At 41.3% G+C, this 144,179-nt stretch overlaps 2 protein-coding genes and 1 long non-coding RNA gene across 6 annotated transcripts; 2 read left to right on the top strand and 1 right to left on the bottom strand.

Annotated features, from left to right (window-relative positions):
- Positions 1-4,860: 4,860 nt before the first annotated feature.
- LOC119559703 lies at positions 4,861-5,972 on the top strand. 2 transcript variants are annotated; one of them, XR_005220934.1, is made up of 5 exons: positions 4,861-5,020; positions 5,098-5,222; positions 5,291-5,348; positions 5,453-5,700; positions 5,922-5,972. It is a non-coding gene; the product is annotated as an uncharacterized LOC119559703 (long non-coding RNA). The 2 variants fall into 2 exon arrangements; XR_005220935.1 differs by having other exon boundaries at positions 5,483-5,700.
- Positions 5,973-8,985: 3,013 nt separating this feature from the next.
- On the top strand, positions 8,986-119,208 carry LOC119559697 (vacuolar protein sorting-associated protein 41 homolog). 3 transcript variants are annotated; one of them, XM_037872755.1, is made up of 12 exons: positions 8,986-9,140; positions 9,201-9,326; positions 9,373-9,540; positions 9,593-9,710; positions 9,763-10,116; positions 10,176-10,503; positions 116,774-116,842; positions 116,909-117,310; positions 117,359-117,545; positions 118,057-118,296; positions 118,352-118,478; positions 118,539-119,208. In XM_037872755.1, exons 1-12 carry the CDS (start codon positions 9,114-9,116, stop codon positions 118,919-118,921), a joined length of 2,529 nt encoding a protein of 842 aa, XP_037728683.1. In that variant the 5' UTR covers positions 8,986-9,113; the 3' UTR covers positions 118,922-119,208. The 3 variants fall into 3 exon arrangements, with proteins under 3 accessions (XP_037728683.1, XP_037728684.1, XP_037728685.1); XM_037872756.1 differs by having other exon boundaries at positions 118,171-118,296; XM_037872757.1 differs by lacking the exons at positions 8,986-9,140; positions 9,201-9,326; positions 9,373-9,540; ... (1 more) ...; positions 9,763-10,116; positions 10,176-10,503 and adding an exon at positions 101,260-101,457.
- LOC119559698 (beta-1,3-galactosyltransferase 6) lies at positions 9,348-11,726 on the bottom strand. Its single transcript, XM_037872758.1, has one exon. The coding sequence runs from the start codon at positions 11,702-11,704 to the stop codon at positions 10,556-10,558; it is 1,149 nt and encodes a 382-aa protein (XP_037728686.1). The 5' UTR covers positions 11,705-11,726; the 3' UTR covers positions 9,348-10,555.
- Positions 119,209-144,179: the final 24,971 nt, after the last annotated feature.

Genomic DNA, 144,179 nt, shown 5'->3' on the forward strand with positions numbered 1-144,179 from the left:
ATTCACCAGTACTAGTGGTACCAAAGAAAGGTTTCAATGAAGACGGAACTCCAAAACTCAGACTCGTAATTGATTATAAAAAACTTAATGAAAATACAATACCTGATAGATATCCAATGCAGGACCCTTCAGTGATTTTGTCAAATCTTGGAAAAGCCAAATACTTTTCAACAATTGACTTGGAATCTGGATTTCATCAGATTCTCATGAATGAACCAGATATTCAGAAAACCTCTTTTTCAATAAACAATGGGAAATACGAATTCCTAAGAATGCCTTTCGGTCTGACCAACGCTCCAAAAATATTCCAACGAGCGATGGATGATATTTTAAGAGAACAAGTGGGTAAAACATGTCACGTTTATATGGATGACATAATTATATTTTCAAAAACAATTGAACAACATTACAAAGATTTAATTCTCATTATTAAAATTTTGCTGAACGCAAACATGAAAATTTCAATTGAAAAATCAAAGTTCTTTAAATTAGAAACCAATTTTCTCGGTTACGTTGTTTCTCACAATGTGATAAAAACCGATCCCGAAAAAATTTCTACAATTGTAAAATATCCGATATCTAAAAATATTCGAGAGCTTAGAAGCTTCCTAGGCCTTACAGGATATTACAGAAAATTTGTGCAAAATTACGCAAAGATAGCTAAACCTTTAACAAAATATTTAGAAGGCCAAAACGGCAAAATACCAAAAAACGCATCACGTAAAACTTTAATACAGTTTGATGATTCAGCTGTAAGAGCTTTTAACGAGCTCAAAGAAAATTTAATTGCACAAGTAGAACTAGTACAACCGGACTATAATAAAAAATTTACTCTAACAACGGACGCATCTGACTTAGCAATTGGTGCTGTTCTTTCTCAGGGAGGAAAACCAATTACATTTATTTCAAAAACTCTGACAAAAACCGAACAATTATACGCAACAAATAAAAAGGAACTTTTAGCTATTGTATGGGCTTTTAAAAGTCTTCGAAATTACTTATATGGGGTTAACAACATCGAGATCTATACCGATCATCAACCTCTTTCATTTTCCATTTCTCAAAAAAAGCCAAATATTGAGATGAAAAGATGGTATTCCTTTATTGAAAGCTATTCACCCAAAATTATTTATAAGCCAGGAGCAACAAATGTTGTTGCGGACGCTTTATCACGAATCCAAATTAATAACTTAACGGAAAGTAATGAATCGGTCTCAGATCAAAATACTCAACATTCAGCAGAGAGTAGTTTTGAAAATGTTATACTAGAAACCCGAAAACCCTTAAACCAGTTTAAGCAACAATTGCTAATAGCAACGGGGAGGTATACAATACATGAGTCGATTAATGTATTCGGAAATACTAGACATATAATAGAGTATGACACTCCAGAAAATTTAAAATAAATCTTAAGGGAATATATTCCACCCAATATAACAAAAAGACTTCACTGTACTCTAGAAGGTTTTTACAGACTTCAAAAACTAGTTAAGGACAATTTTATAAATAAATTTGTATACACTAAGACATTTGTCCAGGATGTCGAGAACGCTGAAGACAGATCTCTTATTATCACAGAAACTCATTGTAGAGCTCATAAAGGGCTTGATGAAAATTATAAACAAATAACTAGACTATATTATTGGCCTAATTTATACAAAAACCTTAAGGAGTTTATAAAGAATTGCACAATCTGCAATCAAAACAAATACAACAGACACCCAGAACAGATTCCTATCGGTCAAGCACCTATTCCAGAAAGAGAAGGTGAAAATTTGCATCTTGACATATTTTACGCCCAAAATCTTATATTCATTACCTGTATAGATTCGTAATCGAAATACCTAGTCGTAAAAGAAATCCCTAATAAACTAAATATAGAAAAGAAAGTTTAAGAAATTTTACAACAATTTCCATTAGCCAAATCTTTGATGATAGATAACGAACCAAGTTTTTCTTCATCCCAATTTAAAGGACAAATAGAAATAGCACACTCGACCTTAACAGAAATCGCTCGCTGTATTAAAGATGAGCTTAATTTAAATGATTATTCCGAAATTATAATTAGAGCAGCACAAAAATACAATTTAACAATTCACTCAATAACCAATCATCGACCTTTTGATATATTATTTAATAAAATCAAACACGATGATACTCCTAAATTATTGCAACAAGCTCAAGAGAAAATGTTTCATTTTCACAATAAGGATAGACAAAATAAGTATTATCACGTAGGAGAGGTAGTTTACGAAAAGAAACACGGGGAAAGAAACAAGCTTAATTCTAGATATAAAAAACAAGTAGTGAAGGAAAATCTCCCCAATAAAGTTAATATAAGTAACAGAAACCGTACGATTCATAAAGATAATATTAAATAATTTGTTTCAAATTACAGATAATGATTTCAATAATGTACTTATTATTGCTGGTAGCTACAACCAAATCCGAAATTATGGATTACACGAACCATGATTTCCTTCTTTACAAGGATACCAAAGATGTTCTTATTTATGAATCATACGCAGATTTATTTCATATAACTAATATAAGTCTTTATAGAGAAATAATTAATCTTGAAACAGAATTTCTAAAGGGTCACGAAAGCAAGAATTTTCTTTGGGAAATATCCCACGATTTAAAAATTATCAAAATACTTATCTCTCAAATTATACCCAGTAGATCAAAAAGAGGCATTAATGAAATAGGCACCATTTGGAAATGGATAGCGGGAACACCAGATCATGATGATTTCATAACAGTCCAAAATAAAATCGATGATTTAATACAAAATAATAACGATCGATTCGTTATTAATTCTAAAATATTTAAAGAGATAAAATCTTTATCTGAACAACTCAAAACAGCCTTTAAAGATCAAGAAATTCCACTTAGAAAATATCGCCTGCGCTTGCTTACTTACGATCTTATGAATTTAATGGACACAATTACACTTGCTAAAATTGATGTATTTAATACTAAAATTCTAAACAATGATGATATACAAGAAATTTATAAGCACGAAGATGGACCTGTAGTTATAAAAGACCTTTTAGATATATCTGAATTTAAAATGGCTTTGCATCAAGATCTTATTATAATTTACATAAAATACCCTATTATTACCGATCGTTGTGACGTTTACAATTCAAGATCCATTTCACATAATGATGGAAAATTATTAATTGATAATCACGTCGCAAAATGTAGAAATAAGTACTATGTATTGTCTAATTTTAAGACAGAAATATTTAATAATTATTGCACACTTAACCCAGAAGGTTCTTGTTTCACCAGATTACTAAATGGAGAAAAATCCTTTTGTAACAAAATCCGAGAAAAAAAATAAAAATGTAGATGTAATCCAAGATGGAGCCATTTTTGTAAATGGAGAAAATACAGTTAATGACACTTATTTAAATGGGTCATATTTAATAACTTTTAATGGCACCACTAAAATTAATAATATTTCCTACATCAATGTAGACAATAAGATATTGGAATACATCACAGCTCGAAAATATACAGATTTTTTAGTATCCGAATATATTATATCTAATGATTCGGAACTCACATTTGATAATATTAACATACTAAATCCATTTATTCAAATTAAACAAACTCAAATACCAGTTACGTTAATATTGATCATATTCACATTTATATATTTAACTATTATGATTATAATCAAATTCAGAAAATGGCAAATTCATATAGAAATTGAACCAGAAAACAATATTTCCGATAATGAAATAAATAATATACCCGACAATGAAAATACCCTAGAAGAAAATATCATTGTCGAATTAACCAATCAATTACATTCAATATACCCATCAGTTCCAGTGAATCGGGACGATTCAATTTAGAATGGGGGGAGTTATATGACACATTATTTAGGGGCTCTTACCCAATTTATAAACAACTTTGAGCCGAGAGCTAATTTCCAAATAACTCTGACTGACCCGAGATAAATCCGTGGTCAGCTATTTCTGTCAACCAGGCCTCCGAATCATTCCCACCCAGATCAATTTCACGCAGCCCAATTCCAACGGATGCTGTAAAAATCCAAACCGATATTGTAAACATCGGAGTTCCAAGCGAGCCCGTAGTCCGCTAACGTAAACAAAAGATCCCAAAAGCGAGCCCCGAGTCCGCTAACGTAAACAAAAAGATCCCCAAAGCGGCCCCTAAACTCAGCTAATGTAAACACCAATTTCCGGCCAAGATTGGACTTCAAATTTAATTGGCAATTTGCATCATCCTATTTTCCGACTCTCTTGAGTCATTCTCTTTATCAATTTTTGGGGATAAATTCTCTAAAGCCGAGGTTTGATTATTGATCATTGAACTAGAGATCAGGCAGTCCGTTTTTGAGATCCGAATCGAGCAGAAGTATTAATCGAGTAAAAGTAAACAAGCAGTGAATAAAATAAGTTCGACCTATTGAAAAATTGTAATAGTGATTAAGTGATTAAAATATAAAAATAAATTTTTTTAATTAAATCACGAGTGAGAAACTTAATTTGCACGGCGCCTCGTTGGAAAGGAAATTCATTTTCCTAATTAACAAATGCGGTTCGGCGAACGAAAAGCCGTCAGTTTTTGAGAAAAAAGCATAGTGCGTTGTGGGCATCTCATTTGTTCCAAAATCGTAACTAGGAACACATTAACCTTATATCGATACCCTATATCGATACTTCGATAAAAACGAACTTATGTTAAAGAATATTTTCAATAAATTATAAACATGCCTGATCAATTTGATATATTATTTATTGAAATAGTAGTTTACTAGTTTACTATAAATTCACATTTTAAGAGTTTCAGTAAAATATATTAATTATTTCTTCTCCAGCCCTCGTGCATTTGTAGGAGCTGCCCTTGCGCTCTGGCAACATCTTGGAGCCATAATATATAAAACGAAATTATGTTTAATAATATTTTCAACGAAATAAAGACATGCCTTCGATTATACTCGCTCGCCTGATTAATTTGATGTATTATTTATTAAAACCGGGTCCGTAGTTTATTAGAAATTCCCATTTTAAGAGTTTCAGTAAAATATATTATTTATTGCCCTTGTGCACAAGACAGGAGCTACCACCCTGTCAAGCGATTTTCCCGTTACTTTGGAAAGGCGGCGCAGCACGACAACAAACTTTAAGCAAACGAAGCAGCTAGTTTGTTTGTATTAAGCATAATAGAAGCGATCATCATGTGTAAGTATATTTTCGCTTGATACGTACATAAGCAGGATAAATGTTATTTACACGGATTCTTATTGCAGCTTAAAACGTAATTACAGTACCCAGCCGTTTAACAAGTGGGAAATATACGCAAAATAAGTAAGTCTGTAAGTCTTACATACATATGTATGTAAATATTGTAGGTTTTTTATTTATATATAACGTAATAGCTAAAACAAATATTTTTTTCATCGCAAAATAAGAAAATGCTAAAAATTGGCCCCCTGTTCAAGATTCCACCGTTCCGCCAGCGCCTCTAAGTCACCGACTCTAATTTGACGGACGTCATGCACACGCATTGCTAATGAACTTTCAAAACTTCGGTCACACTTCGAAGAATACGATTTTTCGACTAGTGAAACTATTAACCGATCTGAGAAATAGTCTTAAACAACGAAAAGGATTGGACGTCTTTTACGATATCATATAGCTGGCGCCGGATTAAGAAATTGTAAGTACCCAAAGCAGATGGCCTTGAGTCGCTGCTTCTTGTCTTTATATTCACTTATTTTTAATAATTTTGTGATTACTGTACCAAGTCTTTCGGCCTCTGTAAATCATAGATTGGAAACACTTTTCAAAAGTAAAAATATGTAATATTTTATTTTCATTATAGCCTAGTACTCAGATCGGCTAAGAGTTTCACTAGTCGAAAAATCTTATTCTTTGTAGTGTGACCGAAGTTTTCAAAGTTCACCCGCAATGCATGTAGCATGGTCTTACTGTCAAGCGGCTGGGTTTGTTGCCAATCGGAAAACAAATCAATTGGAGCAATTTAAAACAGAAGAGTCAGCTGGTGCACAAAGAAACTAAAATAAAAATCAATGAAATTTCCAACGAATGTTTTTATTTATGTAAATTAGAAGTTTAAGGCTTCCTTCTCGTGTCACGGATGCTTCGCCATCTTTCCCGCGCCATCTGTAGTCCAGCTCCTAGCTGGCCAATAATGGCTGATGATGGTTCCTCCAGCTGTCCCTTAGCGGGCAACCTCATTTTATTTTTATTTTTATAGAAACCGGCGCGTCTTCCATCTCCGCTTTAGCTGTCAAGTAGCTGGTGGAGGTGGAGTCCTCAATGGAAAGCTCGTCGGAGATCGAGCGATGTCCCATGTACCTTCCCACTGGGATACTCTATTGGATACTCTCCTCCAGCGCTTCAACTATTCTGCGGATTTGCCCCCTTGTGGTATTGCTTCCTGCAGTGGCGGATCCAGAGACGATTCTTGGGGGGGGAAATTGAACTTATTCTTCGATTTGGGGTTCAAACTTACTGCGAGAGAAATACAGTACAAATTATAAAACAAAAATATTATTTGGTGAGAAGAGTGTTGTATTTTAATTTTTTTATTGCAGAGAATATTTTTCTAGCAAACAAGTAAAATTTTCAGGTTCTGTGGTTCCAAGGGGGGGGAAATTTCCCTAATTTCCCCCCCCGTGGATCCGCCGCTGGCTTCCTGTCGGTCAAGTTCCACAATAATGGACAACAGCTTGGATTAGGCGTCCTTTTTCATCTGCACTGACCTCCTTTAACCGTTTTTGGTGTTTTTCTTCCATTTAAAATTTTTAAATTCCCCACCGCTTCTGCACGAACACCGCCAAAGATTACATTTCTTATTCTTTGTGCCGCGGCTAACGGCGTTCATCGAAAATTCACTCGCGAAATCTGGTATTTTTCTGGTATTTCCTTAGCCCTGAGTACCGCGCTAAAAAACAGACCCGGCGAAAAGCTTTAGCCGCCTGTTTGCCTCTCGCTCACTCCTATGATTAGCTCGCGGCTTTCGTCGATGTGAGTACTAGGCTTATAAGTTAAAGCCTAGAACTCAGATCGGCTAAGAGTTTCACTTGTCCAAAAATTTGATTATTTTGGGTTTGGTTTGTTGACGATTTAAAAAAGACGAGTAAAGGTGCACAAAAAAATATAAGTAAACGGAATTTTCAAAGGATGTTTTTATTTATGTAAAAAGGTAGTTTAAAGCTTCCTTCTCGTCCCACGGAAGCTTCGCCATCTTCTCAGCGCCACCTGCAGTCCAGCTCCGATTCGCAATATTCCAACATGTGCCTTTAATAAGTGGGAGATGGATTGGGATCGGGGTTGTTACGCTGATGCTGCAGCAAGTCGCCGAGAATCCTAGCAATAGCTTCTCCAGCTGTCCCTTAGCGGGCGGCCTTTTTCCTCCTCCGTATAGAAGCCAACGCATCCTCCAGCTCCGCATTAGCTGCCAAATAGATGGTTGAGGTGGAATTCTGCGATTCTCCAATGGAGAGCTCGTCGAGGTATTTTTCTTATATTTCCTTAGCTCCCCTGAGTATCGTGCTGAAAAAGAGACCGGACGAAAAGAGCTTTCCTCTCGCTCACTCCTATGGTTAGCTCGCGGCTTTCGTCGATACTATGCCAAACATTATTAACTAGCTAAGAAAGAAAGAGTAAAAAAAGAAGAGTAAAAATTACTCTGCTTGATATCTGCCGCAACACGTACAGTGTACAACAGCAGTTAGCATACACACATGGATGAACTGCAGCTTTACATGTCATTAATAGGCCACCAATGTGCTGATTTCAACTTCGGCCGAGCAGACGCTCGCATTCGATAATCATGTCAAATCGACTCTATCTCTTTAATTGTACCCGTTACTTGAAGAGTAAAAGGGTATACTAGATTCGTCGAAAAGTATGTAACAGCCAGAAGAAAGCGTTTCCGATATATTCTTGATCAGGATCACTAGCCGAGTCGATCTAGCCATGTCCGTCTGTCCGTATGAACGCTGAGATCTCGGAAACTATAAGAGCTACAATTCTGGTATTAGTTATTCAGATTCCTGAGATTCCTGCGCAGCGCAAGATTTTTTTAGCAGAGTTCCACGCCCACAAACCGTCCAAAACCGTGGCTTCTACAGTTTTGATGCTAGAATAAAAATTTTAAATGAAATGTATTGTTCTCATCAATACCTATCGATTGACCCAAAAATAAGTTTGCCACGCCCACTTCAACGCCCAAAAACTTCAAAAAATCGTAAATATGAACGCGGATATCTCGGAAAATATCATAGATAAAGAAATGGGATTTCAAATTTGGATTCCGTAGGCTTGAGCGCAGCGCAAGTTTGTTACGCGAATATGCCACGCCCACTCTAACGTCCACAAACCGCCCAAGCCTGTGGCGCCCACAATTTTCATGCTAGATACAAAATTTTAGCTGAACTGTATTGGTCTCGTCCATACCTATCGATTGACCCAAAAAAAAATTGCCACGCCCACCCTAACGCCCACAACGCTTAAATCTGTCTACCGCCGCTAGGTGGCGCATTTCAATCTCGCTTTGCTGCTTGCATATCGCCATTTCCCTTTGGTCCCATTAGCGGAGTAACGTGTATCTGATAGTCGAGGTACTCGACTATAGCGTTCTTCCTTGTTTTCATTTTTGAATTTAATGTATAACGAGGTTCCATGGCCAGTCGATGAGATGTTGATAATAAAACCAAGTTTTTATCAATGACTTGTCAACAAAAAATTGATGAATTTGTTATTAATGTCAGCCTAGGACATGCCCATGATAATGTCCTTAAATTTCGTGATGAACTTCCGATGAATGACAGATGACTGGTTGCACGGTATGAACACCTACCCACGCAAAATAGCAAGTGTGCAAAGACTATTAAAATATCTTTAAATGGTATTTCTTGATACTGAAATAGTATTCATTTTTTGGCTGGAATATTTTATATCGTTATCAGTGCGGTAACACTGCTATGTACATATATTTTTGGCTTATTTAAGGAAGATCTTAATAGTCAAATAATCAATATTTGATCATTGAAAAACCATTTGACCAAACCCCCCACCCCCGCATCGGATTTATTTTTTGAAATGGCTAATTCTTCGCCGGCTAGTTTGGTATATGTTATTTTGTCTTAGAAAATGCCTCTATACATATAGATTATTTATTTTATTTAGTATTCTGGTACTGATAGTATAGAAGAGGAGGAAGTGGAGCCCAAATTTAAGTACCAACGTCTTGCAAACGATTTAAAAAACTTACTTAACGCTGATGTCATTACCTGCGCCGCTGTACATTTAAAGGTGTTCTTGATATACATAGAATTGTATTTTCTTAAATTGTATTTAGTTTCTTATATTTGGCACTTTCCGAGGGCGCATCTATTTATTTGACCATCAAGGAAACTCGGTCAATTCGAATCTGAGCAATAGCGAACGCCATCATCAGGTTGCAGTTAACTCTATTGATGTAGGCCCTAAGGGCGAGTGTGTGGCCACTTGCTCCGACGACGGGAAAGTGAGTCCTAAGCTTGACGATGGCTGATAAAGGCTAACTTCTTTTTTCGCAGGTGAAAATAACGGGTTTTTTTAACTGCGATAATAATATGAATTTAAGTTTCGGCAAATTTATAAAGGCCATTGCTTTGGACCCCGATCCTAGGGCCCGCCATAGGCGACTCATAGTGGGTAGGTAGATTTATCAAACTGTTTAATTATCGAAAAAACGAGTCTTACTTAGGTGATGACAAACTCGTCTTGTATGAGCGAAACCTCCTTAAGAATCTTAAAGCAACTGAGCTGTGCTCAGTCGAAGGCAAAGTTCTGTCGATCTGCTGGCATGGCAGCTTGGTTGCTTGGGCGAGTCACATAGGTGTCCGTGTCTACGATTTAAAAGACAGATGTTCGCTTGGGTTAATTAAGTGGGAGGTTCCTGCCCAGGAGCGCCTAGAAAACTATCACTGTCATCTACGATGGTCCAACGAGTATACTCTGTTAATCGGCTGGGTAGACACAATACGAATTTGCGAAATTAGCAAGAAAAATTCAGTCGAAACTTCAGCTAGTAATCTGCCTGGTTACATAGTGGATCCAGGTGATTAATGTGTCTCTTATTTGGACTTTCAAAATTTAATATTTATTTTATTATTGCAGTCTCAACACTTCAAACTACTTTCTACATCTGTGGACTTGCTCCACTAACTGCCAAACAATTAGTAGTCCTTGGCTATCGCAAAGAAAGAAGCCCTTCTTTCAAAGCTCTGCGTCCTGTGTTGTGCGTTATTGAATACAAATTGAATAATAGCGAAGAGATCTGTACAGATAGTTTGACTTTGCGGGGCTTCGAGGATTACACCGTAAACGACTATAGTCTGGGCAGCTTAATCGAAGAGAATCGCTTTTATATTGTGGCCCCCAAGGACATTGTGGTAGCTAGTCTTATTGAAAATGACGACCGGTTGGAGTGGTTGATTAAGCACAGGTAAGCGAATAAACTAGTTTATAGTCCATCGTTCTTAAAGTTTCCACGACAGCTATACTACTAAGCTATCACAACATTTTTCCGTTGCTTTTTTCCAATCGTAAAAGTATTCGGATAACGAGCTTGAACCAGTACCACTGCAGAGTTTGCCATCGTATACATCGGTCATCATTTCTAGACTGCGTTTGTGCAACACCATATGATAGGGCTGACATTTGCGGGGCATGTACGCAGTATCGAATCTAGGATCGTGCCAGCGATAGACATGTCGTAGTGGAGCCAGCCAAGTTCCGACCGAAACATCCTCGGACACATAGGGTGTGAGCAGTTGGGAGCTGTTGGCAATATATTCACAGAGTTCTCGAGATAAAACGTAACCACCGCCTAATGCATAAGGCAGGTAGTTTTTGCTAAGAAAATAATTAGACTCTTTCCAAAGGCCTTTCCTTTTAATTGTGGCTCGACCATTAAAGTATCCCCAATATAGCTGTGGTAAGGGATATTGACCGTACTCCGACCTTTTGCGAAGTAATTTTCGATCATAGGAGACAAGTTCATTAAGCAAACTGTTCAGCTTAACGAAGGTGTCGTCGTCCACTTTAATGACATATGAGAAATCGTAGTGATGTCTCAAAAAATCAAGGGCCTTGATAAGTTTTTTTGTAAGATTGCCGTATGTATCATTGTGTCGTTGCAGCATTATTAGATCGTTGTGATGATTTTGCTCCTTCAGCAGGTCCGCTTGCATGGAACTGCTTATATTCCAAGTACCAATGGCAAATACGTGCTTCACTTTAATATGCCTTTGAGTCCTTGGGAGATCCTTTGTCATCATTCTTTTCTGCCAATCCTTATACTGCCTCAGGCGATTTGCCTGCTGCTCAACTAACTCCACCTGCAAGTGACCATTAGAGCTGTAGGTTGGAAGAAAAATCAACTCTTCGGGATAATACTGCTGATGGAGGGGTTGTCTTGCAGTTCGTAGCCAGGTCCTTCGCATGGCGTTCCTTTGATCAGCATTGCGTGGTGGGCTAAGCACCAACACCACGAGAAACACATTCGGAAGCGGCTCCAATTGGGTGCGTCCAATGGTATGTGCTGGACATTGGTCTGCCGGACTGAGTATCTTCGTTATAAAGCTACCGAAAAAAAACGCGGATATGGCCAAGATAAAAGTAAATAAATTATTTAAACGCCTCATTTCAAGTTTGTTTTGAACAATGTGACCGTGGAGAAGTAAAAAAAAATTAGGCCCCGTTTACACTATAGTCGAGTTATGAGGTTTACTTAGTTTTTTCTTAAGCCTAATACTCACATCACGAAAACCGCGAGCTAACCATAGGAGTGAGCGAGAGGCAAACAGCTTTTCGTCGGGTCTGTTTTTTTACGCGGTACTCAGATGAGCTAAGGAAATACCAGAAAAATGCCAGATTTCGCGAGTGAATTTTCGATGAACGTCGTTAGCCGCGGCTTAAAGAATAAAAAATGTAATCTTTAGCGGTGTTCGTGCAGAAGCGGTGGGGAATTTAAAAATGTTAAATGGAAGAAAAACCCCAAAAACGGTTAAAGGAGGTCAGTGCAGATGAAAAAGGACGCCTAATCCAAGCTGTTGTCCATCATTGTGGGACTTGACCGACAGGAAGCAATACCATACGGGGCAAGTCCGCAGAATAGTTGAAGCGTTGGAGGAGATCCACTAGAGAATCCCAGTGGGAAGGAAAATGGAACAACGCTCGATCTCCGACGAGCTCTCCATTGAGGACTCCTCCTTCACCAGCTACTTGGCAGCTGGTGAGGGAGCGGAGATAGAGGATGCGCCGGCTTCTATAGGGAGGAGGAAGTAAGGTCGCCCGCTAAGGGACAGCTGGAGGAGCCATCTCCAGCCATTATTGGCCAGCTCGGAGCTGGACTACAGATGGCGCGGTAAAGATGGCGAAGCATTCGTGGGACGAGAAGGAAGCCTTAAACTTCTAATTTACATAAATAAAAACATTCGTTGAAAATTTCATTTCTTTTAACTTCTTTGTGCACCAGCAGACTCTTCTTTTTAAAATTGCTCCAATCTTAAGCCTAATACTCACATCACGAAAACCGCGAGCTAACCATAGGAGTGAGCGAGAGGCAAACAGCTTTTCGTCGGGTCTGTTTTTTTACGCGGTACTCAGATGAGCTAAGGAAATAACAGAAAAAATACCTGATTTCGCGAGTGAATTTTCGATGAACGCCGTTAGCCGCGGCCCAAAGAACAAAAAATGTAATCTTTGGCGGTGTTCGTGCAGGTGCGGTGGGGAATTTACAAATTTTAAATGGAAGAAAAACCCCAAAAACGGTTTAAGGAGGTCATTGCAGATGAAAAAGGACGCCTAATCCAAGCTGTTGTCCATCATTGTGGGACTTGACTGACAGGAAGCAATACCACACGGGGCAAGTCCGCAGAATAGTTGAAGCGCTGGAGGAGATCCACTAGAGAATCCCAGTGGGAAGGAAAATGGAACAACGCTCGATCTCCGACGAGCTCTCCATTGAGGACTCCTCCTTCACCAGCTACTTGGCAGCTGGTGATGGAGCGGAGATAGAGGATGCGCCGGCTTCTATAGGGAGGAGGAAGTAAGGTCGCCCACTAAGGGACAGATGGAGGAGCCATCTCCAGCCATTATTGGCCAGCTCGGAGCTGGACTACAGATGGCGCGGGAAAGATGGCGAAGCATTCGTGGGAGGAGAAGGAAGCCTTAAACTTCTAATTTACATAAATAAAAACATTCGTTGAAAATTTCATTTCTTTTAACTTCTTTGTGCACCAGCAGACTCTTCTTTTTAAAATTGCTCCAATTGATTTGTTTTTCGTTTGACAACAAGCCCAGCTGCTTGACAGTAAGACCATGCCACATGCATGGCGGGTGAACTTTGAAAACTTCGGTCACACTACAAAGAACCAGATTCTTCGACTAGTGAAACTCTAGGCCTTAAGCCTAGTACTCACATCGACGAAAACTACGAGCTAACCTAGGAGTGAGCGAGAGGCAAACAGGCGGCTAAAGCTTTTCGTCGGGTCTGTTTTTCAGCGCAGTACTCAGATGAGCTAAGGAAATAACAGAAAAAATACCTGATTTCGCGAGTGAATGTTCGAAGAACGCCGTTAGCCGCGGCCCAAAGAATAAAAAAAGTAATCTTTGGCGGTGTTCGTGCAGAAGCGGTGGGGAATTTACAAATTTTAAATGGAAGAAAAACCCCAAAAACGGTTAAAGGAGGTCAGTGCAGATGAAAAAGGACGCCTAATCCAAGCTGTTGTCCATCATTGTGGAACTTGACCGACAGGAAGCAATACCACACGGGGCAAGTCCGCAGGATAATTTAAGTGCTGGAGGAGATCCACTAGAGAATTCCAGTGGGAAGGAACATGCCGAGTGGTACTTCGCTCTCTACATTGACATTCTGCCGGGCGTGTCCTCGCAAAGAAAGTAAGATCTGGCCAAAAGAATATGGTTGCGTTGTATTAATAGAAATACCTTTTTAGCAAAACCACCAGTAACATGATCTCCGACGACCTCTCCATTAGGACTCCGTACACCGCCACCACCAGCTACTTGGCAGCTTAAGCGGAGCTGGAGGACACGCTGGCTTCTATAGGGAGGAGGAAAGTAGAGCACCCGCTAGGGAAGATTTGGAGATACCATAGGCAGCTATGGCCAGGATGCTGGGCGACTTTCTGCAGCATCAGCGGATTACATCCGTTCCCAATCCGGCACCCACTTCTTCAAGGTCTAATATGCCCATTGGGACTCGGAGCTGGACTGCTGTGGCGCGGGAAAGATGGCGAAGCATTCGTGGGACGTTAAGGAAGCTTTAGACTACTAATTTACATAAATAAAAACATTCGTTGAACCTTCCATTTATTTTTATTTTACTTTCTTTGTGTACCAGCAGACTCTTCCTTTTTAAATTTCTCAAATTGATTTGTTTTCCGTTTGACAGTAAGACCATGCGACATGCATTGCGGGTGAACCTTGACAACTTCGGTCACACTACAAATAATAAGATTTTTCGACTAGTGAAACTCTTAGCCGATCTGAATACTAGGCCTTAAAGTAGAAATTGCACTTCAGCCTGACACAACTTTTAAAATTATTTTAATTTAACCATCGATATGAAACTGGAGAGAAGCTAAAAAGGCTTTTACGGGGTAGACTCGGTTATTTACATATGGTCGCGAAGTCGTCGTTATTTTTATGGTATATTTAGTATTTTCGCCAATCGTCGTCGATTTTTTAGTATAGAATCTTACGTTTGACTCGCCTCGATATAAGTGTTTTTTTTTTTTTATTTCATAGCCTGAATCCATTGCACATTTGGGAATTTAGCGAAATTTTAAGCATGCGCATAGGCGAAATTTTGTCACTAGATCAAAATGTGTGTAACAGAGAATATAAATATGTATGACAGTCATTCGCGCAGAACGATTTTAGTGTATATAATATCAAATTACCGTTATCGACATTGTCGTTTGACTTCTGCCGCTATTTTGTTTTAAGAACAAATTTTGATTGTTTCACAGACTCTTACGTCAAATATTTCCTTAAAGTTTTTAATGTGTCTGACCATTTGAATTATGGTTTCACATAAAATGCTTTGGTTTCTTCAAATTTAAACTATCAACAATAGAGCCAAAAGTTGCTAAAAATTAAAAAGGGAAGCGATTGACCGAAAATGACATCGCTAATCTGATCCTCTTAGTGGAAGCACATTCACGCATTTTGAACGCAGGAGCTTTCGAAAAGTCAAACAAGAACTTGAAAGAATGGTCGCTCACAGACAGGCGTAAACAACTTAATTCCACAAAGCGAAAGGAACCTTTTCAGCGACCTACCAATCGATGGTGTCTAAGCTTTCACATTTTATATCGTTGTTATGTAACTTGGTAAAAGTTAAAGTTGCTACCTTTTATTTTGTACTTACATTTTGGGAATGAGTCAATGGAATCAGTCACTTTACATGACCGAAAATGTGTCAAGTTGACACTGTCAACTGAATCAGGCTATAAATAATCTAGAGCCCAGTCCAACTTGAAAGAATACGTGGGAAAGTGGAGAACACCTTTGCTCGGTTCGTGGACGCGTTGTAAAAATGGAATTATAACTATTAAGAGAGCACAACCTCCTGGTAAAAGTTACGCCCTTCGAACTTCAACAAATTATATCATCCTGGACCCTTGAACGCATATATTACTCCTTCCTCGATTACGTATCTTTAACTACATCGATTTTTCTTTTAATCGTTTTGGCCAGTTTTGGGATGGATGTCCCTACAAATCGTACGGAGTTCTTCAGTGAAAATTTTTATTTGACCAGAAATACTTTGCCCCTGAGGTAGAAAAGACTGTTTTCATCGTCTGTGGTTCTAGACAACTCTGATTTTTTAACCGTATTAACTTTTGCTATTCAAATTCAACAAATATTCTTTCTACAGGGTCATAAAGCCAAAAGCATATTCTTCACAAAAAAATCTCAACGACATGCACAAAAATTATATAAATTTAGAAAAAATACTTAAATACTTTATTAGGAATGTAAACAGCCCTTTGTCTGAACAGACTATTCTACAGTCATGTGAAAAATAATAAAGGTACTTTGTAACGTCTCAGGAAAATCTGTATAGAATGAGTTTTGAGTTTTTCCCAATTTTGGTGTTAAAAATAATAAGGACACTCTTTATATGAAAAAAAGGAATAATGAATAGTTTTGGGTCAAAAACCAATTGCCTCTAGTTATTAATTATTTGTATTTGAACTCTTGCGCCAATCGATATTGCTCGATAAGTATCATAAATTGATAATAAACAAGGAAGAACGCTATAGTCGAGTACCTCGACTATCAGATACCCGTTACTCAGCTAAAGGGACCAAAGGGAAATGGAGATATGCAAGCAGCAAAGTGAGATTGAAATGCGCCACCTACCGGCGGTAGACAGATTTAAGCGTTGTGGGCGTTAGAGTGGGCGTGGCAAACTTTTTTTTGGGTCAATCGATAGGTATTAATGAGTTAATATTTTTATTCTAGCATCAAAACTGTAGGAGCCACAGCTTTAGGCGGCTTGTGGGCGTTAGAGTGGGCGTGACACTATGCTGAAACAAACTTGCGCTGCGTAAGAAGCTCAGGAATCTGCACGCCAAATCTCAATAGCCTAGCTCTTATAGTTTCCGAGATCTCAGCGTTCATCCGGACGGACAGACAGACGGACATGGCTAGATCGACTCGGCTAGTGATTCTGATCAAGAATATATATACTTTATGGGGGTCGGAAACGCTTCCTTCTGCCTGTTCCATACTTTCCGACGAATCTTGTATACCCCTTTACTCTACGAGTAACGGGTATTAAAAGTGATAATAAAAACTTGACTATGAGAATGGGGCGCAAGAAAGAGAGGCGAAAGGAAGAACAAGATAGCATTTATTACTCTTAAATTGTATAGAGTAAGAATCTTTATAGAGACACCATTTGCTCTGCCCGAACCTCGGCTGAGAGCCAATTTAAGGTCAAGTTCAAAGCTTACTTCGATTCCTTAACACACCCAACATGTGCGAAACAACAGCAATAGTGGTGAGGTTCCAATACAAAAATAAAACATAGAGTGGGAGCGATGCAGATATATAAAAATATAAAACTAAATGGCCGAAGGACCTTAGCTTCCAGCGCCCCTTCTTTTTCAAATATTAATTTTGTTATTATATACTAGCTTTAATTTGTTAAAATAAAATAAAATAAATAAATAAAACTCACCACGGGAATGAATTACAAGGTCACATCGAACATTTTAAAAACTAGGGAAATTATCTTTTTTCGTCTGGGTGTAGTCATTGGCAAAGTCTCCAAAGAGAGCGAAAGAGCAAATGGTGTCTCTATATAGACTCTTACTCTATGCGAATTGAATTATCCAACAAGTTTTATAGAAAAAACTCAAACTATAATTATTATTTCTGATTTTAAGAGGTTCAGTTTTTGACGAGACACATTTGACAACACATTTCAGTTAAAATTTTTTTACTGGCGCCACAGGATTGGGCGGCTTGTGGGCGTGAGAGTGACATATTTGAACCAGACTGGCGCTGCATACGGAATATAAATCTGAAATTCCAATTCTCTATCTTTGATAGTTTCCGAGATATCAGCGTTCATATTTACGATTTTTTGAAATGATTTTTGTTTGATAAGTACTAAATTTGAACTGCAAAGGTTTGCGGAATTAGTTATAAAAATTGTATTTTGTGGTCTAATGAATCAAAAGACGAACTAGCCGAATCTATTTAGCTAGAACAAATCTCGATTTTAATTGTATAGAAGATATTGTTTGAAAACTGAAAACCTGGTGAAGAACCGACGTTTAATCAGAACTTTAATTCCGTAGTATCAAATAATCAAAATGGAATGTTTTGAACTATAATGTTCAAGTATGACCGAACTGATAGAAAAACATATAAGAAAAGTATAACATTTCTGCTGGTATGGCTCCGAATCTACCCGGAGTACCATCAAATCCAAGTCAAAAATAAAATACCCACATATACCCACATACCCAGATCAGGCATGGGTGCCATTTAATTCTGTAACGAACACACTCTATGAGCGTTGTCCACCGTAACACCTCTGTCTACGTTTTGACCGGTCTGGTCAGGGACATGGGTGTGGATTTGTGTTAAGAGGGAACAAGAGTGTCACAGAACTAACAGTAGTAGACAGAGGGACGATAACGATAAGAATTTTAACCCAACGGATAAGATTAGGACGAGAGAGTGTACCGAAGATGGAGGCCCAGATGCTAATGGTCTCCTTCTATACCCACTCTGCCTGTGATTTCTCATTTGATTCCACCCTTAAAACAGCCGCTGCGCTACATCCTCTAAGGTGCCCTCAAAAGATCACAAATTAATACATCTTAAATTTCATTTAATACGGCAAATACGATAATATGGTTCATGGATCTTAATACTACAAGTCTTAACACTAAAACCTTAAAACTAAGCGTTCTTCACGCCAAACGACTCTCTATATGATCGTGTGTCAGTACAAGATTATCAAATAGGAAAATAAATGGATATTTAGTTTACGTTAAGCTATTACGAAACTTATTACATATTTTATCGATATGCGGTAAAATTATTCAAAAATTACAGAAAAGCACTAAGACGGATTACGTTAAATTATATAAGGGCAACCGATTCTTATTTAATATTTATCAATACACGAATGTGGGAAAACTTACATGCATATATTTGTACCAAAAGTGTGCGGGCTCAGACAAGAATGAATATTATATATGTAGGAATGTAAATGATTTACGGCTATGCCGTACTTGCGAACTCTCCAACGAAGTCAGCAGGCCTGATGACGATCGATGTGCGCTGTAGAATAGTTTAATTTAGGTGTATATATGTGATACTATGTCGTAAGCACACACGCAAGCATAATGGCTAAATAGGAATCGTAAATTAAATTACAAACTTGTCTTAAAAAGATTTAGAATAAGAAAATTAAACTACAATCGCTTTAGCGATACAAAAACAAGTTGGCAGTTCCGGCCAAAATTAACTGGAAATCAGAATTGGAACTCATATTCCAATTTGGATGCGGCATCGTGCTTCCGCGGTCTTGCCCGAATTACGCCGAATCGGCGCCGGTGCGATTTTCGCCCGAACTGCAACGTGGCGGCGGGTTGACGGCGGCGATCCTTGAAGCCGCTTATGGTTTGACGATGATGAAATTAATCCAGGTGTGGCAAGGGTGAAAGATTCCTTTCACGCGGTGTGCGGTATGAGAAGCTCAAATGGCGATTCTGGCCTGGCGCTGAAGAAACGTATGGTTCCGCTAATAAACCGCTGCCCGCGGCACCTGCTCCTTGCTGTGCGCAGAGGGAGGACTGTAAAACTTCCGACAATTCCGAGAATTCGCACGTGTCTCTGATCACTGCTGTTTTCCGGGAATTACGATTAGATTCTTTCAATATATCTTCCCACTTATCTTACCACCAATATTGGGAGTGATAACAGGTCGTACTGGTCAACATAGTTCTAAGAATTTCACACTTTACGCAGGGAACCGAACTGATCTCAGGAGAAGCTTGCGACAAAGAGGAGGAAATCATGGCGTTTAGAGTGGATGTAGGATGCACAAAATCCCCAAAATCAATCAAAATGGTATTTAAAGTTTAAAAAGTAGACTTTTACACAAATTCGTCCTTTTTCATAAGTACTGAGTGGGTTAAGAAATGTATTGTATCATTTAAACGGCATTTAAATTACCTTTCCATTGATGCCAATGTTTACAAGAAGTAAGTTCAAATTATGAGTAAATTTAACTTTTGTTTCGTCAAAATAATTATGCCGACCAGTGTATATATACTCTTTAGTAAGTCTTGAATAAATTTCTAGCTTACTCAAATTGAAACTTGCTTTAACCAAATCCAAAACAATCAAAAGTAAAAGCACCGAACCAAAAAAACAACAGAAAACTCTATAGTTGCGGCCTCGACTATCAGTAGTATGGAAAAGTGCCGCCGCAGCAGGTTATTAACGTCTTAATTCGATCTCTTATATTAATTGCATCGCGAAAGGTATCTCTCTCTATCTAGCTCTCCCATTTTTATGCACTTGCATTCTTGGGCCCAGAATTCGGCTGACTGTCGCTTTGTAAAATCAGTACGAATTCTGATCTCGACATTAAACGCACTCTCGTCTCGCCTGGTGTACTCTCTTTCGCTAATAAATTGTTAACAAGCATAAAGCAACCCGCAGTTTCGTATTTTAATTTTGCAATAACTAATAAAAAAGCTTATTAGTTCAACATTGGTGACCCCGACGTGATTTGTACATAATTAATACTAAGTGCAAATCATATAAGTCTATTTATTGACTTTTTCGTTCTTGCGGCTGCGGTGCATTGACGGAGTAACAAATCATAAAGCCTTAAATGCAGTGAGCGCTATAAATAAATATCAGTTGGTGATTGCGGAAATTTGCATATAAGGCGCAAAATCAGTTATACTTAGGATCGTACATTGCCAAGTAACGGGCTGTTTATTCCTTCGTTTGCTTTGCGCCCATCCTCCCACTGGAATCCAATTTCGGGCATTTCGTCTGCTGGGTTTGTTGTTGTTGTTGTAGCCATGCCTACGGGAACCTTTGGAGATTTTACGGCTGATGCAATCAGGGCAATATTTTTAAAGCGCAAGGCAACTGCTTTATTTACTAGAGTGGAGCGCTTAGTGTATTCCCTATCAAGTGCGACGTTAACTTCATGCGAAGAATCCGGAATCTTCATGTGAGGTTGTAGTTGATTGATGAGCTTCAAGAATCATTTAAAAAGCTTCTCGGTAAGCTAGAAGAATTGGATTTCGAGGAAATTGAAAGTGATTTGAGTGAGAAATTTGATGACATTCTCGTAATTCTGAAGACATCGGTTCGAGCCGAAATTTTAAAGCGTGCCTCACAGCTTCTTTCGCACTCAACTTTTGCTTACGGCATCACTTCGGGAGTTTTCGGACCCCAGCAGCGTCAGCCTCGACATAGGGCAACATTGCTGCCCTTACTTGAGCTTCCAAAATTCGCTGTAGATTATGCAAAGTGGTCTGATTTTTATTCTATGTTTACCACGATCATAGATAGTCATCCGGATCTCACCAACGTAGAAAAGCTGCAGCATCCACGATCTTGCCTAAGGAACGCTGCGTTGGAAACTATTCGCTCGTTGAAAATTTCGCATGGCAACTACGCAATTGCTTTGGATTTGCTGCAAAATAGATTTGATAATCGTCGTTTGGTTCTTCAGGCACACATTACTGATAACCTGGGACTAAAGGCGTTGCAGAGTAATTCCGTCTCGACACTTCGGGAGATGTCAGATAAATTCAACGCTCATACTCGCGCTCTCAAAGGACTGGGCTCGACGGAACAAATCGCAGGATGCATCATCGTCCAAGTCCTGTTCCAAAGGTTGAGGACCCTGCCTTCGGCAACATAATTCCTACGTAGGAGTCAATGGCATCATTTTGTGGAGCAGCGATGCAGGACGTTGGAGACTATGGATTTCGCCATGGTGGGAAGTATCAGAATACCCAATACGTGTAGATCAGCATTTGTTGCCTCGAGTTCTAACCCTGGGATCTGTACGTTCTGTAATGATGCGGGTCCCACCATTTCTTATTGTCAGAATTGTAAAACCCTGTCTCCTACGAAAAGGCTTCAAGAAGCGAAACGGCTTGGTCTTTGCATAAATTGTCTTAGGGTTGGTCATCAAGTTAGGCAATGTAATTCCAGTAATTGTCGAGCACCACACCACACCACACCCTGCTTCACCTGGGAAACTTAGCTTTGACTTCTTCGCAAGAAATATCGCAGTCTCCAGAAGCTCTTGCCTCTGCCTCACTTAATCGTGTCATAGAGCCCTCTGGGTTGCCTTCCACCTCTACAGTACTTGTTGCACAGGATTTAAGTAATGCTATTGTGCTCTTAGCACCAACCAGCGATTTAGTAAAATACTGTTCTGTTTCGTTTCTTGCCAAGCTCTACCCTATTCGGGTTCTCAGCCTTTTCTTGGAGCTGTTGTGCGTTGGGCAAATCAACCTTCCTTCTGGATTGCCTCTAATTCAAAATACTCGCCTGGGTTGGGTAGTTTCTGGAGGTTATGGCCTCCCCCATGGATCCTCCTTAATGTCGTCTCATGATCTACCCTTCGCTAGTAGGGAGAATAGTTTGGATCGGTATATGATCTTTTTCGAACATTTTGGAAAGCTGCGCCGAGCCAATTATACGTGCTACAAAGGAAGGATTAGACGGTGAGGCACAATTCCAGACTCTTCTTCGGTTTCGTTCACTCGAAGTAGCAATCACAGGAGGCATTTACTAAAAGTACCGTTGTATTAGGGTTTGCAAAGAGTACAGCTTTTTTTCTGTAAAGGGATTCCCCTCAGGGAATTGGACTGATTTCACCAAAAATTTAGGTCTCGCTTACGATACCGTTTCTGACCAGTTACTGTTCTTCTTTTCGGTTTTTCATTCAGCATAAACTCCCTGTAGGCGGTTTGTCTTGTCTGCCATAGCGCAATTTTACGGTCCACTCGGAATAGTTAGGCCTGTGATAACAAAATCTAAAATTTTCCGTCAGCAACTGTGCAACGAGAAGCTATCTTGGGATGAAAGCCCTTCTGAGCCTCACAACACGGAATGCACGGCAATCCAGCCGATATTCTGTCTAGAGGTGGCTCATGGACCTGCATTCCTCAGTGGCTCCAAAGCTGGCTAGCCGAAGGATCCTGGTAATAGGGTCTCCATAAGAAGACATAGTAGCCAGCTCCAAATTTGCTAATTCTTTTGCTGTGCTTCACAGGGTTTTTGGATACATCTATAAGTTTAGAAATCGCATCCGTCACATGAAATCATTGCAGTCGATAGAATTAGTACACTCATTTAGCTCTCTCGCATCTCTTTCATTGACCAGTCTGGGCTTCCCAGAGTGGATGGCCGACTGTGGAATTCGTCGCTAGATTTTAATGGCCGTCACCCAATTATATTACCTCGAAGTTATTCGGTCACTAGGGCCATCATTACTCTTGGCATAATTCGATCTCAATATTGGAATAAAGGGGGGAGAAAGACGATAAACAAGACAGTTAACAAATGCGTTAGATGCTTCCGACCAAGCTCCGATTAGTAGAACATAAAATGACGGATCTTCCAAAGGAGCGACTTAATAAACCTTATGCATTTGAAGTCACTCTACAAGTTTACGTTTGCGTCTTCGTTTGCTTTGCCACGAAAGCTATTCATTTAGAGCTGATCAAGGACCCCACGGTTATGTCGTTTCTTCATGGTCCTAAACGATTTATATGCTCCAGAAGAAAGCTACAGAAAATTTGGTCTGACAATGTAACAAACTTTGTTGGCGAGCGCAAAAAGCTGCTTGAACTAAGACGCCTGTTCCTCGGCGACGATCACCACAAATTTACATTGGACTTTTGTGAAGATTGCTAAGCATCACTTCTATCTTGCTGTTGGGCCTTCAGGGCCCCTTAATGAGTTGCGGACCCTCGTGTGCAGTAATTAATTCTCGACACTTAGTGTCGATTACAGAGATCCCTACTGATCTGGATGTGTTAGCCCCAGCTCACTTTTTAAATGGTGATGTGAACAGCCATAACTTAAATCGCCTAGATGGATGACAACGCGTGGCGCTCTTACAGAAGATATTCTGGGCCCGATGAAATGAAGAATACTTGAGAGCACGGTTGCGCTTCATGAGGCGCACTCCAAAGCCTGGCCTGATCGTTGATGACTTGCTCCTGGTCAATGATTAAAATTTGCCTCCCATGAAGTGGTCCCTGGCAAAAGTGATTGAGCTTCTGGTCGGTGGAGACGGCGTTGCTCGAGTTGCCGCACTGAAGACAGCATCAGGAGTTAACCAGTACATAAGCCAACAAAAATGTCGTATTTTTTTAATTTAATTTAAATCATTCGAATCCATTTATATTACTCTGTATTTGTTGCGGCTGCGGTGCATTGGCAAAGCTACAAAACATTTGCCGCCAAAATACAATTAAGAATTAATTGTAGTTAGCATTAAAAAACAAGAGAGAGCGCTATGGTAGAGAGTCTCGACTATCAGATAGCCGTTACTCAGTTTTTAAACTGAAAATTCATTAAAGTTAAATTTAAATGTTAAGATGACCGCCTTAAAATTCAAATACGCTTTGAAGATTCGCAAAAGATCGCATTGGGCACACGGAGTTACAGCGCTAATACGTTCACAAATTTTTGGTCCCTTTACTGCGTTCTAGTGCTTTGCAACACTGGGTAAACGATCTTCCGTCTCTATCTTCTTCGCTTATGTGAATGCACTGCAGGTCAAAATTAAGAGAGGGGTAATGCAAAGAGCGTGAAGCCCCCTATCTTCAACAATTTAAAGCTTACATTAACATAATCGGAATTAGATACTTGAAAATGGCATTGAGTTTATTGGATAGAAGAAGAAGGACAAATTACTTAAAGTGTTAATTATTAAAAAGAATATGAGCGCCGGCAGCGCCTTTCGCTTTGCCACGCAGTTCGGCCTGCAACTATTTACACACACACATGCATACATACATTTGATACTGTCTGGCTCTGACGTCATTGCTTTTTTTCTTGTGCGCTTTGAAGGCGTTAGAGGGCGTAAAAGACTGCTTTTAGTTTAATCGATTGGTATTGACGGGACCAATACCTTTCAGTTACTTTTTTTTCTAGCATCAAAACTGTGAATGCCACAGTTTTTAGCTGTTTGTGGGCGTTAAGATGGGGGTCGAACAATTGCGTAACAAACTTGCGTTGCGTACGAAGCTAAGAAGTATAAATCTGAAATTCAAACCCTCTAGCTTTGATCGTTTCCAAAATATTAAATTTCATACGCACGATTTTTTGAGCTTCTGGGCGGCTTGTGGGCGTTACTGTGCTTTAACTTACAAAAGCCCATGTACTTATTTACTACGTAGAGCACCACAGGTCATACAACCGAAGGTGTTAGGAAAAGATTGCTCTCCGACAATGATCAAATGGTAAACGGGGAAGGAGCAAGACATGGGATGTTTTCTCAATATCAAGAGATGAAGCTGATCTTGAGCTAAATACCTTTGTTGGTTGTACAAATTGCATCAAGGTTTATAAGTACTCTCACTAAACCTCAAAGCCTGTTGAGGGAAAGATGTAACGAACACACTCTATGAGCGTTGTCCACCCTAACACCTCTGTCTACGCTTTGACCGGCCTGCTCGGGGAGATGGGTGTGGGTTTGTGTTAAGATGAAACAAGAGTGTCACAGAACTAACAATAGTAGACAGAGATTCGGACGAGAGACTGTACCTATCGAAGACGGAGGCCCAGATGTTATTGGCCACCCTCTATACCCACCCTACCTGTGAAGTCTCATTAGACTCCACCCTTAAAACAGCCGCTGCGGTACATTCTCTAAGGTGCCCTCAAAAGATCACAACTTAATTGTTCTTAAATTTGATTTCATACAGCAAATACCATAGTATGGTTGAGGGTGCTTAATACTACAAATCCTAACACTAAGTCCTTAAGACTAAACGTTATTCGGGCCAAAGAATAATCGTGTTTCAATACAAGATTATCAATAGGAAAAGAAAGATAAATTCACTGTTATTACTGATTATTTACATATGTAATCGATACACGATATTCTTATTTGAAGACAAAAGGACTTGGGCGAGTTACTTTAAATTAATCAAAGGCAAACGATTCGTATTTAATATTTATCGATTTATGATTGTAGGAAAAATTTATATATGTTTATCAAAAGTTTGCGGACTCAGTCAAGAATGAATATATATGTAGGAATGTAAATAATTTACGGCTGTGACTTACTTACGAACTCTCCAAAAATGTCAACAGACCTGATGACGATCCATGTGCGCTGTTGAACTTTTAGTGGTTAAATTTATGTGTATATATGTCATACTATATCGTAAGCACACGCAAATATGTTGGATAAATAGGAATCGTAAGGTGAATAACGTTAATGCAGTAACAGCAGTACAAGTGTCCCAACGAAACCAAGCACGTGCTTGTTACGACGAGCCTATTTTTTTATTTCGGGCAAATACGGTTCGCGAGGAAGGTACATAGAACAAATAAAGACAGGACAAAACAAGACTAGAGAAAATAAGTTAAGATTTTAGTTTTTAATACAGGGATAGAAGTTGAGCAAATTAAATGATATAGGGTGTTATAATTATTAGAAAGAACGCGAGAGGGCTCGTTCTTACTAAAATTAGATGTACATCGTGGCAAGTTAATAAGATAGTAGTTTCGCATTAGTCTAACAGAACATTAAAGGCTTACCAAATCTGCGGAATCAATATCGCCTCTGTTAAGATTATGCATTAAAATAGTACTAAGCATAGTTCTACGATTTACTAGAGTAGGAAAAATAATAGATAGTAATGTAGTCGTGTAAGAAGGCAACCTGAAGTTTTGATCCCAGTTCAAACCACGTAAGGCAAAAAGAAGAAATTGTTTCTGTACTGACTCTATACGGTTAATGTGCACTTGATACTGTGGACTCCAAACCGAAGAACAGTATTCTATATTAGGACGGACAAGGGAGGTAAATAAGACCAACGCTTCAGAAACCCAAGAACACTTATAGTTTTATTTGCAGTAGAGGTTATGTGGAAGACAAATTTAAGTTTTGGATCCAGGAGAACAACTAACTTATTATTGTTTTCTGGCAGTAATTTTATGTTTTTATGCATAAGGCCTTTAGGCCAAACTCGGTCAAATGCTTGAAAGATATCGAGGAATGTCGCTCTACAATATTCCCGATGTTCTGTACTAACTTCTGATGTTATCCGGTTGACCTGCTCGATAGTTTCGTGCCTTTTCCGGAAACCGAATTGATGTGCCGGGATTATATTGTGTGCTCTTAGATATGGTGTTATGCGCGTGACAATACATTTTTCTAATAATTTGGACAGGCACGATAATAAGTTTATTGGCCTGTACAATAAGGGAATTGTGTGGTCTTTCCCAGGCTTCAGTTTTGGCGGAGTTTGGTTGAAATACATTTCGTAGGTTTTGAGCAAAGGTTTCGGCTAAAGTACCCGAGGAGCTTATAATCGGAGTGACTGTTTCTTTCGAAGAGCTTAAATTTTGATAACCTCTCCACAAGGAATGCTTTGTACTGGTCGGCGATAATTTCCTGAAGTAGCGGCGCTGGGCAAATTCTTTTTGCTTTAGGGTTTTAGTGAGTCTGCTTCGTTAAAAAGTTTCTTCGGATGCGGTGCTCTGCTGGATTGTTATGCGCGTCGTAGGCGTCGTTTTTCCCGAACAAGTTTTTCGATTTGCAGATTAGTTTTGTATTGATTGCTACGTCTCTTGCGGCTTTGAGGTCTTGGCTGCTGCCACAAGTACGGATTCCATGCCATCGGCACAGTAGTCGATGTCATTCTTGGTGTTGAGTTGTGGGGTTAGATCAATGTGGGATGTGCGACGTCAGTCTGTAGGAGTGCTTGATTATTTCTGGGCGTTGAAGAAGAGGTATTAAGAGCGGCGAGTGGTCCGATGATAAGTCCGAAAGAGATTTCGCGCGAAGGGATGATCCTTGTCACAGCGAAGTCAGTTAAGTCCGGAACCTTTCTGTGGTCAGCTGGCCAGTATGTAGGGCTGCCAGGGGAGATATACTCGAGTTTGTTCCTCAAGTTTATGAATGCTTTATATAGTTGCCTTTCTTTGGGGTTCACGAGTCGTGATCCCTAGTGCGTGTGCTTCGCATTTAAGTCTCCTCCTGCTATAAAGCGATCTCCGAGTGAATTGTAGAAGTCCAAGAATTGCCCTTCCGGTTTTGTAAAGCGTGGTGGCCAGTATAAAGAGGCGATAGTTATACTGTCGTTGCCTAATTGTAATATTTTAGATGTAGTTTGCAAATAATTTTTTGCAAACCTCTGGTGAAAGTGGTGATTGGGTTTTACAATCCGGATGATTTGTGTACGAAGTGTATCCCCTTATTTGGAAGATGTATTTACTTGTAAGGTGCGTTTCTGCCAGCAGCATTACGTCTGTGTGGTTTTGAGTGAGGAATTGAATTATTTCAAAATTGTGCCGTGAAAGTGTCATGTGTGGTTTGGGATTGCGCGTACTCATTTTGTGCAGATTTGGCTCGATGAAACCTCCTTAAAGACTGGGCAGCCTCTGTAGTTTGCGGTATTATTCTCTCCACAGTTAGCGCACATTTTTTGGGTTTTGGAACCAGGGCATGGTTCAGAATTGTGGAGAAGCTACGCAGACTGACCGAAGTCCATAGTTGTTTTTAGTGTGCCCTATACGTAATACTTGCTGAACCCGAAAAATTTTTGTCGTGGGACCATGATTTTCCCCAGAATTAATAAAAACAATTTGTATTAAATTAAAATCAAAGCAGTCTTTTCTTGTTATTACTTTTAAATTTAGTTTGTAGCGAATTGTTTTCGACCGTGCTTCGCGCTACTTAAACGACGCGAGTAGCTCAGAGATCTTGTAGGTTCGTCCCACCAAATTTATTTTGCGTAGCAGCCCGTGACCCAAGAAAAATGCAAGATATCCGATTGGGACAAATCGGAAAACTTTATTGTTCGTCTTTCACTGGAAAAACTTAATTTTTTAGTAACATTGACCAGAATTTTAAAATTATATAAAATGATGATATTTCGTGAAAAGATTCATTTTCTGCATCATGGTCAAACTACAACTACAAACTCTACATTTTACATCTTCGTCAGGTAATTTGCTAGTTGACTTTCTGCCAATGCGGGAACCTTAGCGCTTAGTCCATTTGAAATATTGCAAATGACAATGTTTTTATGAATTCTTTTATTGAATGGATTGATGCACAGGTTTATAAAAATTTTCATTTTTCTATTGATCAGAATTTTAAACCACAATTAAAAACGATTCCGAAGATTTTACTTTTAAATGGAAGCCCACTTTCTCATTTTTTAGGTGTTCAGACGAACACTAATAAAAATAAAATATAATACTCTGTGCATATCGTGTGACAGTTGTAAATCGATCTAGAGCCATAAAATATGATTTGTAATTTAAACCCTACAAAGGAGAGGTGTTTGCATTTATAATCTGCAAGTGCAGGCCACTTGGGCCTGACCAAATGTAATCGTAGTTTCAATTATAACACAGGCAGATTTGGGTGTTTAATTCTTGAGCTCTCTTTATTGAATTATATCTGAGTTCTTTTACATTTGTTCCTATAGCTAGTGACCGCGGAGCTGCGTCGCCGTTGACGCCAGCAGAGGAGCGGTCAGTGTTTATGTATAAATGTATATATAAGTAAAGGCGGGCGAGAGCCGCTTCGACAGAGTGGAGGTATTATGTTTGCATGGTGACAGAACCGTCTCGCATGTCAAATATGCAGACGCAGCATGCCCCAGTGCCATTGCACTCAACGGCATTCATATACCCGGGCACTTGAGGGAATGTTTGGAACTTGGATTTGTATACACATGTGCCGTCCAAGTACTAAAATGTATTGGTAATAATATTAATGCATAACACTGAGTACAGTGTGCTCCTCCTTTAGAAAAGTAAAATAATTTGTATATAAAAATATATATACAGCTGTGATCATGAAAATAGTAGTGAACTTAAGCTCACCACGTTCGGCAGGAAAATCGATTGATTATAAACAAAAAAATCACAAAATTTGGCCGCTCATGAAAATAGTAGTGACTACTAAAAATTAAAAAAAACTTATCTGAAAACTCCAAAATATCTCCATTATGTCATGCCAAGTTTTCAATAGGGTTCAAGTCCGGAGACTTAGCTGCCCATGTCATTACTTCGATCTCTTGTGATGCAAACCAAGCCTTCGCGTGCTTACTTGTGTGTTTCGGATCATTATCCTGTTGGAACGTCCACTTTGAGGGCATTTCCCAACTGTCATAAGGCAGCATAGTGTTTTCCAAAATATCTACGTAAACATTTTTGTTCATAATGCCATCTATCTTATGTATCGGACCAACCCCAGCATAAGAAAAACATGCCCAAATCATGATGCTCAGGCCAGTCTCGATGCACTTTCGAAAACTCCATTCTTGCAACTATGTGCTTCTGTGTCAAAAGGGGAACCTTTCTTGGACTTCTGGCAAATAAATTATTATCTCTCAGACGTCTTCGAAGTGTTTGAAGACTAATCGCCAGACTTAATTCTTTTTTAATCTGCCCTGCAGAAGCAAATGGGTGGATCGTGGCGTAACGCACAATCTGTCTGTCGTCTACCGCAGTAGTTTTGAGCTTTCCACCCCTATTTTCTGGCTTCAATTTATAGTGAATGGCGTTAAATATCATGTTAGATGAGCATCCAACTATGTTGTCAAATTCCTTGTACGTCTTTCCTTCATGTTTTAATTTAATAATTAAATTTCTCATTTCGGGCGCACAGTGCTTTCCACGGCCCACTAAAAAAAATGGTGTTTTGAATTTTCATCATTAAAATAATTAACACATATTTTAACTTACTAATGGCGTTCTTAACTGCTTAAGTTTTTTTTTTTTAGAACTTCTCACATAAAGCACTACTATTTTAATGAGCGTCCAATTTAGCTTGCATATTCTAATTATAATAAAAAATTGCTCTTCCCGTGGCAAACCTAACAGAACTTACTCTGTTTCCTCTTACTTATGTTCCTTTCTGAGCAAAAAGTTGAAACACGTTCCAAGGATAACGATAAAAGTACCGAAAACCTCCTTTCCAATGGGTTTCAAAGTTGCCCTACTATTTTCATGGTATACAAATTTATGCATTTTAATTTTTAATGATTTTTTCTGTGTAATTATGTTTTTAATGAACTGATTATGAAATAAAAGTTTCTAATCTATTTTTATGTACTGTTTGTACATTCTACCGTATACGGTCCAGTATATTTAGAATCTAGCTTATGTCCTTTTTCATTTTTTAATAAAACTTTGTATCCTATTGATATATCTATGTCATTAGCCGTAAGGTCATAAAATTCTTTGTTTTTCCTCTTATTTTCCTCTATCATAATTCTAGCTCTTTTATGTGCTATTTTTAATCTATATTTTCTCTCTAGCATAATCATCTATGTTATATATAGGCTTTATGTTTTTTATAGTATTAAATTGTTTTGGCAAATTAGATGTTTTGCCAAAAACATATTCGTTACCATTATCTGATTTTGGTTGTGGACCAATTGTGTCTACTATCACTTTGTTGAAAGCATTTATTGTGATTGTCATAGCAGTCTTTGTATGTGTTGTATATAACCTCCTAAGCTTGGAAATAACATTTTTTTATTAGTTTTGAATTTTGAATTAAATTTTATCGAAATCGGACGACTATATCATATAGCTGTAGCAATATATAGCTATAGCAATATGAAACAATTTATAGCTTCGGTGTTTTTCAACATATAACCTCCAACGCTTGGAAATAACATTTTTTAATTAATTCTGAATTTCGAATTTAATTTTATCAAAATCGGACGACTATATCATACAGCTGCCATAGGAACGATCGGAAAATTGGTAGGAAAATAATAGAAACAAATTATAGCTTCGGTGTTTTTTAAAATATAACCTCCTACGCTTGGAAATAACATTTTTTAATTAGTTCTGAATTTCGAATTTAATTTTATCAATATCGGACGACTGTATCATATAGCTGCCATAAGAACGATCGGAAAATTGGTAGGAAAATAATATGAAACAAATTATAGCTTCGGTGTTTTTTGACATATTATCTTATACTATTGGGAATATCATTTTTTGTGTTTTTAAATTTAATAATTATAGCTGCAAGGGTATATAAGCTTCGACTTGCCGAAGCTAACTTCCTTTCTTGTTTTTTTTAAAATCATCTATTGAAACTTGTTCAAAGATATTTTCCCACGGTGCCACCATTAGTTGGCTGATTTTATATATACCGGCTTGCATTTCAAGCCTTTGGAAGAACTGACCTAAGTCAAGAATTCCATTGGAAATAAATCGCTAACATTATATCTTACAGTAATTTGTTTTCCATGTTTGAAGAAACAGGTCATATTACTTACGTGCAAGGTCACTACTTTACGTACTTCGTCATTATCGATGACTCCGTATACGTTGGGCTTTGAAGCTTTTTCTATAGATTGCCTAGGCAACTCTATTTCTTTTTCACCTGCGCAGGATTTCTGTCTTCTTTGATATCTTGTAGTGACTTTATTTATATTTCTGGTAATGTCTTTCAGCTCTTCGATGGTTTTTCTCGATAACGCATCTGCTACGTAATTGTCTTTACCCTTTAGATACTCTACAGTGAAGTTGTACTCTTCTAATTCAAGCCTTATACGCGTGAGTTTGGAACTCGGATTTATCATGGAAAATAGGTACGTAAGTGGTCTGTGATCTGTTTTGACAGTGATGGTCTGAAGTGTGTTATGGTCTGAAGTGTGTTATTGCCTATTGAATTGCTGTCAGTTCTTGTTCCGTTGTACTTTTGTTACTTTCACCCTTTGTAAACGAACTTGATCTTGCGTATGCAACTGGGAGATGGAGTCCATTTTTGTTTTGAGTTAAATCTGCAAAATTCTTTGCTGAAATCTGGGTATTGTAACAATGTTGGTTTTATTAAAGCCGATTTAAGATGTTCGAACGCATGCTGGCAGTCAGCTGCCCATTCAAATTTTGCATAACTTAGTTATGTCGGCAAAGTTTTTAATAAAATGTCTGTAATAATTGCAGAATGCAACAAATCTTCTAGCGCTGTCCGTATCGTGTGGGACTGGATAATTTTTTATGACGTCGTATTTTTTGTCGTCGGGCAAAAGTCCTTTATCAGTGCATTTACGATATGTCCTAGAAAAGTGACTTCATGCATGAAAAATGAGCATTTTGCGGGATGTAACTTGAGGTTGTATTTCCTACATTTCTCAAAAACATCAGTTAAGTTTTTAAGCATATGTTTTTCGGAACAACCAATGACTATTAGATCATCTATGTAAAGGAATGCTTGAAAAGGATCTAGTCCAGAGAATGCTATTGTCATCATTCTCTGAAAAGAGTTTGGCGCTATTTTTAAGCCGAATGGTAATCGCATGAAGCGATACGAACCATTGTTTTTTTTTTCATTCGTACATATCCGTCTAGGTAAGGTTAGGTTAGGGCGGCTGTCGGACTATGGTCCGACACACTTAGACCTCTATGGGTCCATTGTGATACCGCATGATCGCGTTTTTCCTTCTCTAGGATCCCGTTTCTAGTAGTTTCAACCTGTGTTAAGCTGATCAGCATGTCTTCCACCCGGAAGATTTAATAAAGGCACTTATGTTTTTGAGATTAATCTCCGATATTTCGGTAAGATCGTCGATCAAGGGACTTCTTAAGTGCTTCAGTCTGAGTCTGCATAAAGCTGGGCAGAAGCAGAGAAGGTGCTCTACCGTTTCCACTTCTTCCTCATCCCTGCAGCTTCTGCAGAAATCATTTTCCGGCGCTTTTAGCCTGCCGGCATGTGCGCCAATAAGCCAGTGGCCTGTAAGAGCTCGAATCAACATGCCACACTCTGTGCGGCTGAGTTGGAGCAATTCCGAGGTTTTTTTGTTGCTTATCACGGGCCATGTCTGGTGAGAGACACGACACTGTGGTGCGCTTTGCCAATGGGTGTTGGCTAGTGTGTTAAAGTAGTTCTTTATATTTAGCTTGCAAGTTGCCATGGGCATACCGACATTCTCGTTTCCTGGGAGGAGATGCTTAATGGTGCCCTGCCTGGCTAACTCGTCCGCTATGCAGTTGCCTACGATGTCCCAGTGACCTGGAACCCATATTAGGCTGATAGTAAACTGATTTGCCATCTCGTGGAGAGATCTGCGACAGTCTGCTATTGTACGGGAGTTGGTGTTTGTCGAGTAGATCGATTTAATAGCCGCTTGGGTGTCCTCTTTGGAGGCTTAAGTTCCCTAAACAGGTTAGTGCTTCTTTTATAGCGTGGACCTCCGCCTGAAAGACGCTACAGTGGTCCAGGAGCCTGAATGACTTACTGATATCTAATTGTTCGGAGTATACACCTCCGCCAACGTGTCCTTCTAATTTGGAGCCATCCGTATATAAGAATATAGAAACAGATTGCGTCCGTCGTGCCCGGTCGGCCCTGCTCCCATTCCTCTCTATCTGGAATAAGGGCCTCAAAGGGTGTGTGACTATATTCAATGGATTTGCATAGATCCGTGGTCTTCGGAATCGATTTATCATGCTAGAGAATTTTAGCATGGCCATAAAATTGGGCTTTCCACTGCCCTGTGTCCCTCAGTCGAATAGCTGCCGATTTGGCCCTTTCCATGCCTGATAAGTCCAGGCTAGGGAAGTTCAAGATCGCATTCAGCGCTTCATTCGGGGTGGTTCGAAGGGCTCCACTAATACACAAAGCCGCCATTCGCTCTACTTTGTTTAGAGGAATCAGTATGCATTGTTTGTGCAGGGCGGTCCACCACAGAGCCACTCTGTACAGTAGGATTGGCTTGACTACCGCTGTGTATATCCAGTTGACTATTCTAGGGGACATGCCCCATCTTAGCCCAATTGCTTTTTTACAGGAGTAAAAAGCTGGTCGCTTTCTTTGTTCTCTCTTCGTTGTTTAAGCCCCATTTGAGGCGCTTATCTAATACTAACCCCAAGTACCTGGCGTGATCGCTAAAAGAGAGATTAAAATTGTTTAGAATGGGTGGGTTGAGTTGTGGAATTTTGTATCTATTTGTAAATAGAGCAAGTTCCGTTTTCGAGGGATTTACCCCGAGTCCGTTCGCTATCGTCCATTCCGATAGTATTTTAAGTTTAGCGGTCATAAGATCGCAAAGTGTTTGTGGATATTTTCCACTAAAGATAATGGCGACGTTGTCTGCGTATGCCACAACCTTACAACCTCCACCTTCCAGAATCCGCAGAAGTTTGTTTACTGCGATATTCCACAGGAGGGGTGATAGTACACCTCCTTGCGGGGTGCCTCTGTTCACTAGTCTAGTCTGAGTTGAGGTCCCTAGTGTGGCTGTGACCATTCTGCTTATCAGCAATTTATGGATTAGCCTCACAATTGGCGGCTCAACCCCTAGTTCTGTGAGAGATTCTGTTATAGCGGTGGGGAGCACGTTATTGAAGGCTCCCTCTATATCCAGGAAGGCGATCAGTGTGTATTTCTTGATGCTGAGTGATTTCTCGATGCTGCTTACCACCAAGTTTAGCGCCGATTCGGTTGACTTACCTTTGGTGTAAGCGTGCTGTGCTTCTGATATTTGCGTCGGGTCTACGGTGGCCCTTATGTGTAGGCTTGTCATTCTTTCCAAGCTCTTAAGCAGGAATGATGTTAGGCTTATTGGCCTAATGGCCAATTAAAGACTGGGCAGCCTCTGTAGTTTGCGGTATTATTTTCTCCATAGTTAGCGCACATTTTCGTTTTTGGGTTTTGGAACCAGGGCATGGTTCAGAATTGTGGAGAAGCTACGCAGACTGACCGAAGTCCATAGTTGTTTTTAGTGTGCCCTATACATAATACTTGCTGAACCCGAAAAATTTTTGTCGTGGGACCATGATTTTCCCCAGAATTAATTAAAACGATTTGTATTAAATTAAAATCAAAGCAGTCTTTTCTTGTTATAACTTTTAAATTTAGTTTGTAGCGAATTGTTTTCGACCGTGCTTCGCGCTACTTAAACGACGCGAGTAGCTCAGAGATATTGTAGGTTCGTCCCACCAAATTTATTTTGCGTAGCAGCCCGTGACCCAAGAAAAATGCAAGATATCCGATTGGGACAAATCGGAAAACTTTATTGTTTGTCTTTCACTGGAAAAACTTAATTTTTTAGTAACATTGACCAGAATTTTAAAATTATATAAAATGATGATATTTCGTGAAAAGATTCATTTTCTGCATCATGGTCAAACTACAACTACAAACTCTACATTTTACATCTTCGTCAGGTAATTTGCTAGTTGACTTTCTGCCAATGCGGGAACCTTAGCGCTTAGTCCATTTGAAATATTGCAAATGACAATGTTTTTATGATTTCTTTTATTGAATGGATTGATGCACAGGTTTATAAAAATTTTCATTTTTCTATTGATCAGAATTTTAAACCACAATTAAAAACGATTCCGAAGATTTTACTTTTAAATGGAAGCCCACTTTCTCATTTTTTAGGTGTTCAGACGAACACTAATAAAAATAAAATATAATACTCTGTGCATATCGTGTGACAGTTGTAAATCGATCTAGAGCCATAAAATATGATTTGTAATTTAAACCCTACAAAGGAGAGGTGTTTGCATTTATAATCTGCAAGTGCAGGCCACTTGGGCCTGACCAAATGTAATCGTAGTTTCAATTATAACACAGGCAGATTTGGGTGTTTAATTCTTGAGCTCTCTTTATTGAATTATATCTGAGTTCTTTTACATTTGTTCCTATAGCTAGTGACCGCGGAGCTGCGTCGCCGTTGACGCCAGCAGAGGAGCGGTCAGTGTTTATGTATAAATGTATATATAAGTAAAGGCGGGCGAGAGCCGCTTCGACAGAGTGGAGGTATTATGTTTGCATGGTGACAGAACCGTCTCGCATGTCAAATATGCAGACGCAGCATGCCCCAGTGCCATTGCACTCAACGGCATTCATATACCCGGGCACTTGAGGGAATGTTTGGAACTTGGATTTGTATACACATGTGCCGTCCAAGTACTAAAATGTATTGGTAATAATATTAATGCATAACACTGAGTACAGTGTGCTCCTCCTTTAGAAAAGTAAAATAATTTGTATATAAAAATATATATACAGCTGTGATCATGAAAATAGTAGTGAACTTAAGCTCACCACGTTCGGCAGGAAAATCGATTGATTATAAACAAAAAAATCACAAAATTTGGCCGCTCATGAAAATAGTAGTGACTACTAAAAATTAAAAAAAACTTATCTGAAAACTCCAAAATATCTCCATTATGTCATGCCAAGTTTTCAATAGGGTTCAAGTCCGGAGACTTAGCTGCCCATGTCATTACTTCGATCTCTTGTGATGCAAACCAAGCCTTCGCGTGCTTACTTGTGTGTTTCGGATCATTATCCTGTTGGAACGTCCACTTTGAGGGCATTTCCCAACTGTCATAAGGCAGCATAGTGTTTTCCAAAATATCTACGTAAACATTTTTGTTCATAATGCCATCTATCTTATGTATCGGACCAACCCCAGCATAAGAAAAACATGCCCAAATCATGATGCTCAGGCCAGTCTCGATGCACTTTCGAAAACTCCATTCTTGCAACTATGTGCTTCTGTGTCAAAAGGGGAACCTTTCTTGGACTTCTGGCAAATAAATTATTATCTCTCAGACGTCTTCGAAGTGTTTGAAGACTAATCGCCAGACTTAATTCTTTTTTAATCTGCCCTGCAGAAGCAAATGGGTGGATCGTGGCGTAACGCACAATCTGTCTGTCGTCTACCGCAGTAGTTTTGAGCTTTCCACCCCTATTTTCTGGCTTCAATTTATAGTGAATGGCGTTAAATATCATGTTAGATGAGCATCCAACTATGTTGTCAAATTCCTTGTACGTCTTTCCTTCATGTTTTAATTTAATAATTAAATTTCTCATTTCGGGCGCACAGTGCTTTCCACGGCCCACTAAAAAAAATGGTGTTTTGAATTTTCATCATTAAAATAATTAACACATATTTTAACTTACTAATGGCGTTCTTAACTGCTTAAGTTTTTTTTTTTTAGAACTTCTCACATAAAGCACTACTATTTTAATGAGCGTCCAATTTAGCTTGCATATTCTAATTATAATAAAAAATTGCTCTTCCCGTGGCAAACCTAACAGAACTTACTCTGTTTCCTCTTACTTATGTTCCTTTCTGAGCAAAAAGTTGAAACACGTTCCAAGGATAACGATAAAAGTACCGAAAACCTCCTTTCCAATGGGTTTCAAAGTTGCCCTACTATTTTCATGGTATACAAATTTATGCATTTTAATTTTTAATGATTTTTTCTGTGTAATTATGTTTTTAATGAACTGATTATGAAATAAAAGTTTCTAATCTATTTTTATGTACTGTTTGTACATTCTACCGTATACGGTCCAGTATATTTAGAATCTAGCTTATGTCCTTTTTCATTTTTTAATAAAACTTTGTATCCTATTGATATATCTATGTCATTAGCCGTAAGGTCATAAAATTCTTTGTTTTTCCTCTTATTTTCCTCTATCATAATTCTAGCTCTTTTATGTGCTATTTTTAATCTATATTTTCTCTCTAGCATAATCATCTATGTTATATATAGGCTTTATGTTTTTTATAGTATTAAATTGTTTTGGCAAATTAGATGTTTTGCCAAAAACATATTCGTTACCATTATCTGATTTTGGTTGTGGACCAATTGTGTCTACTATCACTTTGTTGAAAGCATTTATTGTGATTGTCATAGCAGTCTTTGTATGTGTTGTATATAACCTCCTAAGCTTGGAAATAACATTTTTTTATTAGTTTTGAATTTTGAATTAAATTTTATCGAAATCGGACGACTATATCATATAGCTGTAGCAATATATAGCTATAGCAATATGAAACAATTTATAGCTTCGGTGTTTTTCAACATATAACCTCCAACGCTTGGAAATAACATTTTTTAATTAATTCTGAATTTCGAATTTAATTTTATCAAAATCGGACGACTATATCATACAGCTGCCATAGGAACGATCGGAAAATTGGTAGGAAAATAATAGAAACAAATTATAGCTTCGGTGTTTTTTAAAATATAACCTCCTACGCTTGGAAATAACATTTTTTAATTAGTTCTGAATTTCGAATTTAATTTTATCAATATCGGACGACTGTATCATATAGCTGCCATAAGAACGATCGGAAAATTGGTAGGAAAATAATATGAAACAAATTATAGCTTCGGTGTTTTTTGACATATTATCTTATACTATTGGGAATATCATTTTTTGTGTTTTTAAATTTAATAATTATAGCTGCAAGGGTATATAAGCTTCGACTTGCCGAAGCTAACTTCCTTTCTTGTTTTTTTTAAAATCATCTATTGAAACTTGTTCAAAGATATTTTCCCACGGTGCCACCATTAGTTGGCTGATTTTATATATACCGGCTTGCATTTCAAGCCTTTGGAAGAACTGACCTAAGTCAAGAATTCCATTGGAAATAAATCGCTAACATTATATCTTACAGTAATTTGTTTTCCATGTTTGAAGAAACAGGTCATATTACTTACGTGCAAGGTCACTACTTTACGTACTTCGTCATTATCGATGACTCCGTATACGTTGGGCTTTGAAGCTTTTTCTATAGATTGCCTAGGCAACTCTATTTCTTTTTCACCTGCGCAGGATTTCTGTCTTCTTTGATATCTTGTAGTGACTTTATTTATATTTCTGGTAATGTCTTTCAGCTCTTCGATGGTTTTTCTCGATAACGCATCTGCTACGTAATTGTCTTTACCCTTTAGATACTCTACAGTGAAGTTGTACTCTTCTAATTCAAGCCTTATACGCGTGAGTTTGGAACTCGGATTTATCATGGAAAATAGGTACGTAAGTGGTCTGTGATCTGTTTTGACAGTGATGGTCTGAAGTGTGTTATGGTCTGAAGTGTGTTATTGCCTATTGAATTGCTGTCAGTTCTTGTTCCGTTGTACTTTTGTTACTTTCACCCTTTGTAAACGAACTTGATCTTGCGTATGCAACTGGGAGATGGAGTCCATTTTTGTTTTGAGTTAAATCTGCAAAATTCTTTGCTGAAATCTGGGTATTGTAACAATGTTGGTTTTATTAAAGCCGATTTAAGATGTTCGAACGCATGCTGGCAGTCAGCTGCCCATTCAAATTTTGCATAACTTAGTTATGTCGGCAAAGTTTTTAATAAAATGTCTGTAATAATTGCAGAATGCAACAAATCTTCTAGCGCTGTCCGTATCGTGTGGGACTGGATAATTTTTTATGACGTCGTATTTTTTGTCGTCGGGCAAAAGTCCTTTATCAGTGCATTTACGATATGTCCTAGAAAAGTGACTTCATGCATGAAAAATGAGCATTTTGCGGGATGTAACTTGAGGTTGTATTTCCTACATTTCTCAAAAACATCAGTTAAGTTTTTAAGCATATGTTTTTCGGAACAACCAATGACTATTAGATCATCTATGTAAAGGAATGCTTGAAAAGGATCTAGTCCAGAGAATGCTATTGTCATCATTCTCTGAAAAGAGTTTGGCGCTATTTTTAAGCCGAATGGTAATCGCATGAAGCGATACGAACCATTGTTTTTTTTTTCATTCGTACATATCCGTCTAGGTAAGGTTAGGTTAGGGCGGCTGTCGGACTATGGTCCGACACACTTAGACCTCTATGGGTCCATTGTGATACCGCATGATCGCGTTTTTCCTTCTCTAGGATCCCGTTTCTAGTAGTTTCAACCTGTGTTAAGCTGATCAGCATGTCTTCCACCCGGAAGATTTAATAAAGGCACTTATGTTTTTGAGATTAATCTCCGATATTTCGGTAAGATCGTCGATCAAGGGACTTCTTAAGTGCTTCAGTCTGAGTCTGCATAAAGCTGGGCAGAAGCAGAGAAGGTGCTCTACCGTTTCCACTTCTTCCTCATCCCTGCAGCTTCTGCAGAAATCATTTTCCGGCGCTTTTAGCCTGCCGGCATGTGCGCCAATAAGCCAGTGGCCTGTAAGAGCTCGAATCAACATGCCACACTCTGTGCGGCTGAGTTGGAGCAATTCCGAGGTTTTTTTGTTGCTTATCACGGGCCATGTCTGGTGAGAGACACGACACTGTGGTGCGCTTTGCCAATGGGTGTTGGCTAGTGTGTTAAAGTAGTTCTTTATATTTAGCTTGCAAGTTGCCATGGGCATACCGACATTCTCGTTTCCTGGGAGGAGATGCTTAATGGTGCCCTGCCTGGCTAACTCGTCCGCTATGCAGTTGCCTACGATGTCCCAGTGACCTGGAACCCATATTAGGCTGATAGTAAACTGATTTGCCATCTCGTGGAGAGATCTGCGACAGTCTGCTATTGTACGGGAGTTGGTGTTTGTCGAGTAGATCGATTTAATAGCCGCTTGGGTGTCCTCTTTGGAGGCTTAAGTTCCCTAAACAGGTTAGTGCTTCTTTTATAGCGTGGACCTCCGCCTGAAAGACGCTACAGTGGTCCAGGAGCCTGAATGACTTACTGATATCTAATTGTTCGGAGTATACACCTCCGCCAACGTGTCCTTCTAATTTGGAGCCATCCGTATATAAGAATATAGAAACAGATTGCGTCCGTCGTGCCCGGTCGGCCCTGCTCCCATTCCTCTCTATCTGGAATAAGGGCCTCAAAGGGTGTGTGACTATATTCAATGGATTTGCATAGATCCGTGGTCTTCGGAATCGATTTATCATGCTAGAGAATTTTAGCATGGCCATAAAATTGGGCTTTCCACTGCCCTGTGTCCCTCAGTCGAATAGCTGCCGATTTGGCCCTTTCCATGCCTGATAAGTCCAGGCTAGGGAAGTTCAAGATCGCATTCAGCGCTTCATTCGGGGTGGTTCGAAGGGCTCCACTAATACACAAAGCCGCCATTCGCTCTACTTTGTTTAGAGGAATCAGTATGCATTGTTTGTGCAGGGCGGTCCACCACAGAGCCACTCTGTACAGTAGGATTGGCTTGACTACCGCTGTGTATATCCAGTTGACTATTCTAGGGGACATGCCCCATCTTAGCCCAATTGCTTTTTTACAGGAGTAAAAAGCTGGTCGCTTTCTTTGTTCTCTCTTCGTTGTTTAAGCCCCATTTGAGGCGCTTATCTAATACTAACCCCAAGTACCTGGCGTGATCGCTAAAAGAGAGATTAAAATTGTTTAGAATGGGTGGGTTGAGTTGTGGAATTTTGTATCTATTTGTAAATAGAGCAAGTTCCGTTTTCGAGGGATTTACCCCGAGTCCGTTCGCTATCGTCCATTCCGATAGTATTTTAAGTTTAGCGGTCATAAGATCGCAAAGTGTTTGTGGATATTTTCCACTAAAGATAATGGCGACGTTGTCTGCGTATGCCACAACCTTACAACCTCCACCTTCCAGAATCCGCAGAAGTTTGTTTACTGCGATATTCCACAGGAGGGGTGATAGTACACCTCCTTGCGGGGTGCCTCTGTTCACTAGTCTAGTCTGAGTTGAGGTCCCTAGTGTGGCTGTGACCATTCTGCTTATCAGCAATTTATGGATTAGCCTCACAATTGGCGGCTCAACCCCTAGTTCTGTGAGAGATTCTGTTATAGCGGTGGGGAGCACGTTATTGAAGGCTCCCTCTATATCCAGGAAGGCGATCAGTGTGTATTTCTTGATGCTGAGTGATTTCTCGATGCTGCTTACCACCAAGTTTAGCGCCGATTCGGTTGACTTACCTTTGGTGTAAGCGTGCTGTGCTTCTGATATTTGCGTCGGGTCTACGGTGGCCCTTATGTGTAGGCTTGTCATTCTTTCCAAGCTCTTAAGCAGGAATGATGTTAGGCTTATTGGCCTAATGGCCAATTAAAGACTGGGCAGCCTCTGTAGTTTGCGGTATTATTTTCTCCATAGTTAGCGCACATTTTCGTTTTTGGGTTTTGGAACCAGGGCATGGTTCAGAATTGTGGAGAAGCTACGCAGACTGACCGAAGTCCATAGTTGTTTTTAGTGTGCCCTATACATAATACTTGCTGAACCCGAAAAATTTTTGTCGTGGGACCATGATTTTCCCCAGAATTAATTAAAACGATTTGTATTAAATTAAAATCAAAGCAGTCTTTTCTTGTTATAACTTTTAAATTTAGTTTGTAGCGAATTGTTTTCGACCGTGCTTCGCGCTACTTAAACGACGCGAGTAGCTCAGAGATATTGTAGGTTCGTCCCACCAAATTTATTTTGCGTAGCAGCCCGTGACCCAAGAAAAATGCAAGATATCCGATTGGGACAAATCGGAAAACTTTATTGTTTGTCTTTCACTGGAAAAACTTAATTTTTTAGTAACATTGACCAGAATTTTAAAATTATATAAAATGATGATATTTCGTGAAAAGATTCATTTTCTGCATCATGGTCAAACTACAACTACAAACTCTACATTTTACATCTTCGTCAGGTAATTTGCTAGTTGACTTTCTGCCAATGCGGGAACCTTAGCGCTTAGTCCATTTGAAATATTGCAAATGACAATGTTTTTATGATTTCTTTTATTGAATGGATTGATGCACAGGTTTATAAAAATTTTCATTTTTCTATTGATCAGAATTTTAAACCACAATTAAAAACGATTCCGAAGATTTTACTTTTAAATGGAAGCCCACTTTCTCGTTTTTTAGGTGTTCAGACGAACACTAATAAAAATAAAATATAATACTCTGTGCATATCGTGTGACAGTTGTAAATCGATCTAGAGCCATAAAATATGATTTGTAATTTAAACCCTACAAAGGAGAGGTGTTTGCATTAATAATCTGCAAGTGCAGGCCACTTAGGCCTGACCAAATGTAATCGTAGTTTCAATTATAACACAGGCAGATTTGGGTGTTTAATTCTTGAGCTCTCTTTATTGAATTATTTCTGAGTTCTTTTACATTTGTTCCTATAGCTAGTGACCGCGGAGCTGCGTCGCCGTTGACGCCAGCAGAGGAGCTGTCAGTGTTTATGTATAAATGTATATATAAGTAAAGGCGGGCGAGAGCCGCCTCGACAGAGTGGAGGTATTATGTTTGCATGGTGACAGAACCGTCTCGCATGTCAAATATGCGGACGCAGCATTTCCCAGTGCCATTGCACTCAACGGCATTCATATAACCGGGCACTTGAGGGAATGTTTGGAACTTGGATTTGTATACACATGTGCCGTCCAAGTACTAAAATGTATTGGTAATAATATTAATGCATAACACTGAGTACAGTGTGCTCCTCCTTTAGAAAAGTAAAATAATTTGTATATAAAAATATATATACAGCTGTGATCATGAAAATAGTAGTGAACTTAAGCTCACCACGTTCGGCAGGAAAATCGATTGATTATAAACAAAAAAATTACACAATATTTGGCCGCTCATGAAAATAGTAGTGACTACTAAAAATTAAAAAAAACTTATCTGAAAACTCCAAAATATCTCCAATATGTCATGCCAAGTTTTCAATAGGGTTCAAGTCCGGAGACTTAGCTGCCCATGTCATTACTTCGATCTCTTGTGATGCAAACCAAGCCTTCGCGTGCTTACTTGTGTGTTTCGGATCATTATCCTGTTGGAACGTCCACTTTGAGGGCATTTCCCAACTGTCATAAGGCAGCATAGTGTTTTCCAAAATATCTACGTAAACATTTTTGTTCATAATGCCATCTATCTTATGTATCGGACCAACCCCAGCATAAGAAAAACATGCCCAAATCATGATGCTCAGGCCAGTCTCGATGCACTTTCGAAAACTCCATTCTTGCAACTATGTGCTTCTGTGTCAAAAGGGGAACCTTTCTTGGACTTCTGGCAAATAAATTATTATCTCTCAGACGTCTTCGAAGTGTTTGAAGACTAATCGCCAGACTTAATTCTTTTTTAATCTGCCCTGCAGAAGCAAATGGGTGGATCGTGGCGTATCGCACAATCTGTCTGTCGTCTACCGCAGTAGTTTTGAGCTTTCCACCCCTATTTTCTGGCTTCAATTTATAGTGAATGGCGTTAAATATCATGTTAGATGAGCATCCAACTATGTTGTCAAATTCCTTGTACGTCTTTCCTTCATGTTTTAATTTAATAATTAAATTTCTCATTTCGGGCGCACAGTGCTTTCCACGGCCCACTAAAAAAAATGGTGTTTTCATTAAAATAATTAACACATATTTTAACTTACTAATGGCGTTCTTAACTGCTTAAGTTTTTTTTTTTTAGAACTTCTCACATAAAGCACTACTATTTTAATGAGCGTCCAATTTAGCTTGCATATTCTAATTATAATAAAAAATTGCTCTTCCCGTGGCAAACCTAACAGAACTTACTCTGTTTCCTCTTACTTATGTTCCTTTCTGAGCAAAAAGTTGAAACACGTTCCAAGGATAACGATAAAAGTACCGAAAACCTCCTTTCCAATGGGTTTCCAAGTTGCCCTACTATTTTCATGGTATACAAATTTATGCATTTTAATTTTTAATGATTTTTTCTGTGTAATTATGTTTTTAATAAACTGATTATGAAATAAAAGTTTCGAATCTATTTTTATGTACTGATTGTTTCTTCTAAACTTTCTACCGTATATGGTCCAGTATATTTAGAATCTAGCTTATGTCCTTTTTCATTTTTTAATAAAACTTTGTATCCTATTGATATATCTATGTCATTAGCCGTAAGGTCATAAAATTCTTTGTTTTTCCTCTTATTTTCCTCTATCATAATTCTAGCTCTTTTATGTGCTATTTTTAATCTATATTTTCTCTCTCTAGCATAATCATCTATGTTATATATAGGCTTTATGTTTTTTATAGTATTAAATTGTTTTGGCAAATTAGATGTTTTGCCAAAAAAATATTCGTTACCATTATCTGATTTTGGTTGTGGACCAATTGTGTCTACTATCACTCTGTTGAAAGCATTTATTGTGATTGTCATAGCAGTCTTTGTATGTGTTGTATATAACCTCCTAAGCTTGGAAATAACATTTTTTTTATTAGTTTTGAATTTTGAATTAAATTTTATCGAAATCAGACGACTATATCATGTAGCTGCCATAGGAACGATCGGAAAATTGGTGGAAAAATAATATGAAACAATTTATAGCTTCGGTGTTTTTCAACATATAACCTCCAACGCTTGGAAATAACATTTTTTAATTAATTCTGAATTTCGAATTTAATTTTATCAAAATCGGACGACTATATCATACAGCTGCCATAGGAACGATCGGAAAATTGGTAGGAAAATAATAGAAACAAATTATAGCTTCGGTGTTTTTTAAAATATAACCTCCTACGCTTGGAAATAACATTTTTTAATTAGTTCTGAATTTCGAATTTAATTTTATCAATATCAGACGACTGTATCATATAGCTGCCATAAGAACGATCGGAAAATTGGTAGGAAAATAATATGAAACAAATTATAGCTTCGGTGTTTTTTGACATATTATCTTATACTATTGGGAATATCATTTTTTGTGTTTTTAAATTTAATAATTATAGCTGCAAGGGTATATAAGCTTCGACTTGCCGAAGCTAACTTCCTTTCTTGTTTTTTTTTAAATCATCTATTGAAACTTGTTCAAAGATATTTTCCCACGGTGCCACCATTAGTTGGCTGATTTTATATATACCGGCTTGCATTTCAAGCCTTTGGAAGAACTGACCTAAGTCAAGAATTCCATTGGAAATAAATCGCTAACATTATATCTTACAGTAATTTGTTTTCTATGTTTGAAGAAACAGGTCATATTACTTACGTGCAAGGTCACTACTTTACGTACTTCGTCATTATCGATGACTCCGTATACGTTGGGCTTTGAAGCTTTTTCTATAGATTGCCTAGGCATCTCTATTTCTGTCTTCTTTGATATCTTGTAGTGACTTTATTTATATTTCTGGTAATGTCTTTTAGCTCTTCGATGGTTTTTCCCGATAACGCATCTGCTACGTAATTGTCTTTACCCTTTAGATACTCCACAGTGAAGTTGTACTCTTCTAATTCAAGCCTTATACGCGTGAGTTTGGAACTCGGATTTATCATGGAAAATAGGTACGTAAGTGGTCTGTGATCTGTTTTGACAGTGATGGTCTGAAGTGTGTTATGGTCTGAAGTGTGTTATTGCCTATTGAATTGCTGTCAGTTCTTGTTCCGTTGTACTTTTGTTACTTTCACCCTTTGTAAACGAACTTGATCTTGCGTATGCAACTGGGAGATGGAGTCCATTTTTGTTTTGAGTTAAATCTGCAAAATTCTTTGCTGAAATCTGGGTATTGTAACAATGTTGGTTTTATTAAAGCCGATTTAAGATGTTCGAACGCATGCTGGCAGTCAGCTGCCCATTCAAATTTTGCATAACTTAGTTATGTCGGCAAAGTTTTTAATAAAATGTCTGTAATAATTGCAGAATGCAACAAATCTTCTAGCGCTGTCCGTATCGTGTGGGACTGGATAATTTTTTATGACGTCGTATTTTTTGTCGTCGGGCAAAAGTCCTTTATCAGTGCATTTACGATATGTCCTAGAAAAGTGACTTCATGCATGAAAAATGAGCATTTTGCGGGATGTAACTTGAGGTTGTATTTCCTACATTTCTCAAAAACATCAGTTAAGTTTTTAAGCATATGTTTTTCGGAACAACCAATGACTATTAGATCATCTATGTAAAGGAATGCTTGAAAAGGATCTAGTCCAGAGAATGCTATTGTCATCATTCTCTGAAAAGAGTTTGGCGCTATTTTTAAGCCGAATGGTAATCGCATGAAGCGATACGAACCATTGATTTTTTTTTTCATTCGTACATATCCGTCTAGGTAAGGTTAGGTTAGGGCGGCTGTCGGACTATGGTCCGACACACTTAGACCTCTATGGGTCCATTGTGATACCGCATGATCGCGTTTTTCCTTCTCTAGGATCCCGTTTCTAGTAGTTTCAACCTGTGTTAAGCTGATCAGCATGTCTTCCACCCGGAAGATTTAATAAAGGCACTTATGTTTTTGAGATTAATCTCCGATATTTCGGTAAGATCGTCGATCAAGGGACTTCTTAAGTGCTTCAGTCTGAGTCTGCATAAAGCTGGGCAGAAGCAGAGAAGGTGCTCTACCGTTTCCACTTCTTCCTCATCCCTGCAGCTTCTGCAGAAATCATTTTCCGGCGCTTTTAGCCTGCCGGCATGTGCGCCAATAAGCCAGTGGCCTGTAAGAGCTCGAATCAACATGCCACACTCTGTGCGGCTGAGTTGGAGCAATTCCGAGGTTTTTTTGTTGCTTATCACGGGCCATGTCTGGTGAGAGACACGACACTGTGGTGCGCTTTGCCAATGGGTGTTGGCTAGTGTGTTAAAGTAGTTCTTTATATTTAGCTTGCAAGTTGCCTTGGGCATACCGACATTCTCGTTTCCTGGGAGGAGATGCTTGATGGTGCCCTGCCTGGCTAACTCGTCCGCTATGCAGTTGCCTACGATGTCCCAGTGACCTGGAACCCATATTAGGCTGATAGTAAACTGATTTGCCATCTCGTGGAGAGATCTGCGACAGTCTGCTATTGTACGGGAGTTGGTGTTTGTCGAGTAGATCGATTTAATAGCCGCTTGGGTGTCCTCTTTGGAGGCTTAAGTTCCCTAAACAGGTTAGTGCTTCTTTTATAGCGTGGACCTCCGCCTGAAAGACGCTACAGTGGTCCAGGAGCCTGAATGACTTACTGATATCTAATTGTTCGGAGTATACACCTCCGCCAACGTGTCCTTCTAATTTGGAGCCATCCGTATATAAGAATATAGAAACAGATTGCGTCCGTCGTGCCCGGTCGGCCCTGCTCCCATTCCTCTCTATCTGGAATAAGGGCCTCAAAGGGTGTGTGACTATATTCAATGGATTTGCATAGATTCGTGGTCTTCGGAATCGATTTATCATGCTAGAGAATTTTAGCATGGCCATAAAATTGGGCTTTCCACTGCCCTGTGTCCCTCAGTCGAATAGCTGCCGATTTGGCCCTTTCCATGCCTGATAAGTCCAGGCTAGGGAAGTTCAAGATCGCATTCAGCGCTTCATTCGGGGTGGTTCGAAGGGCTCCACTAATACACAAAGCCGCCATTCGCTCTACTTTGTTTAGAGGAATCAGTATGCATTGTTTGTGCAGGGCGGTCCACCACAGAGCCACTCTGTACAGTAGGATTGGCTTGACTACCGCTGTGTATATCCAGTTGACTATTCTAGGGGACATGCCCCATCTTAGCCCAATTGCTTTTTTACAGGAGTAAAGTGCTGGTCGCTTTCTTGGTTCTCTCTTCGTTGTTTAAGCCCCATTTGAGGCGCTTATCTAATACTAACCCCAAGTAACTGGCGTGATCGCTAAAAGAGAGATTAAAATTGTTTAGAATGGGTGGGTTGAGTTGTGGAATTTTGTATCTATTTGTAAATAGAGCAAGTTCCGTTTTCGAGGGATTTACCCCGAGTCCGTTCGCTATCGTCCATTCCGATAGTATTTTAAGTTTAGCGGTCATAAGATCGCAAAGTGTTTGTGGATATTTTCCACTAAAGATAATGGCGACGTTGTCTGCGTATGCCACAACCTTACAACCTCCACCTTCCAGAATCCGCAGAAGTTTGTTTACTGCGATATTCCACAGGAGGGGTGATAGTACACCTCCTTGCGGGGTGCCTCTGTTCACTAGTCTAGTCTGGGTTGAGGTCCCTAGTGAGGCTGTGACCATTCTGCTTATCAGCAATTTATGGATTAGCCTCACAATTGGCGGCTCAACCCCTAGTTCTGTGAGAGATTCTGTTATAGCGGTGGGGAGCACGTTATTGAAGGCTCCCTCTATATCCAGGAAGGCGATCAGTGTGTATTTCTTGATGCTGAGTGATTTCTCGATGCTGCTTACCACCAAGTTTAGCGCCGATTCGGTTGACTTACCTTTGGTGTAAGCGTGCTGTGCTTCTGATATTTGCGTCGGGTCTACGGTGGCCCTTATGTGTAGGCTTGTCATTCTTTCCAAGCTCTTAAGCAGGAATGATGTTAGGCTTATTGGCCTAATGGCCAATGAAGCCTCCTTAAAGACTGGGCAGCCTCTGTAGTTTGCGGTATTATTTTCTCCATAGTTAGCGCACATTTTCGTTTTTGGGTTTTGGAACCAGGGCATGGTTCAGAATTGTGGAGAAGCTACGCAGACTGACCGAAGTCCATAGTTGTTTTTAGTGTGCCCTATACATAATACTTGCTGAACCCGAAAAATTTTTGTCGTGGGACCATGATTTTCCCAGGAATTAATTAAAACGATTTGTATTAAATTAAAATCAAAGCAGTCTTTTCTTGTTATAACTTTTAAATTTAGTTTGTAGCGAATTGTTTTCGACCGTGCTTCGCGCTACTTAAACGACGCGAGTAGCTCAGAGATATTGTAGGTTCGTCCCACCAAATTTATTTTGCGTAGCAGCCCGTGACCCAAGAAAAATGCAAGATATCCGATTGGGACAAATCGGAAAACTTTATTGTTTGTCTTTCACTGGAAAAACTTAATTTTTTAGTAACATTGACCAGAATTTTAAAATTATATAAAATGATGATATTTCGTGAAAAGATTCATTTTCTGCATCATGGTCAAACTACAACTACAAACTCTACATTTTACATCTTCGTCAGGTAATTTGCTAGTTGACTTTCTGCCAATGCGGGAACCTTAGCGCTTAGTCCATTTGAAATATTGCAAATGACAATGTTTTTATGATTTCTTTTATTGAATGGATTGATGCACAGGTTTATAAAAATTTTCATTTTTCTATTGATCAGAATTTTAAACCACAATTAAAAACGATTCCGAAGATTTTACTTTTAAGGGGGTATTCTAGTCTAGAAATTTGAAAAAATCTAAAAATTTTTTTTTTCATAATTCGATAGTTTAGATATTTAAAAATATCTCCCTAAACGGATTTTTCAAAATTCAAATTATTTTTAAAATTATGGCTGATTAAGAGAATGTAAGTTATACGTGCTATTCTATCATTTACACTGCCTGAAATTTAACGTAAAACTTTAAACGCGTTTTTCTCCAAACTACTTTTTCTGATACGGTAGCCATAATATTTCAAGTTCTAATCAGCCGATTTACTTAAAATTTGGCATGAATATTCTTTCAATATCTCTCTATCGCATGAACCAACAAAAAGTAAGAATTTAAAATTTGTAATATTTTTAAAAAATTCGATAAAATTAAAAAATTAGTGAAAAAATCGACTTTTTTTTTGGGTGGCCGCCATTTTATGAAAAAAATTTTTTTTTTTTGTTTTGCTGGTTCATGCCATAGCGACATTCATACTGATTAAGAATCTTTTTTTTTTTATTTTTCGGATGACCACAAGGGTAGAAATCATGGCGACGAGGACACGGCCTTTTTTTTCCCCCCTCTACTTCAAGGACACATAACTCGATGAAAAATACATTTTTTTTTTCAAATTTTATTTTATGTACTCTTCTAAGTTAAATAAACAAATGATAAAAAACCCGACACTAAAAATATCAATGGCTTAGTTTTAATTAATTGTTAAAAAAGGCTCTAAAATAGAGCCTCTAGACTAGAATACCCCCTTAAATGGAAGCCCACTTTCTCATTTTTTAGGTGTTCAGACGAACACTAATAAAAATAAAATATAATACTCTGTGCATATCGTGTGACAGTTGTAAATCGATCTAGAGCCATAAAATATGATTTGTAATTTAAACCCTACAAAGGAGAGGTGTTTGCATTTATAATCTGCAAGTGCAGGCCACTTGGGCCTGACCAAATGTAATCGTAGTTTCAATTATAACACAGGCAGATTTGGGTGTTTAATTCTTGAGCTCTCTTTATTGAATTATTTCTGAGTTCTTTTACATTTGTTCCTATAGCTAGTGACCGCGGAGCTGCGTCGCCGTTGACGCCAGCAGAGGAGCTGTCAGTGTTTATGTATAAATGTATATATAAGTAAAGGCGGGCGAGAGCCGCCTCGACAGAGTGGAGGTATTATGTTTGCATGGTGACAGAACCGTCTCGCATGTCAAATATGCAGACGCAGCATTTCCCAGTGCCATTGCACTCAACGGCATTCATATAACCGGGCACTTGAGGGAATGTTTGGAACTTGGATTTGTATACACATGTGCCGTCCAAGTACTAAAATGTATTGGTAATAATATTAATGCATAACACTGAGTACAGTGTGCTCCTCCTTTAGAAAAGTAAAATAATTTGTATATAAAAATATATATACAGCTGTGATCATGAAAATAGTAGTGAACTTAAGCTCACCACGTTCGGCAGGAAAATCGATTGATTATAAACAAAAAAATTACACAATATTTGGCCGCTCATGAAAATAGTAGTGACTACTAAAAATTAAAAAAAACTTATCTGAAAACTCCAAAATATCTCCAATATGTCATGCCAAGTTTTCAATAGGGTTCAAGTCCGGAGACTTAGCTGCCCATGTCATTACTTCGATCTCTTGTGATGCAAACCAAGCCTTCGCGTGCTTACTTGTGTGTTTCGGATCATTATCCTGTTGGAACGTCCACTTTGAGGGCATTTCCCAACTGTCATAAGGCAGCATAGTGTTTTCCAAAATATCTACGTAAACATTTTTGTTCATAATGCCATCTATCTTATGTATCGGACCAACCCCAGCATAAGAAAAACATGCCCAAATCATGATGCTCAGGCCAGTCTCGATGCACTTTCGAAAACTCCATTCTTGCAACTATGTGCTTCTGTGTCAAAAGGGGAACCTTTCTTGGACTTCTGGCAAATAAATTATTATCTCTCAGACGTCTTCGAAGTGTTTGAAGACTAATCGCCAGACTTAATTCTTTTTTAATCTGCCCTGCAGAAGCAAATGGGTGGATCGTGGCGTATCGCACAATCTGTCTGTCGTCTACCGCAGTAGTTTTGAGCTTTCCACCCCTATTTTCTGGCTTCAATTTATAGTGAATGGCGTTAAATATCATGTTAGATGAGCATCCAACTATGTTGTCAAATTCCTTGTACGTCTTTCCTTCATGTTTTAATTTAATAATTAAATTTCTCATTTCGGGCGCACAGTGCTTTCCACGGCCCACTAAAAAAAATGGTGTTTTGAATTTTTATCATTAAAATAATTAACACATATTTTAACTTACTAATGGCGTTCTTAACTGCTTAAGTTTTTTTTTTTTAGAACTTCTCACATAAAGCACTACTATTTTAATGAGCGTCCAATTTAGCTTGCATATTCTAATTATAATAAAAAATTGCTCTTCCCGTGGCAAACCTAACAGAACTTACTCTGTTTCCTCTTACTTATGTTCCTTTCTGAGCAAAAAGTTGAAACACGTTCCAAGGATAACGATAAAAGTACCGAAAACCTCCTTTCCAATGGGATTCCAAGATGCCCTACTATTTTCATGGTATACAAATTTATGCATTTTAATTTTTAATGATTTTTTCTGTGTAATTATGTTTTTAATAAACTGATTATGAAATAAAAGTTTCGAATCTATTTTTATGTACTGTTTGTTTCTTCTAAACTTTCTACCGTATATGGTCCAGTATATTTAGAATCTAGCTTATGTCCTTTTTCATTTTTTAATAAAACTTTGTATCCTATTGATATATCTATGTCATTAGCCGTAAGGTCATAAAATTCTTTGTTTTTCCTCTTATTTTCCTCTATCATAATTCTAGCTCTTTTATGTGCTATTTTTAATCTATATTTTCTCTCTCTAGCATAATCATCTATGTTATATATAGGCTTTATGTTTTTTATAGTATTAAATTGTTTTGGCAAATTAGATGTTTTGCCAAAAACATATTCGTTACCATTATCTGATTTTGGTTGTGGACCAATTGTGTCTACTATCACTCTGTTGAAAGCATTTATTGTGATTGTCATAGCAGTCTTTGTATGTGTTGTATATAACCTCCTAAGCTTGGAAATAACATTTTTTTTATTAGTTTTGAATTTTGAATTAAATTTTATCGAAATCAGACGACTATATCATGTAGCTGCCATAGGAACGATCGGAAAATTGGTGGAAAAATAATATGAAACGATTTATAGCTTCGGTGTTTTTCAACATATAACCTCCAACGCTTGGAAATAACATTTTTTAATTAATTCTGAATTTCGAATTTAATTTTATCAAAATCGGACGACTATATCATACAGCTGCCATAGGAACGATCGGAAAATTGGTAGGAAAATAATAGAAACAAATTATAGCTTCGGTGTTTTTTAAAATATAACCTCCTACGCTTGGAAATAACATTTTTTAATTAGTTCTGAATTTCGAATTTAATTTTATCAATATCGGAAGACTGTATCATATAGCTGCCATAAGAACGATCGGAAAATTGGTAGGAAAATAATATGAAACAAATTATAGCTTCGGTGTTTTTTGACATATTATCTTATACTATTGGGAATATCATTTTTTGTGTTTTTAAATTTAATAATTATAGCTGCAAGGGTATATAAGCTTCGACTTGCCGAAGCTAACTTCCTTTCTTGTTTTTTTTTAAATCATCTATTGAAACTTGTTCAAAGATATTTTCCCACGGTGCCACCATTAGTTGGCTGATTTTATATATACCGGCTTGCATTTCAAGCCTTTGGAAGAACTGACCTAAGTCAAGAATTCCATTGGAAATAAATCGCTAACATTATATCTTACAGTAATTTGTTTTCTATGTTTGAAGAAACAGGTCATATTACTTACGTGCAAGGTCACTACTTTACGTACTTCGTCATTATCGATGACTCCGTATACGTTGGGCTTTGAAGCTTTTTCTATAGATTGCCTAGGCATCTCTATTTCTTTTTCTCCTGCGCAGGATTTCTGTCTTCTTTGATATCTTGTAGTGACTTTATTTATATTTCTGGTAATGTCTTTTAGCTCTTCGATGGTTTTTCCCGATAACGCATCTGCTACGTAATTGTCTTTACCCTTTCGATACTCTACAGTGAAGTTGTACTCTTCTAATTCAAGCCTTATACGCGTGAGTTTGGAACTCGGATTTATCATGGAAAATAGGTACGTAAGTGGTCTGTGATCTGTTTTGACAGTGATGGTCTGAAGTGTGTTATGGTCTGAAGTGTGTTATTGCCTATTGAATTGCTGTCAGTTCTTGTTCCGTTGTACTTTTGTTACTTTCACCCTTTGTAAACGAACTTGATCTTGCGTATGCAACTGGGAGATGGAGTCCATTTTTGTTTTGAGTTAAATCTGCAAAATTCTTTGCTGAAATCTGGGTATTGTAACAATGTTGGTTTTATTAAAGCCGATTTAAGATGTTCGAACGCATGCTGGCAGTCAGCTGTCCATTCAAATTTTGCATAACTTAGTTATGTCGGCAAAGTTTTTTTTTTCGTATTTTTTGTCGTCGGGCAAAAGTCCTTTATCAGTGCATTTACGATATGTCCTAGAAAAGTGACTTCATGCATGAAAAATGAGCATTTTGCGGGATGTAACTTGAGGTTGTTTTTCCTACATTTCTCAAAAACATCAGTTAAGTTTTTAAGCATATGTTTTTCGGAACAACCAATGACTATTAGATCATCTATGTAAAGGAATGCTTGAAAAGGATCTAGTCCAGAGAATGCTATTGTCATCATTCTCTGAAAAGAGTTTGGCGCTATTTTTAAGCCGAATGGTAATCGCATGAAGCGATACGAACCATTGTTTTTTTTTTTCATTCGTACATATCCGTCTAGGTAAGGTTAGGTTAGGGCGGCTGTCGGACTATGGTCCGACACACTTAGACCTCTATGGGTCCATTGTGATACCGCATGATCGCGTTTTTCCTTCTCTAGGATCCCGTTTCTAGTAGTTTCAACCTGTGTTAAGCTGATCAGCATGTCTTCCACCCGGAAGATTTAATAAAGGCACTTATGTTTTTGAGATTAATCTCCGATATTTCGGTAAGATCGTCGATCAAGGGACTTCTTAAGTGCTTCAGTCTGAGTCTGCATAAAGCTGGGCAGAAGCAGAGAAGGTGCTCTACCGTTTCCACTTCTTCCTCATCCCTGCAGCTTCTGCAGAAATCATTTTCCGGCGCTTTTAGCCTGCCGGCATGTGCGCCAATAAGCCAGTGGCCTGTAAGAGCTCGAATCAACATGCCACACTCTGTGCGGCTGAGTTGGAGCAATTCCGAGGTTTTTTTGTTGCTTATCACGGGCCATGTCTGGTGAGAGACACGACACTGTGGTGCGCTTTGCCAATGGGTGTTGGCTAGTGTGTTAAAGTAGTTCTTTGTATTTAGCTTGCAAGTTGCCATGGGCATACCGACATTCTCGTTTCCTGGGAGGAGATGCTTGATGGTGCCCTGCCTGGCTAACTCGTCCGCTATGCAGTTGCCTACGATGTCCCAGTGACCTGGAACCCATATTAGGCTGATAGTAAACTGATTTGCCATCTCGTGGAGAGATCTGCGACAGTCTGCTATTGTACGGGAGTTGGTGTTTGTCGAGTAGATCGATTTAATAGCCGCTTGGGTGTCCTCTTTGGAGGCTTAAGTTCCCTAAACAGGTTAGTGCTTCTTTTATAGCGTGGACCTCCGCCTGAAAGACGCTACAGTGGTCCAGGAGCCTGAATGACTTACTGATATCTAATTGTTCGGAGTATACACCTCCGCCAACGTGTCCTTCTAATTTGGAGCCATCCGTATATAAGAATATAGAAACAGATTGCGTCCGTCGTGCCCGGTCGGCCCTGCTCCCATTCCTCTCTATCTGGAATAAGGGCCTCAAAGGGTGTGTGACTATATTCAATGGATTTGCATAGATCCGTGGTCTTCGGAATCGATTTATCATGCTAGAGAATTTTAGCATGGCTATAAAATTGGGCTTTCCACTGCCCTGTGTCCCTCAGTCGAATAGCTGCCGATTTGGCCCTTTCCATGCCTGATAAGTCCAGGCTAGGGAAGTTCAAGATCGCATTCAGCGCTTCATTCGGGGTGGTTCGAAGGGCTCCACTAATACACAAAGCCGCCATTCGCTCTACTTTGTTTAGAGGAATCAGTATGCATTGTTTGTGCAGGGCGGTCCACCACAGAGCCACTCTGTACAGTAGGATTGGCTTGACTACCGCTGTGTATATCCAGTTGACTATTCTAGGGGACATGCCCCATCTTAGCCTAATTGCTTTTTTACAGGAGTAAAGTGCTGGTCGCTTTCTTGGTTCTCTCTTCGTTGTTTAAGCCCCATTTGAGGCGCTTATCTAATACTAACCCCAAGTACCTGGCGTGATCGCTAAAAGAGAGATTAAAATTGTTTAGAATGGGTGGGTTGAGTTGTGGAATTTTGTATCTATTTGTAAATAGAGCAAGTTCCGTTTTCGAGGGATTTACCCCGAGTCCGTTCGCTATCGTCCATTCCGATAGTATTTTAAGTTTAGCGGTCATAAGATCGCAAAGTGTTTGTGGATATTTTCCACTAAAGATAATGGCGACGTTGTCTGCGTATGCCACAACCTTACAACCTCCACCTTCCAGAATCCGCAGAAGTTTGTTTACTGCGATATTCCACAGGAGGGGTGATAGTACACCTCCTTGCGGGGTGCCTCTGTTCACTAGTCTAGTCTGGGTTGAGGTCCCTAGTGTGGCTGTGACCATTCTGCTTATCAGCAATTTATGGATTAGCCTCACAATTGGCGGCTCAACCCCTAGTTCTGTGAGAGATTCTGTTATAGCGGTGGGGAGCACGTTATTGAAGGCTCCCTCTATATCCAGGAAGGCGATCAGTGTGTATTTCTTGATGCTGAGTGATTTCTCGATGCTGCTTACCACCAAGTTTAGCGCCGATTCGGTTGACTTACCTTTGGTGTAAGCGTGCTGTGCTTCTGATATTTGCGTCGGGTCTACGGTGGCCCTTATGTGTAGGCTTGTCATTCTTTCCAAGGTCTTAAGCAGGAATGATGTTAGGCTTATTGGCCTAATGGCCAATGAAGCCTCCTTAAAGACTGGGCAGCCTCTGTAGTTTGCGGTATTATTTTCTCCACAGTTAGCGCACATTTTCGTTTTTGGGTTTTGGAACCAGGGCATGGTTCAGAATTGTGGAGAAGCTACGCAGACTGACCGAAGTCCATAGTTGTTTTTAGTGTGCCCTATACATAATACTTGCTGAACCCGAAAAATTTTTGTCGTGGGACCATGATTTTCCCCAGAATTAATTAAAACGATTTGTATTAAATTAAAATCAAAGCAGTCTTTTCTTGTTATAACTTTTAAATTTAGTTTGTAGCGAATTGTTTTCGACCGTGCTTCGCGCTACTTAAACGACGCGAGTAGCTCAGAGATATTGTAGGTTCGTCCCACCAAATTTATGTTGCGTAGCAGCCCGTGACCCAAGAAAAATGCAAGATATCCGATTGGGACAAATCGGAAAACTTTATTGTTTGTTTCACTGGAAAAACTTAATTTTTTAGTAACATTGACCAGAATTTTAAAATTATATAAAATGATGATATTTCGAGAAAAGATTCATTTTCTGCATCATGGTCAAACTACAACTACAAACTCTACATTTTACATCTTCGTCAGGTAATTTGCTAGTTGACTTTCTGCCAATGCGGGAACCTTAGCGCTTAGTCCATTTGAAATATTGCAAATGACAATGTTTTTATGATTTCTTTTATTGAATGGATTGATGCACAGGTTTATAAAAATTTTCATTTTTCTATTGATCAGAATTTTAAACCACAATTAAAAACGATTCCGAAGATTTTACTTTTAAATGGAAGCCCACTTTCTCATTTTTTAGGTGTTCAGACGAACACTAATAAAAATAAAATATAATACTCTGTGCATATAGTGTGACAGTTGTAAATCGATCTAGAGCCATAAAATATGATTTGTAATTTAAGCCCTACAAAGGAGAGGTGTTTGCATTTATAATCTGCAAGTGCTGGCCACTTGGGCCTGACCAAATGTAATCGTAGTTTCAATTATAACACAGGCAGATTTGGGTGTTTAATTCTTGAGCTCTCTTTATTGAATTATTTCTGAGTTCTTTTACATTTGTTCCTATAGCTAGTGACCGCGGAGCTGCTTCGCCGTTGACGCCAGCAGAGGAGCTGTCAGTGCTTATGTATAAATGTATATATAAGTAAAGGCGGGCGAGAGCCGCCTCGACAGAGTGGAGGTATTATGTTTGCATGGTGACAGAACCGTCTCGCATGTCAAATATGCAGACGCAGCATTTCCCAGTGCCATTGCACTCAACGGCATTCATATAACCGGGCACTTGAGGGAATGTTTGGAACTTGGATTTGTATACACATGTGCCGTCCAAGTACTAAAATGTATTGGTAATAATATTAATGCATAACACTGAGTACAGTGTGCTCCTCCTTTAGAAAAGTAAAATAATTTGTATATAAAAATATATATACAGCTGTGATCATGAAAATAGTAGTGAACTTAAGCTCACCACGTTCGGCAGGAAAATCGATTGATTATAAACAAAAAAATTACACATATTTGGCCGCTCATGAAAATAGTAGTGACTACTAAAAATTAAAAAAAACTTATCTGAAAACTCCAAAATATCTCCAATATGTCATGCCAAGTTTTCAATAGGGTTCAAGTCCGGAGACTTAGCTGCCCATGTCATTACTTCGATCTCTTGTGATGCAAACCAAGCCTTCGCGTGCTTACTTGTGTGTTTCGGATCATTATCCTGTTGGAACGTCCACTTTGAGGGCATTTCCCAACTGTCATAAGGCAGCATAGTGTTTTCCAAAATATCTACGTAAACATTTTTGTTCATAATGCCATCTATCTTATGTATCGGACCAACCCCAGCATAAGAAAAACATGCCCAAATCATGATGCTCAGGCCAGTCTCGATGCACTTTCGAAAACTCCATTCTTGCAACTATGTGCTTCTGTGTCAAAAGGGGAACCTTTCTTGGACTTCTGGCAAATAAATTATTATCTCTCAGACGTCTTCGAAGTGTTTGAAGACTAATCGCCAGACTTAATTCTTTTTTAATCTGCCCTGCAGAAGCAAATGGGTGGATCGTGGCGTATCGCACAATCTGTCTGTCGTCTACCGCAGTAGTTTTGAGCTTTCCACCCCTATTTTCTGGCTTCAATTTATAGTGAATGGCGTTAAATATCATGTTAGACGAGCATCCAACTATGTTGTCAAATTCCTTGTACGTCTTTCCTTCATGTTTTAATTTAATAATTAAATTTCTCATTTCGGGCGCACAGTGCTTTCCACGGCCCACTAAAAAAAATGGTGTTTTGAATTTTCATCATTAAAATAATTAACACATATTTTAACTTACTAATGGCGTTCTTAACTGCTTAAGTTTTTTTTTTAGAACTTCTCACATAAAGCACTACTATTTTAATGAGTGTCCAATTTAGCTTGCATATTCTAATTATAATAAAAAATTGCTCTTCCCGTGGCAAACCTAACAGAACTTACTCTGTTTCCTCTTACTTATGTTCCTTTCTGAGCAAAAAGTTGAAACACGTTCCAAGGATAACGATAAAAGTACCGAAAACCTCCTTTCCAATGGGTTTCCAAGTTGCCCTACTATTTTCATGGTATACAAATTTATGGATTTTAATTTTTAATGATTTTTTCTGTGTAATTATGTTTTTAATAAACTGATTATGAAATAAAAGTTTCTAATCTATTTTTATGTACTGTTTGTTTCTTCTAAACTTTCTACCGTATATGGTCCAGTATATTTAGAATCTAGCTTATGTCCTTTTTCATTTTTTAATAAAACTTTGTATCCTATTGATATATCTATGTCATTAGCCGTAAGGTCATAAAATTCTTTGTTTTTCCTCTTATTTTCCTCTATCATAATTCTAGCTCTTTTATGTGCTATTTTTAATCTATATTTTCTCTCTCTAGCATAATCATCTATGTTATATATAGGCTTTATGTTTTTTATAGTATTAAATTGTTTTGGCAAATTAGATGTTTTGCCAAAAACATATTCGTTACCATTATCTGATTTTGGTTGTGGACCAATTGTGTCTACTATCACTCTGTTGAAAGCATTTATTGTGATTGTCATAGCAGTCTTTGTATGTGTTGTATATAACCTCCTAAGCTTGGAAATAACATTTTTTTTATTAGTTTTGAATTTTGAATTAAATTTTATCGAAATCAGACGACTATATCATGTAGCTGCCATAGGAACGATCGGAAAATTGGTGGAAAAATAATATGAAACAATTTATAGCTTCGGTGTTTTTCAACATATAACCTCCAACGCTTGGAAATAACATTTTTTAATTAATTCTGAATTTCGAATTTAATTTTATCAAAATCGGACGACTATATCATACAGCTGCCATAGGAACGATCGGAAAATTGGTAGGAAAATAATAGAAACAAATTATAGCTTCGGTGTTTTTTAAAATATAACCTCCTACGCTTGGAAATAACATTTTTTAATTAGTTCTGAATTTCGAATTTAATTTTATCAATATCGGACGACTGTATCATATAGCTGCCATAAGAACGATCGGAAAATTGGTAGGAAAATAATATGAAACAAATTATAGCTTCGGTGTTTTTTGACATATTATCTTATACTATTGGGAATATCATTTTTTGTGTTTTTAAATTTAATAATTATAGCTGCAAGGGTATATAAGCTTCGACTTGCCGAAGCTAACTTCCTTTCTTGTTTTTTTTTAAATCATCTATTGAAACTTGTTCAAAGATATTTTCCCACGGTGCCACCATTAGTTGGCTGATTTTATATATACCGGCTTGCATTTCAAGCCTTTGGAAGAACTGACCTAAGTCAAGAATTCCATTGGAAATAAATCGCTAACATTATATCTTACAGTAATTTGTTTTCTATGTTTGAAGAAACAGGTCATATTACTTACGTGCAAGGTCACTACTTTACGTACTTCGTCATTATCGATGACTCCGTATACGTTGGGATTTGAAGCTTTTTCTATAGATTGCCTAGGCATCTCTATTTCTTTTTCTCCTGCGCAGGATTTCTGTCTTCTTTGATATCTTGTAGTGACTTTATTTATATTTCTGGTAATGTCTTTTAGCTCTTCGATGGTTTTTCCCGATAACGCATCTGCTACGTAATTGTCTTTACCCTTTCGATACTCTACAGTGAAGTTGTACTCTTCTAATTCAAGCCTTATACGCGTGAGTTTGGAACTCGGATTTATCATGGAAAATAGGTACGTAAGTGGTCTGTGATCTGTTTTGACAGTGATGGTCTGAAGTGTGTTATGGTCTGAAGTGTGTTATTGCCTATTGAATTGCTGTCAGTTCTTGTTCCGTTGTACTTTTGTTACTTTCACCCTTTGTAAACGAACTTGATCTTGCGTATGCAACTGGGAGATGGAGTCCATTTTTGTTTTGAGTTAAATCTGCAAAATTCTTTGCTGAAATCTGGGTATTGTAACAATGTTGGTTTTATTAAAGCCGATTTAAGATGTTCGAACGCATGCTGGCAGTCAGCTGTCCATTCAAATTTTGCATAACTTAGTTATGTCGGCAAAGTTTTTTTTTTCGTATTTTTTGTCGTCGGGCAAAAGTCCTTTATCAGTGCATTTACGATATGTCCTAGAAAAGTGACTTCATGCATGAAAAATGAGCATTTTGCGGGATGTAACTTGAGGTTGTATTTCCTACATTTCTCAAAAACATCAGTTAAGTTTTTAAGCATATGTTTTTCGGAACAACCAATGACTATTAGATCATCTATGTAAAGGAATGCTTGAAAAGGATCTAGTCCAGAGAATGCTATTGTCATCATTCTCTGAAAAGAGTTTGGCGCTATTTTTAAGCCGAATGGTAATCGCATGAAGCGATACGAACCATTGTTTTTTTTTTTCATTCGTACATATCCGTCTAGGTAAGGTTAGGTTAGGGCGGCTGTCGGACTATGGTCCGACACACTTAGACCTCTATGGGTCCATTGTGATACCGCATGATCGCGTTTTTCCTTCTCTAGGATCCCGTTTCTAGTAGTTTCAACCTGTGTTAAGCTGATCAGCATGTCTTCCACCCGGAAGATTTAATAAAGGCACTTATGTTTTTGAGATTAATCTCCGATATTTCGGTAAGATCGTCGATCAAGGGACTTCTTAAGTGCTTCAGTCTGAGTCTGCATAAAGCTGGGCAGAAGCAGAGAAGGTGCTCTACCGTTTCCACTTCTTCCTCATCCCTGCAGCTTCTGCAGAAATCATTTTCCGGCGCTTTTAGCCTGCCGGCATGTGCGCCAATAAGCCAGTGGCCTGTAAGAGCTCGAATCAACATGCCACACTCTGTGCGGCTGAGTTGGAGCAATTCCGAGGTTTTTTTGTTGCTTATCACGGGCCATGTCTGGTGAGAGACACGACACTGTGGTGCGCTTTGCCAATGGGTGTTGGCTAGTGTGTTAAAGTAGTTCTTTATATTTAGCTTGCAAGTTGCCATGGGCATACCGACATTCTCGTTTCCTGGGAGGAGATGCTTGATGGTGCCCTGTCTGGCTAACTCGTCCGCTATGCAGTTGCCTACGATGTCCCAGTGACCTGGAACCCATATTAGGCTGATAGTAAACTGATTTGCCATCTCGTGGAGAGATCTGCGACAGTCTGCTATTGTACGGGAGTTGGTGTTTGTCGAGTAGATCGATTTAATAGCCGCTTGGGTGTCCTCTTTGGAGGCTTAAGTTCCCTAAACAGGTTAGTGCTTCTTTTATAGCGTGGACCTCCGCCTGAAAGACGCTACAGTGGTCCAGGAGCCTGAATGACTAACTGATATCTAATTGTTCGGAGTATACACCTCCGCCAACGTGTCCTTCTAATTTGGAGCCATCCGTATATAAGAATATAGAAACAGATTGCGTCCGTCGTGCCCGGTCGGCCCTGCTCCCATTCCTCTCTATCTGGAATAAGGGCCTCAAAGGGTGTGTGACTATATTCAATGGATTTGCATAGATCCGTGGTCTTCGGAATCGATTTATCATGCTAGAGAATTTTAGCATGGCCATAAAATTGGGCTTTCCACTGCCCTGTGTCCCTCAGTCGAATAGCTGCCGATTTGGCCCTTTCCATGCCTGATAAGTCCAGGCTAGGGAAGTTCAAGATCGCATTCAGCGCTTCATTCGGGGTGGTTCGAAGGGCTCCACTAATACACAAAGCCGCCATTCGCTCTACTTTGTTTAGAAAAATCAGTATGCATTGTTTGTGCAGGGCGGTCCACCACAGAGCCACTCTGTACAGTAGGATTGGCTTGACTACCGCTGTGTATATCCAGTTGACTATTCTAGGGGACATGCCCCATCTTAGCCCAATTGCTTTTTTACAGGAGTAAAGTGCTGGTCGCTTTCTTGGTTCTCTCTTCGTTGCTTAAGCCCCATTTGAGGCGCTTATCTAATACTAACCCCAAGTACCTGGCGTGATCGCTAAAAGAGAGATTACAATTGTTTAGAATGGGTGGGTTGAGTTGTGGAATTTTGTATCTATTTGTAAATAGAGCAAGTTCCGTTTTCGAGGGATTTACCCCGAGTCCGTTCGCTATCGTCCATTCCGATAGTATTTTAAGTTTAGCGGTCATAAGATCGCAAAGTGTTTGTGGATATTTTCCACTAAAGATAATGGCGACGTTGTCTGCGTATGCCACAACCTTACAACCTCCACCTTCCAGAATCCGCAGAAGTTTGTTTACTGCGATATTCCACAGGAGGGGTGATAGTACACCTCCTTGCGGGGTGCCTCTGTTCACTAGTCTAGTCTGGGTTGAGGTCCCTAGTGTGGCTGTGACCATTCTGCTTATCAGCAATTTATGGATTAGCCTCACAATTGGCGGCTCAACCCCTAGTTCTGTGAGAGATTCTGTTATAGCGGTGGGGAGCACGTTATTGAAGGCTCCCTCTATATCCAGGAAGGCGATCAGTGTGTATTCCTTGATGCTGAGTGATTTCTCGATGCTGCTTACCACCAAGTTTAGCGCCGATTCGGTTGACTTACCTTTGGTGTAAGCGTGCTGTGCTTCTGATATTTGCGTCGGGTCTACGGTGGCCCTTATGTGTAGGCTTGTCATTCTTTCCAAGCTCTTAAGCAGGAATGATGTTAGGCTTATTGGCCTAAAATCCTTTGCTGTGGTTTGAGTGGCCTTCCCTGCCTTGGGAATGAAAACCACCTTTGTTACTTGCCATGCTGTTGGTAGTTCTCCTACCGCCAGGATGGATTGGAAGATTTTTTTCGAACAGTTTATGGCTATTTGTCCTGCTTGTTGGATGTGAGCCGGTGCTATCCCGTCCGGTCCAGGCGATTTGTTTAGTTTGAAACTATGAATGGACCATTTCATGTTGCGGTCTGATAGGAGTGGATCTAATTCGATTCCCTCTCCCGCTCCTCTTTCAGGAGGATGACCTGTTTGTTGGCTCCCCGGGAAGTGAGCGTCTAGGAGCAGGTCCAAGGACTCTTTACTGAAGTCTGACCATGATCCATTTGCTTTTTGAAGATAGCCCAAAGGCGCGGCTGTCTTAGAGAGTATTTTCCTGAGCCTTGCGGCATCAGTTGTTTTTTCTATGTCATAGCAGAAGGTCTGCCATGCCGTTCGTTTTGCTCTTCTAATGGCCTTTTTGTAAAAGGCTAGTTCATACTTGTAGTTCAGCCAGTTAGTGTCCTCATTTCCCGCCTTTGCTCTGTTAAACAGGCATCTGCAGTTGGTTCTGAGGATTGATAGTTGTTGGGTCCACCAGGGGGGTTTTTTCCTGCCCCTTGGTTTCCCTGTGGGGCATGCCACTTTGAAGGCAGTGTTACATGCCTCTGTGAATTTATTTACTGTTCCGTCCAGCTCCTGTGGGTTTATGATGCTTCTAACGGTTCCATGGGGAGGATATTCGTCAGAACTTCTTTGTACCTGTGCCAGTCGGCTCGTCTGGGGTTATCATGGGACATTACGGTTTCTATGAATCTATGGTCCGAAAACGAGTGCTCGTCAGAGACTGCCCAGTTTTTGACTGCGCCTACGATTGAGTCTGATACCAAAGTTAGATTTATGATCGTTTGGCAAGCTTAAGTTATGAATGTAGGGACATTGCCCCTATTGCATAAGAATAGGTTCGAATTTAGAATAAATTCTAAAAAGAGACTCACCTCTGTCGTTGTGGTTTGGACAACCCCACTGAGTGTGATGGGCGTTGGCGTCACAGCCTATTACCAAACCTTTCCTGAGCTTTTCGCATTCCTCTGCCAGTCCTCTGACCAGCGCATCTGGGGGGTTTTCCTTTTCAAAGGCCAAGTAGGCCGATAGGACCCACTTTGCAGCTCCAGGCGTTCTGCGGTGTTGTTTCCGTTGCTGTAATTGCGAAGTAGAAATATACTAAGATGCCTTTTGGCTAATATGCAGGCTCGAATTTTACCTTCTTTGGGCTCAAGCATAAGCTTGTATTCCTTTGTTCCTAGTCCAGCAGCGAACAGAAGTGCAGCAGATGCTGCTTTACTGTGGTAAAGGTTTATTTGTAGAAGTCTTAGTGACATCTACAGCTTCAACCTCCACCAAAGTGACGTCGGCCTCCTCTGTGTCGCTGAGGTCTACGTCCTCAATAGCCGGTCCGAGCGCTCGCATCTCTCTGCTTAGCGACGAATCGGTAGAGTAGCCGTCCTCCGGGTGTCTCCAACTCCTCAGCAAGCACCTGCTCGGCTGGGTTGCCGGCAGAGCTGCTAGCGGCGTTGGAGTCGCTCTTATACACCTTGATGTGGACCGCACTGAACCCGAAGTTCAGCACTCCTCGAGCAGTCTCGATCGGAGCAACTGACTCCTTGTTCAGGACCAACACCACCTGGTTGACGTCCCCTTCATGCTCCTCCACCTTGACGACTTTCCAGTCCTTCGTGGGGAGGTGCGGGTTGCATTCTTGCAACATGAAGGGGATGTCCTCCGGCGCCTTGATCGCTGCTGGAAGCCAAATCCTGGCTCGGGGCTTATTGGGAACATCACACCAGTCTACCGCGACAATGCCCCTTCGAAGAACTCACCGAGCTTGCTCGTCGCCTGTTTGTACAAGTCGGCCGACCGCTGACTGTCGCAGGCCACCACCGGCCCTGGTACCAGCCCGCGTCCATGCAGCAGGGCTAAGTGCCTGGCTTCTCCCGTACCATGCGCAGGCAAATGAGGGAAAGGTGGGACTCCACTGCCTTCCACTTGTTCCTGGGGATCCTGCCCTCCGGATTTCTCCTGTCAATCAGGCCGAGTAGTACACGGTTCTTCGTGATTTCGGCGAACGAGACCGATGGCTGGATCTTAGATCTCTTCGCCGATGGTTCGGGTAGTTCGAGGGATCGCTGCCTTTTCGCCTGAGTCCCTTCTAGAGTGGGCTTATCGTGCCCTTAGTTTGGAAGCACCTTCCTTGCCCACTCTACCCTTTTTAGCCATTCAGGCGAAGGTGTGGCAACGGTGCTCCTAGTATGAGAGCGCAGAGTCTGGGCGGCAGTCCGCCTTTCTGTGTAAGTATAAGTGTTTGCTCCAGCGGGTGGCCCGAGCGCCTTGGCAGTGCCTACCGCTGCTTTAGGCGCTGATGCGCCCGTGGCGGAGGCGTTTGCGGCTGGCTTTCTGCCACCCGTCATCCCCAGTTTGGGATGCGGCCCTTTCGGGACCGTGCTGGTGCGGATGGTGGATCCAGTGTTCAGCTTATCCGAGGGTTTTTTGATGCACGATGCACGGGCATGGCGCTAGTTAGAACAGGGGGTCGCCATGTCCCTGAGCACACCTTTTGAGACTGGGCTAGTTTTTGATCCGGGCCCCCAGCCAGACTGACTCTTGGCACGGTCCGTATTACACCGTAGTCCGGCCCGGAGTGAGATGTTGTTTGGGAGGGGAGATGGGTAGGTGTTGTGTTGGGAGTGGGTTAGTGTAAAGCAACTATTTAGATGCGGCTGAACAACTCGCATCGTCGGTAATGCTTCGTTGCAATATACCCGCTGGCTGTCCGGGACTGTTTGTTTACTGGGGTTTCCGTCCACGATTCCGTGTTTGACTTCTCCCACCAGCTTATTCACAGTTGGCCTCGAGAGAGTTCGTCCGCTATCCGAGCCTGCGACCCGCTCGGTTGCCCCAGCTAGGTGACTTTGGAACCATCTCACAAGTTCCTCAGCTGAGCTTATCCATCTATTTGCATAGGAAATTACAGGGGCTCTGTTATCGTTTGATTTATACAAAATACCCTATTCTCTATTTTTAAAATCTAGTTCTCTTTTTTTTTTTGTGTTCTTTTACGATCATGTTTTTTTTTCGTTTTTATTTATTATCTTTATTTTTTATTTTATTAATTTTATTATTCAGAAAAGATGTTTCTTAGACAATCAATTCATTTCTCATTACTTAGACCATTATTTTGAAAAAATTTGGTTTTCCATTTATATATATTTATTTCAAGATTTTTGAATATATATTTTTATTATAATTATCATAATTGTTTGTGCGTATATGCAATAAGATCTTATCTAGATCGTTTGCTTGGCTTAGGGCCCTTTTTGTTATACACTTATTGTGTTATACGTATGCTTTATAAAGAATATATCCGCACAAAATTATGAAAATTACCAATAACAATATATTTGTTAAATGTGGATCGATATTTGTCGTTTCTATTTTATTAATGACGTTTGCAGTGGAGTGCAATGTTTTCGTATCGATCAACCCCATTGTGTTTATATAACTTATCTCATTACTTTCATCGAATTTACTTATGCTATTATGCTATGCTACCTATGCTATTATGCTACTATTCATTAGTATTTCATCTATTTTTTTTTTGTTTTTTCTTTTTTTTTAAGTTTTTTGTATTTGGTTTGAATTTTAGATTATGAGAAAAAATTTTTATCTCTTACAATGCTCTGCATATTTGTTCGTATAGCTATACGAGCTATACTGTCTATACTTGTTTTGGTTTTTCTTTTTTTTAAGTTTAATTTTTAAGTTTTTGTTTTTGGTTTGAATTTTAGATTATGAGAAAAAATCTTTATCTCTTTTACAGTGCTTTGCCTATTTGTTCGTATAGCTTTACGGGCTATACTGCTATATATATATTTATATATATACAAGTATATTTAAGTTATGTCTAACTTAGGTTCCTCCATGTAATTGTTTCTTTTATGCTGCATCAACTGGTCGTCGCCGGTCCGTGGCACGCTGATGCTCCATCGACTGCGTAGGTGGCGGTTTGCCCCCCAAACTTGTTGTTCCTGCTGCTGTCGGTACCGGTGCTGGTCATCGCACAGGTTTTTCCTTTTCGTTTTCCCCGCATGTCTGTTGGCAGAAGGGGCTTTCCAGCGGTCCAGGGCAGTCCTTTGGGTACGCTATCTCTCAATTTGGGAGCGGCTTCGGAAGAGGAAGTGTTATTTGTATTTAAAATTTTTATGACTGAATGAGCTGGATTTAGTGGTTTTTTTGCTTGAGACTTGAATTTAAAAAATCAAGTTCATCTTGTAGTTTTTGGGCAGTTGTTTCTTAAACAATAGCCACTTTACGTGCGCTACTCCTTAATTTGTTTTATTCTTTACGCCCCCGCGTTTAGCCATAACTCCATCTCTACTCATTCAGGTTTTTTCCATTGGCCTCCAGGTTTTTCCGTTCCTCCAGTCCGATTTTACGCCAGGTCATCAGATTTTTCTTTAATATGTTTTTAATACTTTTTTTTTTTTTTAATGCTGTGCTATTTATTTATTGAATCTTCTCCCTTTGGATACTAACAATAAGTGTATCAAATCTTATACTAATTAATCTAACTCACAGTCATATGACTGATGTTGTGCTAAAGGGGCCCGAAAGTTATTGCTGGCTTGGCAGGTCGTTGCGTTGTAGACGGGATCGGCTGGAAACCCAAGTCAAGCCTCTTGCGAGGCGATTGGGGTGCACAGAGAGTTTTTCGTTGTAGGACGCTTTTTGTTTGTCTATTTCATCTTTTACGGTAAGAATGCCTAGGTCCCTGTGGATGTTTTGGCTGCGAATATACCATGGTGACCCAGTGATAGTTCGCAGGATTTTCGATTGAACGCGCTGTATAATGTCTATGTTGCTTCTGCTGGCGTTCCCCCATAGCTGGGAGCCATATGTCCAGATGGCCGTTCGCAGGGGCGAACGAGCGTTAAGAATCCAGTGGAAGCTGCTGGCCTTTAGTTTTAGATGTACTTTCTTGCGTTCGATGTGTCTTCTCCAGGTTAGTCGTCTGTCAAGGTGGACGCTGAGGTAAGTTACATCGTTGACTTGGGGAATCTGCGTATTATTCAATAATAGTGGAGGGCATGTTTGTCTGTTGAGAGTAAACGTTATGTGTTTACATTTTTGTTCATTTATTTTAATCCGCCAATCAGATAGCCACCTCTCTACTACGAGGAGGTGGTTTGCTAGCTGTGTTGTAGCTCGGCCTGGGCATCTCGAGCGACTTAAAATTGCGGTGTCGTCAGCGAACGTAGATGTTGTTAACTACTCGTTCGTGGGAATATCCGCTGTGTATAGAAGGAACAGAGTAGGCCCTAGCGCGCTTCCTTGCGGGACTCCAGATTTGATAATGTAGTCGTCGGATGTTGTTGTGTTGCTCAAGAAGCTTGTGAGTGTAATCAGGCAAGTGGGTTTTGATTTTGTGCATGAGGCCATCTAGCCATACTCGATCGAAGGCTTGAGATACGTCGAGGAATATTGCGCTGCAGTATTCCCGATGCTCAAAGGCTGTGCGTATTTCTGATGTTATTCTGTTACCTTGTTCGATTGTTCCATGGTTTCCGAGAGTTATGATCCCATTGAAGAGCTTACAAATAACCTTAATGGCAGAGTTTGGAAGTTCAATTAACATTTTTGGGGTTATTTGGTCACCGCCAGGGGCCTTTTTCGGTTTCAGTTCCCCAATGACTTTCGCGATCTTCTTTGGCTGAAACAATGGTAGTAGGGAAATAGATTCAGATTCGATTTGTGGTAGGAAAAATGAACCAGTGGCAGGGTTCGGCTGGAAGAAGTTTCTGAGATGTAAAAAAGTTTCGGCTCAGTCTTCGTCGCTGCGGACCCAGATGCCAGATGAATTTCTTATCGGAGTGACTGTTTCGATTGGAGAGCTCAGATTTGGGTGAGCCCTCCACAGAAGATGTTTTGTACTGGTTGAAGAAAGTTTTTTAATGTTCTGCAGCTGTGCATTTTCTGTTTCTTGCCTTAGAGCTCGATTTAGTGTGCGAGTGGCTTCCTTAAGACGTTGTTTTGATGACGGCGATCTGTTGGTTTGCCGGGCACGTCGCAGGCGCCTCTTTTCTAGGACTAACCGTTCAATTTGCAGATTAGTTTTGAAGTGGTTGGTTTGCACGTCCCTGCCTTGTGGTGTTGAGATAGTGGCTGCCTCCACGAATACTTCTTCAAGAGCATCGGTAGAGCAGTCGATGTCCGCTTGTTGTATTTGTTTGTGAGGTGCGTCTCTACCAGTAGCATAATGTCGATATGATTTTCATTCAGGAACTGTGTTACTTCAAGATTGTGCCGTGAAACGCCATTGAGGTTCCACATTGTTATTCGTAGATTTGCCAATTGATTATTTGGATTGCTTAGCTGCAAGTAGCTGTAACACCATGTTCTGGTTTTGAACCAGTGTTTGCATGGTCGTTTTCATGAATGACATGAATTCCATCATACTTTGTTGCATGGTGACCATCATAGTTTCCAGAGTGCTTTGCGACTGTTCTTGGATCTGCTGAGCGTTTCCTAGATTAGACTGGAGTGGGTTTTCCGTCCCCGATCGAAGGGCATCGGCGTATGAGAAGCCCTTCTGGGTTTTTAGTTGACCAAATGAGGATCTTGCAGCCGTACGCGAGTAAGTGTTCGCATTTTGGGTATTCTGATGACGCGTTGCTATCACTTTTCGCATGCGGTCCTTCATCTCCTTGTAGATCGGACAGCACCTGTAGTTTGCCGTGATGTTACCTTGGCAGTTAACGCATTTTTTCTTTTTGGGGTCTTCTTTGTTGGCAGGGCAGTTAGCCGAATTGTGGAAGTCTCCACAAGCTACACAGACTGTTCGAAGTGAACAGTATGCCCTGGTGTGTCCATTCTACTGACAATTTGTGCATTGCACTGGGCCGTTCCTTTTATGTGGCTCTTCTACGTTAATTCTTCGGTGCAATAAGTATTGCAGGTTATAAATGGGGTGCACTTCATTTTTCTTTAAGACTCTGCTGTCTGGCTCCAGCTCGACCCTGAAGAGTGGTTGCGGCTCTTTTTTCCTGTTTATAATGTTACTGACGTTCTTTGCAGAAAACCCTTTTTCCTTGAGAGCATCGATAACTTCCTTGTCGGTTACGTCGGGCTCGATTCCTTTTAGTACCACTTGCAGGCCCTTGCTGCTTTTTAGTTGGTAGCTTTTCCTAGCTTCCTCCAGGTATTTGGATACTGCTCGGAAATGTTCTTCAGATTTGGTCTGAAGCTTGGTTTCATGGATATCCCCTTTTGTGACCGGAACAACATGAAAGTTTCCGTCCCCGGTCAGCGCAACAATTTTGTTGACCAGGGCGTTCGAGATTTTCTCCCTAATGTAAATTGGTGGGGGCTTTGGTTTCGGTTTCTCGGTTTCGGAGTCTCCTGATCCCGTTCTGGTTTATTTTCTGCTAGAAGCGCAAATCTATCGCTGTCGGATCTCCCGGGTAATATATCTTCTACTTGGACACGGTTTATTTTTGACTTGTTACCTACCGCGGTATCCTGCGGGCTAAGCTTACGCTTGATATGGATGTACCGATCTAGTCCGGTCTGTATGGCCGGACCCGCTTGCTGAATTTTGTTTTGGTTTTGATTTATTGTCGTGGTTTTTGTTGCCGTTGTATTTAGAGCTGCGGTTGCAGTCGATTCCGAAATAATAGTCGTAGCTGTGGTTGTTGTTGGTTTTTTTTGCCGTAGCTGTAGTTGTTGCTGACAAATTTAGTGTGGATGCAGAAGTTTTACCGTTGCATGTTGTTGGTGCGCTTGGGGTCGAAACTGATGGTGGGGGGGTTTTGCATTGTTGACGCCGTCGGAGTTTTTGTGCTAATATTTATTTAAGCGTTGATCAGCCAACCTAATGGCTTTAAAACTCATGGAAATAACAAAGGAAAAAATAACATGAAACTTAACAGAAATAAGGAAGTTAACAAATTTATAACAGTGTCAGTTCAACATTATTGTTTTAGTACACGGGTAGAGATCGCCAGGGTGCCGACGCTTCAGTCTTCTTCTCGTTGTAGTTGGGTTTGCCAGGGATGCTGCTAGATGGTTGGTGTGGGCTAGTAGACGGTCGTTGTAACGGCTTGAGTGCATGTGCTGAGCTCATTTGTACCTTTAAGCATCCAATTCAGTTTCCGAAGCCTAGCAAAATCAAGCAAAATCAAGCCCAAGTACTGAGCCTGGGCTGATTGCGGTATGACTGTGTCCTGGAATTTCACTCTGGAGAGAATTTTACTTCTAAGAGAGAAGTTGCAGTGCTGAGACTATTTCCGTTTATCGAGATATTCCATCGATTCGTCCATTCGCCATACAAATCCAAAAAGTTTTGTGTGATTTGAGTTGCTTCAATTCGACACGTGGAGTATGGCAGGTCAGCGGTAAACAGAGTGTATAGAACCAGACCAAGAACTCTACCCTGAGGTACGCCAGCTCGAATGCATCTGATAGACGATCTTTCGCCTCTCACATCTACCATAAAATTTCGTTCTAAGAGATACGATTTCGGGAGAAGATATTGGTCAGTACGCAGCAGAGTTTTCAGCTTAAACAGCAAGCCATCGTGCCAAACGTGGTTAAAAGCTTCTTTGACGTCAAGAAAGACTGCTGAACTGTACTGCTTGTTCTCGAACGCTCCAAGGATGTGCTGCGTTACCCGATGTGCTTGCTCTGGGGTTCCATGGTGACTTCTAAAGCCGAACTGGTGGTCTGGAACGGCGTCCTGCACACTTCTAACTGCCATCATTCTAATAAGGAATATTCTTTCGAATATTTTAGAGAAGGTGGGCAGTAGACTTATTGGTCGGTAGGATGCAACAAGGTTTTCCAGTTTTCCTGGCTTGGAATATCATCGATATCACAGCACACTACTGTGTGGGAAAATGGTCGATACGTAGCATGGAGTTGAAAAGGAGAACTAGAAAAAGTATACCCTTCCTAGGTAACGCCTTACTGCGTTGCAGCTTGCGAATTTGAGGGCAAACCTCTTCCGAACTCACATGTGGGATAGGTTCGATCGCCGAGGAGGGGGCATTTAGGAATGCTAGGGTATTTTCCACGTCTTCAGGCCTAGCAAGGTTGAATGGCTGAATGCGCCCTTCCAATTTTTCAGCAAAGGCCATCGAAATTTCGCTGTCTGATCTGCACCACGTGTTGTCGGCGCGCTTTATTGGAATTCGGCGAAAGGGCTGTCGTTTAATATTCCTTGTTACCCTCCAGAGATTGAATCCATACGACTTTGTGGGATCAGCATTGCGGAGAATATCAGCAAAGTATTCACTCTTCGTTCTAAGCAAACGTTTCTTAAGATCGTCCTCAGCATGACGATATTCTCTTTGGTCAGCAGGGTCTCGAGAACGCATAAATCTGCGACGGAACGTCCTTTTAAGCCTCACCAAATCCAGGACCTCAGGTTTTAAAAGGGCATGAGGTGGATCAGATGGGCTGTTTGGTCTTTGGCCGCAGGTTGATGATTCGGCAGCGATGTGAATATTTCGCACAAACACTTCAGTTGCATCGTCAATGTCATCAGGAGTGTTCAGCTGCATGTTAAGGTTAACTAAACCGTTAATCGCTTCCTGAAACTGTGGGATATTTGCATTCTGGGGCAGGACGCAGGTCTTGCGGGAAAGCTTACAAGCGGAAACTCTGTAGTGTATTATTAATGAAAGTGGTCCGAACTTAGTTCAACAATTTCAGAGATGCTTAGTAAATCGGAACGAATTCCTTTGTAAGTGGCAAAGTCTATGGCTGATGGCATGCGTTGGCTGTACGGGTAATGTGTAGGCCCTTCGGTAGCAAAAACCTGCCTATGAGATGCGAGTATAATATCCGCTAGAGTTCTGCCCCGAATTGTAGAGTTACGTGATCCCCAGAGACGATGATGCGCATTCCAGTCCCCTGCAATTATAAAATTTGAACCAAGCTCACTAAGAAGCTCTTCGTAGTGGTTAGCTGTAAGAGGCGAATTTGGAGGACAATATATACATGCAAAGACTATTTCCCCTTGGTCAGTTTTGGCTTTGATCGCAACGCATTGAACCGTTTGGTGTTCTATACATAAAAATTGGTAGTATTTAAGGCACGATTTGATGATAATTGCGGATCCTCCGCGATGGCGATCAGCAGGATGGTTTGAAAGATGTACGTCATATCCCCTTAGCTGGTAGTATAATCTAGAGCAGAAATGAGTTTCCCTGACCAACATAACGTCGATATGATGTTGTTTTACAAAAAGCTCCATCTCGAGTGACTTGTTGGTCAAGCCGTCGGCGTTCCACACACCGATTTTGAGTCCAATTTGACTCCTGGTTGGGCTGTAAAGGCAGAGTGGAGACCAGCGGCTGCTTGAGCAGATCCTGGCGCTATTTGGGGTAAAAGGTTGGTGATAAGGGACACCATTGACATTATCATCTGAAGCATTTTGTCAAACCGAGAAACAAGGTCAGACAGTTGTTCTTCAGATCGTAGTTACATTTGTTCTTGTCGTTTCCATTGCTGATCGTTTTGGAATTGCTCGCGATTTCGTTGATGTTGTTGCTGGAAGGACTGCTGCTGCTGATGGCGGGTCTCTGGGTATTGTTGTTGGTTTGTCGTCTGTATTGTTTGTGTCTGTAACCGAGGGAGGTCCTTTGGTTTATGTTGCTGGTTAGGCCTCCTATTGCTGGATCCCAATGGAGGGAATTGGTTCTGGTGCATGTTCGCAGGTTGCTGCAACTGGGATCGGCCACCCTGTTGGTTTTGGTGACGAGAATGACCATTGGTGACATTTGTGTACGACAGAGCTCCCACGACATCCGATCGAACAGTCGTCCTTTTTGTAGAGGTTTTTTGGGGAAGAGCGTTACCCTGGGGTGAAAGATTTTTTCGGCGTCTTACTGTCTGCTGTTAGACAACACAGCCCTTGTAGTTTGCTGTGTGATTTTCACCACAATTAACACATTTAACATGATGAATATCACGTTCGCAGGCCTCTATAGCATGTTTCTGACCACACCTCACACAGTTATGATCCAGAAAGCAGTTGTTTTTTTTGTATGGTGGAAGTCCTGGCAACGATGGCATTGTACACAATCATCCTTTTTGTATGGTAATTCCACTTGAACACGCTGGCGACATAGAGTCTTAACTTCGTGGATTTCCTTGTTGATTGGAGATGGCTCTAGTTCAACAAACACTAGGTTGACGAACTTTATTTTGTCGAAGCGGCTTTTTGGTCTATTGATAAAACGAACATTATGGCCAAGCAAGGTAAGGCTTTCTTTGATGTGTTCGTCCGGAGTGGAGTGATGAACACCTCGGATAACCACGCGGTAAGATCTGTCCTCTTTAAGCTGCCAGGAGTGGAACGGGACCTTTTTTGCAATCAAATATTTACTGATTGCTCGGAGTAGGGGTAGCCGTAAGTAAGCATGGTGAGCAAGATCGTGCTCTTTGGCTATCGACCGACAGTAGGGTCGTTTTTTGCACTTCGCTATCACGCGTTGAGACATACGAAAAGTAACCGTTTATTCGGTTCGCGGAGCTGAGTCGCTCTTTATTTTGTTCGTAGCTCATTGAGCTTTTATTAGCGTGGCACTTATTTATTATTATAAGAAGACAAAAATGTATGTGCTAGTTAAAGTCATTACACCGATTTTGTGAGTTGAAACCTAAATTTCTTTGGGTTTCAGCGTCTTCGCTTATTTGAAATTAAACAGTTGAGTTTTTGTGTTTTGTTTGCATTTAACTTATCAACTTTCTTGCACTTTTCGCGGAGCTCCCACAAGGCACGTCCGCTCTCTTCAGCGGTCGCGAAGTTGTTTTTAATACTTGGTTGTCCTTTGTCCTGCAATCTCCTGAGGTCCTGTCACGGTCGCCATGTAGTATCCAGTTAATATCCTTCAAGGTTTCCGGTAGTTTAGTTTTAATAAGTGTTTCTAAAATAGTCTCGCTCGTGGCATTTTTCAATTATAACACAGGCATCAGATTTGGGTTTTCAATTCTTAAGCTCTCTTTATTGAATGATTTCTAAGTTCCTTTACATTTGTTCCTATAGCTAGTTACCGGAGCTGCGTCGCCCTTGACACCAGCAGAGGAGCGGTCAGAGTTTATGTATAAATGTATATATAAGTAAAGGCGGGCGAGAGCCGCCTCGACAGAGAGGAGGTATTATGTTCGCATGGTGACAGAACCGTCTCGCATGTCAAAAATGCGGACGCAGCATTTCTCAGTGCCATTGCACTCAACGGTGGTACTTAAGGGAATGTTTGAAACTTGGATTTGTATACACATGTGCCGTCCAAGTACTAAAATGTATTGGTAATAATATTAATGCATAACACCGAGTACAGTGTGCATTCGATATGTGAACATTAGGTTGGTCCAAAAAATGAAAACTAGTTCTCACCATTTTACATGGTAGATTAAGGTCTGTTAAAAATGTAATCAAAAATAAATAAAAATTTTGTTGTGATTTAGACCTTGCGAATCGTCCTCGAAGTTTGCTTTAAAATTACTCATACGACATGTCTTCCAGCCAGAACACTTTTCGAAAAAATCGGTTTCCTACCTCCAACTTTGTCAACATTCTAAGCTCAGTTAATATTAGTAAGAAATGGACAACTTTGAAATGTTTTTGGTTGGACATCTAGATCCGAATTTGACACAACAGATTTACCATCTAAGAGATACGTATTATCTAGTGTCCTCTATAGGACTAGATTTTCCGGAAAAACAAAGCGCCAAAGATATATCACAAATGCTAGTTACCATTTGGAGTCAAAGGGGTATTCCACAGTCCGGCCTTACCAACATATTATTAAATCCATATCGCGGCTTCACAAAGATTATTTTAGCCTAAAAAAAATATTTTAATTAAAATAGAGAGCTTCACCAAAACAGGGAAAGCCGTTTTAGAGTCATGTTCCTGTCATCTTCATCTGCTTTGTCGGAAGAAAGTGATGGCAATGTAACTGATGGCAGTTTTTGAATAATAAATAAACATATGTAATTAAGCCTTGCCTTCTTTGTCCTTCCTCATTTTTACAGAAGGTCCATTTATGAAACATTTTTTTTTCAAATATAAATACAATTATTTGCGAAATGTTTTAAAGACTTATTATGCAACTCGAGGATTTTAATACCTTATTGTCCAAATTTTCAAAAATTAAATCCAATTCGATCTTGTAATTCGACCATGTAATACGACCATGTAAATTCTGGATTTAGCAACTAGAAAAGTTTTTTAATGTTTAAAGCTTTTAAAGTAGTTCGGAAAGGTGACAAACGAATCTCAGAAATAAAACCAAGTTAAGGCCACCAATATGAAAATAATATATTTGATCAAGGGCAACAGTGCGTATGAGTTATAAACTTTGAAACCATTTCGCAGACCCAAAAAAGGTTTTTTTTTTCAAAAAACGTGGGCCTATATTCTTTGAAGTTTGTGCATTGCAAGGGACTGCTCCGGTTATGCGGTTCTTCAACATTACTCCTTCTATGCAACAGGAATTGTACTTCGGATGTACTTCGTTTTTCTTCCAGGCTCTGCTCTATCGCACCAATTCGACCTTAAAGAGTGGTTGCGGCTTTTTATTTCTGTTGATTATGTTTATAATATTTTTGGCGAAAAAACCTTTTTCTTTTAAATACTCTACTATCTCAGTGATAAATATGTCTTGCTCTCTGTCCTTTTACACTACTTGCAAGACCTTGCTGCTCTCGAGCTGATTCGTATAGAAGGGTTTTTAGTCTCATCTAGGTATGTGGTTAAGACACGGAAATGATCTTCTGTTGGGGGTGGCGTTCGTAACGTCAGTTCTGTAGGGGTTTTTGGTGCTAGCTTTTTTATTCGTGATGAGGGAACATTTTCTTTGGTTATTAACTGTCGATGGAAATGCGGAAGCTTGTAACGGCCCGAATCGTCCGTACAATGTGGCTTATCGTGAATATTTAATTTCACTATAATTTAAGAACATGAAGTTCCCAGTTTATTTTATAATCATAATGTTAATAAGTATGTCTAAGTATAAAACATTCACGCCGACCAAAGAGCGAGACAAAACCCCGAGCACAGCTGTAGAACCAAAAATGACAAGATAAATCGAGAGAGCACCGTGGGCGACCGAACTTGACAAACGGGGCTTACACGAAAGTTATCTGCGATGCACTCCAGAAGGTGTAAGCACAAGACCACTCGATCAGGCGATCAGAGGACGAAAGCAGCGAAATTGAAGGAAGCGAAAGAACTTTGGCTGCGGCGTTAGCTGGCGGCCAGGGCCCGCGACTACTCACAGGAATACATTTCCACGTGCATTCACAGTGATCGCAGCCAGGCGTACAGTCTCTGCCTACTGGTGTACACCCACCTACTTCCCCGTGCATTCTCAGTGATCGCAGCCAGGCGTACAGCCTCTGACGCAAGTGCACCGCCCGGTTCCCCGCTCACCCAGCCGCTAGGGCGAAAAGCCTCGGCTGAGACCAGTTTCCCCTGGCAACCGCTACCGGCGATCAGCCTCAGTTGCTTTCCCACAACCAACACTAATGTGAGCTCGACGACTTCCACCTTTAGTCGGCTCACCCTCTACGAAATTCCCAAACTTATAAGTTTTCTGTAAGCGACCCTGGCCGGACTGAGACATATCCCAGCCAGAAAACTACTTTACAAGTTTAAAGAATTTGCGTATTAATTGGCTTAGGATTTTCATATGTTAAATACCTTTTCACCTAACCAATCCACAGTAAAAATCATACAATTTCATAGCAAAAATTTTGGTTGCATATTTAGACTGTTTTGACATTTAACCCAGAGTTTCGCAGGTCCTGTCAATACTTAAACCTCCTTAAAAAGAACAATATTCGAATACCAATATACCGTAACCTTAATTTAATAACTAAAATTTTATAAATGGAACACCGGTTGAGATGTCATATATTGTTTACCTTAACAGATAGACGTTTTTTTTAATGCTATTGGAATTAAATTGTAGCAAAGATCAGATAACACCGTTTTGAGGGCAAAAAAGGTGCTTCCCACGCGTAGTTGCCAATTAGTTGCCATTAGCCAACTTGTTAAGATTTGGTAATAGCTATAATTTCTCCTCTCAATACTCCATTATATTGACGTCTTTAGATACTGGCTTAGGGTTATATTCCTCAATTTAACGAATTGCAGATTTCAACTCATTATCCATATCGTTATCTTCATCTGTCTCACTTTCGGTTACGATTGAATTTAAATATTCAGTGAGCATGCAGGGCATTTGATCATGGACATCGTATGCTGCCTAAGACGATGTTGTTGACCTATTTCAATTCGAAAAAAAACTAATTAGTAAGAGTACTGCAACAGAAAAAGCTTCTAAAATAACTTACCCTTCAAATTAAAGCCAGAATGTTGCCCATAAGTATCATAAGAGAAACTTCTGGTAGAATAATGCTTGATGGTTTTTTTATCAACACCCTTCTAATTCTAGGATCCAAGTAAACGCCGCTTTTCGATGCATTGAAGATACCGGCCGCTATAAGATGATTTTGATGCTATTACCAATAGTTTTAGCTCTAGCCAGCCTTTATAGAAATCTCCCATGAACAGCTGGATATTTTGAAATTTCAAAGTTGCAGTGAACACTGGCTTTAAAAAAAGTACAAGGCTTTCGATCTCAGCCCATTCGACGTTTTGAAGGTTTATATTAGGCCTTATATCATTTTCAAAAAGCTTTCGAACTTGAGGAGTTTATTCAGCATTGAATAAGTCGAATTCCATCGAGTAGCTACGTCAAGCTCAGGTAGGGCATTTGCTCTTATCAAATACCTTATGGGTAAAAGCAATTAGTTTTGCAAAAAAAAAAAATGAAGATCGTATATGCTTGACTAGTTTGCGAGTTTAGTCAATAGTAGCCACTGGGTCAAACAGTTGATAAAAATCTTTTACTGCTAGATACAGTGTGATTGCTGGACAATTTATAGATTTCATAGACAGTATGTCAATGCCTTTCAGTAACTCTTCTTCGTCTGAGTTCATAAACTTGGAACTATAATCGTAGTCGTCATCATAATCTAAGGATCCGCCATTCAACAAACTTACAAATTTTAGCATGTTGCGCGCGTTATCGTTTCAATACCAAAATCAGATAGAATGAAATTGATTTTGCAGCTCAATGCCGAGTCTGCCAAAGGATTCATCCTCTACGGAAGTGCTACCACTTTCTGCAGCCTAGTGCGGAGAAACGGCATAAGGAAGTAACCATACACAATTACTGCTTCAATTGCTTGGGCCATAATTATTCCAAAGACTCCTGCCGCAAAGACCATCATACTCTCTTACATACGGACCACCGACCTCCGCTTCCATCATGATCCTGAGCCTATCCTGAGGTTCTTGCTACGGATGTCCTCGCAAAATGGGGAAAGAATGTCGCTCGCACTGCCCTCCGCTCTCCCTCTCCAGCTCTCCCCTGAGTCTTCGCTCCGCTCTGGGGCGCTTTAGATAGGCTAAGCTTAAGGAGTTAATATTTTCAAGTAATAAAATATTCAGCACCATGTCGCGCAACACCCCGAAATTTGAGAAGGGGTGCCTGTGGGGGTTTGAACAAGAAATCGAAGTGATGGCATCCACTGATCGTGATGTAAGTTTCCTTGTTGTCTGCGAGATTATCCTTGATCAGAAGCTTCTTGCCGAACCCACGAAAGTTTCGCAGTATAACTTTTCGACAGGCCCACGGCGACCGATAAGTCTCCTGTAACGAAGTAGAAATTAATTAGACTTAAGATCCTTTAAGAGTTTCATATGAATGACTTTTGTCGAGGAGCAGATAAAAACTCCCACGTGTATTTTAAGTGGGATTTTGCCGCGGATGCCTAAAGATACTCTAATTGGGCCGAAAGGATCAACTCCGCTAACTCTAAATGGCCGAATGCCGGTAGATTGCCCAATATTTGCGAATACAGCCGGTGCTTGTGTCGAAAGCAGTGGGTGCATCGACGGACAACAGCACTGCATTCTTGTAGAGCGTTGATCAGTCAAATACTTTGACGAAAAAAGCCGACGAGTGCGTGTGGCCCAACGTGGCAATTGGTGCGATGAAGATGCTGAAAGTACAAGTACAGATTCCTAGACAACTTATTAAATTCAAAGACAAATGATTCGCGTTCAACAGACTGAACGGTCGTTTAAAGCAAAAAAACTACTTCGGAAGCTGAGAGTGTAGCGCTAGACCTAGTAAAACGAAAAATATACTTTATATATATTATTAATTGTATTCGACTCAGCCTCAGCGTCCTCAAGTCAGTGTTTTTGGTAGCTAGCTGTCTGACTTGTGACGACATATCACTTAAAACGAGGAAGCGATTGCATTTAAGCGTCCCAATCTATCTAAGGGATCAAAGTTTTTGAATTCAAATTTTGGCGAGCGTGTCGAGAGGACATATCAAACCTTAAGTGTCGAACAAGCGGGATGCGAATGAAAGTATTGAGCGTTTTGTCGGTGTGATATTTCCATCCAGTTCGAGAATACTTATTTTAAACACACCCTGCTTCGGACTTCATGAGAGCCCTAGAGTCTTCGTGTCACTGGTTTCGCCGAGTGGAATCCTTGCGGTCTCCCGCTAAGATCGCAGTTTGCTGCCCGTTTGTCTGAGTCATTTAAGATCGTCCAAATAAGAAAAAGAAAAAAAAGAAATTTTTTCAGTTTTCAGGGAAATTCCTTCAACAAAACAAATGAAATATGCTATGGTTCCATAGTATTATGAAAATATGGCCATTTATTTATGAAAATACGCAAAAAATACGATGACTATGAAGGTTTTTTAATTTCGGTCCTGGTTGACCATTTGGCGGATTAGCCCATATGTAACCGTGTTAAGTCGATAAAACCGATACCAACACTTAACGGTGCATCTTTGTGGTACATTGCGAGTGGCATGGTCGGATCGTTGGGCCTACTATAAGGAGGTCGGTTAGTGAAAGTTGGGAGGTTGTTCTTGAAGATGGATCGAACAAGACGCTTAGCTTTGTAGACGAGCTTTGAGATCTGAGTACGCACTGGTAGGGGATAAAGTAATGGGGTTTGTTGGGGATGTCTTTGTATGTTACTAACATATGTGATATGATATATATATATTGCACAAAATCTATATACATCCCGGGCCTACATTGAGAGACGGGGTCTCTAAGTTGAATCTTTCCTGTTGTCAACAAATCGAAAAAAACGTCTGCCCCTATGAGAAGGTCGATGCCCTTAGGCGCGTTAAAAATGGGATCTGCAAGGCAAAGGTTTTCTGGAATCCAATCATCTGGTGCTGTGAAATGAACTGGATAATACGATGAAAGGGCTTTCAATCCAATACACAAAAGCAAATTGTAGCTTGAACTGCAAGGCGAGCTGTTGAATGTTGTTTGACAATGTCTAATAATTTCGTGTTGTGTTGAGAACTCTTCAACTGAAGACCCGTTTCGAAATTTTCGGTTATGAAATTATGTTGTGTGAAAGAATCCAAAAGAACTGATTCATTACATCAACCAAAGCAGTGGCTAAAAAACCTGATTTTCACAATCTTGTTGGTTGTGGCTCAGTGATGAGTTAAGCGATTGCTGAGTTAGTTGAGTACCCGTGATCTGTGCAGTTGCTTCTACATTGCCAGATGAATTTTGTCGTATTACATTGTACCTATGCAGCAATGTGGGGTGAGGTTTTGTGCAGACTGTGCAATTTGAGGACTTGCATTAAAGGACGCCATGTCCCTTACGCAAACAATTTATGCAGATGGGACCACCTTTTGTATATTTAAAACGAGCTTCTATGGATGTGTTTATCAAAGAAGGACAAGCTTGAATATAATGTTCCATGTTTTGCAGAAGTAGAGTTGTTGGTTTGCAGCTTCGGAATACTGTGAAACACTCAGGGAAGTTTTGCTAGCCTCGCGATAGTTGCCGTCGCGATTGAAACTAATTTGTTTTACCCATCCGGAGATCGATTAATCAGCTTTAAGATAAAAGAGGCGGGTGTCCAGCATGACTCCCAGGTACCTTATGGCACGCTGAGATGGCATCGTTGTCCCTCCGATCTGGATATGCGCCGACTCCACTGCTTTCCTGCTTGAAATCAGCACCGCCTCTGTTTTGTGTGAGGCCAGCTCTAGGCCCGCCACTGAGAGCCACTCCTCACCTGCTCGAGTTGCGCAGTTTGCAGCTGCTTCCACGGCAGCAACTTCCTTGGCCACCACAACCAGCGCGACATCATCTGCAAAGCCAACAATATTGGTTCTGCTCGGTAGTGGGAGCTTCAGAACTCCGTCATACATCGTGTTCCAAAGAACAGAGGGCCCAGTACAGAGCCCTGAGGCACACTGGCTGTCCGGCTGTAGGACCAGCTCCCTTTTGCTGAGGTAGCTGTGCACTACATTCAACAGGTATTTCGGGATGTTGAAGGACCGTAATGCCTCCAGTGTCCTCCCCCAATCGGCTAAGTTGAACGCCTTCCGTATGTCCAGCGTGACCACTAGAGAATACTTCTTCGTCCCACCCTTCCATCTGGTACCAGCGATGGCTTTAGCAACAATGTTGGTGACCCTCTCTATCGCGTCCAGTGTCGATTTCCCTTTCCAGGAAAAGAGTCCACCGGCATCCTCCATGCAATGACCCTTTCGAAGACATTGCTTATAGTGTCCAGCAGGCAGATGGGTCTATAAGAAGAGGCTTCGCCTGCTGGTTTCCCTGGCTTTGGCAGGAGCAGAAGTTTTTGGCGCTTCCTCCTGTCGGGGAAGGTCCCTTCCTACCGCACCCGGGTGGAGGGATAGCAGGGTCTTCACTGCGGCCCAGGTGCCTTCCTGTTCTTCGAGTTTCTTGCCACAGATAATATTTCCGTCTCCGTGACCGGACATATCGGGCTCCCAATTTGTCGCGTCCATCGGGAGATGCAATGGCGGCGACCTTCTGGAAACAGAACTTGGACTATACCTTCTAGGACCGCCGGGTCAGTAGGCACTCACACGCTTGACCACCGTCTTATAGGCTCTTTCCTATGGGTCATTTTCCAGCTCGTCGCAGAGCTTGAGGTAGCTTTCCCTCTTGCTGTCCCGAATCGCCAGTTTGAGTGCTTTCTTTGCACTCCTAAAGCTCGAGTTGCAGGCTGAGCGGTTTGCTTTTCGCCCCTTGGACTAACCTCCTGGCTCGAAGGCAGGTCCTGCGCAAGCTAGCGATTTCCTCGCTCCACCAGTACACTAGCGCGTGGTGCTTCCGAAAGGTCATACGCTGCTGCATGCTTTGGTCACAGGCTTCCTCCAGTCTAGCTGCCATTTTGTTCGGTGCTTCATCTGCCGAGTCCAACTCAGAGACAGCCAATCCATCCAGTGCACTGGCAAAGGTGTGTGGCCTAAAGGTGTCCTGGCGGTAGGCTTTTCTTGGCCCGGTCATCAGCTGGCTTTGGCACGGTGGACCGCCAACTGTCAGCAGGATGGCCTCATGGTCGCTGGCCGTGAACACCTCGCCTACCCTCCAGCGTGTACTACGGGATAAGGAGCTGCTCGCGAACGATAGGTCGATGGTTGAACCGGCCCCTGCTCTGTTGAAGGTGTGCTGGAAGCCCTCGTTCAACAGGACGATGTCCAGCGCTCTCGTGTGTGTGTGTGGAGCCGGCAAATCAATTGAGATTTTGTTACCAAACGGCAGCTATGATAGGGTTCGCCTTTGGTAAAGTTGCGACTTAACAGCCGTCGAAGATCCAACGATGACCTGGGATCGTCAGGAGCAATAAACACACGGTGCAACTTGGAGAGTTGGCAGTGAAAAGCGCAGTCCACGCCGTGGTGTGCGGGCTGCGGCGACCGAGCAGAATGTTTGCCTGTAGCAGAAGAGTAATAAAAGCAACTTGCAGACACCTATAGCATTTAGCGTTTAGAAATTTAAGCCGACACGATGTTCTTCTTTTCGTAGTCTTATTCAGTGCCGCTTAACATAGAAGATTTACAGGGTTGATTAACATGATCATGAATTCGAACGGTTGTTAAATGCTGAGCTGTTGGGGTGTTAGACTAGCGATTTTAGTAGGATGTGCCCCGCCTCACAGATGACTATACACCGGTCACACATACAGCCAGTTGTTCTTGCTTAGATTCAAAATTGATTAAACCCAATATTTAAATTCCTTTTTCCCTAAAATTGCCGTACACACAATTCCAAATCCTTAGTTTTAAATAATTTCCCATCCTGTGCACTTACAAACACAATAATTATAAGTTCCAGCTTCACACTCCCATTATTGTATTTTAAAATAAATATCAGTGTTCTGTATATTAAAATTTTTTAGGGTGCGTGTAATAATATTTAATCCAGCGAACATTTCGAATTCAAAGTGATCCGTCGAAATTTTCTTGTTTTTTTTTCTGTGATTCCGGCTGCTTGAATTTATTTTTCATAAATATTCCAAAATACAGTCCACTTCATCTACATAAAATTTCGAGCTTATTGTTTCAGTTGTGAAAAAATTCCGCAATCATATTTTCCGTTTTACCGCTACTCGCAATACGCATATATATATATAGTCCCGCAATCGGCATACATACACAAACTTTCCACATATTTAGCAGACGACAGTAGTTCAAGGGTATCAAAAAAATGAAATATTTTTTTTTTCCATCCGTCCTTTTTTCATTATTAATTAATTATTTATTTCATACATAAGTCCAAGCAATATGACGTAAAGTGGAACAAGCGATAGTGCCGCAGACTCCAACTACGTCCCCAAGTCGAAGTTTTTTCAAAACTACGCAATGTACGAAAAGTTTGCCGCTCAGATCTTCGTACAAATCGAACAGGGCTTCTCCCATTTATCTCAACCTCTAACATCTTCGCCCCAAGATTATACTTTGTTTGGATACGAAGATTTTCTCGGGAGAAATAAATCCGAAGTTCCTGAGTGCCATCGAATTGAAGAGGCCGTCGATAACACCCGATTTGCCAATTTAATTCAACTTCAGTCCAAAGAGACTGGTTCAAGATAACATCAACAATGCAAGGTTAGTTCCAAAAACAAAGGCTGCGATCTGTGTTCACAAAAGAATTACCCTGTACGTATATGTCAACGCTCCTCCAAATGACGCTAAATAATTGTTAAGCCTATGTATATATATTGCTTTGCAAGCAACCATCAATTCCTGGCTTGCAAAAGCGGTCACTTCTGTTTCACTTGCCAGAGTCGACAACACACGTTGTTGCATCGGGTGAACCGTGGTTCCACTACTGTTCCGAAACCATTCGAACCTTCAAAGCCAGTATCTGCCTCAATTCCACACAAAATGTACGCCAAAATGGCGTATTATTTCTGGAGGCAGTTTCGAGCTGCAGTTTTATAGAGATCTTTACATTTCGCATTAATAGTTCTCATTTTCAAGTGCACAAATAAACACACACGCTCGTCCTTTCCTACAATTCACTGATCAAGACACCCTCCGCCCCAACAAATACAAAGAACAGTATTATAAAAAGTGAACTGCAAAATTGTATGTGCCCTCACAGGCTAAACAGCTTATTTCAGAAAAAAAGACTGCAAATGCATCTTAATTAATAAAATTAATCATCATAATTAATAAAATTATGTTTTTGAACTCATGTTTTCTGAATCCAAACCTATTGTAAATACACTTAATTAAAAAAAAAGACTTATGAAACTCCAATTTAAACCATGACAACATCAAATATTTTGTGCTTTACAATCTATCGACTCTAGTTTTTGACCACTCACACTCACTCGAGTTTCTATTACTAAGACATACCACTTGCTAAATGAGTGCAAGGTTCTAGTTAGGATTCTGTTTAGTTGCAGAACAAGAATTTTGTTGTTTTTTACCTACTTTTAGTCGGAAGGCGAAATTATAAAGAAAGCTACTTTATAATTTCGCCTTTCGACACCTCTGAGAAGTTCTAGTTCAAGGAATGATCCACTGTCACTTGAAAGTCCCTCGTCCTGCTTGGAATAGCGTAGTGACTATGTGATTAAACCTGTTTGGATCGCTTGGGGCCTGGTTATTGGCATTGAGGCCTTAAAGACCTGGTTGGAATAGTGTATTGACTATATGATTCAGCCTGTTTGGATCGCTTGGGGCCTGGTTATTGGCATTGATGCCTCAAACAACTATCTTGTAGGCTTGGCCGCAGGGTTGATGCCCAAGCGTCTTGCAAAGCTGCTGGAAACAACTCCTTTTGCTGCCTTGTAGGCATCGGGGAACCCTTCGAATGCCGGTGATCCTCTGACTCTTTGTAGCTGTCTTCTTGCTCGCAGGCAAGTCTTTCGTTGCTCCGACACCTTGTTTGCCCACAAGTACTTTCGTATTCGCCTACCACTAGGTCATGGATGGAATGGATGGAATGTACACAGAATGGCTTTGTGGTCACTCGCCGTAGATTGGCTAGCGAATGTCAAATGTATGCTCGATTTAGCTTCCGCTCTGGTGATCAGGTCCACGATTGCTAAAGCTATGAGAACTATGCGTCCTCTATCGTTCGTTAGGGGGCATCGCCACTCGTCTGCCTATGAACTTCGTCAAGGATTTTACCGTAGACTTGAACCCAAGTATCAGCTGTAGATCCACACTTTCCCAAACTTGGCCCTTGTTAAAGTCAACGGCTCCTTGTCCGCACTTCCAAAGAGCAGCCTTTTCTGTCGAGTCTTCTAGCCATCCATTTCATTCAGCAAATCTGAATGGCTCGCTTAGGAAGGTGGGCACAGTCCTCAGACCTGCAGGGCTTGCAGCAGCATAAATTAGGCCACCCTACAGTGTTTTAGGCTGACTTGAATTATCCCTTTGCTTTCTATCTGCTGTACGGCACCTAGGTGCGATCTGTTCTGGTTCTAGGCATCTGATGCACCTTGTTGACCCTTTTCTAAACATTACGCGACACAGCGTCTATCCGACTTCGATCCTTTTGGATTCCAACACTTTGCCTAACAAGGCAATTTAGTCAATCTAAGGCTGTCTGCGAATCTCTGAAAGCGGTTCGGATGCTTTTAACCACTATCTTGTCCCCAGTTATGCCGCACTTTTTAGCCAGACTAGCAAGGATCTCGTTATGAGTCTTGCCGTTCGCGTAAACAAGGACCGTATCCGGTCGGTTTCTTTTGACCGTTATTTTCCTTCATGGAACTTTAAGCCATGGAGGTTTTGGCTGATCTGCTGCCTCCGCGGATTTTTTTTGTCCGAGCTACTCTCTGAATTCTACGATTTCTCTTCTGCCTCACACGCTTACCCTCGGCACCGATGGCTGGGTCTAATATATTCAAGGTTTTTGTCGGCGTATTATTGTTCTCGGCTGAAGCTGGAAGCAGTTCACCTATATTAGTGGCGGGACAGTTAGTAAGGACTTCCCCGTTGGATAGACGTCTAGCACAGGCCTTTATATTCCTTGCCAAAGCCGCCTTCCGTTATAGTGGCTACCATCTGTTTTCCATAGACATTCCTTGACTCTTTCGCTCTAACTCAAAGCTTGGTTGCATTTTATGCCTTCTGCAAGTATGGCATCAGAACCTTTCCGCGGTGTCCATCTGAATTCCATAAATGATGTATATGCAAGCTAAAAGATTAATTGTCATTTGTAAAAAAAAATTGTACCTGTTTTGTTAGTTTTAACTGTTTCAAAAAATAGAATTTAGCTAAATGAAGGATTTATTTTATCAGGCGGCAAATCGGATCTAGTTTTCTCTTCCGTCCTTTAAAACTCCAAATAAAAGATATACCATTTTGGGACTAGGGGGCAACCCCAGGCCAGAAGTGTAAACTAATTGTCGAAAAAATGCTTACATTAGCAGCGATGACCAATACAAAATGTAAAATAACCTTTTCTGTTCCGATATATCACTCCGTAATCGCCTGCGGGGATTGAATTCTTACATGCGTGCAATCTGTAGCTCCAAAAACTTTAGGAAACTATATGTTATATAAAGTCAACAATTTAATTAAATGTTTTGATTAGGATGCTATTGTAAAAGAAAACTCCTTAGCAACTCGACTGGCTGTGGCCGCTTGCATAGAATCCAAGTGCAATTAAAAGCTTAACCCAAGGCTAAATTGTCCTTTCCCAATTTGTTGTATTTGATTATATGGACTTAGTTAAACTTACTTCTTCACTTTGGATTTTAGTCGCACAATAATGAAAAACAAAGTGCAGTGCTTTTGCACAAGCGAAACCTTTTAACAAAATTCTTACTACTGTATTGTTTAAAGTATTTTTTTGACCTTGATATCTGCGCAGACATTTCGACGATATCTTACACAGATTGGACATAAATCGATCGGAAATGCATTTTTATACTTGGGTATATGACGGTTGCTATTTAAATTTCTGGCCTAATAATGGTTTTAATGTTTTTCAAAGAATTCTTCAGCAAGATTTATACTTTTGCATGCGCTGAAACCAATTGTCAAAGAACTTTTTCCACTCTGACTGAGACCCTTCCACTTTGAACGCATCAACAGCGTCTTCTGGCGACGAAAATCTTTGACCACGAATTTTTCTTTTGATGTGCGGGAATAAAATTAAGCCATTGGGTTCCAAGTAAGGGCAGCTTTTGGCCCGTCAAAAAGGCGGTGGTTTGAGCTGATGTGTGTGAGCTCACATTCTCATGATGCACAATGATAGGTCTTCTCGTGTTTGTTTTTCGAATTTCTTCGATAGCTTCAGGAAAACAAATTGACCGTCCTACGGTGCTTAAGCGGAACAGTCGCCACATGACCAGTTTTACCATAGTAAGAAACTATATAGAGACACCATTTGCTCTGCCCGAACCTCTGCCCAACCTCTGCTGAGAGCCAATTCAAGGCCAAGATTGAAGCTAACTTCGGTTTTTCACCACACCCAACAAGTGCGAAGCAACAGCAATAGTGTTGAGGATTATTTACATAAACAAAACAGTGAGTAAGAGCGGTGCAGATATATAATTTCGCATAAAACTCACCACGGGAAGGAATTACAAGTTCCATCGAACTTTTAAAAAGCTAGGGAAATTATCTGTTTTCACCTAGGTGGCATCATTGGCAAAGTTTCAAAAGAGAGCGGCAGAGCAAATGGTGTCTCTATATAGTTTATTACTCTATGGTTTTACCGACGAAACAGGTGACCATTTGCTTCGAAGTGCTTCTTCCACGAGCAATTTTCGTTGGACTTGGTTCGGATTCGAAGACCCACACGGTCAATTGCCCTTTTTTTTCATAAGTATAGATCCTTGATTCGTCACCTGTGACGATCTTATAAACGTCTTTTGAAACACCGCAATTTTATATCTCAAAAATTTCTTTGCACTAATCCGCAAGATCCTTTTTTTGAGCGATTGTTTAATCTATTCACATTCAGGTAGCGCCATCGACTTGAGAAATGGATTCTGATATAATAGCTTTTAAATACAATATCATACAAAAAAACATGTTTTTCGCAAAATTCTCAAGAACGATTTTTTATAACCCTTTTTATACCTTTGCAGAGGTTAATGATTTCAGTCAGAAATTTGCAACGCAGTGAAGGAGACGTTTCCGACCCCATAAAGTGTGTTGAAGCCCAAATCTTAACTTAGTTAAATTAATGGTATCCAATGTTGTTTCCTGAAATGTTAACAGATCTAGTATATTTCTATAATTCGGACGGTCACTTTGTAAGACTAGCCTGGAAGGAGGCTGTGTTGGAAATTTTTAGTGTGTGTATAAGAGAGAAGAAAACGAAGTGAAAATAAACTAATCCTCAAGAACGTGAACATAAAAGGCTTTTCTTCTTACAACAACCCAGGCACTGTCTTTGCAAGCGAAACCAGCCCCGTACCCGAAGAAATTCGGCTGATTTATTCAGAGAAAGGATTGAACATTATTTGGCGACAAAAGGCGGATCATCCACGTGGACTGGTACTCCATCCAACACACACTCACACATACATGGGATTGCAGTGAGTAACCGTAAGCCGCATAGCCTCGAGATCTACTACAAAACCTTAATGCTATTTACTTGAATAAATCATTAGGTTAGGTTAGGAAGGAGTGGTTGGAGATTAGATACTAATCCCCACACTTAGTCCACATTTGGCCCCTTGTGATACCACATGATCTCTGATTAGATCCTTTTCCCTAGCTCATGGGTTATTTGCTTTCGCGAAGTATTTTGTTCTTCTTAGGAAACACAAGAGTTTTTGGATGCTTATGCCCTGGATGGCCGCAAGGTTCGGACGTGTGTAGCTACCTAGGGTTTGAAAGCGTTTTTGGTTATGCGCTGGACAGAAGCATAGGAGGTGTTCGATGCTCTCCTCTTCTTCTATCTGTTTGCAGCTGCGGCAGAAGTCGTGGTTACTGAGTCCCAGTCTGTGCGCATGAGTCCCTAAAAGACAGTGGCCCGTAAGGGCATTTAGTAGAGTGGAGATGTCCTCCCTGCTACATTGTAGGAGAGTTTTTGTTCTTTTCGAGTTGTAGTTTGGCCATGTGAGTCTAGAATTGTGGCTTGTTGAGATTGAGTTCCTACGGTTGTTGGAAAGTATGTACAGTCTCTGCCTGAGATGGAGCTTGCAGGTAGCCATGGGCATACCCACCGTGTCCTTATCGCGAAGGATGTCGGCGGTTGCCCCTTGTCTTGCTAGCTCGTCTGCTATGCAGTATGAATAAATCATTATTACGCATCAAATATTCTGTCCGCAAAGATGGTTATAGAGATTCATTGTTATTTGCTGTAGTTGTAGTGTTCAGTTGGTAGGCCAAATTTAACTAGCTCCATTTAGCATTATATTTGTCAGAGTTAGAAGTTATACCAGATTTGCTGTACCATGGTTGACCCAGGCGATGCTGCCGCTGGAAACGAAGTCAACACCAACAAATTGGTATCCCTCCGGCATCAACGCACCAGGATTACGCGAAACATGACCAATTTGAAGACCAAAATCGACCAGGAGAAGGAGACTTTAAACGTGCCAGCTTAAGATTGTTATCTTCAAATACTAAAAGGGCATTTTCGTCAATTTTCCACAACTCAAAGCCAAATTGAGAATCTATACAGTGCCGACACCGATCGAAGCAGCTTGGATGAGCTGTTCGAGACAATTAAAACAACGCTGTTGGCCGCAATATCGAGGAAACGTCGGTTAAGCACAATTCGTCAGTCATTCATCACAAACGTCTGCCAAATCTGAAGTTGCCGAATTTCTACGGAAAATATGCAAACTACAAACGTTTCTCTAGTGCATTTTCAAATTTCGTAGACGCGGATGGTGGTTCTTCGAACATCGACAAGTTTAGCTACCTGATCAACTGCTTAACCGAGCCAGCGCTTGAGGTAGTACAATCATTCCAGATCACCGAGAAAAACTACTCGAAGGCAATGGATAATTTGAGGCCTCGATACGATAACGACGTGTGGATTTTCCTAGACTACATTTCAAATTTGTTTTCAGTTCCAAACATCGAGAATGCCAACGCAGCCAAACTTCTGAATGTCGTCGACACTGTATCCGCAATTCGATCATCCGTTCTCTCACTTGGATCAGCAGTAAACGTAATAGATGCAATCATAATTCATATGATGCTGAGCAAAATGGATCCAGAGACAACAATGAAGAAACAAGAAAGGCAAAGTTACGAGCAATTACCATCCTGGGACGATTGCAGCGTATTTCAAACTCGCCGATGTCAGCACCTTGAAGCACGCGAAAGGAATCACCCCGTAGGTGGAACCGACATACTCAAGCTACCATCATCAAAGCAACCACGAAATTCGAAGGCCTTTATGACCTTTAAAGCAAGCTGCGTTTATTGTAAGGGTTCATCTCACTACATCTCCAGTTTCACAGCTTTCTACGATTGCCATCCAAACGAGCGCACCAGCTGTGTCTGAACTGAATAAAGCCAAATCACATCCCGAAGGATTGCAAATCGAAGTCGCGTTGCAAGAAGTGCCACTCATCACACCATTCGCTGCTCCACGAGTCCGGGCACTTAGCAACGTCGTTCTCATCCACAGAAAATCCTCAGGCCTAACGTAACGTCGCAATCCAACACAACCAAGAGTCTGTAAGCGAGCTTCTAAGCTGGGAATTTTACCAACAGCTGTCATACAGATCCAAGACGTGACCGAAAAGTATCAGTTAGTCCGAGCACTAATAGATTCTTGATCCGAGGTCAATTTATTCACCGAGGAACCGCTAAGCGATTAAACCTCCATAAAGCGCGGGTTTCTCAGGCTGTCAGCGGGCTTTTAGATGCTTGTAAACCAATTAATTACAATGTTTTTTTTCAATGGTCATCCGAATTTTGAGTCATTAAGCGGATCTGTTCAAGGCAACCCCGGAAATATATTGAAACCTCCACATGGAAGCTTCCCGAAGGAATTATGCTTGCAGACCCCAATTTCTTCGAACAGAACAAAATCGACGTCCTTATAAGCACCGAAGAATTTTTTGAAGGTGGCAAACAGTCTCTAGATCAACACTTGCCTAATCTGCTCAACACAGAGTTTGGGTGGATCGTCGGAGATCATTTAAATTCATCAAACAAGCATCTAACCTATCAATTTGAAATTCCACGCAATTTAAAGATCAGTACACGAAACTAAGCCTATTTTCTTAGTCCATTAGGTCCAGATTGGAATATGCTTCGTTTGTGTGGAGTCCGACTGGTACTACACACAACAATCGTATTGAGCGTGTTAAAAAAAAAATTCCTACCTTTGCCCTTCTTTCTCTAAACTTTAATGACCCTGTCCCCTCTTACTCTGCGAAATGTCGTCTTGTGCCCCTTTTTTCCCTACAAGATCGTAGAACAACTAGCGTACTAGTTTTATTTGTGACCTTCTGTCCTCCAAAATAAACTGCCCTGCATTGCTGAGCAGCATAAGCTTTTCCGTGCCTGGTAGGTCTTTAAGGTCTTTTGAACATTTTTTCCGGGCTATAGAGCAAATTATGCTTTTAATGAGCCTCTGTGTAAAGCCTTATTCTACTGGAACAAACTTCCATCTCACATGCAGCTGGACCCATGCTACCCCAGAGAATTAATTAAGAAAAACCTTTACAATTAACTTTCGCCCCTTAGCCAGTTAAGGTACCAACTGTTGGCGAATTAAATAAATAAATTAATGTCATCTAACCAGATCCTACAGTTCAATCAAGGACATAGTACGTCGCTTCTGGGAAATAGAAGAGTACCACACGACATTATCAATCTTCTCAGCTGAAGAACAAGCGTGCGAAGATCATTTCGAAGCCAACGTCCAGTGGAATCCTGAAGGACACGTCCAAGTACGTCTTCCTTTCAAGGAAGGACATCCCACCCTCGAATCTTTTTTCAAAATGGCATAAAAACGCTTCAACATGCTCGAACGCAAACTCTCACGAAACCCAGAGCTAATGATATGATGGACGTTGATGCAGTACAAACGACACCAAGCACGTGCTTGTTACGCGAGGATAATAATTTCGTGTTAGTCCAACAGGAACATTGAAAGTTAGGCGGCTTACAAGTTCTACAGAATCAATATCAATCACCTCTTATAAGATTTTGCATAAAAATAGTACCATGCATTGTTCTACGATTTACAAGTGTAGGTAAACTAAGTAATAGTAATCTACTCCGGTAGAAAGGTAGCCTTTTGATCCCACTTCAAACTACAAAGGGCAAAAAAAAGAAATTGTTTTTGTACCGACTCAATACGGTCAATATGCACTTGATATTGTGGACTCCAAACCGAAGAACAATATTCCAAAATAGGACGGACAAGGGAGGTAAATAATAATTTGGTTGTATAAGGGTCATCAAATTCTTTTGATCAACGCCTTATAAACCCAAGAACACTCATGGCTTTGTTGACAGTGGACTTTATGTGGTCCAAAAGAACACATAAATCATTAACTGAAAATATACGGTCGAGTGGCGTATTTTGAAGAGAGTAACTAACAAAAGTAGGAGTACCCCTAAAAAAGTCATAACGTTGCATTTAAGGCAGTTCAAATTTAAAAGGTTGTACTCACACCATCCCTGAAAACAATCAATATCTGACTGTTAGTTGAAACGCGACGCTATATCATTATATGATAAACAAAGCATACATAAGTACACGGGAATGTGTTTTGATAGAGGGAAGATCGTTAATAAACAAAGTAAACAGCAAAGGGCCCAAATGACTACCCTGAGGCACTCTAGATGTCACGTAGATCAATTTTGAAGCAGCGTTCTTGAATATAACCCTCTGAGTCCTACCATTCAAATAACTTGCAATCCAAGTAAATAGATTACATGGAAACCGAAGCGTATTTAGTTTGAAAAGAGAAGAGAGTGGTTGACAGAGTCAAAGGCCTTACTAAAATCTGTATATAACGTCAAGAAGGTTGGTGGTGGTCGATCTTCGCTTAACAAACTATGCTGACACGGTGATATTAGCGAGGAACATCAATGTTGCAAATGAGAAGTGATAATACGTTCAAATTCTTTAAAATTGCTGACAATTTCGAAATACCTCTATAATTCTGGGCAGTGGAATTATAAAAGAGTCCTTCCAGATAGTAGGAAAAACTGATGATGAAATAGACAAATTAAAAAGTTTAAGAATAAACAAAAGCACACACCCAGGCAGTCCATTTGGACCGGAAGAATAAATTGGCGTTGTTGCTAAATCTCTTAAGAGAGAACTTTCGGTAATTACAGGGCACTATGGGTAAAAAACCCGATTTTGGTGCATAAACCTATTTATTTTCTTAATTAATTTTTATGAATGGCCCATACTAATCGAATCTAGACATTTTCATTTCAAAAAAACCGCCCTCCAAAAATTTTTGGTGGCAACTCTGTAGTGTTGCCACTCCAACAAAGTCAGCTGTTCGAGAGGCTTTGCTATGTCGTTAAATTGGCGCGAAAAATTGGCAAACTTTACGTGCTTGTTGTTTTCTGTGAAAAAAAAGTTTAATAAATATGAAAATGGAAATTCCTTGCAAAGGTATTTATTAATGCAAATTAGCTTTAACATTTGATTTTATGTGTCTTGTTGTCCACCTGTGAACTGTTTTATATGTGTATCTTCATAGATTTGAACTAACAATTGTGTTTGTGTTTTGTGGAGTATAACTTATTAATAGCACAGACTTGCAAAAGAGTAAGAACGAGAAATTGATTACAAAAGTGTCCTTATTGTCATACAACTAACTGTTTTTGCTCATTTTTGCTCCTTTTCGCTAAACATGCGTTTATGTAGAGACATATGTGTTTGGTCACGGGGCTCTTCTTGCAGTTTGGGAAAGCAACAAACGCTCGCGAGAAGCATTGGAGACTTACATATTCGACAAATTGAATGCCGATCATCAAAATGAAACAATAATAAAAACAATATCAACTAAAATTACTAACTTTATAAATTACATAAATAAACATTTGCCTCGATGCTGCCGAAACATAAAGCGATTTAGACAAAAACACGCTATGTGGCTAGCCGGTAATATGACTATACTTTCTGATAGAAATGAATCCCCACAGAAGAAAGGTGGTCGTCCAAAATTGTCACATGAAGCTGCTGGTAAACGACTCAAAATAAAGTTGGCATCTGAACTTGCGGTAGAAAATGAAAATTCAACTCCTTTGTTACTACACGCTGCTAACATTTCCGCCAGAAAATCAACAGAAAATGAAATTATTAAAAGAAGTGATAGAACTGAATCGCTGGCTCCGAGTCCAATAACTTCTGAAAAGGCATTCGCTTTTTTTATGGAAAATTGATTTACTAAGCAGCAATACATAAATGTAAAACAAATTAGTAAACAACATGGCTGCGATATTTACCCCCCTTATTCGAAAATAGCTGAGGAGAAATTAAAATGTAGACCTGCTGACAATATGTCAGATGTTTTTCACAGAGCTATGGATTCGTCTGATCCCCTGTTATCTAGTTTTTGCTCAACAAAAACCAACCGGATGCCTCTGCCCAGGCACAGAAGACACAGATGAAGAAAATTGTAACGATGATGTAAGTGACACTTTTGAAATAGAATTAGAGGAAGAGGTACCAGACGATATTGAAAACTAAAAAACAAGGAAAAAATAAAAAGAGTAAGTTAAAATTGTTGAGTTATTAAAAAAATGGATCGAATTTTTTTTCAGTGTTCTTCAAATGTAACAATGGATCCCAAATATGTTACCGGTTTTTTTTCTATAATGTAACACCAAATAGGATTAAAATTATAATTTATAATAATTACTTATTTTAAAATGTATTTTTAACCACTGTGCGGTGGACAAATTAAAAAAAAAAACAAAAACCAAAATTTTGTTTAAGTTTAAATAATACACCAAGAAAAGTTTCAAGTCAATATCTTAAAAACTAGAGTTTATGCACCAAAAACGGTTTTTTTGCCCATAGTGCAGGGGTTAAAATACAGTTTGCCCTATTTCAGGGACTAGGGTAGTTAGAATTTGACCAAGCAGCCGAACTATAAGTAGTTTGGAAAAACTCGGCAAATAAATCAGCAATTTCAGAATCCGTCGATGCCTCCATTGAGTTAAAACGTACCGATGAAGGCAATGCCGAAGACTTACGCTTGGCATTAACAAAGTTTTAAAACTGCTTCGGATCATTTGATAATTCAAATTTACATCGACTTAAATACATAGAATAGCAATGACTATTGAGAACATTAAAGTCCGATCGAGCCACCACATATTTCGAAAAATCAGATGGCTTACCCGATTTTTTATACTTTTTATAGGTGTTTGTTTTAAGGTTTTTAAGTCTTTGAAGCGCATTGGTAAACCAAGGAGGCCTGTTTAGCTTTGAAGGAAGCCTATCAGGAACGCATTCATTAAAAAAAGTATTTAACACTATATAGAATAGTTCAGTGGCACTTCCAATATCCATACATTTGTACAAGTCTGTCCAATTATATTGAGAAATCATATCGTTAAGTTTTTTATAGTCACATTTTCGAAAACATCTCATTTTAGTTTAAGGAACTAAAGGAGAGAGGGTATCAACGCATGGGAAGCAGATTGTCAATTCCATTGTTGGATGATATCGGTCTTCGGGTACAACAAGAGCGTCAATTCTAGGTACCGTGACTTCAGACGGGTCTGAAACAAACACAAGATCTTGTTGTCTATTTAATGAATTCCGTATAAAGCTTACTTGCTGTAACGATAATTCTAAAAGACCATCTACAAAATCACGGACGGATAAGGGTATAGCGACAAGTGAGTCAGTAGGAGGAGACCAAGAAATATCAGGGAGATTAAAGTCACCCAAGAAGGGATAGAATAGATTTTATCGCAGACAGATGGTGCTCATAAATTATTAAATCAAAACCAGGTGGAATATAGGAACATGTAACAAAAACGGATAAGGATGCAAGGAAACTTTCACACTAACAAATTCAATTTCGTTAGGGGTATCATAGTGCATTTTTTCGGATGTTAGGCTAGTGGTAACGGCAATCAACACACCGCCTCCCCTACGTGAGGAGCGATCGGTCATATAGGCAATAAAGTTATTTGACAGAACTTCAGAGTCAGATATCTCAGGTTTCAGTCAAGTTTCCGTAAAATCCAAAATATCTTAAGTAAGTGCAGAGGAGTCAGCATAAAGCTTGGGTAGCTTCATATTTAGTCCCCTAACATTTTGATAAGCCAAAAATAAACTTTTTAGTTTTTTGGCGCAGTGGAGGGTCTGTTATTTGTTCTCGGTTTATTGGGAACAAATTCTTTTATTACTAAATCATCATTAAGCCAAAAGCTTTCAGAAAGTAGTACCTTAAACACATCAGGCGGTGCAAATATTTTAAAAGAGGATATACTACGAGCGTATGAAAATCGAAATTGTTCAACTGAAATATTCTCGGATGGGAATTTTTCACGAATAAATTCCAAAACATCCTCAGATGTGGTATCTGGGTGAATCTAGAAACAAATAATTGCTTCCTATGTGGAACATATGACAGTTTCTTACGCCCCCCAGCAGCAGATTGAACCACACTAAACTGAGAGCCAGAAACGGTACCGTCTGTACCTATAGGTACGGTCGGCACCGTAGCCGGCACTGAAGATTTTTTTACCACCAGGCTTCGAGAAACAGTGACTCCACCTGAATCAGCTGTATCCCTAGGCGCAGTTGGTTCACTTACCCCAGTGTCGACAGAAACTGCTGCAGCTACCAAGTTTAGATTTGGGGAGGATTCCGTGACCGTATTAACTGCCGCTAAGCTGGCTTTTTTGCGTTTAGGCGACTCGGTTAGTAATTTTGTATTATTAAATTGGGCACAAACGGAACAAAACCCCTCATTGAGCTGTTTAAAAGCACCTGAGAGATTCAATAGGCAGTCTCGAGTCTGCTTCATAAAGCAGCTCATCCCATCTACCATTTCCTTGCAGGATCCACATAACCACATGAGACCAGAATTCAGATAAATGAAGTATTTAACTCTGCCAGTAAATCCTGTACACTTAACGTGCATCATCGATTCGCAGAGCCAGCAGAAAATAAAAGGGTCTTTACTTGAAGACGAAAGAGTACAATTTTTCTTAGAACAGACAAGAGCCATTTAAAGAAAATGAAATAAAATAAAATAAAATATGAAAATACCTCAAGTAAATTTGGCAGTGGGATCAAATTCCAAAACCACAAAGACACAATACACAAATCAAATGTTAGAGAGCACGAAAGATTAAATCTTCTATCGACTGAGCGTGGCTTGTGGCACACTGACAACTTTACGAACAAACATTTACAATGTAAAGCAAGCAAGAGAGAGAATAAGAAAATAGCACACCAAAAGTCTACCAGAAGTTCGGCAGGTTCAGAGAGAGTGTAGAATACAGTTGTAACATAGAGCTGGAGAGAGACAGAGGGAATTAAAGAGATTTAGCAAGTTTAGAGAGTGTAAATTACACTAACTAAGCAAGGAGATCAAACAAATCAAATATAAATGTTAAAATAACTATAACCACGTACCCGTTTACTGGGAGATCTAGTTAAAAACACTAACACAACTATAAGGCTATGCTTTGTTGATAAAAAAGACACAAGACCCTCGCAGACAAAAACTCAGAGCACAAAAGTAAACACATCTGTTCACAAGCGACGCTTAATCGATTTATTTTAAATGAAGCAATAACATCAATTCATGCTGGAATACATAGACCAAGGACATATGTCTCGTCTCAAGGACATAAACTGGAATCATCAACACTTCTTTATTCCGCATCATTGCGTTTTACGACCGCAAAGCAGCTCGACAAAACTTCGCATCGTCTTTGACGCTTCCGCCAAGTCGTCAAATGGACAATCACTGAACGACATCTTGATGACGGGTCCTACAATCCAACAGGATCTAGTTACAACTATACTTTCATTCCGACTGCAGAAATATGTCTTATCTGGAGACATAAGTAAGATGTACCAACAATTCTTAGTGGATGAACGAGATAAGAGGTATCAACTAATCCTTTGGAAAGACGACTCCGAAGAACTGCAAATCTACCAACTCAAGACGGTCACATACGGGCAGTCAGCTGCACCATTCCTAGCTATTCGCTGCTTGGCGTACATCGCCGACGCATTTGCAAGTGAGTTTCCGATCGGAAATCCGATCTATACCTGGACGACGTACTAACCGGTGTCGACGTCCTTGTTCTACTGGATATAAAAAGGCGGCTGCTATCGGAAATGCTAGGAAAAGCGGGTCTGGTGTTAACCAAGTTTCACAGCAACTCAACCAACTGGGTAGACGGACTACAATCACAAGTTAAGATTCAACTCGACGAGCCAGATACAGTAAAAGCCGTCGGATTAGCGTGGAAGCCCCTTCAGGATACATTCGGCTTCACCACGAGGCTTTCGTCAACGAAACACATACTCGAAGAACAGTTCTCTCAATCATTGCAAGGGTTTTCGATTCTCTCGGGTTAATCAGTCCAATTGTAATTAGATTTGTAAGATTTTCCTACAAAATCTAACTCTTTTCAAATTAGATTGGGACGAGCCCTTAGAAGGCAACTTACGGCTAACCTGGGAGTCTCTTCAGGGAGAACTTAAAAATTCCTCGAATCTATGCATTCCAAGATTTGTGCACACATCACTTAGCCACGATGGCAAAGTACACGGCTTAGCAGATGAGTCGGAACACGCTTATGGATGCTGCATTTACATACGAGCTAAGATGATTCAAGGAACCGAAGTCAATCTACAACCAATAGCCAAATCTCGCATAGCTCCAATTAAGGTACAAACGCGTCCTAAATTGGAGTTATACGCAGCCGTTTTGCTACATTGTACTTACAAGAAAATAGCTCAGAAGATAGCACCATACATCGGAAATTGAACACATACAGCAGTCAGTATATCACAATGAAATCTCTTTTCTAAAGAAACAACAGCGTGTTAAAGACAGGTTGCAGGGTCCGTTTTTGGAAGAAATTCAACCCAGGCACTGTCTTTGCAATCGAAACCAGCCCCGTAACCGCACAGATGCGGCTGATTTATTCAGAGAAAGGTCTGAACAAAGTGTACATATTCTTGATCAGCATCACTAGACGAGTCGATTTAGCGATGTCCGTCTGTCCGGCTGTCCGTCCGTTTCTACGCAAAGTAGTCTCTCAGTTTTAAAGTTATCGGGCTGAAACTTTTCCAAAAGTCTTCTTTCTTTTGCAGGTATTATATAAGTCGGAACCAGTCGGATCTGACCAACTATATTGTAAAGCTCCCGTAAGAATAATCGGAAAAAATAAAAAACAAGAAAGGAAGTTAGCTTCGGAAAGCCGAAGCTTATATACCCTTGCAGCTATAATTATTAAATTTAAAAACACAAAAAATGATATTCCCAATAGTATAAGATAATATGTCAAAAAACACCGAAGCTATAATTTGTTTCATATTATTTTCGTACCAATTTTCCGATCGTTCCTATGGCAGCTATATGATATAGTCGTCCGATTTTGATAAAATTAAATTCGAAATTCAGAACTAATTAAAAAATGTTATTTCCAAGCATAGGAGGTTATATGTTAAAAAACACCGAAGCTATAATTTGTTTCATATTATTTTCTTACCAATTTTGCGATCGTTCCTATGGCAGCTATATGACATAGTCGTCCGATTTTGATAAAATTTAATTCGAAATTCAGAACTAATTAAAAAATGTTATTTCCAAGCGTTGGAGGTTATATGTTGAAAAACACCGAAGCCATAATTTTTTTCATATTATTTTTCCACAAATTTTCCGATCGTTCCTATGGCAGCTATATGATATAGTCGTCCGATTTCGATAAAATTTAATTCAAAATTCAAAATTATTTAAAAATTGTTATTTCCAAGCTTAGGAGTTTATATGCTAAAAAACACCAAAGATATACTTTTTTTTCATTTTTTTGTCCGATTATTCCTATGGGAGCTATAAGATATAGTTGTCCGATCCGGCTGGTTCCGACTTATATACTACCTGCAAAAGATATAAGACTTTTGGGAAAGTTTCAGCCCGATAGCTTTAAAACTGAGAGACTAGTTTGCGTAGAAACGGACGGACAGACGGACAGACGGACAGACGGACAGACGGACAGACGGACAGACGGACAGACGGACAGACGGACAGACGGACAGACGGACAGACGGACAGACGGACATGGCTAGATCGACTCGTCTAGTTATGCTGATCAAGAATATATATACTTTATGGGGTCGGAAACGTCTCCTTCACTGCGTTGCAAACTTCTGACTGAAATCAATATACCCTCTGCAAGGGTATAAAAATGTATCTTTGTTGTTTTTTAACATATAACCTCCTACGCTTTGAAACAATATTTCTTAATTAGTTCTGAAAATCGAGTTTAATTTTATAAAAACCGGACTATATCATATAGCTGCTATAGGAACGCTCGGAAAATTAGTGGGAAAATAATATGAAACAAATTATAGATTCGGTGTTTTTTGACATTTTATCTTATACTACTGGGAATATCATTTTTTGTATTAAAAAGAATTTCGAATTGAATTTAACAATTATAACTGTAAGGGCTGTTTTTAGTGACACCAGCGTGTAAAGGGAGCCAAAGTTGGTCTACAACAAGAAAATAAGCTAACTGCGGCATCCTGAATTTTACAAAGATTATATACTGTGATAAAAGGTTTAGGCTTGTGTGCGTAGATCGATGTGGGATCCTTGAAAGTGTCCTTAAAGTTAAGACTAATGCTGAAGGCCTTGATAATACAAGACCTACATTTTTTAATATTCTTCTGCCTTTGCCCTACATAGCTTTTATATGTAACACAGCTTTAACCATTTCTTTATTCACGACAATATGGAAGAGAGCAAAAATACTACCCATCATTAATGCAATCAAAGACGTTAGGCCAGTATCTAACAATCCGTAGGAAAAAAAGCTGCTTTCTGACGCTTCTTGACCACAGCAAGGAATTTGATTCTGTTAATCATAATATTGTATGCACTAACTAACTTATAAATCTATTTAATTTCTCATGTATAGCAGTCAAATGTATTAATTCATATCTGACTAAAAGATTGCAGGCTGTAGTCTCTGGAATCCCCTTATCAACTTTTAACAGGGAATTCCCCATGGATCAGTGTTAGGCGTTTTACAGTTCTCCATACATACATAAATGTTAATGTTTTAAGTTCATTTATGCGCTGGTGACGTCCAAATCTATGTGAGTAGCCCAGTAAGGAAAAAATAGTTTTTTTTAGTAAAAGTATTTACATGCTGTCCAAAATCAAGCAAATGGAAAATTAAAATGGACTGGGGGAAAAAAAGTGTGTCATAATTAGCAGATGGCCGATTGACACAACTACTATCCCAATTTTTTATTAATAACACACCAATTGATTATGAAGATAATCCTGTGACTCTGGGCATTACATTTAGTAACATGCTGCCTTGCCGATTGACAGAACTACTATCCAAAATTGTTTATTAATAATACTCTAATGGATTATGAAGATAATGCTGTGAATCTGGGCATTACATTTAGTAACATGGTGTCTTGACGCAAGCACATAGGAAACACAACTGGGCGTACTTATGCCTCTTGGAACTACCCTATAATTCGCCGGGACAGGTCCCGAACCAGTCGCCATACACCGGGGGCGTGGGACTGACTCCGTTCATACCACCCGCAATGTAAATTTCTATCCACTTTTACATGGGCATATCCTAGGCGGTGGTCATATGGCGAAGTGCTGCATTACCTATCGCCACAAAAGGGACCGATGGTCCCATTTTATACCCCTTTTCGCCAGAAAAGGGACCACCTATCGGACCATCTATCGGACCACCTATCTGTCCCCTTTGTGGCGAAAAGGGGAATAAAATGGGACCACATATCGGTCCCTTTTGTGACGAAAAGGGGTATGAAATGGGGTTGGTGTTTTTAATACCAAAAAAGCTGAATGCTATGAAACTTCCAACGAAGTAATACTTTTTGTTGTTCAATTTATTTATTTTATAAAAGCTAGATATTTTTCTTATTTTTTAAAATGTAATTTATTGAACAGCTTCCTCAGTTAAATTTTTGGTTTACACGTTTTTATTAATTTGATCATTGTTATTGTTATTTGATTTAGATTTGGTTTTAAAAAATCGATTTTTTGCATTTGAATTGCCTTGGGAATCAATGTTTCTACATTGCCGAATTTTGAAACATCTAAAAAAATTGGATTTTGGAGTTTTAAAATAAAAAGAGAATGGAAACTAACTTCGGCAATCCAAAGTTTGGTAATACTCTAGTTTACGGTCCTCACCCCCAAAATTCGCGAAAAAATTATCCTCGACGGTCCGCGAATTCTTAAGAATTTTCATAAAATAAAGGTGCGGTCTGTCATGGTTCTCTTGCAATCGAATTTCGAAGTTACGTATTTTGCTATAAAAATAATGTAGCCTTTTCTATGATTTTGAGTGTTTTGCTATAAAAACATAAGGGCTTTTTATCCCTTGTCAAAATAACAAGCATTCTAAATAATGTGACAAAAATGTTTAATTGTTTTTGGCCAGGCCCCACAGTCGCGAATTAAATATCCTCGATGAACCGCGATTCCTTAAGAATTCGCGTGACCATCGTTGACCAACGTTTCAAAGCGAGTCTGAAGAAATCGCGGTTGTTGGCTTACAGAAGCCAACATAGTTGTCCATATACCGCGATCTTTGAAAAAGTCGTGATTGCAGACAAATTTAATCTAAATCTGTAAAGAATTCAATAATACACAATCTAATTTAATGGTATAAATATATATTTTTAGTTTTTGTTATACAAGCCTGTCCTGTTCACATCAAACCATGTTTTAAAAGTAAAATGCAAAAAAAGACTGAAAGATATTGGATTAAACACAGATGGCATTCTAAGTAAATAGAGTGAAATTTAATCAAGAAACTAAGTATATTTAATAAATAATACAGCTATTAAAATAACCTACCTTGGAGTGCACCATAGAAATGTGTATATGAGTTAAGGGCTTTTTTTCCAGAAAGGCCCCTAACATTAAATCCCACAGAAAACTCATCTGTTAGAAGTATATATAATATAAAATAAATAAATTTCTATCTTTTACAGGGGCCACCGGCCCCCTCGAGAACTACAGGGTAGCCAATAACCTTATTACCTATACAAGCAAATAAAGGAGCGGTCTGCCATGGTTCTCTTGTAATCTAATTTCAAAGTTACGGGTTTTGCTATAAAAATAAAGTAGCAAAACACGTAACTTTAAAATTCGTTTACAAGAAAACCATGGCAGACCGCGCCTTTATTTCTTCATGTAAATTCTTAAGAATTCGCGGTCCGTCAAGGATAATTTTTTCGAGAATTTTCGGGGTGAGGACCGTCATAAATTAGTCATAAGTTATAGCATCATATATTGTTGAACGTTGATGCACTAAGAGCAGTACAAACAAGTGGCCCAAACGACACCAAGCACGGGCTTGTTATGCGCGGGCCCATTTTAATTTTAGGCAAATACGGTTCGCGAGGAAGGTACACAGAACAAATAAAGACAGGAAAAAACATAGATCAACTAAGACTAAAGCAAATGAGCTAAGATTTTAGTTTTTAATACAGGAATAGAAGTTGAGGATCAAAATAAATGATATGGAGTGTTTTTAATTTTAGATAGAACGCGAAAGGGCTCGTGCTGACTAAATTTAATCGTGGCAAGTTAATACAAGGTGAGTTCCAAAGTAAACAGGACTTTTTGAATCTAGCTCCCTCTAGTGGCGCCATCTATATGTAAACTGGTGCGTTAGAATCTGCTATCGTTAAATCTGTCTATAATACCTGCAAAAGGAATTAGACTTTTGGAAAAGTTTCAGCCCGATAACTTTAAAACTGAGAGACTACTTTGCGTAGAAACGGACGGACAGCCGGACAGACGGACATCGCTAAATCGACTCGTCTAGTGATGCTGATCAAGAATATGTACACTTTGTTCAGACCTTTCTCTGAATAAATCAGCCGCATCTGTGCGGTTACGGGGCTGGTTTCGATTGCAAAGACAGTGCCTGGGTTGAATTTCTTCCAAAAACGGACCCTGCAACCTGTCTTTAACACGCTGTTGTTTCTTTAGAAGAGAGATTTCATTGTGATATACTGACTGCTGTATGTGTTCAATTTCCGATGTATGGTGCTATCTTCTGAGCTATTTTCTTGTAAGTACAATGTAGCAAAACGGCTGCGTATAACTCCAATTTAGGACGCGTTTGTACCTTAATTGGAGCTATGCGAGATTTGGCTATTGGTTGTAGATTGACTTCGGTTCCTTGAATCATCTTAGCTCGTATGTAAATGCAGCATCCATAAGCGTGTTCCGACTCATCTGCTAAGCCGTGTACTTTGCCATCGTGGCTAAGTGATGTGTGCACAAATCTTGGAATGCATAGATTCGAGGAATTTTTAAGTTCTCCCTGAAGAGACTCCCAGGTTAGCCGTAAGTTGCCTTCTAAGGGCTCGTCCCAATCTAATTTGAAAAGAGTTAGATTTTGTAGGAAAATCTAACAAATCTAATTACAATTGGACTGATTAACCCGAGAGAATCGAAAACCCTTGCAATGATTGAGAGAACTGTTCTTCGAGTCTGTGTTTCGTTGACGAAAGCCTCGTGGTGAAGCCGAATGTATCCTGAAGGGGCTTCCACGCTAATCCGACGGCTTTTACTGTATCTGGCTCGTCGAGTTGAATCTTAACTTGTGATTGTAGTCCGTCTACCCAGTTGGTTGAGTTGCTGTGAAACTTGGTTAACACCAGACCCGCTTTTCCTAGCATTTCCGATAGCAGCCGCCTTTTTATATCCAGTAGAACAAGGACGTCGACACCGGTTAGTACGTCGTCCAGGTATAGATCGGATTTCCGATCGGAAACTCACTTGCAAATGCGTCGGCGATGTACGCCAAGCAGCGAATAGCTAGGAATGGTGCAGCTGACTGCCCGTATGTGACCGTCTTGAGTTGGTAGATTTGCAGTTCTTCGGAGTCGTCTTTCCAAAGGATTAGTTGATACCTCTTATCTCGTTCATCCACTAAGAATTATTGGTACATCTTACTTATGTCTCCAGATAAGACATATTTGTGCAGTCGGAATGAAAGTATATACTCAGTTAACGATTTAGGTGTTCTCCTGGATCCAAAACTTAAATTTGACTCCCACATAACCTCTACTGTGAATAAAGTTATGAGTGTTCTTGGGTTTATAAGGCGTTGGTCTAAAGAATTTGATGATCTGTACACTACCAAATTTTATTTGCCTCCATTGTATGTACTTATGTAGAATACTGTTTTTCCGTTTGGAGTTTTCAGTATCAAGTGCACATTGACCGTATAGAGTCCGTACAGAAACAATTTCTTCTTTTTGCCTTACGTGGTCAAAACTTAAGGTTGCCTTCTTACTCGAGTAGATTGCTGTTGCTTAATTTGCCTATTCTAGTTAATCATTGAACTATGCTTGGTACTATTTTTATGCATAATCTTATCAGAGGCGATATTCACTCCGTAGATTTGGTAAGCCGTCTAACCTTCAATGTTCCTGTTAGGCAAATGCGAAACTACTATTCTACAAGGTGAGTTTCGAAGTAAACAGGTCTTTAAAAAAAAAGACAGAACAAATAGTTGTTTCGGCAAAATCAATTTATTTTATTCAAAATACTCTCCTTCTGCTTTAATACAGCGTTTTGCACGGTCCAAAAGCATGTCGAACGAGTGTTTTAGCTCGTTTCGCGTTATGTCCGCCAGTATGCCGGTGCAAGCCTTTTGAATGGCCTCTACGTCTGCATAACGCTATCCTTTCATCGGCAAATGCATTTTTCCGAAAAGGTAGAAGTCGCACGGTGCCATATCAGGTGAATACGGAGATTGGTTGATGGTTAAAATGTGATTTTTGGTCAAATAGTCGGACACAAGCGTCGATCGATGAGACGGCGCATTATAGTGCAACAAACGCCAACTTCCATCTTCGCGATATTCGGGCCGAACACGTCGCTTCAAAACTCCAAGGTAGAATACCGCATTAACGTTTTGGCCGGGTGGAACAAATTCTTTGTGGACAATACCCTTGGAATAATAAAAACAAATCAGCATTGTCTTTACTTTTGACTTCTCCAGTCGCGATTTTTTGGGTTTCGGCTCGTCCGGCGCCTTCCATTCAGCACTCTGGCGTTTCGTTTCGGGATCATATTGAAAACACCACGTTTCGTCACCAGTCACAATCTTGTAAAGGAAGTTCGGGTCTTTTATTGCCTCTTTAATGATGATGATGTCCTTCGAATGTTGAATTCTGAGCAATTTTTGGACGTCAGTCAATTTGTGCGGAACAAACCGTGCACACACCTTTTGTAAGCCTAAATGTTCGGTCAAAATGCGATAAATCGATGTTTTGGAGATGTTCAATTCTATTTCCATGAATTTCAATGATGATTTCGGCTGATTTTTTATGATTTCACGCACAGTTTCGGAATTTTCGGTGATCACGGATTTTGGTTGGCCCACATGTTCATCGTCATTTATGTTCTCACGACCACTTTGAAAACGTTGAAACCACTCGTGCACTCTGCTACGGGAAAGGCAATCATCGCCATAAACTTGTTTCATCAATTGAAACGTTTCGGTAAAAGTTTTACCAATTTAAAAAAAACTAAATTTAATGTTGGCTCTTTGTTCGAAGCTCATTTTCGCACCGATGACTAAAACATACTGACACTTAAAACGCAATAACCTCACTTCCAATAGATGAAATGTCATGAAATTTGTACTGGAAGTCTATAAACGATAGCAGATTCTAACGCACCAGTTTACATATAGATGGCGCCACTAGAGGGAGCTAGATTCAAAAAGTCCTGTTTACTTTGGAACTCACCTTGTATTAACTTGCCACGATTAAATTTAGTCAGCACGAGCCCTTTCGCGTTCTATCTAAAATTAAAAACACTCCATATCATTTATTTTGATCCTCAACTTCTATTCCTGTATTAAAAACTAAAATCTTAGCTCATTTGCTTTAGTCTTAGTTGATCTATGTTTTTTCCTGTCTTTATTTGTTCTGTGTACCTTCCTCGCGAACCGTATTTGCCTAAAATTAAAATGGGCCCGCGCATAACAAGCCCGTGCTTGGTGTCGTTTGGGCCACTTGTTTGTACTGCTCTTAGTGCATCAACGTTCAACAATATATGATGCTATAACTTATGACTAATTTATGACGGTCCTCACCCCGAAAATTCTCGAAAAAATTATCCTTGACGGACCGCGAATTCTTAAGAATTTACATGAAGAAATAAAGGCGCGGTCTGTCATGGTTTTCTTGTAAACGAATTTTAAAGTTACGTGTTTTGCTACTTTATTTTTATAGCAAAACCCGTAACTTTGAAATTAGATTACAAGAGAACCATGGCAGACCGCTCCTTTATTTGCTTGTATAGGTAATAAGGTTATTGGCTACCCTGTAGTTCTCGAGGGGGCCGGTGGCCCCTGTAAAAGATAGAAATTTATTTATTTTATATTATATATACTTCTAACAGATGAGTTTTCTGTGGGATTTAATGTTAGGGGCCTTTCTGGAAAAAAAGCCCTTAACTCATATACACATTTCTATGGTGCACTCCAAGGTAGGTTATTTTAATAGCTGTATTATTTATTAAATATACTTAGTTTCTTGATTAAATTTCACTCTATTTACTTAGAATGCCATCTGTGTTTAATCCAATATCTTTCAGTCTTTTTTTGCATTTTACTTTTAAAACATGGTTTGATGTGAACAGGACAGGCTTGTATAACAAAAACTAAAAATATATATTTATACCATTAAATTAGATTGTGTATTATTGAATTCTTTACAGATTTAGATTAAATTTGTCTGCAATCACGACTTTTTCAAAGATCGCGGTGTATGGACAACTATGTTGGCTTCTGTAAGCCAACAACCGCGATTTCTTCAGACTCGCTTTGAAACGTTGGTCAACGATGGTCACGCGAATTCTTAAGGAATCGCGGTTCATCGAGGATATTTAATTCGCGACTGTGGGGCCTGGCCAAAAACAATTAAACATTTTTGTCACATTATTTAGAATGCTTGTTATTTTGACAAGGGATAAAAAGCCCTTATGTTTTTATAGCAAAACACTCAAAATCATAGAAAAGGCTACATTATTTTTATAGCAAAATACGTAACTTCGAAATTCGATTGCAAGAGAACCATGACAGACCGCACCTTTATTTTATGAAAATTCTTAAGAATTCGCGGACCGTCGAGGATAATTTTTTCGCGAATTTTGGGGGTGAGGACCGTAAACTAGAGTATTACCAAACTTTGGATTGCCGAAGTTAGTTTCCATTCTCTTTTTATTTTAAAACTCCAAAATCCAATTTTTTTAGATGTTTCAAAATTCGGCAATGTAGAAACATTGATTCCCAAGGCAATTCAAATGCAAAAAATCGATTTTTTAAAACCAAATCTAAATCAAATAACAATAACAATGATCAAATTAATAAAAACGTGTAAACCAAAAATTTAACTGAGGAAGCTGTTCAATAAATTACATTTTAAAAAATAAGAAAAATATCTAGCTTTTATAAAATAAATAAATTGAACAACAAAAAGTATTACTTCGTTGGAAGTTTCATAGCATTCAGCTTTTTTGGTATTAAAAACACCAACCCCATTTCATACCCCTTTTCGTCACAAAAGGGACCGATATGTGGTCCCATTTTATTCCCCTTTTCGCCACAAAGGGGACAGATAGGTGGTCCGATAGATGGTCCGATAGGTGGTCCCTTTTCTGGCGAAAAGGGGTATAAAATGGGACCATCGGTCCCTTTTGTGGCGATAGGTAATGCAGCACTTCGCCATATGACCACCGCCTAGGATATGCCCATGTAAAAGTGGATAGAAATTTACATTGCGGGTGGTATGAACGGAGTCAGTCCCACGCCCCCGGTGTATGGCGACTGGTTCGGGACCTGTCCCGGCGAATTATAGGGTAGTTCCAAGAGGCATAAGTACGCCCAGTTGTGTTTCCTATGTGCTTGCGTCAAGACACCATGTTACTAAATGTAATGCCCAGATTCACAGCATTATCTTCATAATCCATTAGAGTATTATTAATAAACAATTTTGGATAGTAGTTCTGTCAATCGGCAAGGCAGCATGTTACTAAATGTAATGCCCAGAGGCACAGGATTATCTTCATAATCAATTGGTGTGTTATTAATAAAAAATTGGGATAGTAGTTGTGTCAATCGGCCATCTGCTAATTATGACACACTTTTTTTCCCCCAGCCCATTTTAATTTTCCATTTGCTTGATTTTGGACAGCATGTAAATACTTTTACTAAAAAAAACTATTTTTTCCTTACTGGGCTACTCACATAGATTTGGACGTCACCAGCGCATAAATGAACTTAAAACATTAACATTTATGTATGTATGGAGAACTGTAAAACGCCTAACACTGATCCATGGGGAATTCCCTGTTAAAAGTTGATAAGGGGATTCCAGAGACTACAGCCTGCAATCTTTTAGTCAGATATGAATTAATACATTTGACTGCTATACATGAGAAATTAAATAGATTTATAAGTTAGTTAGTGCATACAATATTATGATTAACAGAATCAAATTCCTTGCTGTGGTCAAGAAGCGTCAGAAAGCAGCTTTTTTTCCTACGGATTGTTAGATACTGGCCTAACGTCTTTGATTGCATTAATGATGGGTAGTATTTTTGCTCTCTTCCATATTGTCGTGAATAAAGAAATGGTTAAAGCTGTGTTACATATAAAAGCTATGTAGGGCAAAGGCAGAAGAATATTAAAAAATGTAGGTCTTGTATTATCAAGGCCTTCAGCATTAGTCTTAACTTTAAGGACACTTTCAAGGATCCCACATCGATCTACGCACACAAGCCTAAACCTTTTATCACAGTATATAATCTTTGTAAAATTCAGGATGCCGCAGTTAGCTTATTTTCTTGTTGTAGACCAACTTTGGCTCCCTTTACACGCTGGTGTCACTAAGAACAGCCCTTACAGTTATAATTGTTAAATTCAATTCGAAATTCTTTTTAATACAAAAAATGATATTCCCAGTAGTATAAGATAAAATGTCAAAAAACACCGAATCTATAATTTGTTTCATATTATTTTCCCACTAATTTTCCGAGCGTTCCTATAGCAGCTATATGATATAGTCCGGTTTTTATAAAATTAAACTCGATTTTCAGAACTAATTAAGAAATATTGTTTCAAAGCGTAGGAGGTTATATGTTAAAAAACAACAAAGATACATTTTTTTTATTTTTTCCGATTATTCTTACGGGAGCTTTACAATATAGTTGGTCAGATCCGACTGGTTCCGACTTATATAATACCTGCAAAAGAAAGACGACTTTTGGAAAAGTTTCAGCCCGATAACTTTAAAACTGAGAGACTACTTTGCGTAGAAACGGACGGACAGCCGGACAGACGGACATCGCTAAATCGACTCGTCTAGTGATGCTGATCAAGAATATGTACACTTTGTTCAGACCTTTCTCTGAATAAATCAGCCGCATCTGTGCGGTTACGGGGCTGGTTTCGATTGCAAAGACAGTGCCTGGGTTGAATTTCTTCCAAAAACGGACCCTGCAACCTGTCTTTAACACGCTGTTGTTTCTTTAGAAGAGAGATTTCATTGTGATATACTGACTGCTGTATGTGTTCAATTTCCGATGTATGGTGCTATCTTCTGAGCTATTTTCTTGTAAGTACAATGTAGCAAAACGGCTGCGTATAACTCCAATTTAGGACGCGTTTGTACCTTAATTGGAGCTATGCGAGATTTGGCTATTGGTTGTAGATTGACTTCGGTTCCTTGAATCATCTTAGCTTGTATGTAAATGCAGCATCCATAAGCGTGTTCCGACTCATCTGCTAAGCCGTGTACTTTGCCATCGTGGCTAAGTGATGTGTGCACAAATCTTGGAATGCATAGATTCGAGGAATTTTTAAGTTCTCCCTGAAGAGACTCCCAGGTTAGCCGTAAGTTGCCTTCTAAGGGCTCGTCCCAATCTAATTTGAAAAGAGTTAGATTTTGTAAGAAAATCTTACAAATCTAATTACAATTGGACTGATTAACCCGAGAGAATCGAAAACCCTTGCAATGATTGAGAGAACTGTTCTTCGAGTCTGTGTTTCGTTGACGAAAGCCTCGTGGTGAAGCCGAATGTATCCTGAAGGGGCTTCCACGCTAATCCGACGGCTTTTACTGTATCTGGCTCGTCGAGTTGAATCTTAACTTGTGATTGTAGTCCGTCTACCCAGTTGGTTGAGTTGCTGTGAAACTTGGTTAACACCAGACCCGCTTTTCCTAGCATTTCCGATAGCAGCCGCCTTTTTATATCCAGTAGAACAAATTTTTTTTTTATCTAGCATGAAAATTGTGGGCGCCACAGGCTTGGGCGGTTTGTGGGCGTTGTGGGCGTGGCATATTCGCGTAACAAACTGGAGCTGCGTACAAGGCTACGGAATCTAAATCTGAGATCCCAATTCTCTATATTTGATAGTTTCCGAGATATCCACGTTCATACTTACGATTTTTTGAAGTTTGTGGGCGCTTTGAGGGCGTTAAAGTGGGCGGGGCAAACTTTTTTTGTGGTTAATCGATAAGTATTGATAAGAACAATACAATTCAGTTAAAATGTATATTCTAGCATCAAAACTGTAGGAGCCACAGTTTTGGGCGGCTTGTGGCCGTTGTATAGGGCGTGGCACGCTGCTGAAACAAACTTGCGCTGCGTAAGAGGATCAGGAATCTGCACGCCAAATCTCAATAGCCTCTCAATAGTGGGCGTGGCACGCTGCTGAAACAAACTTGCGCTGCGTAAGAAGATCAGGAATCTGCACGCCAAATCTCAATAGCCTAGCTCTTATAGTTTCCGAGATCTCAGCGATCATCCGGGCAGACGGACATCGCTAGATCGACTCGGCTAGTGATCCGGATCAAGAATACATATACTTTATGGGGTCGGAAACGCTTCCTTCTGCCTGTTACATACTTTCCGACGAATCTAGTATACCCTTTTACTCTACGAGTAACGGGTATAATAAACTTTAATACAGGCATCTAATCTATCAATACTTAAGAATTTTTAATTGTTACTAGCATATGTCTCAAGTTTTGGATTGGTGGCTGGATCTAAAGACATACACAGAAGGCATAGCAATTAAACGAAAACACAAACAAAATGTGGCTAAGATATGCAGTATGTGTTTCTCGTGCTTCAAAGCTGCAAATCTTCGTGTTAAAAAATTGATTTGGTAGGAAATGTAATCGATTTACAAAATAGAGGTAGTTTTTCAGTTTTAAAACCAAAAAAGGTTTCCCCAACTTTTAATTTTTAGAAATTATCATACAAAATAATTATCAAGATCACTTGTCGAGTCGATCACACTGCCTGTCCTTGTGTCTGTCTGCTCGTCTGTCCGTATGAACGCTGAGATCTTGAACACACTAAACAAAGTACAACAATCTTTGGCATGGTAGTATACATGTATACATACATGGGTCGGAAACGCTTCCTTCTGCCTGTTACATACTTTCCGACGAATCTAGTATACCCTTTTACTCTACGAGTAACGGGTATAATAAACTTTAATACAGGCATCTAATCTATCAATACTTAAGAATTTTTAATTGTTACTAGCATATGTCTCAAGTTTTGGATTGGTGGCTGGATCTAAAGACATACACAGAAGGCATAGCAATTAAACGAAAACACAAACAAAATGTGGCTAAGATATGCAGTATGTGTTTCTCGTGCTTCAAAGCTGCAAATCTTCGTGTTAAAAAATTGATTTGGTAGGAAATGTAATCGATTTACAAAATAGAGGTAGTTTTTCAGTTTTAAAACCAAAAAAGGTTTCCCCAACTTTTAATTTTTAGAAATTATCATACAAAATAATTATCAAGATCACTTGTCGAGTCGATCACACTGCCTGTCCTTGTGTCTGTCTGCTCGTCTGTCCGTATGAACGCTGAGATCTTGAACACACTAAACAAAGTACAACAATCTTTGGCATGGTAGTACCGCTAGGCGCTGAGGCGATATATAGAAATATCTGATAGTCGAGACACTCGACTATAACTTTTTTGTAGTGTTTTACATATTCTCTTCAGAAGGAACTAGAGGTGTGAAAAAGTGGTGGAGCCTTGGTTGGGTCTTTGGTATTATTTTTTATTTTTCTCGAATATTTCGTTTATTTTTGTTTATTGTCGAAAATTCATCACTAGAGTAGAGATTGGACTGCTTCGGTACGACTCAGCCTGGCAGGAATGAAAAAATGATTTAAAAAGGCTTAACAAAGTAAAAGATATTTAATACACAAGCCACTCGAACTTAGCTTTTCATATTTGTTTCTTTAATTTAAACAGAAAATTCGAGGAGGCAGTAGAACTGCTTGCCACGCATGGCGGTAGCGTCCCCATTCACTCCGTTGCCAGGTGAGTTACAAATTGTTGTTGTTGATTTGTTTAGCAATGTTTGAATTAATATATATTTATATATAGACTTTACATTAGTCATTTACTGGGGCTCAAGCAATATGAGGACGCTGCAAAACTTTGCCTGCGAATGCTGGGAAATAACAAAGACCTTTGGGAAGAAGAAGTTTTCAAGTTTGTAAAGTGTCAGCAGTTACGCTCTGTTAGTGCTTATCTGCCGACATCCGACGAATGCAAACTCGATCCCCACGTGTACGAGATGGTTTTGTACGAGTTTCTGAAATTCGATGTAAACGGCTTTCTAAATCTTGTTAAGGAATGGCCGCCTCACCTGTACGACGGCCTGGCTGTTATTAACGCCATTCACGATAACTTTCGGAAGCAACATGCTAGTCAGTTGCTCGAATCCCTGGCTCTTCTTTATTCGTATCAGGGTGATTTCGAAAGCGCCCTCCGAATGTATCTAAAGTTAGTATTTAAATCGCTTTAAAGGACCGACTGACAAAATATCAATAGGTTACAGAACAAGGACGTCTTTCAATTAATACGCCGTTATGAGCTTTACGATGTCATTCCAAAGTTAATTATCCCACTGGTTCAATTGGATCGTGAACGTGCCTTTGAAATACTATTAGATAAGAACAAGATAAGGACAGAGATCGTTGTTCATCAGCTGGAGCACAGTCAAGAGCATCTATACTGGGTAAAAGCATTATGTAACATGTTAGAAATACACTATATTTATACCCGTAATTCGTAGTAAAAGGGTATATTTGGAAATGACGTATCAGGCAGAATAAAGCGTTTCCGATCCTATAAAATATATATATTCTTAATCAGCATCTTTAGTTGATCTTGCCATGTCCGTCTGTCTGTCTGTATGAACGCTGAGATCAACTGAGTGCCACGTGCACTCTAACGTTCACAAATGTCCTTAAAGCTAAAAGATTTTATAAAATTTTAAATGGGATTTTTAAATTTAAATGCATTTTTTTCCAATAGCCATCTGCATGAAACAGTATCAAATCGAACCATTCATTAAAAAGTTATTAGCAAGTGAAGTTTTCACCGCTAGGTGGAGCCAGTTCGCGAAATCGGAAACGGTCGTTTTTCTGCATGCATATTTTCATCTCTTTACCCTCCCTTTAGCTGAGAAGCGGGTATCTGATAGTCGGGGCACTCGACTATAGCGTTCTCTTGTGTTTTTTTTCCAGTATTTGGACTCTTTGCAAAAAGTGGATACCTGTAATGCATTTCAAAGCAAACTGGTTTCCTTGTATGCAAAATATGATCGAAACCAACTTTTGCCCTTTCTTATGCGTTCAAAGGAATACGTAATTCTGGAGGCGTTGGCTATATGTAAACGGGAAGGTTTTTACCCGGAGATGGTCTACTTACTGGGTTGCATGGGCGGAGTGGAAGCGTCCGAAGCTTTAAATATCATTATTCATAGAGTGAGAAAACTTAAAGCGAAACGTTATTAACATAAATAGCATTCAAATTCCGCAGATCGGTGACATAGAAATGGCAATCGAGTTTTGCAAGGAACACAATGACAACGATTTATGGCACTTGCTTATCAGTGAAACCACCAAACAACCCGAAATTGTGTCCAAAGTCTTGGACGGTATTGTGGGTAAGTAGTATGGTAAAGTATAATGTTTTTTGATTATTATAGAAGTTCTAATTGCTTTAGACTATGTGAACCCCGCGGTGGTCGTTAGTCAAATTGAAATTGGCCGGACTATTCCGAACTTGCAGAAATCGCTTATTAAAATGTTGTGGCACTACAATCTCCAAGAGCAAACATTATCTACCGCCCAAAAGATTCAAGTGAATGACTTTTTTGATACCCACTCCGAGGTGGTTACATTGCAGAGACGTGGTCAGAAAGTTTCCTGCGAAAAACTTTGCCTTTTGTGCCAACGCCCAGTAATAATGAAAAATGCGGTTTATAATTGTATCATCGGATTTAAATGTGGCCATGGGTTCCATAAGTCGTGCATGCTAGGCGTTCCTGCCAACAAACGCTGCAAAGAGTGTAAGCTGTGGGCCACCGATCTACCTTTGGAAGATTAAGTTAATAGGGACTCCATATCTGTTGTCTTATCCTTCTCTGGTTACTAGACATTTATCTTGGTTAGTGGTTGACTTTAGATTTTCCAATTATTGTATATGATGCCACGTCATGAGTAGATGCCATTGCTAAAAGTTTCTGAAGATAAAGGAAAAACTGAAAAAAGGAAGTATCTTAGAAACTTTATGTCTTGTTAATAATAATCTATGATTAGTATAAATATTATACAGTTCGATTTGCGTCATGCTCCCCCAGCACAAACCACAAGAAATAAAATTAATAAAAAATAGTTGCTTTGAACATGGCGTTTTGATTATAAATGGGTACATATCACCTATGACAAGTTTAACTAAAAATAATTAAAGAGACTTAAATGTACTCCCAGCGAGACGATTCATTATCTTATTGACGTTGTATAAAATACACAGTATATATATAATTATAAAAAAGAGGCAAAAACCACACTTTCTAGGAAGCTGCCTCCGAAAAGGAAAACTCAATTTGCAATCCGCAAACACCATTTTCCAGAAGTAATTTGATACATGTGGAAATGATTTTATAATAAAACAACAAAAAATTATAATAAAACACTAAATGAAACTGTGCAATTTTGAGAAACCCATTCTACTTTTCCATGATAATTGAGTCCTTCTTAGTAAAAGTCTCACACAATCTTTTGTTCCATAAGAATACATAAAACCGATTTTTGCACATATATTGAATTATATGGCCTACATAATTCGACTTATCTTAAATATTTTCGCTGAAGTACACTCTCAATTCATAATGGCATTGTTAACAAATAGTCCCTATCGTGATCCTTTTCCCATGTCCTTGGAATTTGACGAAAAAGTTTTGTCGTTCTGTTGTTTAATGGCCTATAAAATAAATCTTAAATTGAAGTAATTTTTATTTTTCTTGGAATCTGTTTTATTGGATTTGTTATAGCAGTAATAATTGTTTCTTTTAGTTTTATTATCTGCTCCTATATGTTGTCAAATATTTTTTTATTTATTTATTTACATACTGCTTAAAGTTAAAAACTGAAGCAACAGGGATAGGAAGCCATAGCTACTTAGGCTTTAGGCTGGCTTAAAGTCAACAGTTTCAATTTGCTATTCGGTTCTTAATTACTAAGGGTATAATTCATTCATTTTGGTTATCGCTTCTTAATTAATAAAGTACATTTCAGGTGTATTAAAGAACTATCTTAATTATAAGAGGTTTAATAAGTTCGAGTTCTTAAGGAAATCGAGAAGTGGGTTCGGTTGTTATTAAATGCAGTGCTTTCGTTAAGGATATGGTCTATTGACGTTGAGGTATTGGTGCAGAACTTACAGCGGTTGTCTGTAGATTCATGGGTTAGTCTGGTGTGGCGCAGACGTAATCTTATTATTCGGGTTGGGTCTTTTCTTCTTAGTTTGATTATTTTGTTTGCTTTTGTGCAGTCTCTTATGTTAAGATGGTTGCTGTTTATGGATTGGCACCAACTGGAGGAGTATTGGAAAAGATTGAGGGAGGTGCTATAGAAATGTTTTTTTAAAAATCTGTTTATGTTGGACCGGTTAATATTATGTGTGGTGATCAGCGGTGCGGTAGTTGCGTTTTTTGCGGTTCGTCAGCAAATTCGTTGCCACTAATTCCAACATGGCTCGGAACCCACATGATTTTTATTTTGGGGTAGGCGTTAATTATTATACCACGAATTTTCGTAGGATAATAAGCGGAATTGTCCATGTTTTGAATCGAAATTGCGGAAAGAGAGTTAGAGCAGATACAGATTTTACCTTTGTTATTACGGCTTATCTCGACGGCTTCTAGTATTGCGATAATTTGTGCAGTATAAATTGATGTATAGTTTGGAAGGATGGCTCTTTTTAGAACAATGTTCTCTGTGGATATGGCATAAGCAGTTGTGTCTTGGTTTTGTAATGCGTCCGTGTATATAAAAGTGTAGTTGGTCAGTTTTGATTTTGTCGAGAAATTCTTTCCTTAATATAGGGCTGCTCGTTTGTAACGAACTGATTTTTATGGTCTGCTCGCTACGAGATTCGTGCGGCTAGCTCAGTATATTGTTTGTTCGTCCCACCAAATTTATATTAACGTGACCGCCCAGTAGCTCAGTGAGAAAGCACAGAATTCACGGGTTCGTATTGGGTTTTATTGCGGGTATATTATTACAAGTGTCTTAGTCGCTTGGTTGGCCTTGACTCGTTGCTTGTGACCTTCGGTGCTTCCGACGGTCCTGATTGACTCGACGACCTCTCGCCTTGACGACTCGGTGCTCCAGTCCTGTAGCTCCCTGAAGATACTCGGAGCTCCCTGAAGATCCTCGCCGCTCCCTGAAGATCCTCGCAGCTCCCTGAAGACGCTCGCTCGCTGTTCACTTCTCACGCGTGACTTGGTGACTGCTGGTAACGACTCGGACTCGTGAGGGGTATCGGCCGTACGGGCTTAGGGAAGCGTCACCGTTCTCAGACTAGGGTGAACAGAAGCTGCGCTCTCCAGGGTCGCTCCTTTCGACACACCGCCGCCTGTCCCTTGCTCTGTCCCGGATAATCCCACTGGGGTTTCTGCTCAGCCCGCGCGGACAGTCAAGACGGAACGCCAGGAAGCTGCCTCGCGCCTTACTTCGCTTCCACGCCTAGTGTAAACCAACGTTCCACCCTAGCCTCACCCTTTTGCTTTTTGTCCGGGACGTTTCCGTGTGGCTTTTGGTACTCGGGGTTCGGGCACGCCGCTCCGGGACCTCGCAAGTCGAATCCGTAGGGCTTTCCTGGATAATTCCACTCGAGACCGTACCGATCGACCGTTCTCCCTTCTGGCTTGTTATACTCGTGGTTCGGGCACGCCGCTCCGGGACCTCGCAAGTCGAATCCCTAGGGCTCTCCTGGACAATTCCACTCGAGACCTTACCGATCGACCGCTCTCCCTTCTGGCTTGTTATACTCTTTCCAGGCGTAACGCCAGGACTTTGTGGACAGGGTTAATCGACCGCCTTGACCTAGCCGTGTGATGCCCTCTGGATCTCAGCTACCTGCGTCTCAATTCGGAGATTCCTGGTATCCCAATCCCGAACGTCTCGACGTAGCAATCTCGCTCCTTCTAGGCTCCCACGGCGCTGCTTCTCTGGAGACTCGACTTGCTGCTGCTCCCTTGTGGATTATCTGGTTGTTTGATTGTTCACTTTGGTTCACTTTGACGGTTTGACTCCTTGTGATCGACTGATCCAGCTTCCAGCGCTCTGCGGCCTTATATAGGGCCTCCGGGAACCGTTATTTCCCTTTTGCGCACGGCCCGCTGGATCTCTCCACTCCGGGTCCAAAGTCCGTGCCTCCTGGTTGACCCACTTGTCCTTCACGTACCGCTTTCAACCGATGCTCTGCCCACAGCTGCCGTCCCGCTGATTCCCATGATGTTTGTGGCACGCCTGTGTGCCACTCCACTGCCGAGATGTGGCACTTCTTCTCCCGGTCCAAAGTTCACGGGAGAGTCCAAAGTCCGGTGAAGTTCCGTTATCCGCTTTTGCACACGGCACTCTTGCTCTGCCCGCGAAGTCTCCATTCCCTCTCGATCTCCATCCTTGGTCTCCAAACTCTCTCGCTCTCCTTCATTGGTCTCCAAACTCTCTCGCTCTCCTTCGTTGGTCTCCAAACTCTCTAGCTCTCCTCGCCGCGCCGTTACTACGCGAATTCGCCGTGTATCTGGCAAGCGGCCGGCCATCTGCTGCTGTTTCTACTTGTGGGGAGTTATTCAACTCCTCACATTCCACCCTTACTTCGGGAAACATTTAAGACTGGTTCCTACTCTCCGGCGTTTCCTTGCTTAATCCCAGCCTTCGAGTCCTTGTGATTCCCGCGGCGCTCCCTCGTTGCTCCCTCGATGCTCCCTCGACGCTCTTAACTCCGTTGAGTTCCTACAGCGCTGGTCATCCTCCTCGTAGCAACTTGAATCTCCCGCGCCGATATTCTCCCTGACTCCACTGGGACATCGATACTCGTGGGTTATCGATCCCCCAGCTCGCTACTCATTGCTGCGTTCCACTCCTTTTATCGCTTCCTCCGCCTGGTCACACCATTCGTGCGTGATCGATGTTCATTCGCATATCGATATCGACGGTGCGGCGTTGCCACCTGCTCAGTATATTGTGTGTTCGTCCCACCAAATTTATATTAACGTGACCGCCCAGTAGCTCAGTGAGAAAGCACAGAATTCACGGGTTCGTATTGGGTTTTATTGCGGGTATATTATTACAAGTGTCTTAGTCGCTTGGTTGGCCTTGACTCGTTGCTTGTGACCTTCGGTGCTTCCGACGGTCCTGATTGACTCGACGACCTCTCGCCTTGACGACTCGGTGCTCCAGTCCTGTAGCTCCCTGAAGATACTCGGAGCTCCCTGAAGATCCTCGCCGCTCCCTGAAGATCCTCGCAGCTCCCTGAAGACGCTCGCTCGCTGTTCACTTCTCACGCGTGACTTGGTGACTGCTGGTAACGACTCGGACTCGTGAGGGGTATCGGCCGTACGGGCTTAGGGAAGCGTCACCATTCTCAGACTAGGGTGAACAGAAGCTGCGCTCTCCAGGATCGCTCCTTTCGACACACCGCCGCCTGTCCCTTGCTCTGTCCCGGATGGTCCCACAGGGGTTTCTGCTCAGCCCGCGCGGACAGTCAAGACGGAACGCCAGGAAGCTGCCTCGCGCCTTACTTCGCTTCCACGCCTAGTGTAAACGAACGTTCCACCCTAGCCTCACCCTTTTGCTTTTTGTCCGGGACGTTTCCGTGTGGCTTTTGGTACTCGCAAGTCGAATCCGTAGGGCTCTCCTGGATAATTCCACTCGAGACCGTACCGATCGACCCTTCTGGCTTGTTATACTCGTGGTTCGGGCACGCCGCTCCGGGACCTCGCAAGTCGAATCCGTAGGGCTCTCCTGGACAATTCCACTCGAGACCTTACCGATCGACCGCTCTCCCTTCTGGCTTGTTATATTCTTTCCAGGCGTAACGCTAGGACTTTGTGGACAGGGTTAATCGACCGCCTTGACCTAGCCGTGTGATGCCCTCTGGATCTCAGCTACCTGCGTCTCAATTCGGAGATTCCTGGTATCCCAATCCCGAACGTCTCGACGTAGCAATCTCGCTCCTTCTAGGCTCCCACGGCGCTGCTTCTCTGGCGACTCGACTTGCTGCTGCTCCCTTGTGGATTATCTGGTTGTTTGATTGTTCACTTTGGTTCACTTTGACGGTTTGACTCCTTGTGATCGACTGATCCAGCTTCCAGCGCTCTGCGGCCTTATATAGGGCCTCCGGGAACCGTTATTTCCCTTTTGCGCACGGCCCGCTGGATCTCTCCACTCCGGGTCCAAAGTCCGTGCCTCCTGGTTGACCCACTTGTCCTTCACGTACCGCTTTCAACCGATGCTCTGCCCACAGCTGCCGTCCCGCTGATTCCCATGATGTTTGTGGCACGCCTGTGTGCCACTCCACTGCCGAGATGTGGCACTTCTTCTCCCGGTCCAAAGTTCACGGGAGAGTCCAAAGTCCGGTGGAGTTCCGTTATCCGCTTTTGCACACGGCACTCTTGCTCTGCCCGCGAAGTCTCCATTCTCTCTCGATCTCCATCCTTGGTCTCCAAACTCTCTCGCTCTCCTTCATTGGTCTCCAAACTCTCTCGCTCTCCTTCGTTGGTCTCCAAACTCTCTCGCTCTCCTCGCCGCGCCGTTACTAAGCGAATTCGCCGCGTATCTGGTAAACGGCCGGCCATCTGCTGCTGTTTCTACTTGTGGGGAGTTATTCAACTCCTCACATTCCCCCCTTACTTCGGGAAACATTTAAGACTGGTTCCTACTCTCCGGCGTTTCCTTGCTTAATCCCAGCCTTCGAGTCCTTGTCATTCCCGCGGTGCTCTCTCGTTGCTCCCTCGATGCTCCCTCGACGCTCTTAACTCCGTTGAGTTCCTACAGCGCTGGTCATCCTCCTCGTAGCAACTTGAATCTCCCGCGCCGATATTCTCCCTGACTTCACTGGGACATCGATACTCGTGGGTTATCGATCCCCCAGCTCGCTACTCATTGCTGCGTTCCACTCCTTTTATCGCTTTCTCCGCCTGGTCACACCATTCGTGCGTGATCGATGTTCATTCGCATATCGATATCGACGGTGCGGCGTTGGCACCTGCTCGTTGCGATATTTCCACCTTTGGCCGATATTACCATTTGACGTGTACCCATCGATCGTACTTTCATCTAGTGCCAATCGATCGCCTATCGAGGCGCCCCCTTTCCTGGGTCATGGTGATTTTGCAACTTTCTAGGTAAGTTTTCGCATTTCCTCACTCCTTTCTATTTCATCCTTTCTCTCTCCACACGACCTCTCTCGCCTTTCGTCTCTCTCTCTCTCGCCCTTCAATCGACCTCAGCCGACTGAGCCTGGCCTCACGCTGGCAACACTCGAGAGCTGGTGCGGAGAGGACTTCTCATTTGCTTCGCTGCAGGTGAGTATTTTGGTGTCATTTGGCTGCTTCCTGTATTAACCCAGTATGAATTTCAGGATGCTGGAGCTGCCACGTATGCCCCTTACTTCTGGCCCCTGTTTCAGCCGCGTTTCCCGTTTTATGCCGGTTTTCAAACTCCGTTTTGTTCATTTTGTTCAATATTATTTCGGCCGCTCCTCGAACACTCTCGTGCCCGCCAGCCCCAACCGGACGCGGAACGCGCGCCCCTCTCTCCATACGCGCACGCTGCGCCTGCCGCCCAGGATGCGAGCCTCCTCTACCACCGGTGCCTCCGCGATCCCTTCGGGCCACTCATGCTCCGCGATCTCTCGCCATCGCTGGCCCTCCGGCGCCGACACCGTCCGCGACAATTTCGGCCGTGCCACCACCTCGGATACTTCGGGCGCCGAGTGCTGCCGCTTGAGCGGAGCCGTTTTCCACGGGCTCAGGCCACACTGTCGCTCCCGGTAGACATTGGCGTCGAATGCCCTGTCCTTAGCGTTGTTGGTCCGGTGCTCGGCGTCGGTGGCGCCCACTGCTCCGGTCTTCCACGGGTCCTGGGATCCAGCGGGCTCACCCGGGGACCACTTTCCTCCCAGATTCGGGGCTCCTCCGTCGCTGCCGTCTCCTCTACGGGTCCCTCCGACGAGGTCCAGACAACCGTCTGCTGTCGCCACCTTACTCCTTCGGCCACGAACGTCCGGGTGTTGTGGCTCACATGGGCCGCCGGTATGTCCGTCCGGATGTGTTGCTGCTGCGGTGGTGGCTGCTGCTGCGGTGGTGGCTGCTGCTGCGGTGATGGCTGCTGCTGCGGTGGTGGCTGCTGCTGCGGTGGTGGCTGCTGCTGCGGTGATGGCTGCTGCTGCGGTGGTGGCTGCTGCTGCGGTGATGGCTGCTGCTGCGGTGGTGGCTGCTCGCGCTCGAGCTGTTGCTGCTGTGGTGGCTGCTGCTGCGGTGGTGGCTGCTCGCGCTCGAGCTGTTGCTGCTGTGGTGGCTGCTGCTGCGGTGGTGGCTGCTCGCGCTCGAGCTGCTGCTGCTGTGGTGGCTGCTGCTGCGGTGGTGGCTGCTCGCGGTCGAGCTGCTGCCGCTGTGGTGGCTGCTGCTGCGGTGGTGGCTGCTCGAACCTCGGCGTGGGCGGTCGTGCTGGCGTCCACTGTGGTGTCCCCTCGTACCGCGGTGTGGGCGGGATTTCGGGCAGCCACCGCGGAGGTGAGGACGCCCAGTCGTCTGCCACTTCTTGTGGCGGGATGCAGGGCTCGGGCGCATACCTCGGCGTAGGTGGGTACCCCGGGTTTTCCCACAGCTGCTGCTCCTCCTCCTCGGCCATCCGCAGTTGGGCCTGCCACTCCGGCGACTCCTCCATCTCCTTTAACCGCCGCTCCTCGCTCCGCCTTCGCGCCTCGCACTTTCGTCGAAACTCCCACGTAGCCGCTACCACAGCCTCGGCATGGCTACTGGGAGTTAGCTGGTCCTGGGGCGGCTCTTCGCTGGCCCACTCCACCTCCGCCGCGCCAGTCGGAATGCGTCCGTCGGCCCGGTTGACCGCTTTGCGAAGCCGCCATCGCCGTTGCTCCACCCGCGGCTCGGGGACGCCCCGCCCGGAGATCCGCCGCGAGGTTCGGGTAGGCCGGGCTGCCGACCATCCTTGCCCCGGGCTAGATCCTCCGGACGGCTGGTGGGCAGCCATCATCTTGCGCGCTTCGCTCCTGGTTATGCGTGTGCTCATGATGCTCGTCGATTTTGGTTGTTCAGCTGGAGCCTGGGCTCCCTTTAACGACACCTCGGTTCCGAGCCTTCCTCTTTGCTCAATCCCGCTATTTCCATCGGCCTCTCCTTCTTACTACCCAGAACTACGGTACAGATCTCTGCTCTGTGCCGTCTTCCCCCTTCCTTCGGCAGACTTTTGATGCGTGTTTTTTCCTTTCCTCCGATCAGTCCCAATCGAGACCTTAGACGCTCTGGTTCGCTCCCTTTGTGTTCTTAACGTTCTCCTGATGTCCTTTATGTGTTTCATTGCGCCTTTGTAGATGCCCTGTAGTATCCTTGGAGTCGGTTTGTAGTATCCTTTTCGAATCCTTGGAGTATCCTTGGAAGTTGTTCGTAGTATCCTCTGGGAATCCTTGTAGGTATCCTTGGACTCTTTCCGTAATACTCTTTGGGAATCCTTGGACGTATCCTTTGACTCCTTTCGTAGTATCCATTGGGCATCCTTGGAGGTATCCTTGGAATCCTTTCGTAATACCCTTTGAGCATCCTTGGAGGTATCCTTGGACTCCTTTCGCAGTATCCTTTGGGCATCCTTGGAGGTATCCTTGGACTCCTTTCGTAGTATCCTTTGGGCATCCTTGGGGGTATCCTTGGACTCCTTTCGTAGTATCCTTTGGGCATCCTTGGAGGTATCCTTGGGATCCTTTCGTAGTATCCTTTGGTCATCCTTGGAGGTATCCTTGGACTCCTTTCGTAGTATCCTTTGGGCATCCTTGGAGGTATCCTTGGGATCCTTTCGTAGTATCCTTTGGTCATCCTTGGAGGTATCCTTGGACTCCTTTCGTAGTATCCTTTGGGCATCCTTGGAGGTATTCTTGGACTTTTAATGTTGTTTTGCATCTGTTGTGTCTGCTTGCTGTAGCCGCTCGCTTGTGTTTTCCGTTTGTTGCTGTTTCAGCTCGCTTACGTGGATGGTCCGCTCTTGCTTTGTGTTTATGTGTCGTATTTTGCAGATTACTGGTGACGCAAAACCTATGACTTCGTAGGGTCCGTCGTATCTTGGGGCCAATTTTGCTGCGAGCCCCTCGGCTGCTTTTGATAAGTGGTGTTCCTTGGCCCACACGACGTCACCCACCTTTGGCGTCCATTGCCTCCTCCTTAGGTTATAATGCCTAGCCTGGTCCTGGGATGCTTTCTCCAGGTTCCGCCTTACAATCTCGAAGATTTCCCTGAGTTTGTTTGCATTCTCTTCCGGGGTCTCTGTCGTTCGTCCGGTCCCTACGGTTTCTCTGTCGCATAGGGCGCTCGGTAGTCTTGGTTCTCTGCCTTGGGTAATGAACGACGGTGTGTAAACTGTGGATTCTGAAACGCTAGTGTTTACTGCCAGCATGATTTCTGGCCATTTTTCGTCCCAGTCTCTTTGGTTCTGCCCTGCGAACTGCGCAATCATTGTTTTCACCGTCCTATTGGCTCTCTCAGTCGGGTTCTCCTGTGGGGTGTATGGAGCTGTGAACTGTTGCCTGGCTCCCATTTCGGTCAGGAAACTCTTGAAAGTTTTGCTGGTAAACTGGACTCCGTTGTCCGTTATGACTATTTTGGGGACCCTATACCTCGCGATTATGCGTTCTTTAAAAGCTTTCTTTAGGGACTTGGCCGTCGCGCTTCGCAGCGACACCAACTCAGTCCACTTGGAGAACCGGTCTATCAATACCAGCAGCATTTGGTTGCCGTGCTTCGAACGCGGCAGGGGTCCGACGAAGTCCGCACATACCGTAGCCCATGGTTCCTCTGGCACCTGCGTAAGCATTTTCCCATCCATTTGCATCTGATTCGGCTTGAATCTCATGCATGTCTCGCATACTCGCACGTGGGCTCGGGCGTCTCTGTGCATTCCTGGCCAGTAGTACCGGGCTGCCAGACGTGCTATTGTCTTTCGGCTTCCTACATGGCCAGCCGCCGGTGAGTCGTGGTTCTCCTTCAGCACCGTTTCCCGTAGAGCTTTCGGGACGCACATCTTCCATGTTGCAACATCTTCGCTGCCCGCTCTATGAGGTATATTCCTGTACAGGATGTTACCCTCCATCACGTAGTCCGGATACTTTTGCGGCTGGGTCCTTATCTTTTCGCGCATTTCCAGAATCCATCTGCATGCTGCAGAAGCTTCCGCCGCCGACGTCTCCTTGATCCCTCGAAGCGTTTCCGGCAGTGGCTGCCTTGACAAAGAGTCTGCCACCACGTTGAGTTGCCCTTTCCTGTACGCTATTTCGAAGTCGTGCTGCTACAACTCCAGGGCCCATCTGGCGATCCTCCCTGAAGGGCTCTCTATGCTGTTGAGCCACTTCAGTGCCATGTGGTCGGTTACTACTTTAAAGTGGTAACCTTCCAGATACGGCTTGAGCTTTCGGATTGCCCAGACGATTGCCAAGCACTCCTTCTCGGTCGTTGAGTAATTCTTCTCAGCGCCGTTGAGCGTCCGGCTTGAGTAAGAGATTACCTTTTCGCCTCGTTCAGTTTCCTGGGTCAAGATTGCCCCGATGCCGTAGTCGCTTGCGTCAGTTTGCAAGATGAATGGTTTGTCGAAGTCCGGGCATGTCAGTACGGGGTCTGCGACGAGTCTTGCCTTCACCTCTTCGAACGCCGTCTGATGTTCCTGTGTCCACACCCATTTATTGCCCATGCGTAGCAGATCGTTGAGAGGTTTGACTATTTTTGCGAAGTCAGGTACAAACCGGCGGTACCATGATGCTACGCCCAGGTACTGTCGGAGCTCTCTTACTTTCGATGGTGGTTCTAGTTCGGCGATGGCTGCTACCTTTTCCGGATCCGTGCCTATTCCTTCGCTAGTCACTCGATGACCGAGATATAACAGCTCTTTCTTGAAAAATTGGCACTTTTCCGGGTTTAATCTCAGATTTGCCTCTTTTAGTCGTCGGAACACTTCCTTTAGGTTGGCCTTGTGTTCTTCCAGCGAGCGCCCGATCACTATGATGTCGTCCTGGTAAGCAAATGCGTGCGGCGACATTTCGGGGCCGATCACCCGGTCCAGCACCCGTTGAAAGGTCGCAGATGCCGAATGAAGTCCGAATGGCATTACTTTCCATTGGAATAAACCTTTCCCCGGCACTGTAAACGCCGTAAACTGGCTGCTTTCCGCTTTCAGTGGGATTTGCCAGTACCCATCCTTTAGGTCCAAGCTGCTGATATACCGTGCTTCCCTCAGTTGGTCGAGAATATAATTTATTCGGGGCATCGGGTAGGCATCCTTTACAGATTTGGCGTTTATTTGCCTGAAGTCGACGCACAGTCTCCAATTGCCCGTCTTTTTCCTAACCATCACGATGGGAGAACTGTATGGGCTTGTTGAGTGTTCTTTGTATCCCATTTGGAGAAGCTCGTCCACCTTCGCATTGATCTCCCCTTTAACTTTCGGATTCTTGGGATAGTATCGCTGCTTTATTGGTTTGTCGTCTTTCAGTCGATAGCTCTGCCTCCAGGAATTTCATCGTGTCGTCATCTTCGCTTGCCCGTTGTACGACTGCCACCGACAACTTTTCCTCGAGCCATCCCTTGTGACGATTCCTGGCCGGTATTATCACTTCGTGTCCAGCGCACTTAATTTCGGTACCGACTTGTGTTAGAAAGTTCCATCCCAACACCAATGAATCCACTACCCCTGGTAGTATCAGCAGGCTCATGCTCAGTCGCTTGTTCCCGAACGCGATTTCCACCTCCAGCTGCTCATCGATTCCGCCACATCTTCCGTCTGCCAACCTAACTTGCCGTCGTATCCTCGTAATCTTTCCGAGGGCAGCCAGGTCGTCCGCCAGCTCTTTGCTTATAAAGCTTGCTGTTGCCCCAGTGTCGATTGTGGCCTTGTATGTGCCCCCACCAATCGTTACCGCTGCGGACAACTGCTGCTCCTCCTCGATCAGCTTTCCCGTTAGTTTGGAGAGGTAGCATCTTTCGACCCTCGCTCGCCTCTCTGCGGCTGAGATCGCTGGGCATTTCCCGCCTGTTGGCAGCATTCAACGCTCCTGACGCCTACTCTCCCGCACACCCAGCAGAACAACAGGCGTTGGTGCCGACATCCCCGCGCCCAGTGTCCATGACCGCCGCACTTTCGGCAGGCCTCCTGGGGGTCTGTGATGTGTGTCGTTTCACGAGGCCTTTGTGTTGTACTTGGTGGCCTCCAAACATTGTTTGCTGGTTGCATCTGTTGCTGTTGTGGTGGTGTCCATTGGCCTCCGCGTGGTGCTCCTGTTGCCTGCTGCCGTGGTACTCGGTTAGGTGGCGACCATTGGTCGTTTCCCCGTGTCTCCTGGATTCCTGTCTCTTCGCATCTTCTGCATGTTACCTGCGCTGGCGATGCCGACTTGTTCTTAGAGAATTTGTTTTCCTGCGCGAACGCTTCCCGCTCCTTTTCGAGTTCTTCATACTCGTCTGCTAATATCATCAGCGTGTCCAGGTCCGACACTTTGTATGCCCTTAGGAAGATCCTTAGACTGGGGGTGCAGTTTTCCTTGATGATCCTTAGGGTCTCTATAGCTGAGTAATTAAGTGGCCTCACCATCGTCTGCATGTCGATCATGTAGTCTTTGAACGACTCGCTGAAGCCCTGCTTCCGTTGCCTGACCTGATCCGCCAGTCTGGTGAAGAAGTCTCTCGGTAGAAAGTATATGTGGAAACTATCTATGAACTCCGCCCAGGTTTTCCATTGTTTGTTGTTGGCGATGAACCACTTCAAAGCCCTTCCCTTCGGCAATTCAGGCATCGCTCGGGGAATCATGTCTAACTCCAAGCCGTATGTGTTGGCGGACCATTCCACCTGCTCCAGGAACTCGAACGGTTCTTCCGCCCCGTCGAACCTGAACGACCATTCGTGGACCTGTTTAGCGTTCCTTGCATAGTCTGATTGATTGGGTCTCGAGATCAGCGCTGTTGTTTTCCTGTCTTGGCTTGATTCTCTCCTGTTTGCCTCCTTTTGTAGGTTGTCAACGCTCAGGCTTGCCACTAAGTTGTCCCCTTCGGCGGTTGTTAACGTGATGCTGGGGCCGGCTTTGTCGTGGTATGTGGCTTCCAAATCGGCCCAGATGTCAACGAGTTGTGGGTCATTATCCGTTTCTGAGTAATACTCGGATAATGCTTTTCTCATGTCCTCTATTCTGCCGTCCAGGGTGACATTAAGCCTCTGTGTGACATTGGCGAAATCCTCCTTTTTAAGCCGGTAGATCCACTTCTTCCCCATTCTGTTTAAATTGCTTTCACTGCTGGGACAATCACGTTGGCGCCAGATGTAACGATCTGATTTTTATGGTCTGCTCGCTACGAGATTCGTGCGGCTAGCTCAGTATATTGTGTGTTCGTCCCACCAAATTTATATTAACGTGACCGCCCAGTAGCTCAGTGAGAAAGCACAGAATTCACGGGTTCGTATTGGGTTTTATTGCGGGTATATTATTACAAGTGTCTTAGTCGCTTGGTTGGCCTTGACTCGTTGCTTGTGACCTTCGGTGCTTCCGACGGTCCTGATTGACTCGACGACCTCTCGCCTTGACGACTCGGTGCTCCAGTCCTGTAGCTCCCTGAAGATACTCGGAGCTCCCTGAAGATCCTCGCCGCTCCCTGAAGATCCTCGCAGCTCCCTGAAGACGCTCGCTCGCTGTTCACTTCTCACGCGTGACTTGGTGACTGCTGGTAACGACTCGGACTCGTGAGGGGTATCGGCCGTACGGGCTTAGGGAAGCGTCACCATTCTCAGACTAGGGTGAACAGAAGCTGCGCTCTCCAGGATCGCTCCTTTCGACACACCGCCGCCTGTCCCTTGCTCTGTCCCGGATGGTCCCACAGGGGTTTCTGCTCAGCCCGCGCGGACAGTCAAGACGGAACGCCAGGAAGCTGCCTCGCGCCTTACTTCGCTTCCACGCCTAGTGTAAACGAACGTTCCACCCTAGCCTCACCCTTTTGCTTTTTGTCCGGGACGTTTCCGTGTGGCTTTTGGTACTCGCAAGTCGAATCCGTAGGGCTCTCCTGGATAATTCCACTCGAGACCGTACCGATCGACCCTTCTGGCTTGTTATACTCGTGGTTCGGGCACGCCGCTCCGGGACCTCGCAAGTCGAATCCGTAGGGCTCTCCTGGACAATTCCACTCGAGACCTTACCGATCGACCGCTCTCCCTTCTGGCTTGTTATATTCTTTCCAGGCGTAACGCTAGGACTTTGTGGACAGGGTTAATCGACCGCCTTGACCTAGCCGTGTGATGCCCTCTGGATCTCAGCTACCTGCGTCTCAATTCGGAGATTCCTGGTATCCCAATCCCGAACGTCTCGACGTAGCAATCTCGCTCCTTCTAGGCTCCCACGGCGCTGCTTCTCTGGCGACTCGACTTGCTGCTGCTCCCTTGTGGATTATCTGGTTGTTTGATTGTTCACTTTGGTTCACTTTGACGGTTTGACTCCTTGTGATCGACTGATCCAGCTTCCAGCGCTCTGCGGCCTTATATAGGGCCTCCGGGAACCGTTATTTCCCTTTTGCGCACGGCCCGCTGGATCTCTCCACTCCGGGTCCAAAGTCCGTGCCTCCTGGTTGACCCACTTGTCCTTCACGTACCGCTTTCAACCGATGCTCTGCCCACAGCTGGCGTCCCGCTGATTCCCATGATGTTTGTGGCACGCCTGTGTGCCACTCCACTGCCGAGATGTGGCACTTCTTCTCCCGGTCCAAAGTTCACGGGAGAGTCCAAAGTCCGGTGAAGTTCCGTTATCCGCTTTTGCACACGGCACTCTTGCTCTGCCCGCGAAGTCTCCATTCCCTCTCGATCTCCATCCTTGGTCTCCAAACTCTCTCGCTCTCCTTCATTGGTCTCCAAACTCTCTCGCTCTCCTCGTCGCGCCGTTACTACGCGAATTCGCCGCGTATCTGGCAAGCGGCCGGCCATCTGCAGCTGTTTCTACTTGTGGGGAGTTATTCAACTCCTCACACGTTGTTGCTTTTTCATATTGGCTTAAATGTGTGTCTATACCATCTAATTGTAAGTGCTAAGGGGGTTTCGATATTGGTAAAATTTTTGTTGGGCTTATAGGGAGAACTAGGTTTGCACAGGACATAATAGTTTTGTGTACGACTGAGTTTCTGCATTTCATAGTTATACCCGTTACTCGTAGAGTAAAAGGGTATACTAGATTCGTCGGAAAGTATGTAACAGGCAGAAGGAAGCGTTTCCGACCCCATAAAGTATATATATTCTTGATCAGGATCACTAGCCGAGTCGATCTAGCCATGTCCGTCTGTCCGACATCTGACATACTGTGATGTTTGTAGCCGCAGTACCCCTGATCCCCAAGCTCCTGAAAATTGTTCAGCCATCCGTTCGAAAGCGTAGTGACCAATAACGAACTTCGGAGAAAGTAGTGATGCAATATAAATGTGTTAATCGAGCCAACCAAAGCTAACGTGAACTCATGCTTAACCAAAAACCAATATCCTCAAGTAATACAATTGGAGAACAAGTGAAAATAAAAAAAAACATTGGAAGCATTCAAACATGCACTGAAATACATTTAAACCAACCGAACCGATAGACAATCATGAATCAATCAGAATCATGATGAACAGCCGTTGAAGAAGTCGCATGCCTCTGGCATAATATAGCTATATATTTTGTGTTTAAGTGAATTGGTATACTTAAGGACAGCCGTATTTTGGTGCACGTATATTTATATAAATATATATCTAATATAATATTTTCCAAAGCCGGAGCGTCGAGATCTGATCGCAAAGGATTTAAAGAGGGCTTAAGTTTGTCAGAACACGGTTCCTTTCTTATAAACATACATATATAAATATTCTTGAAGTATCCTACAGTTTTATAGACTACTATAAACTTTTTCAGCGGCGAGTATTAGCCTTGTTGTTGAATGTACAATTGCAAGAGCTCTCTGAGCGACGTTTGTAGTCGTGATTAGTCAGCATTTTGCTGATGTGTGCACCTTCACAGGTGGTAAATTCGATATGAACAAAATTCGATACGAACAAAAAGACTTGTCAATTAATTTAATTTCCACATGAAATAGCCAACATTATGTAACACATCCACGGCGCACGCCGATTAAATATTACGCAATAAATTTTTAATATATTTTATAAATAATATCAAAAACATGAAGCTCTAGAGCTTTATTAAGGGGAGTGTGCTCACGCGAGAAGTGGAGTAGTATCAAGAACAATGACATAGCTTTCGATGGACAACCTTTACAATACGGGATCGTACCGCGTGGCCCGCGACGATCCATTGGCACACGAATGTGTGAAAGGGAGGGAATATGGCCAAAACACAGCCCGATCGTATTGCGATCAAGCGACAGCTAAGCTTGTGGGGCAGTGTGGACTGACGACTGACGAACTTTATGAACTAATATTATTTTTCAGGCACTTAAAATATTTATTCTCGTTATGTTGGAGAGGAGAGAGGCTTACCAAGATCCCACGACCCGAATACGACGTAGCTTATGCCGGCAAATGGTGCCTGAACATCGGACGCCTCTCCCTCTGCCTACGTAACAGAATTGGCGCCCAACGCTAGGGTTTTTCATATTCCTTAAGGAATATTATTATGGTCAACCATCCACTCCGAGATGTACCTTGGGATGGCATAACTTTCATCTTTATTTGCCATGAGTAATTCGACTGTTTTATAGAGCATGCGACTCTTAATCTCAGGGTCGTAGGTTCGAGTCCAGAAAGAGCAGGAGCGCAAGCATTACGGTAACGCATTTAGCAATTGCGGTGTGGGTCTTCTGTTCGTTTGTCGATCCAGGACAGAATGGGAGGAGGTTGAACTGACAGGAAACGCAAAGCCGACGCCCCGCGACATACTAAGCATTTGTCAGGTCGTTTGATTGTTTTGAGTCTTTGCGGTTTCCCTTGACATATTTGGGCGGTGGACGATTTTCAGTTTCTCTGGCCGACACCCCCCAGCGTACTAGGCTAGTTTGTCAGGTCGGTTGCTTGGTTCGAGTCCAGAGAAATAGGAAACGGTTGTGGAGCCCGAGAATGATCGGTCAAACAACCTATTTTCCGACGACTGGAATGCCAGTTTCCGTTTGTAACATTTGAGCTAACTGAAAAAGGGAAAGTAAGGGCATGGAATATTTGTTTTGTGCTATTTTTGGGGCTTAAATATCGGACGGTTCTTGACAGAAGAGAAACTTGAGGAGCAGAGAAAAGCACCCCCAGTATATAACCATTTTATTGTCGACTTATTCAGCGTTTACATCGCTGACCGGGTGTTTTGAAAGGAATCATGTGATCCTGTTATACCAAAAGAAAAAGAAGTGAAGTCAAATTTTAGTGCGTGTATTAATCAGCACAAAGTGACTATTTATAAAAGAAAGCGGAGGCCTTTAAAGAAGGTCCAATCATATAAATGAAGGGGGTCAAGAAGAAGGTCTTCCAACCCAGCACCGGAAGAGTGACCCGAGCAACAACGCGCGGTGAAAATCACCAACGCCGGAGTGCGAGTGCGCCAAGGCTAGGAGATTCACCTGAAAGAGAGCCGTGGGAGCTCGCACAGAATCAGCCAGGGCAGGTAGATACCCTGTCCCAGGAAAACAATCTGGACCAATCCACTGAAATTGATGGAGCCGCCGGTGGGGAGAATCTACCCCTAAGACCGCCGAAAGGAAGATCAAGTATGCTTCCTCAATTTCAGAGGCACGAGGGGGACAACTTAGAGGCTGCCGAGCGGCGTGAACAAAGATTAATGGAGCTCTTGAGGCAGAGCAACGAAATGCAGCGTGGTACGGGCGCCCAGATAGAAGCTCTAGGGCCACAAGTGGCAGAGTTGAAGTCCCCGACATCCAGGAGACCCGAACAGAAGGGACTGCCCTCGCCGCCCCGAACTGTTCCGAATCCCACTGACAGTTTCTTGAGGTATCAAGAGACTCCGCCTCTGGAACCGGTAACGCAGGACATGCTCAAAAGCCAGATGCACCGATTAAGAACACCCAGGCGGATAGATACTCCGTCCCACAGGCAATTTAGAACAAACGAGAGGGACATGAGTCACCAACTACATCCAGAGATCGATTGGAACTCATCATTTCAAGGGCCGAGACCAAAAAATGTCAGATTAGGCAGATGGAACCTAAAGTTCGATGGAAGCGGTCGCGGCATGACAGTTGAAAGTTTCCTGTTCCGCGTAGACCGATTGCAAGAATTGTACGACCTCAGTCGCCAACAAGTCTTTCGTGAATTCCATCTTCTGTTGGCAGGTGCAGCCACGAAATGGTATTGGCAGTTAATGGAGGACAAGGCAGAATATTACGATTTTGACTACTATTCGTTGACACAGGAGATGGAACGAGCGTTTTCCACTACCGGAAGTGACCTTATGAAAATCAAGGAATTAATGGAACGCAATCAAGGACAGCACGAAATCTTCAGCGATTATGTCTCCGATATGCACAACTTGCATTTCAAACTGAAGCATAAAATCGCTGAAGATGAACTTGTCCAGCTTTTGAAAGACAACATGAACTCCCAGATGGGGGGATTGCTGTTAACATCCACATTAACTTCGTTAGCGGAATTCAAAAGGGAGGGTCTCCGAGTGGACCACTGTTTAAAATATACTGCGAAAAACATGCCCAGCACTACACAGCTTTCCTTATAGTACAAAAGTTCTTACACCTTATAAACATAAAAACTCAAACATTTCTAATAAATATGGTTCAATCGATCGTCAGTTAGATCAAAAGAGGAAACATCAAAACACAGATTCCATGCGCCAAGTTTAAGAAAAATACCAGAGTACATAAAATACCTTTTGTTTAGTCCGCTGCCTAATGGGAAGCAGCCAAAAGTGAAATTTGCCCTCGTGCAAATGCCAGTGGTTGTTGTTATTGCACCGCCTCTGCCCCTGTGCAGATGGCGGAGCTTGATCCAAAAATTAAAACGACGGAGTCAATGATATTTACATCACGAAGTACTGTGTGAGACTGTATTCTGCTTTTGGTTGTACATTTGGTTGGGCTGTGCATGACAAGAAAGCTTATGGTTTACCGTTTTCATTGTGGATCATAATGCTTTACAATAGAGGGTAATCTTTTAGCATATAATTTCAACTAAAATAAAGAGGCAAGCGTGAACATACTCTGCCCGTTGGAAGGACGGTCGTTCTTAAAAGATACAGGCGAGATAGGCAGGGGCGCAACCTTACGAATTGGACGACGAATGAATCCTTTTGCCGTCTTAATATCGACGACTCGGACTCTTCCGTCCGCTCCAGAGCAAGTATTGGTAATGCGTCCCAAGGGCCATTGCTGAGGTGAAGCGTTGTCTTCATGGATCATGACCAGTTGCCCCGGGACTATGTTCGCCTTTGGAGAAAGCCACTTGCTGCGGGCCTGCAAGGTGTGCAGGTAATCTCGTCGCCAAAGCTCCCAGAATTGTTGCTTGATGTGGGTGACCCGTTGCCAACGTGTCAAGTGCGATAGGTTGCATTCCTCTAAACTTGGCTCTGGAAGTGCCTTTAAAGACGTTCCGACCAAAAAATGCGATGGAGTGAGGGCTTCTCCATCGTTTGGATCTTCTGAAAGAGGCGCGACGGGTCGTGAGTTGACATCTGCTTCAGCATCAACTGCGACAGTTTGGAGTTCCTCGTACGTCAGATGTGAGTGACCAGTGTTTTTTACCAATAAAAACTTCATGGACTTTACCGCCGCCTCCCACAAGCCGCCAAAATGTGGTGCGCGGGGTGGAATGAAGCTAAATTCCACGTCATTGGACGAGGTGAACATTTGTAAGTCCTTCAACGCTTGCTGGCTGAAGAGTTGCATTTTAAATTCCTCTAATTGAGTGCGGGTTCCAACCAAGTTGGTTGCGTTGTCGCAGAATATCCGATTTGGCAGACTTCTCCGCCCGATGAAGCGCTTTAAACAGAGAATAAAGGTATTAGTTGACAGATCAGATACAAGTTCTACATGTACTGCTTTGGTGGCAAAGCAAACGAAGACGGCCATATATGTTTTGTATGGAGCCTTTCCGCGAATGCGATAGGACGTCAGAAATGGACCACACAGATCGACTCCAGATACGGCAAAGGGTTTTGTGAGTGACAACCGGTCCGCAGGAAGTGACCCCATGATCTGGTCCAGCAAATGAGGCTTGTAATGATAGCAGTGGACACAGTTGCGCACCACTTTGCTAACTAGTCGACGAGAATTAACGATCCATACTTGGAGACGCAGGATTCCGATTAGAGCCTTGGGCCCTGCGTGCATGTTAGTTTGGTAAAGAAATTCGACGAGTTTATATGTGAATTTGTGATCTTTTGGCAGTAAAAGTGGGCACTTGGCTTCAACCGGGATTTGCGCATTTTCTAGACGCCCGCCAACACGAATCAGTGTCACCGTGCGAGGTCCTATAGCTGATTCCGACAGGAAAGGTGTCAGCCTTTGAAGATCTGCGCTGAGGACTTTACCCTTCTGTAAACAATCTATTTCCTTCCAATACGTTTGATGCTGAATAAGTCCTACAATAAACAGGAACGAGTGCTGCAACTCAGTTGCTGACATTTCAACCGCTTGCGACACGCAGAGGTTTTTGCTTGCAGGGATCTTGTTAAACGCCCGCAAAACGTAAGCTGTGACTCGAAGAACACGATGATACGAAGAGATTCGATTCAGAATTTGATCAAGGATGTTTTCTTTAGATTTGGTGCATTTGAATGATGAAATTATATTATTTCCAAATCCGCATTTATGGTTTTGATTTTGTCCAACGACTGCGGCCAAAGATGTTCTTCCAACTTAAGAAAGGTTGGCCCTGTAAACCAACTTGTATTTTGAAGTTCGCTGACCTTGCATCCACGAGATGTGATGTCAGCTGGGTTTTCTTTTCCTGGCACATGACGCCAAGAAATGTTCGATGATTGAGTTTGAATTTCTGAGATCCGATTGGCTACAAAGCAATTTAATTGGGAAGAGTGCATAGTGAGCCAATGTAATACGATTTTGGAGTCTGTCCAGAAAACAACCTTTTGTATGTTGCTGAACTTATATTTTATTTTGTTCCACGTATAACAAAGAATTGATGCAGCACAGAGCTCTAATCGTGGAAGAGAAAGGACTTTAGTTGGGGCAACCTTTGACTTTGCTATGAGTAAATGCGATTCTACTGATCCATTTTGAATTGAGCGCAGATATATACAACAGCCATATGCACGCTGTGAAGCATCTGCGAATCCATGTATTTCGCAGTCATGTTTCGGGAAAAGTCCTACATATCGGGGTATGGCGATTTGGTTTAAATTGTGCAAGTCAGGATAAATAGATTGCCAACGATATATTAATTGTTGAGGCAGTATTTCGTCCCAATCCAAATGACTCATCCACAGCTCCTGCACCAAAATTTTGCATCTTATAACCACTGGTCGTAGCAAGCCAAGTATGTCATATAAGCGTGCAATAATTGAGAAAATGTTCCTTTTCGTCATAGCGTTAGTTTTTGGCAAATCGAACCGAAAGCAAAATTCGTCCACCTGGGGCCTCCACGACATTCCTAAGGTTTTTGTGATATCTTTGCTGTCTAACTTGAATCGATTTTCTTTGATATTATCATCCAACTTGCTAAAATTTCATTTGGCTAACTCCAATCCGGCACAAGATAAGATTCCAGTAACTTGATCAATCGTCAATTTTAAATCCTCAATGCAGTCAGCTCCTGTAAGGAGGTCATCGACATACATCTCTTTAGATATAATTTCAGATCCTATCGAAAATTCTTTCCTATATTTCTCTGCTATGAAATGCAAACTTCTTATGGCGAGAAACGGTGCACAAGCAAGCCCATACGTGACAGTATTCAACTGATATAATTTCAACGGGTCAGAAATGTTGTGCCTCCACCAAATCAACTGAAACTTGCGTTCATGGGGATCTACAATGAATTGCCGATACATTTTTGTTATATCAGCTGTTAGAGCATGCCTATACAACCTAAATGAAAGCAGGGTTAAGATAAGGTCTTGCTGAACTGTCGGTCCAACCATTAAAATGTTATTTAATGATACTCCTGTCGACGACTTCGCAGATGCGTCAAAAACTACACGCAAGTTTGTTGTTGAGCTGTCTGGACGCAGTACATCGTGATGCGGGATTACATAGTGAGGTTGGTTTGGGCCAAAACTATCTACAGGTTGCATGTGCCCCAGATCAATATATTCTTGCATGAAATCAGAATACATTTTTTTTTTGATCAGGTAAACGTTGTAAACGACGCTCTATTTGCCAAAATCGTTGCTTGGCAATATCCACTGAACTTCCCAATTGTTGGGTAGATTTCGAAAAGGGAAGCCGAACTTGAACTCGCCCATTCTCGAGAAAAGCAGAGTTTCGTCTTCAGTTGTGTACTGGTTTTGAGATGGTTTTGGAAATGATTCGATTTCCCAAAACCTTTTTAGATTTTCATTCAGCTGTTCGGACTGCGAGATTTTGCACATAAGAACATTAGCCTTCGCCCTAGATTGCGGATTGTCAACAACTTGTCCACCAATAACCCATCCGAGTGTAGTGTTAAGTAGGCATGGCAGCCCAGGCCCCAGTGATAGTTTTCCGCCAGTGAGCAATTCGACGAATTCCTGGGTGCTTAGTAAAATGTCAATTTTTTGAGATTTTAAAAACAATGGGTCAGCCAAATCTATTCCGTCAGGGATTGACCACGTTGATGATTCTATTAGAGTGGCGGGTTGAGTCAATGCTATTTTCTTGGTAACAGCAAATTGCAATGACCATTCGTCAGCAGACAAACGTGAGCGTATGGTCGTCGAGACCGAGAACTGAAGTTTTGCTCTAACATCTCCTATACCAGAAACTTCAAAATGTTGACGCTTTCGCTGAAGTTGTAATTTGTTGGCCAAAGTATCTGTGATAAAGTTAATTTCCGAGCCAGAATCAAGCAAGGCCCTTGCCGGGTGGAACATTCCGTATTTATCCTGGATAAGAACTATAGCGGTTGGGATAAGAGCTCGATTTGATCTACGAGACAGACATGCGACTACCTGTGTGGAACAACGAGGTTGCTCGTTTGTCTGTTCTACATTTGATTGAGAAGTTTCTTGTTTTTCTGAACGCTTATCATACTGCTTGAACTCCTGGCCTGGCTTTGCGCTGCATTCTAGAAACTGACAATGCCTACCTAATATGTTGTAGAAATTGTCCCAAGTTGGAAACTGCTCATAGTTCTGACCTCGATCATAAGCATGTTTTGAATCTGAATCAACCTTTTGCAAAACGAGCTGAATTAAAATGGCTTCAAATGCATTTTGTTCGGTGCCAAGAGAGAGTAGTGAACCACGCAAAGCTGCCACTGTGTCTAAAATTTTTCGAAGGGATGAAGAATCAGATTTTCTCATTTGAGAAGTGGCAAAAAGGCTAGATACGTGTTCGAGTAAGATCAACACTTTTTTATCGTATCGTTCCTTAAGGCGCTCCAATGCCTTTTTGTAATTTTCTTCTGATACTTGAAATGCAGCCACTACACTCAATGCAGGACCAGAAAGACATCCGAGTAGATACGTAAACTTGTCAATATCCGAAAGTAAGACATCATCATGAACCATATGATTGAAGGCTGCAATAAAACGGTTGTACTCGCCATATTTCCCGTCAAGTTTTGGTAGTTTTAGAGAAGGTAATAGATTATGGGAACTGGCCCCTAAGCAGGTGGAATTTATCAAGACGGAGTCCTCAGGGCCATTGCGCTTGCTAACATTTGCACGTTTTAAAAGCGCAGATTTTGTTGCTATAAAATCTGCCTCAAACTGATCGCGAGAATCTTCTTCGAAGTCTATTTCTTCAATTTGCTGTTGAACTTGACACAATTGCCTAAAGTGAGATTCCAAAAGGGCCAAGTGACACTCTGCCGATGCAGCATCCATTGCTGTGTCTGCAACCGCTCGATTCGAAGTTCGTTGCATGTTTCGTTGCAGCAGAGTTCTTTTGCGATTAAGTACAGCTAGCTGTTCTTCTACAGATGGTTTGGTCATGTTTGCAAGGAGAACGATCAGCCAACTTTAAGGAAAATGCGTTTGAGAAGCTTTGACAAGTTTTGAATCCCTACAACAGTTTTAGAGTAACTGCAAAACCTTTTGATGCAAAACTGGGGTACAGCAAGCCTGCGTGTTCGGAGAAGCCTTTACGACATAGGTTAAATAAATCACACCTATATATCTAGATATACCCAGACTTTTCCCTTTTTATACCCGTTACTCGTAGAGTAAAAGGGTATACTAGATTCGTCGGAAAGTATGTAACAGGCAGAAGGAAGCGTTTCCGACCCCATAAAGTATATATATTCTTGATCAGGATCACTAGCCGAGTCGATCTAGCCTTGTCCGTCTGTCCGTCTGTCCGTCTGTCCGTATGAACGCTGAGATCTCGGAAACTTTAAGAGATACAATACTGGGATTAGGCATGCAGATTCCTGAGATTCCTGCGCAGCGCAAGTTTATTTCAGAAGAGTGCCACGCCCACTCTAACGCCCACAAACCGCCCAAAACTGTGGCTCCTACAGTTTTGATGGTATAACAAAAATTTTAACTGAAATGTGTTGTTCTCATTAATACCTACCGATTGACCTAAAAAAAAGTTTGCCACGCCCACTTTAACGCCCACAAACCGTCCACAAAGTTCCAAAAATCGTAAATATGAACGCGGATATCTCGGAAAATATGAAAGATAGAGAAACGGGATTTCAGATTTAAATTCCGTAGGCTTGAGCGCAGCGCAAGTTTGTTACGCGAATATGCCACGCCCACTCTAACGCCCACAAACCGCCCAAATCTGTGGCGCCCACAATTTTCATGCTAGATGAACTGAAATGTATTGGTCTCGTCAATACCTATCGATTGATTTAAAAAAAACTTTGCCACGCCCACTCTAACGCCCACTACGCTTAAATCTGTCTACCGCCGGTAGGTGGCGCATTTGCTGCTTGCATATCTCCATTTTCCTTTGGTCCCTTTAACTGAGTAACGGGTATCTGATAGTCGAGGTACTCGACTAT

This window comes from Drosophila subpulchrella, unplaced genomic scaffold (assembly GCF_014743375.2).
Source record: "Drosophila subpulchrella strain 33 F10 #4 breed RU33 unplaced genomic scaffold, RU_Dsub_v1.1 Primary Assembly Seq33, whole genome shotgun sequence".
Classification (NCBI taxonomy): Eukaryota; Metazoa; Arthropoda; class Insecta; order Diptera; family Drosophilidae; genus Drosophila; species Drosophila subpulchrella.

Coding starts and splice junctions, on each gene's coding strand:
- LOC119559697 (XM_037872755.1), top strand. CDS start 9,114: ATGGCTAATTCTTCGCCGGCTAGTTTG. Junction 117,311..117,358: donor GCCCTCCGAATGTATCTAAA/GTTAGTATTTAA, acceptor AAATATCAATAG/GTTACAGAACAAGGACGTCT. Junction 118,479..118,538: donor AGTCTTGGACGGTATTGTGG/GTAAGTAGTATG, acceptor TAATTGCTTTAG/ACTATGTGAACCCCGCGGTG.
- LOC119559698 (XM_037872758.1), bottom strand. CDS start 11,704: ATGAGGCGTTTAAATAATTTATTTACTTTTATCTTGGCCATATCCGCG.